Source organism: Corapipo altera, unplaced genomic scaffold, assembly GCF_003945725.1.
Source record: "Corapipo altera isolate COAL_440 unplaced genomic scaffold, ASM394572v1 22, whole genome shotgun sequence".
Lineage (NCBI taxonomy): Eukaryota > Metazoa > Chordata > Aves > Passeriformes > Pipridae > Corapipo > Corapipo altera.
The window spans coordinates 7027549-7149444 of NW_020884886.1; the positions used below are offsets into that span (position 1 = coordinate 7027549).

The 121896-nt window shown below is 38.0% G+C and overlaps 6 protein-coding genes across 12 annotated transcripts; 4 read left to right on the forward strand and 2 right to left on the reverse strand.

The window, feature by feature from the left end:
• Window positions 1-6306: 6306 nt before the first annotated feature.
• QDPR (quinoid dihydropteridine reductase) lies at window positions 6307-15825 on the reverse strand. Its single transcript, XM_027642929.1, has 7 exons — window positions 15681-15825; window positions 15475-15567; window positions 13971-14067; window positions 13031-13171; window positions 10671-10779; window positions 9166-9249; window positions 6307-7184 (listed from the first exon to the last, which is right to left on the reverse strand). The coding sequence occupies exons 1-7, from the start codon at window positions 15762-15764 to the stop codon at window positions 7076-7078; spliced, it is 717 nt and encodes a 238-aa protein (XP_027498730.1). The 5' UTR covers window positions 15765-15825; the 3' UTR covers window positions 6307-7075.
• Window positions 15826-16211: 386 nt separating this feature from the next.
• On the forward strand, window positions 16212-21704 carry CLRN2 (clarin 2). Of its 2 annotated transcripts, XM_027642936.1 has the most exons (4): window positions 16212-16324; window positions 16928-17084; window positions 20833-21012; window positions 21421-21704. In XM_027642936.1, the coding sequence occupies exons 1-4, from the start codon at window positions 16256-16258 to the stop codon at window positions 21684-21686; spliced, it is 672 nt and encodes a 223-aa protein (XP_027498737.1). In that variant the 5' UTR covers window positions 16212-16255; the 3' UTR covers window positions 21687-21704. The 2 variants fall into 2 exon arrangements, with proteins under 2 accessions (XP_027498737.1, XP_027498736.1); XM_027642935.1 differs by having other exon boundaries at window positions 16212-17084.
• Window positions 21705-25416: 3712 nt separating this feature from the next.
• On the forward strand, window positions 25417-40668 carry LAP3 (leucine aminopeptidase 3). The gene is made up of 13 exons (XM_027642942.1): window positions 25417-25592; window positions 26078-26193; window positions 26549-26603; window positions 28599-28704; window positions 29771-29930; window positions 32482-32643; window positions 33653-33811; window positions 34557-34681; window positions 36035-36123; window positions 37466-37568; window positions 39224-39303; window positions 39936-40048; window positions 40158-40668. The coding sequence occupies exons 1-13, from the start codon at window positions 25470-25472 to the stop codon at window positions 40354-40356; spliced, it is 1590 nt and encodes a 529-aa protein (XP_027498743.1). The 5' UTR covers window positions 25417-25469; the 3' UTR covers window positions 40357-40668.
• Window positions 40669-42063: 1395 nt separating this feature from the next.
• Window positions 42064-44206, forward strand: MED28 (mediator complex subunit 28). The gene is made up of 4 exons (XM_027642743.1): window positions 42064-42234; window positions 42325-42391; window positions 43316-43428; window positions 43867-44206. Exons 1-4 carry the CDS (start codon window positions 42082-42084, stop codon window positions 44062-44064), a joined length of 531 nt encoding a protein of 176 aa, XP_027498544.1. The 5' UTR covers window positions 42064-42081; the 3' UTR covers window positions 44065-44206.
• A 1057-nt stretch (window positions 44207-45263) lies between these two features.
• FAM184B (family with sequence similarity 184 member B) lies at window positions 45264-86305 on the reverse strand. 6 transcript variants are annotated; one of them, XM_027642740.1, is made up of 12 exons: window positions 85584-86305; window positions 73082-73846; window positions 65922-66032; window positions 56488-56700; window positions 55103-55256; window positions 53819-53931; window positions 53222-53406; window positions 50085-50129; window positions 48575-48692; window positions 48287-48391; window positions 47415-47620; window positions 45264-45964 (listed from the first exon to the last, which is right to left on the reverse strand). In XM_027642740.1, the coding sequence occupies exons 1-12, from the start codon at window positions 85716-85718 to the stop codon at window positions 45874-45876; spliced, it is 2241 nt and encodes a 746-aa protein (XP_027498541.1). In that variant the 5' UTR covers window positions 85719-86305; the 3' UTR covers window positions 45264-45873. The 6 variants fall into 6 exon arrangements, with proteins under 6 accessions (XP_027498541.1, XP_027498539.1, XP_027498538.1 ...); XM_027642738.1 differs by having other exon boundaries at window positions 50085-50132; XM_027642737.1 differs by having other exon boundaries at window positions 47415-47617; window positions 50085-50231.
• A 6546-nt stretch (window positions 86306-92851) lies between these two features.
• On the forward strand, window positions 92852-119610 carry NCAPG (non-SMC condensin I complex subunit G). Its single transcript, XM_027642939.1, has 21 exons — window positions 92852-93041; window positions 93646-93855; window positions 94667-94895; window positions 96159-96304; window positions 97228-97312; window positions 100494-100683; window positions 102957-103106; window positions 105404-105544; window positions 106493-106616; window positions 107963-108052; window positions 108185-108364; window positions 108812-108922; window positions 110950-111069; window positions 112573-112809; window positions 113129-113310; window positions 114653-114827; window positions 115241-115402; window positions 116210-116369; window positions 117813-117899; window positions 118343-118421; window positions 119200-119610. The coding sequence occupies exons 1-21, from the start codon at window positions 92931-92933 to the stop codon at window positions 119324-119326; spliced, it is 3096 nt and encodes a 1031-aa protein (XP_027498740.1). The 5' UTR covers window positions 92852-92930; the 3' UTR covers window positions 119327-119610.
• The last annotated feature ends 2286 nt before the right edge of the window (window positions 119611-121896 follow it).

Sequence of the window (121896 nt, forward strand, 5' to 3'; positions counted from 1 at the left end):
TCCTCCAGTACTGTTCTCACTTGTTCTGCACCAGAATAGACTGTAGTATAAAGCTTAGCACAAGTTCACCCTCATCAGAGACCATCTCTTATTAACACTCCCACTTTGTTCAGCAATCCAAAGAACCTATAATCACAGTGGCTGTAATCATGCCTCATTTAAATTGGTTTTGATTGAGATCCCAAAAAAAAAATAGAACAAAGAATAATAAGTTTAACAACGAGTAAATGGAACAAAACTACTTAAGATCAATCCCTCTTTTTTCCTGCTGAACTTCAAAATTACCCTGTAAATACCACCCTCGGTGAAAAATCATTATAGGAAAAAACCCCTAAACATTAGGAATTTTCCTAATTATGACATGTTTTGCTACATTCAGACTCTCTGCATGAAATCCACATAATGCAGCCATGCACAAAGCAATTGCTCTGTCTTCATCTGTTCCCTGTTGACTATGGTTCAGGTGAAATTAATACATGAAATGATGAAATGTAGCTCAAATTTACTACAGCTTTAAGAAAGCCCTAATCCTGAAGGTGTTTACCAAGAAATTTTGTGGTAGCAGATGTTTGTAACAGCAGATGAACCTAATATCTTTTTTCTGAATAGAAAGTATTGACTTAAACCATTTAAGAATTGTAAAATCAGATGTTAAAAAAACAGGAGGTGTATCCCCTTATCTGAAATCCAGTGGTTTTGGCAAGTTACTAATTAAAGGTACAAGGGTTAAGGAGCAGATGTCAATTTGAAAACTCAGCTCCCAATTGGAAATGAATAGTGGACACTTCAAGAGTGACAATTCTTGTTTTGTTTCAATTTTAAACAGTGTTTCAAATAAGATCCTCATGAAACAATCAACTATTCCCATGTCTGAAAATTCAGCTCTTGCTCTCAGAAAGATACTTTTATCCACCTCTGTTGTTTTGAAATCACCTGTTTGTTTAGCCCTGGTGACCAGGGTCTACAGAAGTCACATGCCTGGGCATGTTGTAGGGCTGCCCAGGTGCCTGCTGTACCCAGTGCACAGTGAGCAGCCATAGAAAGAGCTGGGAAACTGTCCTTGCCCCTTCAAACAGTATTTTATACCATCTGATATAAAGGCAAACACCACTTGGCCCTTCCTAATAGCCACCAAGAAAAAAACGTTTAAGTGAATTCATGACTGCATGCCAGCTAAACACTTTTTAACATCATTAATAACCTTCCTCCCCGCTCCATGTATCTTGCACGTAATTTTCATGCCTTTTTCTACGGCACTCAAGATATTTGTATGCAAAGCATGGTTTATGCTCTTCTTCCCTACCAGCACAATGAGGACAAACCCCCTCCAACAGGAGGAGCTTGGTGCGTGCCTGCAATTGCATCAGACAAGTCTTTCAACCCACCCCCTGGCAAGGTGGTAAAAGCAGGAGCCCCAGCGGACAGAGCAGTAGGAAAACCAGGAGGCAAAGTGGAGGAGAAAACCATTAGGAGCACAGCACTTCAACCTCCTACACTGCCTGACACCTCTCTGAGCAAATTTGGGCTGAGAGACTGTAATCCACAGGGAAAACAAGGGAAGTTGAGACTGGGAGGGGGGAGGATACATGTTTTTACACGTCTGTGAAGCCTCATATTGCTAATAGCGTGGTTTTCCTACATGCTAACTATACAGATGGTGTAAAGCCTTGCAGGATAACACTTTGGTTGAAGATGGGCCTGAATTTGCAAATAGGAAATTTTTTGGGGGGTTGTAAGGAGAAAGAAAATTTGTTATTAACGAAATTTAGTCATGTGAAAGATATTTATCAGGAAATGTGGATAAAGTAGATCATTAACCCCTGCTAGATTATGGGCTGCTTTGTTTGATTGGTGCAAAATTGTATGCATGAGGTACTTAGGACTTACATCGCTATGCCCTGCTGCCTGGGATAGAGTGCACTGATTTTGATAACTAGCAGCTGGCATTTTAAAAGCCTGGTCATTCCTCACATGGAGGATGGAGAAAAATCTGTGTCTCAGCATAAGAGAAGAACCGCAACAATGGGAAAAAATAACTTCTTGGGGGCCAAAGACACTCTTTTCTATCAGGTAATATTTGTGTATTGGCTTAAATAAAAAAGTTAACCATCACACTAATTCATGTGGATCCAGAATTAATATGGGGCCCATTTGTATGATTTCCTCAGCCCTGTCTCACTGAGGTACATTGATAGAAAGAGCAATTGGTTTGTTCAAAATGAAAATCAATACTGTATTTTTAAATTCCAGTTGTGATAGTCATTAAAAATTAACACCTGTTGTACTGGAGAGAAAATACCACTGTCTACTACCAGATACATAGTTTGGACAAACTTCCTGGCTGAGACAGTCATTGGCATAGTACTTCTGCAAATCACCAAATATGACTGGTAGCAAAGTAATACAACTTTGGCTTGAGGTCAAAATTTTACATTAATTTCAATGAACAAAAGAGGTATTTTGAGCTTCTATTATTGTACTCACTGAGATAACTGCATTTCATTCAAATGTTCTGATTTTCATCAGCAGATCTCAAAGCACTTTAAGATGGTCTCATATATATTTGGGATATGAGGTGCAGATGTAGAGATGTATTCGAACTCTTCCACCAGACCACTAGTCAAAGTAGGAATAGAAATAGAAACCAAGGCCTCCAATCTTAAGGCTTTTCTATGCTTTCCATTTGTAAGAATGTTGTAATTTTTATTTAATAACAGTGTTCAGGAAGAAGTTCATACAAGGAAAATACTATGATTAATGGTCTAGTTTTTATCTACAGAAGGTACTGGATAATGAATATAGAAATGAGTTGTGTGGCTTGCTACTTCTTTTAACCTCCTAAATAGCACTTTTTAAAAATAATATCCATTCCTTCATTTCACAGGCAAAGGACTTAAAACTTTTGTACTCAAAATCCCTTGTCTCCAAATTCTGTCTCTTTGTTAATACCAGTCCAGCCTGAACAGATACTGGTTCTTTTGGTAGGGTTAGGAAATTCGTATAATCCTTATGTGCAGTACAGCAATTAAATAATCTCTTTCTTTTCCTATTGTGTCCAAGCCCTTAAAGCTCTGTTACAGAATATTGATTGACACTCCACTTGCTGATAACACGTCAATAGTAATGCTACACCCTGCAGCGGGACTCTCATCACAGCACTGGCTTCTTTTTTTGTATTTTTTTTTATGTGTCTGTGTGGTGTTGTTGCTGCTGTTGTTTGTTGGGGTTTGTTGTCATTTTTTGAATTGTTTTGTTTGAAGCTGATGGAGTTGTTTCTGGAAGTGGAATAGGCTGCATGTGCTCGGTGTAGGAAAGGCCAGAAAGCTTGGACTGGGAGCAATAAAGCGAGAAAGGGGAATGAGCCTCTCAGTAGAGGCTGTGGGCACAACTAAAATCCTCACTAATAAAAAGAACATAGTTAGATATTCCTTAGCAGTAGAGAAATCTCCCCAATGCATTGGAAGTCTCTGCCCTCTACTGGCATTCCTGAAGATCAGCCTGGCTCAGCTGTGGGAGTCCGTGATCATGCCCCCGAGAGTCCTCGCAGACCATGTTGAGACTGGCCGTATTTATGGAACAAATCCTTCAGAACACGGTGTTTCAGGAAGTGCAAGAATGACAGTGTCTTACAAGGGATCTAAATCTCAAGTGACATTTGCTATTGACTTCTGCAATGCTTTTCAAATGTCTGCCTACTTCTCACCTTGTTCAACACTGTGAGGGTTAGTCTGAAGCATCTCCACAGTACCCATCTGTTTTCTTCCAGTGAGCCAATACAAGGAAGAAGAAAGATAATAAATGTTACATTTTGTTGTGGTGTTGGTTTTCATTCCACTACATTAAAAAGAAAAAAAAATCATGCTTGTTTAGCATAACTAATTATTTCAACAAAAGTTTTCAAACTGCAATTTTGGGGTAGTGTAGAACTACAACTGCTGAATGACTCAGTTACCATCGTATGTGGAAACCTTTCAATCTCTTTTCTTTGGAGGTAGGGCATGATTTTATATTTTGTGACAATTGTTATTAAATAATTGGTAGAAAACTAATTTTCCCATGAAAATATAACTTTGAAAGACAAATTAAACCCATTGGTAAAATATGTGAATTTCACTTCCCAGTGAACTCCAAAAAGATTTCAGACTCAGTCTTGCAATGAACCAAAGGTTCTGGACAGCAACAGGACCCTGCATGAGTCAGGCTCCACAGAACATCCTCTTTCCAGACTGCAGCTCAGGTTCTCACCCACTTAACACCTGGAATGTCAAAACCAGCTTCTTGTCTTTGGATTTGTAACGATACTACTGATATCCTGCTGTAAAAAATCTCTTTCACACTTATTTGTGTTTTATTAAAATATTTCTCTAAATCTGTAGGAAAAAAGTATTTGTACAGAATAAAAAAATGTTCGTGCCCTGATATTCTGACAAAGCCATGTTTTGTCTCTGCAAATTTGTGTGTGATGCCATGTGCAAAAGCCACCCCAGTCTGGGGAGATTGTAACAGTGTGTATGGATATACCATGCAATTGCATCATCTTTTCAAAGGCCCGTTGGTTCAGGTCTGGAAATATGCCTTGACAAACAATATTACCCCTGTGAAACCCAGAACACTGAGCACAAACAGATTGGAGTGTAAGAGCAAGACTGATCTGGCACAACTTGTGTTTTAACTTTCCCCAAACCTCACCAACTTCATTCTTCCAAAAATAATAGTAAGCATCTTTTAGAGGAGATTGTATAGAAAAGTGCCTTACTAAACTAGTATAAAACTTGCACAGTTCTAAATAAAAAAATGAGATAAATCCAGGTGGTTTATATATATATATATATAAGAAATTAATAAATATTGCATTCCTTAAATTAAAGGAAGATAAGCTTCTAACTTCTACAGTATTACATTGTTGTTAATTGTGCCATATAAATAACAAAATATGAACAATTCAGGGATTTTCATCAACACTAGTAGAAACTCATCAGGTACTCTGTTTCTGTAAGAAGCAGTAAGTTATCCCTGCCTGACCAGGGGGTTGGACTAGATAATCTTCAGAGGTCCTTTCCAGCCCAAACTATGCTGTAATTCTGTGAAAATCTTCACAACAGGCCTACAGTCTCCAGTTGTGTCTCTGTGTGTGTTCAGCATGGATTAACTCCTTGCAGTTCCCACAGGCCACACCTCTCCTCCTCATTGCAGCACCACCATATCTCTGGGCCTGCTGAAGGTGCCAGGCAACCCTGATGTTTGCAGTGTTGGGGCAGCTTCTTCTCCTAGACAATTAACTGAAACAAAATTTGTAGAAATACAGGATGAAAATGATCACATAAAGTCTCTTTTCCATCAAACTCCTCAGGTTAAATCTCTCACCCTTATCTGCAAGCTTGACGTACGCTGGCCTCATTGTCATACACTCACGTTCATTCTCACTCTCAAGCTTCAATAATTTCGGTTTTGTACCTTTCTGCTCATACCTGCAACTGATGAAAGTTAATCCAGTCAAGTCTTCCATTCACAATTATGTTTTAACACTATTCACTGCTTCAGCTAGCTTGGCAAAGGGAAGCCTTCAAATCATGTTAGCTTGTAGTATGTAGCTATCCCCTTTTCCAGGATAATCAAGCAACACCTCAGTGTTTCATTCCTTACCAGTGCCTTGCAGTTTCGGTCTGTACTCTCAGCCAATAGAAACTGCTGGTTCAATAGCATAGCTGAGAGTTTTACATTTAAAATCAAAAGCATATTTACAAATTGACAGTCCTGGACTGGTTTGATAGGACAGAAAAATCTCCCTCTCCACCTCAGCATCCAGCAAAACAAAATAAGCAAAGTGACAGTCATACCAAAACAGGCAATCATGCCATGTTAAAATTGACACAGGTACATAAGCCTTCCCAGTGGTAGAAGGTTTCCTGACTCATGGCAGTAAATCCTTCCCCAACATAACCCTGCAGTTGAGAAACAAAAAAGTGTAAAGAAAGAACATACACACAATTTTGTATATTCAATTGTTTTCAAGATGTTCCAAAAAATCTGACAGTACTAGTTCCATGTAAGTCTAGGCTTAGAGCAGGCAATGCTTTCACTCTGTGTCTGAACTGTATTTCCATGTAACGTAGCTGAATTTAAGAAAACATTTATGCATGGCTAGTAGATATTTGGCATCATTACCACAGAAATATATTTTATGCACCATGATCAGAATGAAATAAGTAAAAAATTAAGTCCTTTGTCATAACTGAACTCTACGTTCAATTAAACTGATTAAAATGTTATCTAGATATTGGGATTATAGTGACAGAGATGGCCCAGTATATAAAACAATATACATTTATTTAACACAAAAAGTTTCATATTCAAATAGAAGTGCATGCATGCTTTTTTTCTACAACTTTACGGCACTTTGGTTTCTAAAAAAGTGAAGAACCCTCATGACTAACAGAAAGACATACTAATCATTTGACAGAATGACTGTTTTATCCTACAACTGTAGGCTTGACAGCAGCTTATGAACTGTAAGGCAAACTAGGAACTCCTTCTCAAGTGAGTAATCTCTATGCAGTTCCATTAACTCAAGTGGAACATTCACAAGAAAAATGTTTCACAACTAGGACACGATATATGACTCCAATGTTTCCTATGGTTTACAGCCAACATAATACACAGCGGTGGCATTATATTGTCAGACAGAAAAAGACAGAGTACTAAAAGATTCACAGTAAGTTACCAGAAACACTTACTGACAGAGAAAAAAAATCCAACCATGTATGTGATCATATGACATCATTAAGCATAATTCCCATTTCACAGAAAACAGGTAAGTTGACATATAATGCTCAGAATTACAACATCTACAGACTTTAAAGCCTGCAACTTTCATTTAGAGACAAGTACTTGATATTATTTGGTAAACAAAAGCTGATAGCTCACAACTGACAGCACTGAAATATTACGTAAAATCTGGTTCCATTAATGGCATAAGTATAATCACTGGATACAGAAGACTATCCAAATTATACCGGTAGACAGATTTTCCACAGCTTCTCCGTCACTGAAGTTCCATCACCTTAAGTGACCGACATCAAAGATGTGCTGCTGAAACTAGTTCCGTCTTCCCACCTGTAGTTATCAACTGGATTAGACTCCCAGAGTTTGGTCGATTCTTTCCTGTTATCCAGTCATAAAATGTTCTGTTTTAAAATAAATGGATAAAACAGGCTGAAGAGGATAAAAAAAACCCTACTACTATCAAGTATACTGACAGGAAGCATAAAATAAAATAAAAGCCTATTTACTTTTCCTTCTTTTCCTACTGTTCTCTAGGGATTTCTATGCATTCTGTAAACTAGTGATGTGATCACTGGATTCAGACCCTCAAAGCTGAGCAGAGGTGCAGGGAAATCCTTAGGGCTTTACAGCACACACAGGGGATTTTCAGAACATCTCAGAGGAAAAGACCAGGAGCTTAAAATGTCAGAGTGGTGAGGTTTTTTCCAAGATAAAAAAAAATTGAAAGGGGAAGAGGGGCCGCTTCATATATATATGTTATATATATGACTTTATAACATATATATAAGAAACACAGTTTTGTGGCTAGGATAGAGTTCCTAAACCCATTACTCTGCCAACAGGCCATTATAACACTTCGATATTTAACTATGAAAGTGGTCTCAGCAGAGGCACAAAAAGCCTTAAGAAATCCAAAATAGTGCTGAGTAAGATGGATTCATTTTAGGTAGAATACAGAACACTTCTTATCAAAATGCAACACAGAAAGTGCAGTATATTCTAAAGGTCCATCAACCCTTGCAATAATGCAGACATAGCAACTGCCATGTTGGAACATTCCACTATCTGACAACAGCTTCCAGGGCACAAAATTCAAATGCCATGAAGGAAAGGATTTCCTGCATCCTACCCAGGATGCAGATGTTGCCAACACTTTAACAACATTGGATGTTTTCTGATGCACAGACAATGAGATTTTCAGTTTTCTAAGCTGGGGTTAAAGTTTAGGGAATTAGAAACAAAACAAATCAATCAACCTAATTCTCCTACAAGGTTAAAATACTTAAAAGTTAAACTTAAAAAAATTAATTTGCAGAACTACAACATCTGGCTAACCAGCCTCTCAGAGACTCTGCTCCCATCTCTAAAGCACAATAAATTAAAGATCTTTTTATAAACATTTTTAGGGTAACTAAAGTCAATTGATGGGGCCCTTTTAAAGAGCCACATCAGACAGCTGCATAGGCTGCAACTAAACAGCTGCAACCAAAACCATTTCTGACTCTGGCATCCAACTCAAAAAAGTTCACATAAAGGAGGAAATCGTATGTCAGAACTAAACTACTCTCTGAACAATTAGTAATAGGTAAATCCAATTTCAGCATCAGTTTTAAATGACTTTAAAAATGTGTAAGATTTTCATTTTTTTGTAAAAAATGAACATGTATCCAACTTTGTTTTACCTCAAAGGGGCAAGACAGTTGTACCCTTATTTTCTTCCTTTTGACAGTTTACCCTCAGTGGAATGTGTGCTACTCCCCATCACAGGGCAGAAGGCAGTACTCATGCTGCACCTTCTCTAACAATGAATGAGAACAGTAAAGCAGATAATTGCAGCCTGCCATTAGATAAGCTACAGCTGAAGTTTCAGCATTTTGCAACATCATTCAAGACAAGACTTTGTAGATGACAAAAAAAAATATCTTTATTGAATTTTTCTAAACAAGAGCAGGAATTTTGCCAGTTGAGAGAACTGAACTAACACACTGTAAACCAGGCAGTAAAGAGTGTTTAAAAAAAAAAGAATCCCACCCAAGTTTACATGCCTATTTGCAGTTTATCTTTAAGCCAGGTGTCTCCTGCACCTGCTGTCTGCAATTTAATTTGTTTACAGGCTTTATGAGATTCTCTGGCTTCCAACTCCTTAAGGCTATCTCCCTTGCTGAAATAACTCGTGTAGAGAAGCTGAATTTGATGGAGTTGGGCTAATTTTCTCCAGTTCAGAAGTCTGTCCAATAAAACCCAATGTGATTTAGAAACATACACAATGAGGAAACAGTGGAGGAAAAAACCCCACTCAAATCCAAGGCAGCTATTTAAAAAGAACATGCACTAAGGTGCAGCCTCAAGAGGTTCAGTGAGGAATTGCTCATGGATACTCACTCTGCAACGAATTCTAAGGGTGTCCAGGAGCTGAAATCTGCATCAGGCATTGATTTCCTGTTTGCCGGTGTATCTAAGGTAACCCTGTGATTAAAAAAGATAAGACAAACCTTTTCTTTACACAATCATTTTTCTGATGAGCACCATCTGCTTCAAATCATTGCTGTAACATATGCTTGACTTTTAGACCACGTGGTATGGATTTCTCTTGCATCTTCCCAGCGTGTTACCAGCATATAGTCATCAGTTTCAACATTTATCCAAGGCTCCAACCTATAATCTCTCACCTTTCTGGCTCACAGAGGAGTTGCCCATTAGGGCAATCACTTAGCCTGCAGCTCCCTTCCCACCTCTCTCATGCAGACAGGGAATGGCAGTAATATGCTTGTTCACATGCACTGCACAGCATATGTGCACTACATCCATGTTTTCAGACAGCCTCATGCCAGCTGCAAATGCAATGATTAAGTGCACAAACATAGGAAGTTTTGACTTTGATTATATATCTTTACACTCCACACAGTGATATTAAGGGGTGAACTTTTCACAACTCCCTCACTGAGATCCTGTTGACAATCCAAGGTATATTTACCCTGGAAAAATTCACTCAAGGGCAGAATTTTGCATGAGAACTACACAAGTGCAACATGTGCACAAATCCAGTGATGTTGGAGTCTGCATGCCAGTGGAAGGTGCTGTCAATTATCCAAACACATTTAATGCCGTTCCTCTCTGACCTAAAGACATGTGCATTAAGAATGTGTGTGTGTGTGTGTGAGGAAAACAAAAGCAGGGAGAATTCAGGTAGTGTTCGAAATTCCCATACAGGACTCTTTAGTTTTTATTTTTCGGTCCTGATTTAGAAACAGACCTAGCAAGAAAAATACTTCTAATTTTTGCAGCAGAATTGATAAAATTAGACATAGTGAAGACCTACTAAGCCATCCACTTCTTACTAGCTTTCCTTGTCAAAAAGAAAACTGACAGGCAAATATAAGCTAAACTTTTTCTTTTCACAGATCCTCAAAGTGACCTAATTTTACTAATCACACATAGATATGCAGCACCTTAGGAAAAGCATCTTTAACCAAGTGAAAATGTGCCAAGTAATCCTTTGCTTTACTGCTATCACACAGCTAAGTCTAAAACTGCTGAATAGCTCGTATCATTTTTAGAGTTCTATTTATACTGAAAAAAAGAGAAATCACACTTTAATGCATGGCTACAGTCAAACTGGTTGAAAATGAATTAAATTAAATTTTAATCCCAACATCCACTACAGTTTTGCAAAGGAAAGGAAAGGAAGGTAATCATGTTTAGGGTTTCTTGGATATCATTTTGTTCACACTTTCAAGATTACCCCCTTTCTTTGTGAAACTGTAAGAAGGTCTGAGAAGCTGTTTGTGTACTGTGAACAGGACACTACAAGCATATCTGTGTGGCTCTAGGTTACAGCAGTAATTAAATAAAACAACACAGGCAGAGACAACTAAGCAACTACTTACGGTAAAATGGCAACAGCAGCAGAACCAGATGGCAAACCACTACTGGCACCAGCTAAACTCTGACAAAGCTGATGCACTGCTCCTTTGGCCATGCCATAGGCAATCATCCCTAACAATTAAAAACAGGCAAATTAGAGCACAATCAAAACAGCTCTCAATATCATCAGTAACATGATAGAAACTCAAGACTGTTTGGTGAATATTAAGGCCACTTACCACAGCCAGAACAGAATCAGACTTTTAAAACATATATTTTAAAAGCGAAAAAATGGAAGAAAAAAACCCAAAAGCTTTCACTAGACATCCAGGAACTGTCACAAAACTCAGTTTACTCAGCACTATAGAAATAAGCAGCTTACTGAGTTAAGCACATTTAGTTATGCACCAAAACGTGCTTTGAAGGATGTGACCTAGAGGGCTGAGCTTACAAATGTAACAGTAAGTGCAAAGATGCTCATAGACTTTATTAAGGTGATCATCCATTAGTTTTTATCATATGACTAAAGTATTTGCAGGTTTGGATCCAAATATATACAGTTCACTTCTCTCCTGAACTGTAATTCACTTGGTCAGAATTCCAGGTCTGACAGGGCATTCAGGGAAAGCCACGGAAAAAAAAACAAAACAACCCTCATGGTAGAAAAATTACTAAATAACCTGCAGGGAAAGTAAACTTCTTCCTAAACACTGTTGTTTTCTAGGTAGATGGTATTTAGCAGTGCAAGAGCAACAGCAATGAGAGCATAAGGCATGCAGGTCAGGTACTTTCTATCTTTCTTTCTACCAATCTATATAGCTATACAGCCCCTTTCCAGTGTTCCTGTAGACGTATTTTGCATTGTAGAAATATTTCTGTTATATTCACTTAGACAAATTGTATAGGACCTGTTTCTGCTAGGAGGAATCATGGACAGCACTAGCTAACTTATTTTATTGTCATGATAAAAATATTTGCATCTCTATCACATTCTCGTCTTGTCTAAACCAAGCACTCTAAGTCTTCTTAAATCTTTTCATGCTTAATGCATTTCTTAGCTATCACTATCGCACTGCTGCTGTAACTATTAATGCAATTTTCAGTGTTCTTCAGCCTGCATTATCTGAGACAACATTTTCTCATAGGAAAAGAAAGATAACACTAACAGCAAACAAGAAAAACATTGTTTCTTCCAGAAGGGTTGGTAGTAACAAGCCTAGCAAGGCATATTTGCAGAAATTGAGTAACAACTCTTTCCCAATTCTTCCTGAAGTTAATAAGTTGCATATGTTTGCCCTAAGCACTGCTGTGATTTTTAGAAAAATCCAGACTAGCTGAAATCAGCTAGTTCAAAACAGGAAAGCAAATCACTTTGATTCCTGTGTTGTGGTCCCTACCTCCCAAAACCACACAAACAAAAACCAGGAAAGTTTGCCAGAATTAACATTTTTTCATTTTTATGTGGTCAGTCAGCAGTACATTGTAAATTATGCCTTTTATCTTTGGACTATAACAGATGCAGCTGTAAACACAGAAGATAAACCATTAACTAGAAAACATAGCATATTTTTCCTGAAAAGTTTTATATTCATAAATTCAGTTTTCCTGAACAGTTTTATATTCATATATTGCATATGTTTTAAAATCTTAGTACCTGTGTCTCATAAAAATATTGTTGAAGTGACACGAATAAAAGATTGGGAAATAGGAGTATTTGTCTCAAACTTTCCTCTTGCTGCCTGTGGGCTTGTGTGTCAGTGCCTTTTTTTTTCTGATTTTGAATTGCTCCCAGATTTCTTCCTCCATGCAGATCAACATGGTTAAGAAGTGAGATTAAAAATCCAATAAAGTTCATATTAAATAGCTAGCAGAGGGCAAAGCCAACAGTCAACAAGCTTATCTATGTCTGAAGCAAAGGTAGACTGGAATCAGAACATGAACAGGACAAGCACAGTAATCAGAATCAGTTGAGTCATCATCAACAGAAAAACTGGTCAAATAAGGACTCTGTCTTTCAGAACACAAATAGGAAAATTAACTTTATCTAAACACTTACAGATTGCTGTGTACTTCTAGTCTTAATTTCCAAACTCTTTTTCTATATCATATATTAGCCAAGTACATTTCACCAAATCAATGTCAAGTATTATTTAAATACTGATTTTATGTGTTTGCACTCCAGCTTTGAGAAATTCAGTATTGCTAACTATAAAATTACACTTTCCCTACATATTTCAGCAGCAATTTTCCATTTGTACTAGAAGTCAAGCAACTGGGGAGAGAAACCACTGTTTCACAAACAAGAATGGTCAGACGAACAGACATCTCTAACTGCTGTTGTCCCTGCAGCCATGGTGCAGGGATATCATGCACTGCATTTTACCTGGGGTTCCAGATAAAGCAGCTTGAGCTCCTGTGAGAGTCAAGAGACCACCTTCCTTCAGATGTTTTGTTGCTAGGTGGCTGGAAATAGTTGATGTCCAAACGCTCTGCTTCCACATCAGATCACAGTTCTTGTATAAAGCTGATTAGAAAGAGAATTAGCGAAATTAGCTAAAAGGTGGAAGACCTCTAATTCCAATTTTCTTAGTGTCCCACAGAGTGCAAAAGCACTATGAGAACACGCTTTCTACCATTTTCTACTTTCACACTGTAAAATATCCATTTATGTCTTTTGCATCTTCTTTTGCTTTGAGCCTGTAATGTCTGAACTGGAAGGGAGAAGAGAAGGACACGTTTTACCAGATTTACTCCAGTCAGAAAACAAGGCTATTTTTCTTCCTGTATCTCTACAGTAGTGGGTAAAGTATAAAATTTCACTCTGAACATTACATGTTTAAAAGCCCTTTTTAATCTGAAGGGCTTTGTCTGTAGCATGATTTTGGGTCACTAGGCAGTGCCTTCCAATATTGTATTGCACAGCAACACCTCAGAGAACTACAGGAGGCAACTGAGCTTCTATTCATAAAGGAATTAATAGGGAAACATCAATGTTTCCATTCAGCACTGTCTTTCGCAACTTGCCTGACACGGGTAACCTTGGCAAAGTCAGCTTAACAGTGCTGAAACTCCTTCATTTTCATAAAAATTGGTGTGTCAACAAACACCACTAAGGAAACAAAGTGCTCTGCAAATTTAACAGGCAAGGAAAATTAGAAGCACTAAGAAGCACTGTGACTAAGCTATTTTGTACTTTTATGCTCTTGTCCTCTTCTGGACTAGGAAAGAAAGATAATCTCAAATACCTTTATTACCACAATTTTTAAGGATTCCTTTCAGATATCATTCATGTTTTCACCAGCACACATCTACCAAAATCTTACATTTGGCTTTGGCGCTGCCTCCAGCCCATCCTCCTGCTACACACAAGATTGCATCCACCTTTTCTTCACCAAGAAGTTTTCCAATCTCTGCTGTCACCTTCAATACATAGAACAAAAACATACTGAAAACACTGAATCAATAAGGTAAAGGAGTAAATATCACAAATGCCATAAAGTTACTTTTTTCCACCTATATAATTAAGTAAAACAATACACAGTAATTTAAACAGCTATAGAAAATTAATATTTATGAGCCACAAACTCAAAACAAAATAATTATGTTGAAAGATAACTGTAGATGACTGTCAGGCCAATGAAAGTCAGACCATACAGTGTGTGATGCCACTGGAAATAACTGACCTGAGCAGGATTGAAACATCTGACCTTTATCAATATTGTTAACAAAAATTATTGACTTACTTTTGACCAGTTCTTCTCTGGGTATGGTGCTGTTTAACATGGGAAATGAAACTCCAGGTCTGATCAGGACTACTGGTGTCACTTTTGATGACAGTGCCAGAGATGAAGAACTAAAGATTAGCCTTCTTATTGCTTCTATTTAGACCACAACCATCAGTTTGAGTCTGGCCCCTAAATTTGAGTTTGTATGGTTTTAGATATCCTATACCTTTTTCTCTCTCTAATACAAAACCTCAAAACTGGTAATGAATTTGTTGGCCATGAATTTTCTCTGCCTAAGTGAACAGTAAACAATTCATCTCTCAACAAAAGAACAAAAATCCACTGGTTTTCAAAAAAGTGCATAGAAAATTGTGTTGCAAATATTCTACATTATTCTTTAAAAGCCTTAAGAGTTGTATAGCTATAATGAAAACATATTGTCTAAAGATTCAGTTTATCAGTAAGAGAAATAGGTTCAAAAGTTAAAATTCAAAAAATAGATCCTATATGTTGAGAAAAAAGCAAAACAGTTCTTAGGCTAGCTCAGAGTCTTCCATATTTACCTTTGTGCATTCCCTAGGAATCCCTCAGTGCTTTGAGCACATCATCTACCTATACACAGTGCATTTATGAGATAGGATATTTAAAAGAAGCATTGCATTTTAGGATGTCCTTATTCATCTTCATTACAGTCACCTGGTTCAGTTTGAAACTTTTAAAGTCACAAAGACAAAAACAAAGTAAACTGCCTTATGTGTTGAACCTCCAATATCCAAGATCTTTCTGCATATAGGTGCAGTTAAAAAGAATTAAAAAAAAAAAAAAAAAAAGAAAAAAAAAGAAAAAGAAAAAAGAAACGACAAGCAGAAGCATAAGGACCTTGGGGCTCGCTGTACGGCTGCAGAACCGCTACTGGCCGGGCTCCTGCTTCCTGCATGAGGCCGGACCCACTCCCGCAGCCGCGGGAGAAGGGTTGCACACACCTGAGGGAAGGCTGAGAGCATCGCTCGGGAGAAGGGATGCACACACTCAGGGGTAGGCTGAGTGCATCGCTCCACCTCCTCACTCGGCATTGCCAGCCCCGAGCCCGCCGCCAACCCACCTGCTCGGCCTGCTCGGGGAAAGAGTCGGTGGCCCTCACCACCACGTTGGCGCTGGCGTCCGCGTTCTCGGCCAGGTCGATGCTGGCGACCCACTGCGGCGGGAGAGGAAGGCGCGTTATCGGCCCCGCAGCGCCCGGCCCGGCGGGGCAGGGACGCTCCCCCCGGCGGGGTTCCCCCGCCTCGCCACCCCCGGCCCGGCGCTTACCCAGTTCTTGGCCTTGAAGTACCGCACGCACTGGGAGCCCAGCGCCCCTCTGCCCCCGTACACCAGCACCCTGCCCGCCGCCATGCCCGCTGTCAGACCCGGCTCCGCCGCTGCTGCCCGGCCCGGCCCCGCCCGCGGATGGGGCCGCCCCAAGGGGCGGGAGAGGGGCGGCAGCCCCGGCCGGGGGTGGTGCAAGGGGAGGGTCCGGCTCTGCCCACCCGGGACTGTGCCGAGCCGGGAGCGAAAGTCCCGGGACCTCGTCCAAGCCACAGCGACGGACTCTGTTACCCGCCCCCAGGGGCTACTGCGGGGGTTAATTAATTAATTAGTGGTTATGAAGGTCCCCGCAGGGCTCGAGTAGCGGTAACCGTAGAAGTGCTGGCAATTACGGTCGGTTTCCTTTAGCACTCCTGTATCGCACCTGTAGCTTGAGTTACGCCGCTGCAGCCCCCGAGCACCTGGGCTATGGCACGGCTGGCCGGGCCTCCCCGGCTGAGGGGGGCTCTGCGCGCCCCGCTGTCCTTCAGAGCACTCCAGACACATCACTTCTGTCTCTCAGCTGACAGGCTTTAGCGATGGAAAGCACCGCTCCGAGCGCATGGACGGCCGCGGGAGCTGTGACAGTTGTGACATTTAGAGGCTGGGTGGGAGCAAGGGCCGGAAGAAGGTAGCTCAGCATGGCTGAGGTGCTAGCCGAATCCTCCGGCCAAATTATGTGGTTTTAATGCTTTGCCCCTTGCACACAGCTGGTTACCCGCTTTTTAAAATAATCTAAAAAACTGGATTCTTTTAGTTTTCTTTACATGAGGTTACAGTAAAGAACTTGATGTCATTTGAACATGACAATTAAGCCTCTGATGAAACATTAGCCAGGCGATAGAGATAGGATTACTTGTTGCAGAAAGAAGCATCACTGCACTACAGCATAATGAAGCTGTTACTTGCAGCCATTTCAGGATGTTGTCGCAGCAAAACATATTCTAGACTTTGATTTTTAACAGTACAGATTAATTGCTGGAGCTTCAAAATACAAAGAGAAGTGTTTTGAAATGCCTGCTATTCAGCTGTGGATTTCGGAGCATGAGAAAAAATGGGAAATATGCCTGACTGCTGCAGAGAGGCCTTGGAGATGATCCCTTGAAAGCACTAGGATGCCTGGCTGCTTTAAAAAGACGTTATTTGCCTTGGCTTCTCTAATAAGTTTTGTGTCTTTTATCTTAATTGTTGTTGCAATGGGGACCCCAAAGTGGATGACAGGAAAGATTCTTTGCAAAACAGGAGCTGATTTGGTCAATGCCACAGATCCAGAGCTGGTCAAGTTCATTGGAGAAATTTACTATGGACTCTTTCGGGGCGGCAAAATACGCCAGTGTGGGTTGGGCGGGAGGCGTTCCAAATTCACAAGTAAGTACAATTTTGGTTGAATCTTTTGTCTAATGTCTAGTTCAAATATAGCACTCTATTCTTTTTGCTTACAGACCTTGTAGAATGCAAATTGTTATTATTAAATAAATTTGTGGCTGACTTGTGGTCATTATGGTTTGGTGTCTGAGTGTAAATATAAAATCCCTATCATTTCAAGCACACTTTTTGCTCCCAATTATGTTCTGTAACCTGAAATCAAGATGGGGAAAAAAATCCCTAAGGCTAGATGGAGAGTTTCCTTTTAGCCTCATGAAGGGAGTGAAAGGCATCTGGAGATGACCCTGTAAATTACACTTTCCCCTTGATTGACTCTTTTCATACCAAGTGTTTCTCTGCCATCTGTCTGTCCTTACTTTCTCTGTCGAACGTCTCTGAGGTTTTTTTCCCTTTAGCAAGCAGAGATTTATTTAGCTGGCCACATCACCGTATTTCTCTAGCTGTCCTAATGCAAATGTCTGCCATAGCAGATACTGCTAAGTTTATTAACATGTTGAAGAAATTTTTACCTTCTTTTCTGTAAACTTTGGAGAGAAAAAAAATGCTGAACTCTTAAAAAATGTAGGAACTCTTATAAATTTATTCCTTTTAACATTAAAGATTTTCTTGAGGTCTCAAAAGCATTCAGCTGTACTCTGGATGATTTCCAAATTTCACTCATTCTGTGCCATAGGGAAAATGATAATTTGCATTGAAGATTTTTAGTTCAGTGTGCAGATTGACTGCAACTTAAACCAATACGAGTTGAAGCTGCTGCAGTCTCACCCTCTCCCTAGCCCACAGCAGTGCTATCCTGCCCTATCCTTCGCAATGTCTCTGGTAGTTATGGTGGTGTAGTTCAGAAGTTAAGGTGGCCAAAAAAATTAACCTACCAAAAAACAGTTGTTTTCCTATAGGATTGCGGCTGACTACACAACTGCACAAACACCTCTATAAAAACTTGAAGGCAGGTAGGACTGTGAGACTTCAGAAGGAATGGAGAGAAGAACCAGAGCAACCTCTGCTTAGATCAGCATGACCAGTTGTTAAGCTGGATAAATTTGGACTTGCTGCTTTTGCAATAACCAAGTTCTTATTCAAGCTCTGACTGCAGCTGAAACTTCATGACATGGATATAGCAGTCATGGTCATCCAGTCTCAGTTCTCTCATCCTATCCTGTCAGAGAGAATGAGGAAAAAAGTATCTCCTTTAAATCTCTGTACAACCTTCTGGACTCTTTAATAAACTTTCTGATTTTTTACTCTGTAACCTGAGAGGAAGGCCTAAGGTTCCACCATCACTCTGGACTACATCGATTCATATTTGGAGTACATGATCTTATACTCCTTAATAAAGCTGTCACTGAAGCTAGTAAGAATTTTGTCTGTTAGAACTCTAAAATTGGGTCATTAAGTGCAATGGGTACAAATATGCATTTAGGTCAACAAGTAGCCCAGAGTTTTTCCCTTTTAAATATTCTAATAACTATCAGGTTTGATATTTTCACAGTACTGGTTTCAAACAACAGTACACAAAGCTGTTAAACACTTTTGCACAAGGGTGAGCAGAACTCACTCTGGGGGTTCTGAGTTTGACTTGACTTTTTTCGCTTTGAATGTCCCCCTTAATCTACAAGCATTCTGAATTTACTGGGGAGCAAGAACTGTGAGACTTTTCTTGGGGAATGAGTTAACATAAATGGACATTGCATAGAGCAAAACAAGGCTAGCACCTCAAACACTGCAGTAGCTCTGACACTTTGGAATTTGCAATAATTTACTGTTACTAGTACAATGCCTTTCACTGTGTTAACTAGAGTAGGTTTATGGCTGGCACACTCTTTTTTAGCTGGGACAGTGACAGCATGACTCAACTGCCGTGATAGGTACCCAGTACTATTTTGTACTCCTCAAGGTGTATCATCTGGTCTCCAGTTCTACTTCTGGAGGTGTCCCATACATAATGCAGCATGTATGTTAGACCCACGTGGTTGTTATGATAGTCCTAAGGCATCTAAGTTGGTATAAAATGCTTATGTTTTGACAGCTGAATCAAGCCCTGAGAATGAGCTGGGGAAGCCAGGCATTTTGCCTGTGCATAGCAAACACTGCTGGAATGTGTCAGGAGCCTCCATGGCAATATCCTTCCTGAGGATTCTTATTTCTGCATACTAAGCCAGACTCCCTGGTCAGGTCTTTGGGATTTGGCTGAGAGCCTCAGAAAAAAGACCAAATAATCCTTACAGTTACTCAAAAATCTCTGCTGGTTTGTAGGAAGGCTTAATTCTATGTGCCTTGTTGTTACACTGCCAGTTATTTTCCAGTCAGGAAGCTAGTTTTTGGCTTCCCATTTCTCATATGTATGTCTGATTCTCATTTATTTCCCTCCTTTCTTCTTCTTGTTGGAGTCTCTTCTGTAGCTCATATGTATACCAGGCCCACCTACGGCCCCAGAATGAGCTACTGAAGAGGTAGAACTGTTGAATTTTTGTATGGAATTTGTACAGTATGAATTTTTCTGCATAATCTACTGGAATTTTGTCATGTCATGACCAGATTGTATGCCTGACACTCACTGTTACATCTACCAATTATTACTGCCTACTTTTTATGTGGCTTGTTTAGACTTTTTTTTTCAGTTATGAAGCACAGGAAGCAATCTGTTTATTGGTTTATGACACAATGTACCTTCCTTTTAGTAGTTTTTTAGTAATTAAGCAGTAAATTCTTCAAAACATATGTGAGTGTGCACTGCTACACCACCTGAAGGTCTCTTCTTGATCACCTTGTATTTTAGGTTCCCTCTCAATCAGCCTCTCTCTTTTTTGTCAATCAGCGTGTCACCTACAATTCCCTACTCACATTTCTTCTGATTCTCTTACTAAAGGGCTGCAGGATAAACTAAATACTCAGGTGCACATTTCCCTGCTGCTCTCCAATCTGGCCCCCCAATTAAGTAATTGAGTCTGTGAAGACAAAAAGAAGAAAGTTATCACTCTTTAGAGACAGATGAGTGATAGGCTGCTGAGGGAGAGCTCATGCCTATAGCAGAACATGTGAGCACTTCACTGAAAGCCCATCTGACTTCAATACTTTACAAGCTTCCTACCGATGTAGCTAAAGCTCTGCCAGACATCCAGAAAGGCATAAAGGAGTCATAAACACTAGATGAGAAACCAAGAAGGGAATTGGAATCTTAAAGTGAAAACCTGTGGGATTAGAAGTGTGAAATTAGGGCAGATCTCACTTGAGCCGCAGTGAAGAAAGGGAGAGAGAGAAAGAACGTGAGAAAATAAACACAGAAGGAAGTCATACTATTTAAGGTAGCAAGGGCCTGGACAAGGAAACTGGGACTGTCAGACTTCAAAGGGATAAGACTGACAGCATGGGACAGGAATGGGAAGCTCAAAACCATGAGTTTGGTTTGAGGAACAGAGACAAAAAGGAGCAGATAATACAGTAGTGGTGATAAAGACATTAACACAGCTAGATAAATAAACAGGACTTAAGCCTGAATCCTTATTCACAGACCCTATGTAAAGGATTATACCTGTAGCAGAATATCCCTGCTTAGTCTGATATACTGAAAAATAAAACATCATGAACTAAGATGTGCGTAACTAGCTGAATTGAACACCTCTGTAAAAAATATAAAGTAGTAAAATTCGAGTTTGAAGCACCAGCACAGTGTGATGTTTACCATCATCAAGAAAAACTACATACTTAATATGTGATTCTTTTTTCTTGACAGTTTTCCCACACATGGTGAAAAAGCTGAATACAGGCTTGCATGTGATGATCATAATGTTCCTCTGTGTGGCCATTTGCTTTTCTCTGGTCAGTTTTGGATTCTGCATTCTTAATGCAATAAAAGTTCCTTACCGGGCTATTAAAGGTCCAGCAGGAGTATGCCTTTGGAACTTCCTTGCAGGTAAAGTCATTTACCAGCACTTTTTACTACATTCATACAAAATGGTAATAAAAGTTCCTTCTCTTGCCTTATTAAATATCTTGTTTACTCGAAAATGAAGTTAACAGTGAATTCTCATCTATCTAAACAGAACTCCCAGGTGGCATCTTCGTTTACTGTGTCTAGTCAACATTTAACAGGAGCTATGAATGCCAGCCTTTAGGTTCCATGTCACTGATAAAAGGACTTTATTACAAACATTGGTGTCATGTTTGCCCATACAATAAGGTGTTTAAGCCATGCCTATGTCTATCCCTGCTCTGTATATTGCTCACTGTGGTATTCAGTAAGTTTTTTGAAGCACAATCAAAATGTCTGTCTTGTTTTGATTATATAACAAGGGTGAATACTTCTTTCATTTTGTTGCAGGTGGATTTGTAGTACTTGCAGTCACCAGCTTTATGGCTGCTGTGAAACTTCATCACCTCACAGAAAGAATTGCCAATTTTCGGGAAAATGTTTTTCGATTTCTTGTCTTAGAAGAACGCTTTGAAGACTGTTTTTGGATTTGTGTGGCAAGTGCCACAGCACACGCAGTGAATTTGCTGGTAATAGCCATCAGTGGGATTAATTTTCCTAAAATTAAGCCTAAAACAGAAGAAGTGAATGTTACAGCAGAAGATATCATGTACTAATAAATCTATACAAAACTACTTCAGTTAAGTGAACTGTTGTAAAAGAAACAGCTTCTTGGCTCTTCAACCTTTGATTTGGATGGACAGTTTAGTTATCAACTCAGTAAAGATGTCAGTCTACAATACCAGCAATTAACATGTCTGTGAAAAAAGAAAAACACAAATACTATAAATATCATTATTCTCAAAACTGACTGCTATCTGCAGTAAATATATGCTGTTTCTCAGATTTTAGAAAATTCACACTTTAAACCTTTAGAAAATAAGGGTAAAATATGATTTCATCAAAACCAAGTCTCTTCTTTGTTTAGAAGAAAATTTGTTATCACAAGTCTCTGAAAGGTTGTTTCAAAACAGAAAGAAAAGACACTTGCCAATTACTTTCACCTAATTATCTAGAAAATGCTGAGAAGGACATATAAAATATATTTTATGATGCTATACCATATTGAAAGAGAAAACATCATCTGTGAGGCTAAAGCTAAGAGGCCGGACAGGCAAAGTATGCATGAAATGTTTTTAAAACAGAAATTATCCAACCCCACAAGGCAAAGAAGTGAGAAATGTAAAGTTTATGGGATGCTATTAGTCTACGAAAAGAAATTATTAGTTGCTAGATAAAGGTTTCATGGCAGCTTTTGGAAGAAAAGTAAACAGGTTTTAAGTAATAGTGCTTTTAGATAACAGAAAATAATGATCTGACAGATTAATTATCTTTAGAACCTTGTCAATTCTTAGGTTTGTATGAAATCAGGTAAAAGTGATGTATGATGAAACAGTATTAAAATGAATAAAAATGGTTAAATAGATGGAAAAGTTACTTTCTTAGGAAGTACCATAATTTTGACAGGGGTTCAACCAGTTATGAGGAAAGAATATATTTGAGTAAAGAACACGCCATTAAGCATGGTTACAGTGGCCTCTACCATCTTCGGTTTTGGCTCTTCAAGGCTAGCAGGATTATGAGTGAAGCAGAAATTTGTGAGGGTGCCTCTGCAATAGTCCCTAATAACCTGTCTTCTTCAAGACAGCATTACCCATGAGATTTTTAGGAGCACTGCTTTATTTTTTTTAAAGTCACATAAAATTTAAGAGATAGATGGAAAGTTATGATAAGTCTAGGGCACTGTTACAATTTTAGCATAAAGGAGGCTCAATAAAGCAGAAAAAGTAATTCCTAGTTTACAACAACTACTTACTTCACTGCTCTAATTTTACTGGTGCTTTCACTCAGTCTATACCCTGGGCCACAACTCCAGGAAGATGGTACAATACCCACTACATGGATAGGCAGCAGACAAACCCAGTCCACCAAGGTACCTTAGATGGTAACAGCACAGTATTGCCCAGAAAACTGCTCACAGAGGCCTCCGGGGTACCACCACTTTCCTCTCCCAGAAAATTCTGAGTGGCTCTGAAACAGAAAAACTTAAGAGTGCACCACAGTTATGCAAGTAGAAAATGTAATACTTGTAATTTGTAATTGTTCTATGAACACATATGATTTAGAAGTAATTGTTTTACAGAAAGAATTATATTGTGACATGTAACTTAATATTTACTAAATATAATTCTCTTTAAGAAGTGAAAAGGAAGCAGATCTTTAAATCCTCAAGTGATCGCTTCAGAAATGCTTTTCAGTAGTGTTAATATTGCATGTATTACAACATATTTTTCATCCTGATAATGCCCCCCAAACTCCCCCCCACACCCAACCTAGTTATTGAATAAGAGCCATGGAACTACTTAGGTGAGGACAAGATTAAAGATTTGTTGGAGTGGGTTCCTAGGTAAGTCACGGTAGCCCTGAAAGAACCCATAGAGTACACTGTGTACATGAAGTAAAAAAGGAATGGCTGGGCTGATCAGCTTTGTAATTTCTTGGTTTGAATGAATTCAACAATGAGATATACTTCAAAAAGATTTCTCACAGGAGATATGAGGAAGTATTATTATGGGATACTGTAGCTGCACGAGCCGAATGACCAAATACCATTATCACCTAATGACTGTGTTGTAACTTATGAGAAGATAGTGTTTTCACTTCACTTCAGAGTGAGCAGAAGTACTGCCATGCATGAATTAAACCGAATGGAAGAGATGTAAGGCCAGACTAACCTTTCAGCTGCACAGGTTGTCTCAGTTCAAGCTAAGACGTGCGTAGAGGACAATGCCTAGAATATTTGCTCTGGGAAATTTTGTTTTGGGAAAAAAGGTTAAATGCAATCATACATGTTTAAGATGTACAATTACAAAGCACACCTTAAGGTAACAATAGGTAAGTACCACTTAGACCTTTTCAGCTCTCCCTTGTACATCATAAACTACTTTCAAAAATGTTCAGCTTGATATGTGTGATCTACTTTATTTACACACCTTTTAGTTACACTTCACACAGTGTATCTGATCATAGTCATGCTTGACATGTGGAAATTAATACTTTGGGGGCACTTCTTAATTTGGAAGAATAGAAATCGTGAATGAGAACATTTATGAGCAATGCCTGCCCAGAATTTTGAAGAGATGATGGGTCCAATACTATCTTTCCATAAAATTAAAGACAACTTCATTTACCCCAAAAATACCCACTTAATTTGTATGTACAGAATAATATACAGAAGCGCTATGTATGTAGAAAAACTATGGAGCCATCCTTCAACAGACTAAAAAACTGTTATTGTATCCAAGAGCCTTGCCAAAATAAATGAAGCTAAAAACCAATCACCGCTTCGCTTCTCTAAATGGTTTAATGTTAAAAAATGAAATTTTACAAGACAAATCAAATTGGATGCAATTTCCTCAATGATTGTTTCTGAGTGCCGCTGTCCTTAACAAAACATGTTATTTCTCTCTGTACCATTTCACGGAAAAAGCTATTAGGTGAGAAGTTCAATGGACTTCTAGAGAACAGGCCCAGCTCCTTCTTCATCATGTTCTTCTGGTCTAACAGCATAGTTCCAGTTACAAATGTATGGAAAAGCAAACGTTGTTATACGTAGTGTAGTAAGGTGTATGATTCTCACATATAAAAATAAATTATTTATTATCTATTACTATTATGTTTCACGCTTTGGGGGCGGAGAAAGAAAGAAAGAAACAAAAAGAAATCTGGATCACCTGATGTTAAAGTCCAGTGCATGTTCATTGCCTTTCAGACTGACAATACAATAATGATAAGCAAACTCCAAATAGTTCTTTTCCATACAGTGCTTTTACTAGACAAGCATAAATCCACTTCTGACATTACAGTGACAACCAAGTATTCCAGTGTAATTTTTCCTCATAAAATATAACCATAGTCATTCTTACTGTTTGTTTTTTTATTTTATTTTCACTTACCACTCCTTTTTTTTTCTCTTGTAATTTCAATCTAGGATTGTACTGCTTTGTCTTAGAAAACAATGTGTGTTTGCAATAAAGCTTTATTTTTTTCCTAAGTAATTTACATTTTAATCTTCAGTACACAAATTAAACGTGCAGTAAGCAGACCAGGGCTGATTTTTTTAACTCCGTGATAAACCCCAAAGAGAAGTGCGCATACCCATCTAGAGCATGCTATGAGAATGCGGATCACCTCCCGTACACTAGCAGGAAACTCCAGCTCCCGCCTCTCAGGGTACTAACTCGGAAAGCGCTCCCGCCTCCCGCCCTCAATCCCGGCCCTTCCCCGCCGCGGGCACCGCCCCGCGCGGCGCCGGCTGATGAGGCGCTGGGCGCGCCGGGGCCGGGCGGTGCTCCTGCCTTCCTGCTTACCTCCTTTCCTTTCCCTTTCTGCTCCCTGCCATGCTCCTGCCCTGCGTGCGGAGGGTGGCTGCGCGCTGCCTCAGCCGGGACCTGCCCCTGGCCTGCAGCTGCCCGGCGCAGGGTCCCGCTCCGCGGGGCTACAGCCGCGGGGCCGCCGGGAAGGTGAGGGGCTGAGCCGGGGCGGGAGGAGGCGGCGGTGGGAGCGGGTCCCTTCCTCCCGCTCGGTCCTGCGGCTCACGGCTGAGCGGGGTCGCTGTGCACCCCGGAGCTGAGCCAGGAGGGGTGCGACTCCCTGTGCTCCTCCTGGGTGCATCTGGATAGAGATCTGCCTTGGCAGGAGCGGGGCGGAGAAACCCTTTTGCACTTAAAATTACCGATTAGAAGAGGTTTTGTCTTTATTTATCTCCATGCGTTCGGAAAAATTATTATAACTTTAGTTATGTTGTATCTAGTTTCTTTTTCACACTTGAAAGTAGTTGTAGTAGTTGATCCTGGTTTGCCAGGTGTTGCTCTGTGCATCGTGTTAGATAAATAGATAACATGAGATAAATATATGCAGAAGTAGCAATGGTTTGAACAGTGTGCTTGCTGCCTCTGATGGGTCTCCAAATTTTGTGTTGTTTACATTAATGTGTGTCCTTTTCTAGGGTCTCGTTCTGGGAGTCTACTCAAGTGAAAAGGATGATGGTGCTGCCCAATTCACTAGTGCAGGAGATGCTTTTGATAGACTTGTATCTGGAAAGCTGAGAGAACTTCTGTCCCTGTAAGTGTGTGATAAGCTTCTGAAATGGATTAAAGTACTTACAAACACCAATGGGAATGATCTTTTTTTTTTTTCGTTATTAGTGTTTGTGTCCGTATAACTGTCAGGCTGATATTTGCTTCTACCAGGCCAAACAGTTTGGAGGGGAATTCTCATGATAAAACTAAGCACTGAGGAAACGTGCAAGATGTTTCAGGGGACCTGTCCTCTGTAGGGACCTGACTGTGAATGAGCACTGAGCCAAGCATCCCAGTACATCTGTGTGGCATACTGTGTGGTTGTGGAGTGAATGTAGTACCATAAGATTTATCACCAGTAAGGACTTTTGTATTGAAGGAATCTTTTTGTGTCGTAGATGTGGGCCACCTTTGAAGAAAGGCAAATCACGCATGTTTCATGGTTTGCATCAGGTATGAACTTAGCATTTTTGTGTGCTAGTCGATTAATGTGTGAAGTTTGCCCTTACATCTAATTTTAAGCTAAATTCACTGCTGTGCTTTTAAAAATGGCCTGCTTTCTTCCCCTCTCTTGCCTCTCTCAACAAAAATGTAGTTCTTACTGAAGCCTCCTGTTCTGCACTACCCATGTTTGCTTGGCCTTTTGCAAAGTCCTGTACTCCCTCTGGTGTATTGCAAATTGAGAGGATGTAAATGACTCTGCTCCAAAGGTACTCTACTCTGAATAACTGCTTACTGAATGAGCTGAAACACAGCAGTTTTGGATCTGACTTCTACAGGCTCCCCAGGGAAGTAGTCACAGAATCAAGCCTGCCAGAGTTCAAGGAGCGTTTGGACAATGTTCTCAGGCACATCATGTGATTCTTGGGATGTCCTGTGTAGGGTCAGGATTTGGACTCAGTGATCCTTGTGGGTCCCTTTCAACTCAGGATATTCTATGATTCTACTGTGCTTCCTGCGTCCAGGAGGAGTGAGTGCCTGAAGATGTACGAATAGGTGCAAAGACCTTCCATACATGACAGTTCTAACTCAAGGTAGTCCCATCATAAGCTTTCATTGGAGGTGTCAAAGTTGTGTGCTTGAAACCTCTGAAAACAAGACATGGGAGTGTTCTTCAAGGAGGACTTTGTCTGCACAGACGTAGTAGATCACAGAGGTATGAGATAGGGAGTCATCTGCTCAGAATCAGGCTTTTGGTGCCGTTTGAGAAACCCTAATGCATCTACTGCATGCATGTGAAGCTGGCCAATATGATACTATTTGTGCCTCTTTAGAGTAGTAGCTAGGCCTAGGCAGGCATGTAATGACACTATGTGTCCGTGTCTAAGTACCTGAATCTTACATTAGGGCTACTTAAATAACCTTAAATAAATTCATTTGTAGGGAGTATTACTTACCATGTATAAATTCCTGTGCGGACACCCCATGCAGCTGACACTGGACTCAGTAAAAAGGCTCTCAGAAATTTCATGGAAGTTGAGTGAGTGCACTAAGGATCCCATTATCCCTGTTCTGCATACTGGATAGGCTCTGAAGTGGGTAGTGAATCTGCAAGAGAAGACAGGAGAATTTGGCCTTACACACTCTTCTAAGTGTGTTGTAAAATAGTGGTAACTAAAACAATGTTAACTGGAATCACTGACCTTCTGGAAAGCTAACACGAGTTTCAGCATCTTGTGGACTAAAAGATTTTACTATCGTGTAGTAGTTTGAAAGCTGATTGTTAGAGGCTGACAGAGGTGGAAGGGAAAAATTAACTTCATTTCTCTTCAGAGCTGTGGAAATATATATATATATATATGTTCATATATAAAACTTTTTATACAAATTTGACTTCCTTCTTATAAAGCTCCTTTTATCTTTGCTACTTCTTCCTTTTTGCCTTCCACTAGCAGCTTATAAGGCAAGCATTTAGGCTTCTGTGCTACATTGTTTTCCTGAGTTCCAAAGAGGGGTACCTCCGTGCAGCTTTGGTTTGCTACCTGTCAAATCATGCCAGCACAGCTCCTGAGATGAGCTAACAGACTCAGCTTTCAAAGTGGTTTTATTTCCTTGAACTAGTACTATGCCAGAAAGGTTACAATTCTCCAGCTCAGTTCTGGCCTTTGTTGCAGCTGGAAAGCTGGATCTGCTTTCCAAGGACTCTTAGGCTTGCTTACTTTTATGAGTACCAAATTTACTACATGTTGAGCATAAAGCCCAGTCTGCTGCAATGCACATAATTATTAACTGGATAACAGAATAACTGGCTGCATGCCTGTGGAAAATGATTGGGAGCACAGGACAGTGGCACCATATGGGCACTCTTAATGAAATGTGCCTACTGTAGAAAAACTACTGAATGTATTTTAATGCTGTGCTTTGTTTGATTTGGAAAGTAAAGTCTTTATAACAACTCTACTGTAACAATGAGGAAAGCAAATCTGTTTGTGTGTTGGCTTCATCTAGGACTTTCCGAGTGTGGTGGTAGTTGGCTTGGGTAAGAAGAATGCTGGAGTAAATGACCAAGAAAACTGGAACGAAGGCAAAGAAAATATTCGTGCCGCTGTTGCAGGTTAACTATTAAATTTTCTGAAGCATTTTGTCTATAAAACAATTGCAGTGGCGCAGCATGCTCCATTTTTGAAGAGCCAGTCTAGATACGCCTTTGTTTTGAACTGCGCAACTTACTGCCTCGTTTGGTAAATGCATTTACTTGTCACTGATATTCATGTAAGTTTTTCCTTAGTGAGCAAAGAATTATGGTGCATGTAAATCAAATCTGCAGACAGGTAACTGCAGTTATTTGTATCAAATAACTTTTCTAAACAGTGTGATACTGAAAAGGCACTTGTCTAATTACTACTTTGAAGCCTGAGAGCATCACCGATTCACTTTGTACTCACTCTGTACTTAAATATGCACATACATTTACTTCTGCTGCTTAGTCCATAACTAAGATATTTGTGTTTTAAGCTAATATCTTTCACAACATCAGCAGTATGGTTCAGTATGTTATCTGTCATAAGCAGAGGAGGCCTTTATTTTAACCAAGGATGACTGCTGCATCTAAGCGTGTATAAAACAAGAATAAAAAGAGTTCTTACTACAGAGTTTATAATCTCTGACTGGATGAAAGCTTTATGTCCAAATCACTAGCCTGTAGCTGCCAAAAGACTGTTAAATTATTTGGGTACAAAACAGAATTTATGGAATTTGTTTGTTTATAAAAATGTGTGTAAACTCATCTGGAAGGAAGAGTAGTCATATTCTTGGCAAAAATAGAAGTTATGGCAAATTTCTGCTACCTGTAGGTAGTCATAATTCATAGTACTCCAGGATGATAGAGCTTTGCTTTGCTATAGAATGAGCTGTGAACAACTGTGAACTTTCTTTTTTATTCTTGTGAAATGCTTGAATCATTATAATTCATCAGATATTTTTAGTCATATTTGTCAGTATATGTCATTAGCATTTTCAATTATTCTACTGCACGATCTCTTTAATTGACTGACTTACAAACTCGGATATCTTGAGTTAAAATTATTTTTTTCCTTGAAATGTCATAATGATCATCTCGGACACCTGTTTTGCTGTTCTGTGCAGTACTTGGACTACTAGTTCTGTAATGTATTTTTCAGTTGGCTGTAGGCAGATCCAAGACCTGGAGATCCCTTGTGTTGAAGTAGACCCCTGTGGAGATGCACAATCGGCTGCAGAAGGTGCTGTCCTTGGATTGCATGAATATAATGAGCTGAAGCAAAAAAAGAAACCTATAGTTACTCCTCAGCTTCATGGAAGGTGATGGCAAAGGAAAGCTTGCCTATTTATTTATCTGTTTATTTGTTTATTTATAAAACTGTATGCATGGCATGCTTGTGCAGGAGAAAAACAAAACTGAAAGAATAAGACCAGCAACAGTTTCCCTCTTAACTCCTCCTACTTATTTGAGTTACCTGAAGTATTTAACATCTCAAGTATATTTATAGTATTTGTTCTGTGTGTTTTGTTAGTATGTCATGTTGCAAGGTTAAGGGTAAATAGATGCTGCTTCGTAGAAAAGAAGGCCCAGGATAAAAATAAAAGTAAAATATTACTCAAAACATAGTTGTAACATACAAGGACTTTTGTTGGTACTCTGTGCCCAAATTGTGGAGCAGAGGTATTTTAAAGCCCATAAATGGATAAATCCTTTTGAGAATCGGGAAGTGCTAATTGACACCAGACCATGTTACGATGGATATTTTACATAGTTCACTTGTTATATTTCTATTCACAGACTACAATGCAAGAAGCTTGGACGCTTCTGGTCTCTAAACAGGCATCACTGTTACTTCATAGCAGAAAATAGAATCAGAGCTTTTGGTTTTAGAACAGTTGTCAGAGTGGACTTTGGACATTCTGTATTGGATATTCTGTCATGCAGAGGAGAGGTATTTCCTATGTATACTTTAAACAGGAACAAGTCCTTCCTTATGAAAAAGTTAGTGAATTAAAATAAAAATGTCTTGATTTAAGGGTGTCTTGATAAGCTACACACAACACTATTCTCATTTTGTAACACAGCAGATAGTTTGGTAGCCAATTATGTTTATATCAAAGAAACATTGCCTGAAAACATAGATGGGCCTATCACCACTTAAGACACTGGAATTAATTTTTGTATGTAGTAATTTAGGTTGGAAGGGACTTCTGGAGGTCATCTAGTCCAGCTCCTACTTGAATTAGGGATAACCTGGACATTACATACAACTTTAAAGCTCAGTCAGGTTGATCAGGCTTTTGTTTACTCCGTATTTTATTATCTCCAGAGATGAAATTTCCACAACCTCACTAGGCCATCTGTTCTAGTGCTTAAATACACTCATGGTGATTTTTTTTCTTTATGTCCTGTTGCAGTTTTCCATATTGAATCTAGAGACCACTGTCTGTTACTGTCTTAATGTGCAACTCTGAGATGTGTCTGTCTTCATCTTTTCTATGAATCCTGTTTAAGATTATAGGAAAGACTGCAATTAGCTCTTTCCTGAATATTTCTTCTTCAGGTGAAACAAACACAGTTCCCTTAGCTTCTCCTCATATGCCATGTGCTGTAGCTCCCTACCCTTCTCAAAGGCCCTCCTTTGCACTTTCTCCAGTTTATCAGTGTTGGGTTTGTATTCTGGAACTCAAAAGTGGACATAGCTGGATGCAGCCTCACAAATGCTAAGGAAGTAAATAATTATTTCCCTTAACATGCTGGCTCTGCTCTAATCCCCAGCATGTGGCTGGCCTTTTTTGCTGCAGTTATGCACTGCTTACTCCTGTTCAACTTGTCTACCAGGACCCCCAGGTTCTTTTCTGTGGTTTTGCTTTCTGCTTAGTCAGTGTCCAGCCTGTTGTGTAGAGCTGTCTTGTCCCAGGTACAGGACTTTACCCCAGTCTTTGTTAGACTTCTCAGTGTTCCCCTTGGGGCGTTACTCCACCTTGTCATGGCCCCTGTGAATGGTGGTTTACCTTCCCCATTTCAGGTGCTCCCCATAATGCCATGTTTGCTGATGGTGTACCTGTTGAAGTCCCCTTGTTACCTTTCCCACTTCTTCCCAATTTGAGTTGCCAGCTGAGATTTGGCTTCTTAATTCCATACCTCCATATCCAGGCAATACTTCCATATTCCTTCTGGTTTCCTCCATCACTGTCCTGCTCTTTTGAGAGGTGGAAAACAGCTGAATGTCCTGCTTTGTGATGTCTGTAAAGCAAGTCAGGTTTTCAGTTCTGTCTCAGTAAAATGAAAGGTTTTGTACTGATTGTCTTGCAAAGTAACCAGAGTGACTTCCCCATTTTCCTATACAGGCAACTTTGTGAACGTTTGCTGTCATTCGTTAGTGAAATGCCTTGAGTGTGCTGTGAAATGAGATCCAAATTCCACTCTTATTGCATAATCATATTTCAGTAAATGGAAACTAGAATTGGAGGTTTTATGGGGTAAATAAAAACTTTTAGGGCTGTTACAAATAATGTGATTACAAATTTTGAAAAGTGTGTTAATCTTCATGCTTAAGGATTTCAGCCTATCTCTAAATACTGAGGATTAGGACAAGACCTAATGTATCAGAGATAATTTTACATCTTTCTGCTCTAGGATTTTTCTACTTTTTTCTGAAGCATTTGGCACTGACTAGAACCACAGATGAGTTACTGGACTAGATGCACCTTGAATCTCATACTAAATTCCTTGTAGTAAGATAACTATGATATTCTTAATTGCTCCAAATTAATGATACTGCATTTTTAGAAAGGAGAGAATATATGAATGTGGGCATCTTACTTTTGCAAGTGTGTATAATCCTGATTATTGTGTGTTGTTGTTTAGTGCTGAAAGTGAAGCCTGGCAAAAAGGTGTTATCTATGCTGAGGGTCAGAACCTTGCTCGGTACCTTATGGAGGCTCCAGCTAATTATATAACTCCAATCAAATTTGCTGAACATATTGAACAGAAGCTCAGAAGTTTCAGCAATGTGAAGGTCCATATAAGGTAAATTCCACTGAAATGATGCCTTTACAGGGTAGAGAACCATGACTGTAAGATGAGATACTTTCCAGGTTACTCAAGTCTGCAGTTGTCTCTCATTTTCCCTCTGCTACTTCAAATGACAAAAGCAGTGAGAGTTTGGGAAAAAGGCATGAGGGGTGCCCAGGCTGCAATCTGCTCTCAGGATTAGAAGGTGAGATGCTAGTTTGCAGATGAAGCAATACTGTAATGCAGTAAAATGATTAACTGTCAATTATTCATGCAGTCAATTACTGCTTAATTAACACGTGTGCTATGAAAGGCATCCTGATAAAGACTCAGTGAATAGAGGGCAAATATTAGGTACCTTTTGTTTTCTTCCCAATTAGGTTTTAAACATACCTTTGCTTTTTTTTTGTGGCAATGAAACATCCTCTATTTATTGTTGCTACTGTTGGGGGTAAACATTTAAAAATGTTGAGTTGGAGCCGTAAAAGCCCTTGCAATTGGATTTGCACAGCTAGTGCTTCTTGCCCCTAAATTTCTACTTTCTGCTCTTCAATGGAAAAGAAAGTGGTTGTGCAAGTCTTGGAGGCTGTTTTGTTGACAAGCGAAAGACTGAGGGAAATCAACTTTGCCTATAGTTCACTGTTGCTAGTAGAAAGCTAAACTGTAACTTTCTGTGATACTGTTACTTCACGTACTATGGAGAGCCTCCCAGGCAAGTGGAAGTTTAAAGTTTCTGATGCAGCAGCTGTAGACAAGCTGTTGTTCTGCTGTTTTGTTGTTTTGGCTGCTTTTTAAACAAGGCAAAACAAAGATCGAGGAGCAACTTTGAGGAAGTATTTTTCTGCCTCACACAAAAGGTAATAATAATTGGATTTAAATTAGTTTCCAAAATAACTAACTAAAATGAAATGTTTTGTGTACGAACCTTCAAGATTTGTTATGTCTTAAAAACAATCACCTTGGTCAAAGTGTCCAACTACCAAAAAAAAAATAATAAAAAAATTAATATATATTTCTATTCCAGACCGGAATCTTGGATAACAACAGAACAGATGGGAGCATTCCTGAGTGTAGCTAAGGGTTCAACTGAACCTCCCATCTTTCTGGAGATTCACTATTTAGGGGCTGCTAATACAGATGACTCCCCATTGGTATTTGTAGGAAAAGGAGTTACGTTTGACAGGTATGTATGCTAATATTTTAATGACTAGAGGGAGGAAATGCTTTCCTACTATTCATATTCAATAGGGAGATGCTTTTTCTTTGCTCAGCACATCTTCCAATGCCATTCCATTGAACTTGCCTCAGCTAGTAGCTTGTGCTGCCTTTTCCGGGGATGAAACAAGATTGGTTGTACAAAGGAATTGTAGCAATTGATATGCCATCATCTTGTAAGGGGAAAATGGAAATTCAGGGGAAAAAAACCCAAAGAACGTGCTATTTTTTGTTGTCCTGAGCAAATCTCTGGATACAGAATTTACATGTTTGGAATTGCAGTATGCCACTGGACATCTAGGTGATGCTTAAGGAAATAGGGAAATAGTTCCTTATAACTGCTTTCCATGTCACATATTACTGAAGAATTTACCAGTCTATTCCCCTTCCATAGATTGATTTTACCAAATGCACTGTTTTGTCCTTGTTTTGTGCACTTCTGCTATTATGAAGACCATTGAGTTAGTCCACTGCAGGTTACATGGATTTTTATAGTCTCCTAATTATGAGGAAATAACTCAGGGACATTGAAATGAAAACCCAGATACCTTGCTTTCAGTATGCTTACTAGGGTTGCAGGAGTATTTGAAAACACCAGGTCTAGCATTTACTGATACTTGGTGTTAAAACATTCTGGTGGACAGAATATTATCAATATTATTATATCAGTATGCAACATCAACCTTAGGTGACACTTGTGCTCTGTGTTCCAGTGGTGGCATCTCACTAAAGCCGTCATCGGGAATGGATGCCATGAGAGCAGATATGGGAGGGGCAGCAACTGTCTGTTCAGCCATTGTGACAGCAGCCACTTTAAATCTACCTCTAAACATAATTGGTAAGTGTGTTTGCCAGAGAACCCAAAAATCTTAATTTTACAACATTTTGTTATTTTCTAGTATCAGCAGTGGTGATGGCCTTGTAGAAACATCTCCTGGGCTCTTGCAGACCTACTTCTCTCATTCCCTTGCTCAGCCTCTTTTCCATTTTTATTTGCATATCAAAAAATATATCTTTGCTTGAATCAAAAACTAGCTTTGCTTGAATAAAATATTGCAGCACTGAATTAAGATTTTGAAGGCAGGATTTTTAGACCTTAGGAGAGAAAGGATTGTCAATAAACATATTCTCAATGAGTTTTTCAAAGTCTTGATCCTTCATTACAAAAAGGAATGTGGATGTCTGTATAAGCAATTAAAATTCAAAGGAGTTAGCTGAGCTACCTCCATGACTGTTTGCCACAGGAAGAGGAGTGAGCTCTTATTTTCTCAGGTGAATATCTCAGCAGAAAACTAAAACAAAAAAACCCAGTCTGCTGATACTGTTAAGTATGAGCAATGCTTATTTTTTTTTCGGGAAAAAAGGCTTATTTTTTCTGCAGAGCTAAAATTAAACGAGCTTATTCAGGAATCGTGGCAAAACCAGGTGGTGATGACATGTAACCAGATCTGGGATAAGTTTTACGTTTGAAAAACTCGACTTTGATATTTTAGTTACTTCTATGTTTCAACCAGTAGAGGGCAGCGGTGCACACACACATCCTCGCGGCATTCCTCACTCGAAGTGGAATGGGAAGGGCTGTCAGTGGAGCAAGTCTGTAGTAATTCCGCTCGAGAGAGGACCATGTGGTGGAGTGCATTTCGTCCCATGATCCCATTTGCAGTTGGAGTTTTGACACCGACTCTCTTTTTTGCTGATCTCTAGTTGCTCTTGTTACAGTTGGAGTTACACGACAACTCCTTGGACCACTCTGGACATTACACAATGTTTATTTATAATGAGAAGAGCTTGAATGGCTCACAGTGTTAATTTGAGAAGTGCTAATTTTCATTTCAGAAAGAAATCCCTTTACGTGTGACATATTATTTATATGTGGGAGACATAAAATGATATTTATTGTTCCTCTAATGTCACTTGGCACAGCATAAAGTAGAAGTAAATCCTAGTGTTAAAATGGTGTAGGTAGGAGAGTGTGGTAGTGCATCATGCAGAGGAATTTTCCTGATTGAAAACCAGACCCCATTTGTCTTTCAGTAACCAGAAAAAACTTGAAGCATAGTTTTTGAGCATAAATTCAAGATAAGACTAGTATTGTTTTTTAAGGAGGTGTTTGGGGTTTATCTGAGTGGAGTTTTTTCTGCATTTTTTCTGAGAAGGAAACAAGTAATGTAGTTTTCTTTTTGTTTCTGAGGTTTGGCACCCCTCTGTGAAAATATGCCCAGTGGTAAGGCAAACAAGCCTGGGGATGTGGTTAGAGCCAAAAATGGAAAAACAATACAGGTATGCATGAGAAACTTGGATTTTGAATACTTTTAGTGAATTGGTTTAATCAACCAAGTTATATGCCTGCGATCAGAGCACGTTTGAAAAAACCCTTTAAAAAGATAAGTAGTGCAAATGTACAGTTTTTAAAAAATGTAAGAAGCATGTTATTAACTAGAGATTGCTATCATAGGATTCTTTCAAATATAAATTTAGATTGAAGAGATGAGACATGTTTTATAAATTGCTAGGAAAAGCTGCAAAGTAAGGTCATTTACTGAGCGTGCTAGAAAATCTCGTTTTAGCACAAGAGGTTTTTACAATGCTTGTAAATATAGGCTCTCAGTTCAAATGAATAACATTAATTGCTTCCAGCAGACCCTTCAGGACAATTCCTTGCTATCTGTGTAAGACATAAGGTTATTAGTTTCCTGCTGATGTAACCAAGGTCTTTACACTGCCAAGCTGCTCTGTACATTCAGAACTCTGAGTCATAGGGGCTGTTGGTTCAATGGAGCTTACCCAAAATACATATTTCATATTTATTACCAACAGTTCCATACTCATCTAATAGATTAAATTGCACTGAAAGTCACTGCGCTGTAGATCATTGGTTTAATTCAGAAATATTTCTTTCTGTCTGGATTTCTGTGATTCTGCCCCTCCTGACTTGCTGAACCTTCCAGTTCTTTGAGGTTCGTCTCCCAAAACTGAGTTCAGTCACCCTCTGCTCTGAGGGAAAAAGAGTGGGCATGTATTCCTCAACCAGGAAGAAATTTGCAAGAAAGTGGTAGTAGCTCAGAGCACATCGTGTAATTAATCTTGCAGAATTCATCATGAAGTTTTTGTGAAAGGGGAAAGGAGCAAATTGATTATTTTTTTTAGAGGGAAGAAGTTATGAGATCCAAAGAGAAAGCAGTATAACAAGGAACTGTTTCCAGTCATGTCTCGGTGCTTCTTTGTGGTACCCTCTCCTCCTTTGTGGTTTTCATTGGCAGTACCTCAGCCCCTGGGATTCCTGGGGCTTTGCTGGGCGTGCCAGCCTGTGTGTTCCACTGGGGTACCTCTCCAGTCTCCAGGCTATTCTGAGGAGTCAGCAGCACAGAGGCCCAGCGTACAGAGCAGGTTGCAGTGCTGAAAGATGACTTGACCTCAGCTACAGATCTGCTTTTATTTTGTAAACATAACTGTATATCAACACTTTTTCTTTTTTTTTAGTGTAGTTTGAGTAAATTTTGATTACCTGAATTTCCTAGAGCCTGTATCCACTACAGCTATTTAAGATAATATGTAAGAAATACATCAGTGAAAGGAATGTTTACAGTAGTTTTTCTGTTTTTTATTAATTTTACCTCTGAAGGTAGATAACACAGATGCAGAAGGAAGATTGCTGTTAGCTGATGCTCTCTGTTACGCCCACAATTTTAATGCAAGGGCTATTGTGAATGCTGCAACTTTAACAGGTAAGCAGTTTCCCTTCCCTGCTCATTTTGCTATCAGTTCTTTGCTACATATTAGGTGGGTTGTGGATTAGTTGCATTGTGTACATAAACCCAGCCTTAATTCAAAGGCAACTGAAATGATTTTACATGTTGCAGGACAACAGCGCTCACGGCTTGTGCTCTAACAACCTGTGGAACTGCACTGTGTCTCTGGGAGTGGGGAGGGGACTGGCATGGAGGGGATGTACTCAGCAGTGTCTATGAAGTTGGGCTCAGCTGGGCCAGCCCAACTGGAACTAAAAGTGGGAAACCCTACACAGACTTTAATGTTTCTGCTCAATGTTTCCCTGTGCTTCCATTTCTGAGCTAAGCCCTCCCAGCTCCCAGGGCTGTGTGATGCAGAGACAGTGGCATTGAGGAAGATCCTGCTTGGTCCACATGTCAGGGCCATGCTGGAGCCCAAACAGTCCAAATGGCTTCTCTGTGAGTGGCCTGCTGAGTGCCTGAGTTCTGACCTAGCCAGCACCAGTTCTCCCATTACAAGAGCTAGCTCAGGTCTTTGTGATGGTAGATAACAGGAGAGTCGCCGTCTTCCCAAGAACATGTTTGACTGAAGTATCTCTTATTTTGTGTTCAGTTTGCATGCTTTTAGGCACTATGAAATGTGTTTTAATTGTTTTGTCTCTACAGTTGCATAACAGTGAAATTATAAATTTAAATTTTAAAAGAGCATTGTGTATGCATCTCATGCACACAGTAACAGGCTGTCATGGGTGAGGTGACTGTAGCTGAAATGAGAGCAAACACAGAAGAGTAGTTCAGATAGAAGTCCACTGTGTTACTTAATGAATATGCTAAGCAAAATAAATCTTTATATAAATTCTTTGCTAGTGCTTTAAATTATGTTCTATCAGTTCTACTTGTTCAAATTCTGTGGAAAATTTCAGTAGATGGAAGGGAAACTAATTTTAAGATTGTTGGCTTGTATAAAAGTATTCCTGTTTGGGATCCTTGTGCACCAAGCAGGAAGGAGGAGAGCTCCTGTAGAAATTTCTTTGACATATAATTTTGTTAAACTACTTTTTTTCTTTTTTTTTTATCTCACTGAGGATTGAGTGTTGGTATTAGAGAAGCAGTTCTGTGGCATCAAATAGACAAATATGCATGTAATCCCTCAGTTTTAGGCATGGTTTAGTACTTTGATAAGGATTATTTTAGTTTAAAGTAAATTCATACACACTGTGTAAAAATCTTTGCAAATGAAATTCACAAAGGGAAGATATCAGCTCAAAAATTGTAAAGGTCTATAAATTGGAAAAAATCCACTCAGTTTCTAGATGGAAATAATACCTAGATTTTTTTTAGAGGATACTGTTGTTTAATAATTAATCTTAGAAATATTGCTAAGAAACATCAAGCTGAAATAAAAAATGTAGTTTCATGAGAAACAAAATTTTTATGATTTCTTGTCCTGTGAGATTATATAAATGTTTTAAAAATGTTCAAACTTTTAAAAATATAAGTGTACTAAAATCTTTAGGTTTCACAGTCTGATTAATTCCCATTACTGATAATGGGAATTGAAAAGGGGAAGTTCTGTGAGGAGTCAGGATGCAGGGAATAACTCAGGTCCACCTTTGCCTTTGTCATATAAACTTGAAGGTATGTTTCTGTAGGTGCCATGGATGTTGCACTGGGATCTGCTGCAACTGGAGTGTTCACAAATTCATCTTGGCTTTGGACTCACCTCTATGAGGTGGGCCATCTCCGTTGTTATTAAATCATAATAGTAATAATTCAGTGATATATGTTATTGAAAAGTTAGTACATTACTGAAAAGCTTTATGCAAATCTAAAAGAGATATTATTTCATTTTGAAATTTCGTAGGAATGGTGTCAGTACTGTATTTAATTGAAAATAATTAATGTTGACTATTAATTACTATCTCTTCAGTGAGGTGTGATATCATACACCAAACAGCATGCACATCATCTCAAGAATCTGCATGTTCTGATAACTTACTGCATATGCATAAGCTCTGGACTACTGACAGTAATTAGTTCATGGTAAAAAGATAATTGATCTTGCTTAACAACACTGAGACAGAAATTCAAAGAGGCCTTGTGGGTAACTGAAGTGTGATGGATCAAGGAAGCCTCTGAGGGGAAAGATTTGTGTTGTCAGGAAAAAGAAAAAAACAGATAAAAAAAATGTGGTCTTTTGATGTCACCTTTTGACTGACACTAGATTACCTAAAAAGTAAGACTTCCTGTTTTGTTTTGCAGTGTATTCCCAAATACCTAATATTATATTGGACTGAAGATTTTTAGACTGGTCAAACCTAAGCAAAAAGAATGTTGCCCAAACTATCACTGTTCCGTTTTCAGGCCAGCATTTTGACAGGAGACAGAGTTTGGAGAATGCCTCTTTTTGAACATTACACAAAACAAGTAACAGACTGTCCTCTTGCAGATGTGAGTAACATTGGAAAGTACAGCAGGTAAGGTGAACCAATATCTTTTATGTGCCCCTTTCTTTGAGTGTATTTATTTAATATGTGTGCTGTTGGAGTTGCTGTTAAAAACAATACATTTTTCTGCTTCCCACAGAGCCGGAGGAGCATGCACAGCTGCTGCATTCCTGAAGGAATTTGTGACTGCCTCTCACTGGGCTCATTTGGATATTGCTGGTGTGATGTCAAATAAAGATGAGGTGCCCTACCTTCGGAAGGGCATGGCAGGGCGGCCCACGAGAACCCTCGTAGAGTTTGCAGCTCGGTTAAGTCAAGACAGTCACAATGCCAAATAAAAATACTTATTCTAAAATCATCCACTCTGCCTTAAGAAAAAAAATCTTAAAAGGTACTATTCATAAATGAATGCCCCAAGCATATTGTCATTATGTTAATTAACTACAAATGCATTTTATAAGTTATTACTTGGGTAAGATTATCTCAACTTTGAGATTTGTCATCTCATATTGTCCAGCTTAAAATAAAAAATACTCTGTTTGAACTATTGAGATATTTAATACCAAAACATGATAATGGAAAACATCAGGACTCCTACTTTTTATGTAAAATAAGCATAATTATTGTAAACAATAAATACCTTATTTGGATGTGGGGTGTGATTGAGAGAGAATGCACAATAGGAGATCATAGCTGTGCCTCAGTTTTGGGTAAACTCTGGGTGATGTGAAAGGTAGCTCTGCAAAGTTGTTCATAAAAATGCCATTTTGCCATTTTTCCTTAGAAAAATTAAACCTGCTCTTGGTGTGTATTGAGGCAGAAATGATGCTGCATCAGACATTTTACGCTGTTGCAATTAGCATGATTAGCATGGCTTCAGCACAGAATTATATAGTTAGTTCTAAACATGTCAGCAAGAGTGTATCTTGTAACTGTTTTTCAAAAAACTGATGAATGCAAGTTAGTGTTTCATGGGGGTTTTTTTGGGAACCTGCCCCCATGTCACATACTTTCTGTCACCCTATTGCTTCCCTCCTTTCCTGGTGTGAGACTGTTGAGCTCCCAGCAGGGACAGTATTCCCAGAATCAGTTCAAACATCAAACAGACTTGGCACATAAAATGATGAGGCAATGTTTTCTTGACAATTTGGGGGATTCAGGCCCAGAGGGTGGGGGGGTGTTTTGGTTTAGGGTGTTTTTTCAGGTTTTCTTGTTAAACGATGGTCTGTAACAAGTGATGTGGAACTGGTGCTTAGCCAGGCTGGGGGCAGTGAAGCGTGGGCAGGGCAGAGACTGGAGGAGGAGGGTCTTGCTGGGAAGGATGGCTTTGCTGTCTCTGCTCTCTTTGTTACTAGGAGGTCAAGTAGTATCCTGGGGTCTGCTGGGAAGAGTGTGGCCACCCAGTCAAGGGAGGGAGGATCTTCACTCAGCCCTAGTGAAGCCACATCTGGAGTATTGTCCAGTTCTGGGCTCCTCAGTACAAAAAAGACAAGGAGCTACTGGAGAGGGTCCAGGGGAGGCCACAAAGATGATGAAGGGTCTAGAGCATCTCTCTTATGAGGGGAGACTGTGGGAGCTGGGCCTGTTTAGCCTGGAGAAAAGAAGACTGAGAGGGGATCTCATTAATGCATATAAACATCTCAAAAGCGGGTGCCAAGAGGATGGAGCCAGGCTCTTTCCAGTGGTACCTGGCAACAGGATGAGGAGTAATGGCCATAAACTAAAACACAAGAAGTGTTACCTCAACACGAGGAAGAACTTCTTTACACTGAGAGTGGCAGGGCACTGGAACAGGCTGCCCAGGGAGGCTGTGGAGTCTCCCTCTCTGGAGACGTTTGAAACCGGCCTGGACGCGTTCTTGTGTCACCTGCTCTAGGTGTCCCTTCCTTGGCAGAGGGCTTGGACTGAATGGTCTCCAGAGGTCCCTTCCAACCCTGACGACTCTGCGATTAACACGAGCAGCCTCCACTCGGCCCCGCCGGGCCTGTCCCGGTGCCCGGGGCGGGTCGCTCCGCGGGCGGGGCAGCGCCGGGCCCGCCCCCGCCGCATGCGCCGCTGCCGCCATGGCGGGCGCGCTGGGCGGCATGTTCGGCTCACAGCCGCCGGGGCCGCCTCCGCCACCGGGGCCGCCCGGCCCGCCCGGCCTCATCCCGCCGCCCGCGGGGCCGCGCAACCCCAACAACACGCTGGTGGACGAGCTGGAAGCGTCCTTCGAGGTGAGCGCGGGGAGCCGCGGGCGGGCGGGCGCTGCCCTCCCGGCGCCACCCCCCTGCAGGCGCTGAGCACGGTGCTTCCCTGTCCCGCAGGCCTGCTTCGCCTCGCTGGTGAGCCAGGACTACGTGAACGGCACGGACCAGGAGGAGATCCGCACCGGTGAGCCCCGGGGGGGGAGCTGAGAGTCGCCCCTTCCCCGGTAGAACGCTGCTCACAGCAGTGGGAGGAAAGGAACCCACCGGGAAGGGAAGGAGCGGGGTCTGGTGGGGAGGTCCGAGTGCCGCCTGGCTCCGGGGGTCGTGTGGGATTAGACTGACGGACAGTGAAGTGCATGGTTCCAAATGCAGGGAGCTCGTGCCGTGCATTGAGAAGCTGTATGGAGCAGTAATAGAAGATGGGAAGGGACGGCCCAGGCTGCTCCATAGCGGTGCTTTAAGGCTTGACTGACACACCTACGTGGAGGCGGAATAAATACTGAACTGGTGTGAACAGAGGTTGGAAAGTGGCCTTGACTGCTTGGAAGTGTGCTTGCTTGTCCCTGAAAATTTTTTGAAGCTTGACTCTCAAGTGCCGTTTCGAAAACGGCATAAATACTTCTGAAAACTCCTTTCTGGATGTTGGGTCATATTCGTACGCTGTGATGGAACAGCTTTCATTACTAAATCAGTAGCGTGTGATATAGGAATTCTTCTCAACATGCTCATATTTGAGAACCCTACATTGAGCTTGTTGCTTGAGCATGCAGAAATGTTTTCTTTTTCAACCAAGTTCCATGAATTATTTTATTATTCCTTGTTATTGTCAGACATGTAATAAAACTTGGAAGTGTTGTTGTCTTGCAGCTTTAAAAGAAGTTCTGAAAGTTTGCAGACCAGTGTCTTAAATGGAGACTTAACGCACATCCTGGTTTTATAAATATGTCATTAATAAATATATTTTAGAAATACATCATTTTAGATATTCTGAAGATTTTCTTTCTAGTAAGTACTGTGAAAAGTGTTTTTAATAGCATGCAGACCACTACTATTATCAGCCTGATGTCTTATTTGAATCTGTTCTTTCTATTTTGCTGTATATGTTTAGGTGTCGATCAGTGTATCCAAAAGTTTCTGGATGTTGCAAGACAAACTGAATGCTTTTTTCTACAAAAAAGACTGCAGCTATCAGTCCAGAAACCAGAACAAGTAATTAAAGAGGTATGTTTAAATTAATTCACCTGTCTTGTGCTAGATGAGATAAACTGTGTACGTCAGTCACCTTGTTCACATTAATTTTGAGTTTTTCAACATGGTGCTGTACCTTAAGTTGGTAGAACTTGACTTCTAACGTAACTCTCACTGTGATCCTGGAGAAGCTGGATGCCTTCTGCTCTGTGGAGTATTGGAACACAGCTGGTAGTTTCATAACCAGTTAGTCAGATTTTGTTGGCAGTACTGATCTCTGAAATACGGAATTTAGGGGAATGGCACTAGTGCATTCGCAGTACTCTCTCTCTGTTTCATTGGACACTTTTCCATTATTCCACTGTAAGGTCAGCTTGAAAACTCAAGCTAAAAAAATTACATGCTCTTTATCTCAGGTAGTTGCTCATATGCATACCATCTATTTACTAATACACTTTTTTTCATCCATAGGATGTTTCAGAATTAAGAAATGAATTGCAGAGAAAAGAAGCATTAATTCAGAAGCATTTGAGTAAACTACGACACTGGCAACAGGTCCTGGAAGACATCAGTGTACAGCACAAAAAGCCTGCAGAAATGCCTCAAGGTCCCTTAGCTTACCTGGAACAAGCCTCTGCAAATATTCCTGCTCCAATGAAGCAAACATAATCTTCAGTTTTACATAGCTCAGTATTTTCAACAGTGCAAAGCAGTGGTGTTCTTGCTTTGTATGCTTTTTGTATAATGTAATTTGTACTACAAATATAAATAGTTAAGACAAGCCAAATAAATTATCTTCTTTTTTTTTTTTTCCCAAAAGTATGGACTGGTTTTATGTTTCAATGGAAAGTATTCAGAGTTGCTGTTCAGGATGCTTTCTGATAGACGTGTGTCTCCATTAGCATCCTGTTCCTTCTAGAGAGGGTGGCCCTAGTTTTCCTTCTGTCTTTGCTGGTATGATGAAAATACTTGCAAAGATTAGTGTTTGATTTTACTGGAAGATTTGAATGTTTTGTGATCCAGTAATTATCCACGAGGACCACTGTAGAAACACCCTTAGATTTGACTGTACTTCTTTGAAGTGAATTGTCATTCTTCACCAGACTTTTGTTCCCCTCACAGAAGGGGTCTTGGGATATACAAATTTGGTTATTATAGGATGATCTGCTCATAGATACCAAGGCACTCAGTGTTACTTACTGTACACTGTTTTATCTTCTTAATTACATATATAAAAAGTGTCTTTTTGTCAAATCTAATGCAAAAGTCACTTTCCAAATCAAGCAGTTCCTTTTGGAAAAAATACTAGATAGCAGAGATGAAAAGTATTAGCCTGTAGAAGCATTCTGCCTTTTTTGCTACCTTTTCACCACCAGTGAGGTGCAGCAGCTGTTTTGTATTTAATTATTTGCATCTGTTGAAACAACTCTTGCTGGCTGTTGGAGAGAGGATGAGGTTAGGCTGGAGGTATACCTCGCTCATGGAAAATTTCTGACTTAGCTGGGCCCTGCTGGTCAAAATTAAATGGGGATTCAAACCGTATAGCAGTTGAAGAGGAGCTATCCTACCTTAAACACCAGGCTGCTGGTTACACAGTTCCCTCCCTGCCTTTCACAGTTACTTATGAGTTAATTACCTGAGGGTTAATTTCTTTATAGGTGTCTTTCCTCCCAGCAATGAGCATGATCTGATAGATGTAGTCATTCCTCCACTTTACATTTAGGTGGGCATAAAAGGTACATGTGTGCAGTTCCCGTCAGTCTGGAACTCAGTGTATCAATCTGACTCACATTTCAGCACAACATAGCAGTCTTTTGTAAAACACAGAAATGGATCATTTACAAGCTTTAATGTTCATACTTACACATCATCCTGCTTTGTCAGGCTGATACATGTATTGAAATGCAATAGGAATATTGCAATACTGACTATACAAAACAGTTTATTAGCAAACCTGAAACTATTTCTAAACCAGCCTCCTATAAACATGCTATTCTTGAAGGTATACTGCATGCTGTACAGCTTAAGATTAGTTTAACAAAAACCGTTAAAAACTTCAAAAATCACATCATTATATGCATAACTTACTTTAAACAGCTGATGAATCAAATGTATAAATGTACAGAAGTAAGATCTTTCTTCAGCTGGTACCAGATTGATAGGATGTATCAGAGTCCAAATTGCATATTTAATGAAATGGTGGAGTGGTAGAGTCTCTTGATTATAAAAAGTCTTATAACAGTATTTTTGCTTTTTGTTCATGTTTTACAGAGGTTGTTAAAAAAATGCATTTTTTTGAAATCCATGCCTGTAACTCCAGAGTTAATAGATGTAAGAGAGTGCAGGTATTCCTAATCATTTACTTAGAAATTACTTTTTTTATTTTCTTTCCTTAAATCATATATTGGATTATCATTCCCTGAAAGAAAAGAGGAATGGCTTTTCTAGTAATTCTGAGAAATATGGAAATAGTTTGCTTTAAAATGAAAAATACTTAGTAAACCATTCTTGATGCTGAGGGTCTTGTTTTTGGTCATCTTTGGTTTGTGGTGGTTCACTGCCATGTGCCCTGTACAAACAAATAAGCATTAACATGACTTGCCTACTTACTTACAATCTCATTAATATGTAATACTTCTTTTCCCAGAAAAAATCCTGATCCTATGCATGGTGCTGTGCTCACATGAATGGATAAGGCCAAAAGGTGCCAGCTACAAAACACTAGCGGGATCTGTGCTAGTCAGGTAACTCAAACAGTTGCCTGGTCATAACACGCAGAGCTAAACAGCTATGGAGAAATGTTTGAACATAATTCTTAACTTGACATTTTGAAAAATAAAAGGATGCTTCAAGGATAAGAAGTCTTGAAAATCAGAGAATGGCAGCTGCAATTCACTCTTCAAAATATGAAATATGACATGCATTAAAAATGTTGGGTAAAAGTTTTATTTGACACTGAAAGATTAATTTGAACATTAACTGGCATTTATAATCAACCCTATTACATTGTCTCTTTTCCATCATTCAGGATTTTTTTAACAAATGATAGCAAATAAGACTTGATTTAAGATTGACTGACCTAAAAGAGTTAAGTAAGTAGCAGCCAAGCTACCCTCAGTCTCCTTGTGGATTTGTTTCCCTTTAAAACAGAAATCTGATTTGCCTTGGCAGTCATCTGGCATGACACAGCACGTTTTTATCTTTTAGATGTGGGAATTGCCAAACTGGATCCAAACCTGAGTCCCAGGTTATTGTTTTTGTCGGCAGTCAGCACCATCTGCCCTTGAGTAATGAACTCTAGCACATAATTTACAGGATAAATAATCTCCACCAGGAGATAGGTGAGAAGGCTGGATTTGGTCCTGAAATATAGTGGTAGGGTTTGTTGTTTTTTGTTTGGTGGTTTTTTTTAATATTTATCATTATAACTGTACGTTAGCTACATATATTTTTAAGTATTTCTTGAAGAGAGATTTTAGCTATGTTTATAAAATACCAAACGTTCAAATAACTCATAAATTTGAAGAATGCAAGCTCTTCAGAGAGAAAACATGAAACAAAGAAGTTTTTACTTAAGTGTCTGCTAATCAATTTTTAAGTCTCTAAACCCTTTGTGAAATGACTAGCCTAGATTCATTGAAATACCTCCTAAAATAAAAATATGTCATCTACATCTACCAAGTGCAAGGTGAAGAAACAAAAATAAGAGAGAAGACACATCCTTATCAGAACCACTGGTAGATGCTCAAGGTTTTTAACAACCATATTCACTATTAACTGCATTCTTAGTTAAGTACTTGCAACTCTTCTTGGTTTTTAGCACCAGAAGGGGTTGCAAGTGTAAGCTCTGCTGGGCAGGGATTATAGCCTACACCTGCAGTAAAGTTCTGGGTCTGTCTGCAGAGAACTGAACACACGGAGTTCACTGCACTGCAGGAACCTCACATCGTTGTGTATTTCCAAATGTATAATGTTTTTGAACATGAATTCATTTATTGTCTAACAAAATGGATAAATACCTTGTGGCAGCACTGCTGTCTGAGGACTGTGCTGATGGAGAGCCCACCCTGAGGCAGCCAGGACTCCGGTCTAAGCTTGTAGATTTTGTTATTTGAGGAGCACTTCTTTTTGATCTCGAGTCACAGCTCAAAAAGCTCTTTGCGTAGGAAGCTAAATTCGGAACACTGACAACACGACTGGGCACCTCAAGTGTTTTCTTCTGCTGCTTTTTATTGTAACAGAAAACTTCATTACATACACAGTTTTTTCAATTTATACTATAAAACCTCAACAATATCTCATTCCTAGATGTCTTGTGAGGAACCCCCAGATAGGAAGGGTCCCATCTTTTTCTGTAGGCATTTAGATTCTGATGGTATGCTGTGAGGATCCATGGATTTGCTCCCATCTAATTAAAACAATTTGTGTATTTGATCTTGGGGTTTTAGACACATCAAGGTGCTTCCCACCAACTTGACCTCCCCTCTTTTAATGGCTATTTATAGACAGTATCATGCAGAGGGGCTGGAATGGCAAAAAGCAAATACCGAGCAACCCAAACAGACTCATAATTTTCCTTAATGCATGCAATATCCCAATTAGCAACTCCCAAATCTGCAAACAATGGCTGTGCTTATTGCAGTGGAAGGCTCATGCCTTTGGAGTTCTAGTGTTTTACATCTGCTTAAAAACCTGTATCTATGTTGCACATATACTTCTATTGAATTTATGTTATACTCAACACCTGACTAAGTTGGCTTACTGGAAAGAATTCTACTGAATAACATTATCATAAAAAATTAATAGCACTTTTACTGTCCTGATCACCTGTATGATTCAAATAGTAACAAAACTTCATGATTTGTGATTTTAATTGCATTGCCCATCTTACCTTGATGGAAGGAGTCAAGCCTGCTGTATTAGGGTTGAAAGAAAATGACCGATTCCTGGAGGATTCAGTGTTGGCTGAAAGTGAATGCTGACATTTTCTTCCTTCCTGAGGGGAAAGCAAGTTACATGTACAGAAACATGTATTTGTTGGAAGCTGGTAGGGAAACACACATTTGTCAAAGTATTCCAGAACAGAAAGAAGCAACAAGTCTGAAGCAATGTGTGAAACACTGAATAGAGCCTTTCAATAGATTCCAAAATACATAACTGCATATAAAAGGCATCTTACCACCAGCTGCTTGATGATTTCTTCTCTCTCGCTTAATTTGTCTTGCAGACAGTTTACAAGGTGTGTATCTTCTGACCTGGACTCCCATTTTCTTGACTTTTCTTCTAATTCTTTAAGTCTGTACCAAAGAAAATGGAGACTGGAAAAAAACTTCCTCAGATCAGGTTCAAGAGATACCTGGGCTGTACTCTGCCCTAAATTCCAAACCTAAAATACAGGGGCAAAATCAGGCCTTTCTGATAAAACATCCTTTTTTTAAAAAATGGGCATCTATACATGGTTTACATAGAAGGATAGAATCTTGTGGAGTTCCAAAATAAATTGCCACCAGGGTTAATCCACAACACCTGTCCGCATAAAATCCAGCCCCTGGTGTAAAATAAGAAGCTTGCACATCGCATGGCTAGTCTAGTTTCCTAAAGAAAAAAATCTGCATCACAGTATCTATACATACCTGTATTAATCTATTTGTTCTCTTTTCTGAGCCAATAACTTTAGAATCCTCAGAAATACTCAATTCCTATAACATTCATGAAGAGAAGCTTGGATATACATGCTGCTTTAATGAACTCCCTAAGTCAAAACCTGTAGTCTGAGTTCAGCTTTTTAAATTCCTTAATCAGGGGAAAAGATTCAAATGCGAATTACATATTCTTAGATATGGTGTGGAAACATACATTTGTTTGACTCATGAGAACACAAATCATTCTTTCAATCAGCCAAGTGCATGAATTATGCTGTTTGAGAAACTGAGTGCTATGAAGTTCACCTGCCATAACCAGGACAGATACTGAGCAATGTATTACAGAATACAAACCAACATTTTCTTGTTGGTTTTTTTTTGTGTGGGGGTAAATATTTTTTAGAGGACCACCCCCCAACCTTATCATCTCAGAGTTTAAATAAAAAGATAAATCTTAACATCTGAAAGGTTTGAGGCCTGCTTACATGCAAGGTCTCTCTTCTGGTCCTCTGCTGCACAGTTGAGATAAGGGAAAAGGATATATAATCAAAGGGGATAATTCTAAGTGGCCTCTCCTGTACAATCTGAAGCACCACAACTTAACTCCACAGGGGGCTGCAAAGTGCATGTATTTACATGAGTTAGTGGAGGCTGTCCTGGGAAATTTTCAATGGAGTAAGAATGATCAAGAGCTTCTTAACCTCAAAGATGCTGCTCTGCTGAACAAAATTAAGTACAAGATCATGGATCAAGGCCTCTGGTATTATCTGTGACAAAGATTATTTTACACTTCATAAAATTGCTAGATACTACATGCAAGTTTTAATTCAGCATTGTAAAACTTTATGTATAGTGCTTTAGATTAACCAATATTCAGAATTTATTATAATGTCTTTGGGTCTTTTTGATTTGCAAAGGAAATACACTTGTATTTCAATCCTTACAATACTCTATGTATGATTAATACAAAAATTATACATACTAAGAACCATAAATTCAAACAGAACTCACTGCCAGTATGAGCTGCAGTTCGTTTAAATTACTTACGCAGTTTCTAAGGAGAAAATCTTTGCTAGAAGATGTCCCTGAGTGCTGCTGAAATCAGATAATATGTTTTCAATTTCCTTCCGGTGATCTTGTTTCAATATGTCCACTTCTTTTTTATGCTTGATATTGAGGTCTTCTACCAGTAGCCTTCCATTGGTATTAAAATATGTCTGAATTATCATGTTTCAACACTAGTTTATTTTCATTGATCAAAGCATGCAGTTTTGAGGTCTTTTATTGACTGCAAAGGTAGTTAACTGGGCACAAAGCTGGCTTCTCCCTACTGATTTGACTTTGACATTTTGGTAGCAATCTGAGCAGAACCATCCTAACACTGACAAAGAGGAAAATTTTTTGAAAAGTACATGACCTTCACCCTTCAGGAAATGGAATATTCCATATAATGATGCTATTGATATTCTGTCTAGGGTTAGTTTGTGCTCTAATCTTAATGATAAAACATGATAATAAAATACCTCACTCACATTAAGCAAAATTATGTTGAAATCTCTGGGATTTTAACATGAGGCTGTGATGATTTATTTTACCACATCATGGCATCAGAACATTTAATACTGCATACCATCATCCTAAAACTGTTTTAAAAAAAAAAAAAATCAAAAACTAAAAAATGCCTAACGTTTTTTCAAGCCTAACCAGAACATTGCTTTGTAATACCAACTCCAAAAGCAATAGACATCTTCTGAAGAATCATAGTTAAGAATCATAGTTAGTTTGTTGTCTTTTGTTTGTTAATGCTTTGTTAAACCTTGGAGAAACTTTTTCATTAACTCAATGGAGAGTCCATGATCTATGGTTTACTGATTAAAATAGAGATGCTCAGCAGATTAACAATTGAAATTTTCACAAAAGATATTCAGTTTAAATTTTTTTTTCCCTTATTTTTTTAATGTACTCCCAAACCTGTTTCACTTGTTTCTGAAAGGCTTCAGGAAAGGCCAAAAGGCCCACAAAAGGTTTATGCCTTGAAATTAGAGCACAGCCATGCAAGTGACTGGCATAAGATAAGAAGCAGAAGAATAAGGGTAAAAAAGGGAGCAAAATCCCTGAAATAGATCTTTAGGGGTAGAATAAAAGTTCTCTTTCAGAATAGCCATTTTGGAAATTGTACACTCTTCCCATAAAAATACCTTTGCTCTCATCCTAATCCTTGCAAAAGCTTGCCATACGGGAGGTGGAATTCACACAATTCAAGAGAATGGAAATGTGAATTATTACTTCCAGCAGATTACTGATTTCACTTACTTGGCAACAGTAGAACTAGTAATTTTAAATAATTTGTTTAAAAAATTGTCACATGCAAATAACAAGCCACTATTGGCTTTAAAATCAGAAAAAAACTATATGGCATAAGACAGGGTCAGTGTTGTTAAAGTAAAAATAGCACTTATTTATATGCAGTCACCAACTTAACTATTCCCTTACACAAACTATTAGTCCTGCAAAAGCAAAACAAGAGCTGCAAGTTAATGTTCCGGGTCTTCCATGGGTTAATTTTAGAGCAGCCTATAGCAGGTGCCTGTGTCCATTTCAGCTCTCTGGTCTTACCTCCTGTTATCTGAAGGATTTCTGCTTACATAATTTCCATTAATGCTTCCTTCTCAAATGCTTACTGTAGTAGAGCTACACCATTTATTCCCTGTAAAGCAAATCCTCCAGCCGTAACATCTGAGGCCCTTTAGACCTCATCACTGACATGTGAATAATTCTTCTCTTCATGAACAGAGGCTCTAAATTCCTTCAAGGTAGCTGGAGGGCACTGATGAAACTCTCTGGTTTGCAATTCTTTCTGTTGATCTTGCTTCAAAAGCTTGAAATGAAATTCACTTTGAAGTAACTCCCAAAAGAGTGCAAGGGCAAAAAAAGAATTTCTCATTCTTTGAATATCTGCTGACTGGTAGACAGGAATGGAATTACTCTGACCACTCTGACAGTCTGCAGAGAGACATTCTGTCCACTGAGTGCTTTTCCCTAGACTATATGGGCCATAATTTTAAAGATTCTTTTAAGGGCATACTCTTCAGAAATCCTTTTATATATACAACTTATGCAGTTAGGGGCATACATTCTACATCACTGCAAATATGAATTGAAAGGTACCCACACACCAGATCCCTCTACCAAGAGAATGTGTTAAGTATGTTCGTCCAGAAATTTCCAAGTATTCAAAACCATAAAAATGCAGTGGGCAGTGAACTCAGTCTTGTCTCCCATGTAAACTGCAACAGGGGAGGTATAGGTTGGACATTAGGAAGAACTTCTTCACAGAAAGGGTGATTAGATGTTGGAATGGAGTGTCCAGGGAGGTGGTGGAGTCACCACCCCTGGAGGCACTTAGTGTCATGGTCTAGTTGACAAGGTGGTGTTTGGTCATAGGTTGGACTCAATGATCTCAGAGGTCTTTTCTAACCTAATTGATTCTGTGATTCTGCACTTTTTAGGCACATAAATGGGAGGACTGCTTTTACTGCAATGCACCATGTGTGCCGAGCCTGTGGCTACACTAAGAAGATGTGATCCACCTTCTACAAGAATATAAGTCATCTTGCCCCTCCTGTGCCCTGACAGCATCTCACAGCTCCAGGCTTCCATCAGCCCAGAGATGCTGTCAGTGTCCACTGTCACTGCCCTTACTCCCTCAGTGCAAAGCTGACTGCTACAACCAAAGCAAACTCTCATGGAGTATACATAGCATTCCCAAGTGTCCCCTTTGGAGTTAACATTGGTTTCAGCTACAGAGAGTACGTATAAAAACTTGATATTTATTCTCAGAGACTTCTCTATTTTTTTTAATAGTTCTTAGGTGAGTTTAGGATTTGTTTATGTCTTCCAGTGCCTTTCTAAGGCTGACATTATGCAGATTTTCTCAGGTTGCTCCTTTGGGGATACACTACACGTATTTTTCTGAGACATATAATGAGCAATTAGTTCAAATGCTTCTATTATGGCTGGAGGGAAATGTGAAATGAACTACTGCTTTTACAACACTCCTAGCCTCTAAAATTAGTACTTTAGAAAGGAAAGATTCTGACATGCATTGCACTTAGAACACTTCTGATGCTGACATTATCACTGAATCTCTAGATAGCACTGTGAAGTTTGAATTTAAGGCAAACCTTCTGTGCTGTTTATCTCTATCCTGAAGCTGTGCAGCTTCTTGCTTCTGTGACTCCAGTTCAGCACTGAGTAGCTCCATTGTGTCCTTCAAAAGTAAATTCTCTTTCTTGAGTTCAGAAATTTCACTCTGACATTTTTCCAGTTCATCATGAAGAGATCTGATCTGGCTTTGGCTACTTCCTTCCTAAGAAAAAGGCCACATTTATTTATTCACAGACTCCAATTTTTTAACGTTAAGATCTTGCTAGAATTGTGTGCATTGAATTTTTGTGATCTATCAATTATATGTGCCATGCTGTGTGCAAGACAAAACCTGTGATCAAAACTTCTTGAATATATTTAGTCTCCATAGAATTTATTTTATTGTAACATTCATTTACTTCTTTTGTAGATTCTGATCTTTAAATGGAAAAAAGCGCCTGCCCATAGGGGGAAAATTATAAACAATGCTATCATTTAAAGTGAGAAATAAGGGAAGGAAACACATTCCATTTCTGTAAGAGACTGCATACTTTTATTATCCCCAAAGAGAGAAATGTGATACTACTGCTTTTGCTAAACACAACATGGCAATGAAGTAGGAACTGGTCTCTTGCCTGTTGCTTCTTCAGTGTCCTCACACTCCTCAGCTCCATTTGTAGTTCTTCTATTTGTTTCTTGAGGTTAGTGCACGATGTTTGTTGCTCAGAGAGTTCCATCCTTAGAGATCCTAGTAACAATCAGACAGACAATCATTTGGGCAGTCAGAGGAGAGCTGGACGGGGAAGGTAGACATAGGCAATGTAGACGAAAACATTAATATATTACATTTTGCTTTGTTCCTCAACTCCTTCTCCATTAGGCACAATGGCCTTCTATTACTAGAGAGGTAAATCAGCTGAGCAATAGTAAGATGATATGGAGCTACAGTAACATTGATTCCATGACAGAATCAGAGAGGTAATTCCGTAGTTGTATTGCAGACTACACCACTGTAATTGCTTCTTCTCATCTTGAACTTTACTGGAGCACCCCCGAGCTTCCCTGTTAAGTCCACTGGTGTTTTATAGAGGATCATAAGACAGACTGAGGAGTGCTCTGGTTGTGTTAAAGAAATAAAACACTTATGTAAGCTCATCTGTCACGTTCTGCAACTTTTGTGTATATTGGCTACAAGTTTTGAGATGGATCAAGTACAAGGAGAAAAGTTTTTCTCTCTCTATTGTCCTCCTACAATTATTCTTGAAGAAGAACAGAACTGGTCTACTGAACACACAAACTTTAGAGAGCAAGAAATCTTTCTAGCAAATTTAAATTTCTAAAAAAAAAACCCAAACAAGCAAGAAGAGAATCCAGTTTGTACTTAAAATACTTTCAAATTATTCTTAAATTAAAAAACCTTTTATAGATGAGCTTTAATAACATGAGATTAAACCTGGAGATATTATACATCTTCCTAATGCAGTGTTGTGTTTAGTTCTGAACAATTTAGGGCACTTTTGAAACTGACTAAACAATACATAGGGAACAACCGATCTCCACTGCTAAACTCAGCAGAACAGACTTGAACAACATAGAATAATTCTTGTTATCATAGAAAAAAAAGAAGAGGAAATTCATACACACTAACTACATATTTCCAATTTAATATACCTGATAATGCATACTTGAATGTTGTACACCAGACCACGCTCTCAGCAACATTCTGCTGCTGACAGTTGAGGGCCAAGTTAACAAAGAATATTAACTGTATTGCTGAAATTTCAGGGTATGAAAAAGGAGATTCACAAAGACCTGAGTTCCCAGAAGATGGGAAAGAAAATGAATAGGATGAAAGTCAGTGCTTCTCAGTATATATTTAATTAACCAGTAGGAGCTGTGCATGACGTGAGACACTATACCTAGCAACAGGGTTTGCTGCTTCTGTATCTGCTCAAGTTCATCTTGTAATTCTTTCTTTGCTTTCTCTTCCAAGGTTTGTATTTCCAGCCTATGAGACTGATGTTGGATCTTGAAAGTCTCATTAAATTCCTTTTTCAAACGTTCTTCTGCCTCCTGTAAGCAAAAGTCCCCCCCCCCAAAACAAAGCAGTTGGAGCCTATTTATCAGCTTGTTGTTTTACTTGTAATGCCAGGATGAATCTGGCCTTCCACTGTACAACTTTTATCACCACTTTACAAGACAGTTTATCAATGAAAACATAAAAATGAGCCAAAGTTAAAATTTAAGTCTTAATACGTACAAGATAAATTATCAAGATATCACCTCTTAGATTTGGTGTACATGATGAAATAATAACACTGACATCTTTGCACTATTTGACATTAGAAAGATGTTTTGTTATCTAACATACAAAGCCCCCAGATTTGACCTGTTTGTCATTACTTATCACAGTGTATCAGATAAAGTCTTCTATCTTCCCTTGTATCATTCTTGGTCAAAACTTCCACTGTCATTAGAAGTACTGCTGTCACACTCTAAACGATGGAGGGAGCAGTTGCCCTGCAGTGGCTCTAAAAGCAAAATCCTGTCCTCAGTTTCATTCTTACCAACTTACTGCCTTCAGCTTGGTTTTGTTTAAACTGGAATTTTATTCTGAATATATAAACAAGATATTAAATTCTTCTTAGAGTGGTTTTATTACCAATGTTTTATAAGGTTCTCTAAGCTGTGTGAATCAACAGGGACATCTGAACTCCATGTCACAATCACATTTACATTTTAAAATTGATTTTTTCTCAAATAGCAAAAGTCTTTAGAACATTTGTATATTGTATTAACATTTTGTCACTGAAATAAATCCACTCGAACCTTTAAAAGCTTTGGTTATCCACTTACTGAATTGATTGAAGGTATATAAGGCAATATACATCATTATATATGTATATTATGCTTTTGAAGTATTTATGTGTAAACTAATAATGCATGAAAAATAATAAAACTGAGTGTTATTATTAATATACTTAGGAATTCCTTTGTAGTTCTGAAGCAGCAGCACAGATAAAGGTGCTTGTATTCATTACAGCCTAACTGTAGAGTATTTTATTCTATGAAGCATTAATTCTCACTGTGGTCTAAGTTAAAAAGTTAAAATTATTTTAAAAACCCCATACAAATAACCCAGTCTGATGATGATGAGGTTCCAAAATCACAGAATAATTCATTACGTGCAACAATGGCAACCCATCATTAAGCTGGAGATAACTGAGTTTTAATAATCAGCTGTCATTAAAATGGTTTATGCCATAAATATATATATATTTACATTAGTATGTAGTAAACTGACCTTTAGTTCCTGATTTTTGCTTTTCTCCAACATTTTTAAGACTTTTTGATGTGATGCCTCCAACTGAAGTTTAACATTTTGGTTTTCTTTAATGGTGTTTTGAAGATCCTGCAAAAGCTTCTCTTTTTCTTTGTTGGACTGCAGATTATGTTTCTTCAGTGACTCCTTGAAATTATTTGCTTGTTGGTCTAATATTTGCTTCAGCTGAGCTACCTTCCAGAAAAGTAAGTCAGCAGAGTTGGATTAATGGCTGCATTCACAACAGAGAGGAATTACATAAAATAGAACATATTTTGTGAACTTGAACATGAAAACTGAACCTGAACAATGAAAACTTTACGAACATGAAAAAATAGAAAGATGCTCATTTTGTGCAAGGAACTGTTTTTTCAGTGAAGAATAACAACCTTTTTGCATATACTGTCTGTTGCTTATCAAGTATTTTTAAAAAATTATTTCTTTTCAAATCACCTCCACTTCATACATGTAATCCATAGTTCAACTTGCACAATTATTATGTCACAAACTTGGAGGCAGGCCTAGGACTGTGCTTCTTGCTGTCCTGGAGATGTAATACTGCAGAATCCATTTACATAAAGCAGTAGATTAGAACTAATGGAAACAAGAATTCTGCACATCAAGCTTCAGATTTATCTTTTCTACTATCTTAATTACTAAACACAGTAGATGTGTATAATGGCTGATAGAAAAGTAACAAAAAAATACCCATCTGTATGAATAAATTAGTGGGGCTTGTTTTGGTGGGGAAGGAGGGAGGAGTCTGTTGTCTTTTCTAGTAGGTAGCTTTTCTCAACTTTCAGCAAAAATTTGTATTTGAAATTCTGAAAAACTGCCTTCTGCATAGGAACATGCATACTTAATAAGGCCAATTAGTGATTTTGCTGCTGTATCTGAGTTCCAAGTCAGAATACCCTTATGTCTCTTGCCTTTTCTTTTGGGGAACCTGTGAAAGAGGATGGCCTGTTTTTCATTTTTATATACTTGTACTTTTCAGTCTTAATCAAAATACAAAAGGAAGTAATTCGCATCCTTATGATTTCATGTGACTTAAAATGATTGAAATGATGTTACTCACATCTGCAATTTGGATGCAATATGGATTATAACCTATGCCTGTGTCCTATTCTTATCTGTACACTAATACATGTTCTTTTTCTCTTCCGTGTTGTCTTAATTTTTTTCCATGCATAATAAAGACAGACTATTAGCTGAGGAATCACTGTAGCTTTAGCTAGATAAATATTTGTTTGTGGCCCCTTTTGGTGCAGCACCACAAAAGCTATATGAAGATTTACTAAATGGGCTAAGGTGTCTCTCTCATTCCACAGTTTATTCACATTGCACCTTCCAGTACATTTTGAGCTACACAGGAGAAAAGAAGGCACCATATGGAAAGACCTTGCTTCTTATTAACTACCTGGGCACAGTCAGCGCTGCGCTGTCCAAACGGAGATACTGGTGAACTATGCCAGATCTCTCTAAACCATAGTAAGCCTTTCTGATGGTGTACTCCTGCTAGCTCATGGCACTGTTCTTTCTCACATTTGTTGAGCATGTTGGTTCCTCTCCTCCAAATGATGCGTTTTCTCCTTTCCTTCTCCTGAGGCCCTTCTCCATTCCCAGATGGATCACAACCCTTACTCAAGTACTCTCTAAGCCTCTAGTATTCTCATAGGTTTCTAGCACAGAACTGTGCTCTGAAGGCTCATAATGCTGCAAACCACAAAGCTTGAATCAGTTCCCAGGGTTTCAACTCCTTTTGGAGAAAGGACATTCTGTACTTCCAAATACATTGTCCCTTGTCTTTACTTCCAGTCCTGATTTCTGCTTTTATTGTTTCTTGGCATCTGCTCCGTTCTCTCTAGAATTTGTACAAGTCTTTATGTCCCAGAAATGAATCCTGATATTAAAGAAGAAAAATTAATTTAAACCCTTTTTTTCTTTTGAGATACAGCTTAGAAAGAATTATTTCTACTTGATAAATTTGTCCTATTTTAATTGGTTTTTTTCTACACTGCAACTATGTAGGCCCCCAAAAACATTGGAGAAACTTGTTGTGTTTGGTCTGTTGGTAGCTTATAACATTGAGTAAAAAGTTTGCATTTCCAGATTATCAGATGATTTCTTTATGTGTAAGCACTGTTCATTTGAAACACAGATGTTTATGAACTTCATATGCTTTGGAGATAGCTCAAAAGCTGTTACTTGAACAAACACATATATCATGAGAACAACAAAACTTCCTTTACTAAATCTGGATTCTATACCTCTGAGCAGCTACAAAAATGAATTATTGTTTCATTTTTTATTAGAACTGCTGTTCCTATACAAAAGTCAATATACTGTGTTCCTTCCATTTACATAACAGTTTGTTCTTCACTGAAAATCCACAAGGCAAATTCCTTTTTTCCAATTAATTGGTGGCAGCCATAACTTATCATCACTGATCTTGTACTTCAGTTTCCCTCTGAACCCTTTCCAACAGCTTGCTCATAAAGGGCTCCATTACTATGGATTTCCTTTACCAGATGAGATAGTGTGTTATGTTTGAATTTCAAAGTTCCTCAGCTTTATTACTGACACATGTCCTGAGATCTACAGCAGCATTTGTAACTTAGACATGACAGAAATCTGCAAACAGAGAAAAACCTTGTTAAAAAACTCTTTAGCAGCTCTACCAGTTTAGGTAGTTGACTGCCTTCTTCTTGGTGGCCAAACAAAGCCATCAATAAAACTTCCGGTCAAATAATCCAAAGGAGACATTTTTCAATGTACACATCAAATTGAAAACTTAACATTTTTCCTCAAAAATTAATTTGGTGGTTTTAAAACTTAAATTATTTAAAAATTTGTAAGAAGAAAAATCGCTTTATTCATAGAACACAGGGAAAGAAGAGGTTGCAGTGATGGTTCTGTTTTGTTTGTGTAAGAAAGAAAGGAAGCACAGAGGCACAGAAAAAAGAAGAGAACTAGAGTACATGCATGAGCATATGAAGGCAATTGGGACACTTACCCGATTGATGAAGGTGTCCAATGACAACTTTATATACAAGTGAAGAAATGGCAACAGGTGACACTGTAGCTCATTCTATTTTATCCTATAAACTCTTTAAATAAGTGAGAAAGCTGACAGAAGAAACACAAACAAAGAAACAAACCAAAACAAGCCCAGACCTCTCACAAATCATGGGAATGCCAGGTTGGTAGATGAGAAGAAAATAAAAATTCCTTCCTCCAGTGCTTTGCAAAAAAAGTTCTTTATTTTGTTCTAAGTGCTGGAAAGCACTTCTTAAACAACTTCAAACCAACACGGTATGTTTCAATTTCACTGAAGCTGTCCAACCAAATTGATTTATTTAATTTCAAAGAGCACATAGCTTCAGCTGCCTCCACTCTGAGTTTCAGTTAACTAGTCATCCAGTTGTTTCTTGGCTTCTTCTGTTGTGTCATCCAATTAAACACACAAAAAAATATTTGTCTGAACAAGTTAGCGAAGAATAATTGCCAAATACTATTCTTTATGAAAAATATTAATTGTCTTTACTGTGGCTGTGTGATGGAATCTATCTGTGGCCTGGATACATTCCAAGAACAGGCAAATGCCAGAGCCACTTGCCAATCATACTTTTGTTTCAGAGCTGCTGCAATTTTTTTTTTTATTTTTATTTTTTTTTTTAATATATGGTAAATCGTAAGATTTAATGAAAAGGGGCACTTTGGCTTCTAGTTGCAGGTAAAAAATTTACTTTGTCTTCACACCTATTGAACTCAGGCCAGTGTTTTCCTATATAAAGAAAGGAAACACTGAAGTCTTTCGGTACTGCAGGTCCTTATAAAACTAATCTTTGACGTGAAACACTTAATGCTGATGAAGTATGCATTAGCATTATTACACCCAAGTATGCATTTTTTTCTTTGCTTCCTTAAAGTAAAGTGAGTAAAAAGAATGTGCCAGAGGAGTAGGCTTTATATTTTCTAATAGAAAAACTGGACACAGGAAAAATGTCACTGGGAATACTTCTTAAGTAAATTAAACAGTCATCTCAGCAGGACGATGAAAAGAGGCACATACAAACTTCATCTGCAGTCAAACATTATAAACCTTCCAGACCCTTCACAGACAATTATTGGCTTGAAGCACTTCTAACATGAAACAAAAGATCATACTAACTAGAAATAAGCTAAGCAGTAAATTGATAACAAAGAGAACACCATGTAGTAAGAAATCAGATGGAAAACTAGTCTTAGAAACATTGTTTTTCAGTGATTAAGGGAAAAAACCCTACAGAAATGTATCAGGCATAGAAACACATTCTTTCTCATGAAGAGAACATTAGAGGTTAAGAAACAAACGTTTCCATCCCATCAGGATGGAAATTAAATCTTTCTATTAAAAGGGCTTTCAAATCCACCAGTGAAAATCCTTCTCGGGAATGATTTGCAATACCCAAGTATTTTATTGTGCTTCATTAATTCAAAACAGACAGCCAGACCCTCAATTTGTTTAAATTGGTAAAGCAACATTTAAACCAATGAAACTATGTCAACTTACATCAGTCCAGAATCTATTTGGATACTTTTATTATTAACAAAAAAACAACGCTCTGGGATTTTGTGTTTTATAATGTCTTCCTGCTGCAAAACAAAATTTCTTGAAAAAATTTCACTTCTGCATTACTGATTCAATTTTATCCACCAGAATTGCATAAAGTGACCTTAAAGATGCAAACAATACAGTATAAACTCAAGGCAACAGTATCTTTTTAGGCTCTGTCGAATTCTTTTAAAATTTCAGGGTTACGTTTGCATTTGATCTTTCTTACAACAGCTGAATTTGCTTCCAACTGTCTTCCACATAAAGAAAAAAATGAACAACTCTTACTAAAAGATGACTGATGAGTTTTGAAATATTTCAAAAGTCTTCTAAGTTTCATTATTTTCTAACCATAATTACTGTCCCTCCTCTGGGAAGGATGGCTTGATTCTTTTGAAGAAGTACTTCTCAGACTTTGATAGTCCATGGATAAAAACACTTGGCAAGTATAAGGTTCTGAATGCCATCACAATTGGCTCCCCTGTTTGATTTCTACTTTGACTATTTTAATTCACTGTGCTTGCAAGCACAGTTTCTCAGTGCATTTCTAGGGAATGGATTTTTATAAAAGACTTAAAATTGTCTTTTGATGCGTAGAAAAACCACTGCAATTGAGAAGTTGTTCATAGTCAACATAAGGCCCCCAAATGCTCCACGGTTTCACTCCTACTATGATGCTATTACATCATAACAATAATATGGTATAAGAAGTAAAAACAAAATAAAGAAAATGCATTTTACTGGGTTTTTTAGGCTTTTTTTCACAGTTACTTCAATTAAGTTCACAGGCAAGAGCCTTCCTAAACAGCCTTCCATTCTTCCTAAACTTGTGGTAATTCTTGATTGGATGGAAGGGTGTGAACACACTCTGCTGTTTGGTGGTACTCTGCTATTTGGTGGTACCTCCAAGACCCATCAAAACTCTGGGCATTGCTGTGTTAGCATTGTTCAAAGATCTATATGACAAGGTGATGTCTGCACTTCCATTTTATGTATTTTGTAATTCCAGAATAGAAGCACAGAATCACAGAATATGCCGAGTTGGAAGGGACCCACAAGGATCACTGAGTCCCACTTCTGACCCTGCACAGGACCATCCCCAAAAGTCACACCATGTGCTCGAGAGGGTTGTCCAAATGCTTCTTGAACTCTGTCAGGTTTGGTGCTGTGATCACTTCCCTAGGGAGCTACTCCAGTGCCCAATCACCCTCTGAACGAAGAGCCTCTTTCTAATATTCCACCTAAACCTCCTCTGACACAACTTCAGGCCGTTCTCTCAGGTCCTGTCACTGGTCACAGCAGTGAAGAGATCAGTGCCTGCCCCTCCTCTACCCCTCACAAGGAAGTTGTAACTGCAATGAGATCTCCCCTCAGTCTCCCCTTCTCCAGGCTGAACAGACCAAGTGCCCTCAGCTGTTCATCATACAGCTTCCCCTCAAGGCCCTTCACCATCTTTGGAAGCTCTCTAAGAGCTTTATATATTTCCTATATTGTGGTGCCAAGACCCTTTAACACACGTTGAAGAGATCCTGTAGTGCAAAAGCAAGGAACTAGAGGGCCTCAATGAATTAGCATTCGACCCACACAGGATCTCCCATTCTTCCTTCCGAAGGACCAAACAGATGTGAATCTGATTTCTTGATCCAGAAAAATCTCATTAATACAGAAATACTGCCACTTAAAAGTGCAACACCAGAGAGATGAAATTATCATGCTTCTGCCTACTCTGCATAGTGCTCTAGCTACGTCTGCCCAACCAAAAATGGGTCTTATGTAGCCAAGGAAGCTATTTTTAGATCTGAAATTGTATCCAGGTTAGAACTGGATTAGTAACAGCACATTGCCTAACCTTTGAGGCGGAAGTTCTGGGCTGAGGCATTGCAAAGGTTCCCAGCTGGCAATCATGCCCTCAGTGAAACATAATTTTGTGTAGTAAATGGTTCTTTCTTGGCTGTGAATATTCATGTACTTATAGCAGGAAACTATTACAAGCTGAAATTACTTCCCTTCCCTGGCAATACTGCCAAGTAATTAGTTCAGAAAGTAACTTTTGGAGTATCAAGAAAAATGTAAAATATCTCTTCAGATGGAGCATTTCCTCCTTTTTGGGAGCACTGTTAGATTCTAAGACACAATAAAATGTTTCTTAGTGTATCTGTTTATATGTAACATGGTGTTGTGAACATAACACATACCTACTATTTTATATTTTATGTTATTTATTTATGTTTATGTTTACAGTGGCAATAATTTCCTACTACTCTTTGCTAATTTACCATGATCTTGTGATACGAGAGGATGAGGAGTTAGATAACACAGGTTTCTTTCATATTTTTCTGTCTTGAACACATGACTTCAAGAAAACTAATTTGATGACTCACTGCCTTACTTTTTTTATCTGCAAAAACCTGAAGAATAATTGCTTCATGCTATAAACCTTTCGATTTCTTTGAGACCTTCCAGTGGAATGCACCACCTGCATGAATATACACAATACTGTGAGATCATACAGTGTGCCAGGACTCCTCCCTTTCATCTCTTTTCCTCACGCCTCAAATCAGTGTAAACTTTCAGGCATTACCCAGGGATGCCAGAATATCATGGTAAATTTTCATCTTTGAATAGATTATGATATTTGGTCAGAAAAAAATGTATATTTCAGAGAATTTGAAAATTAATAAAGACAACTGCTTTCTGAGAAGCCATGTTTTGCAATACATGTGTAGAAGTCACTTTAGATAGGTCAACAGATGTTGGATTGACCTGAAATTCTCTCAGACAAGAACCTGGAGAAAACAGTGGCATGTAGAAATGTGTAATGAAACCTAAAACCAGGATTTAGCCAGAATTTTCAGAAAATTAAGAACTACACTTAAATTCTGTATCTCTAAGACTGGGAAATGGAGTCAGAATGCCACTGTTTGATAACAGAATGTACAAATCTGTTTTACAGGAGAAATGAAAGAGAAAAGGCCATGCTGCATTCAGAACTTGTACAGCTAGTATAGCACAGATGGGAGAAAAAGCAGGCGTTACATATAGTAAATGTGCACAACACATGCCTCAGTTGCTAGAACATGGACACCAAACAGTAGTGATGGCATGTGGGAAACTGAAAACAGGCAGTAGAAGGAGAACAACAACCTGCTTAGCCCCCTGATGAGCCTATCTGTCATTTCTCTGTCTTCAAAAACTAAACAGGAGGTTATTATGGCCACTCAGAGTCTACAAATATCAGCTGAGGAAGATCTAGGTCTTGAGCTTTGGTGGAGATGTCACCATGCAAACTCCTGCTGAACTTGCTGGTAGTGAAACTGGTTAGAATTAGCAGTGCAAATTACAGACAGCCACTTAGAACATCAGTGGCTACCTGTAATCCATAGTTCCACAGTGAGACCTACCTAATTCTCATAGTTCATTACTTTTTCTTGAGCTAGACTGAAGAAATTTTCTGTGTTTGGGAATATTCTCATTTTGCTTAGTAAAACCTTGGAGCCTCAAAACCTGCATTAGCAGATAAAAAAAAGAAAAAAAGATGACAAATTCTCATGATGGAAACATTTCCATTAACCCATAATCTCTCAGAATGGACAACCAAGAATAATTTCATTCTTTTCCTGAAAAAGGTACCAAATGCACTTTTATACTGGGAGTAGAAAAATACATGCAGCACGGAGCATCATCAGAACTTTTCACCAAGGCACTGATTTCAGTACTGTTAAAGCAGTTGTTTTGTAGCTTATCCATGAGATAAAAGTATCAAAATGTTCAGAGGTAAAAACTTCACATGATCACACTGAAGAAAGGGAAATATCCTGTATGCAACATTTTAAAGCAGATAGTATTTGCCAAAAAGAATTGAACAACACAAAAGGGGAACATGTGAGAGGAAGAAAACATATATTCACAGCTGTCAGAAATTTTAAAGGTGCACTGCTTGCCTGGGTAAATAATTGCCTTGTAGGTGTTCTGGGGTTTTTTTGGCATAAAATTGTTTACCCAATCTGCTTTTTGGCTTTTAAAATAATGACACTTACCTGTAAAAATATCTTGGCAGATGTACTAATCTGGAAAATTTGCATGACTTGGCCTGCAACTGACTATACATTACAGATGCTAGAGTGGATAATCTAATAACACAGTTCAGTTATTTATTTCCAGATTAATCCATGTCTGCAGATTTGTGCTATGACTTAGGTGTAACCAGAGTGCAGAACAGTGGATAAACCATGACACCCTCAAACCTACTTTGGGGTCACAATGTTTTCCCTGTTTCACTATTGACCTTCAGAACATAGAGGGAGGCATACCTAACTACTAATATAGACTAAATTATTGCACATTCCAATCTCCTTCAGTTAGCAACCTTACCAGTAAGCAGGCAGAACAGAAACAATGATCTGTTTGACCTTTTTACCATTGAATTCTCTTGCAGACAAGCAAACAAGCAGCCCCTTCTAGATCTCTAAGCATTAAGAAAAAAAAATCAAAAAGTCAACAAGAGCTGTAAGGAAGATTCTAATCTCACTTAGTACTGTACAGTCAGTCACCATGCAAGCTGATATAGCCGAAGTCCTCACCAGAAGCCTTAGTATATCTACAACGGGTGATATATGAAATTTATCAAAATAAATAGGCTTGTCAAAATCTTAATAGATGTTTAGAAGCAGTTATTTCTGTTATTTCTATCTGGAGTCCCTCCATGTTTTCTTGAATGAAAGACACAACAAATACTATTAAAATCTAATCCAGAATCTCTCAGATGAGATGAAAAATGAAGTACCCTTTTATTACTGGGTTACATTTATGCTCAGTTTACCTCAAGTGAAGAGTTCTGAAGTTTCCCAGTTAGGACTTCTTTCTCTTTCTCTAGTTGCTTTAGTTCACATTCTGATTTTCTTTGAAATTCATCTAGCTGTGTCTGGAGCTCCTAAAATTAAAAAAAAAAAAAAAAAAAAAAAAGAAAGCAACGAGACAAAAGCATGCAACAGCTGGAACAAAATATGCAGCATGAAAAAGAAAGAACATATTTCATCTACATCACCCTAGATAACAGAGCAGTTTACACAATAGTACATGCTACTGTTTTTGAATGTCACGTTGTGTCATTCAATTAAAAAAGTATTAACAGTTTGGTTTGGTTCTTTCTAACACTAGTGTGTGACAATACAGTTCACATAATCCCAATCTACTGAAAGCTTTTCTATCGTGGAAAACTGTACAGCATGAAGAGTCAGACTATTTTGCCTCAAGTGGTGTTAGTGTTCAAAAATAATTTAGTATGTAAGAGTCACCCACAAGACCTCAAAAAACATAAATATACCTTGGCCATATAAATAACAAGATGATTAATTAATGGGCAATTAATGGAAAAGAGAATCAAAGGAAGCACTACCTGCTAGCATCCATAAAGAAAATCACAATGAGAAAGTAAAAATAAAATAAATTAAATTAAATTAAATTAGAAAAAGAATTGAGGACAATATTCCACCTTATTGCTGGAAATAGTTGGAAAATCAGTGATAACCCCAGTTGCAAGACAGTGACCAAGAGCTTGTATCAATTGTTTGCAGCAGGTGTGAGCAATTGTTTATTGTAGAAAGACAGAATGTGCAACTTCTAGAAACCTCCTGAAGTGATATGAATTACAAGCTTATTAGGGCACTTGCTCTTCCTATTTGTGCCAATTTCCTGACTCAAAAAAATATTCTATAACTTCAGACACTACAAATGGAGGAAACAGAGAAAAAAAATAGCAATTTAACACCTCTCCCATCCCGTACAACCCCTTCTCACACATCCCACTCTAGGTAGCAATTAAAGGATGAAATTAAACAGATGCATGAGTACTGCAAGGGAGAAATTAGCTTTAGTTTTGCCTGCACAAAAAGAAGAGCATATAACAGTCTTTTTGATTAAAACTTGAAGATTGGGTGCAACATTCCCACTACAACTCTAGCAACTTACTTTCTTCTCTACATCTTAATTTTTCTATCTGGAAAATAGATATAATACTTCTCAAGCAGCTGCTACAGACCTTAGTTGAATCAGAGGATATAAATAGCATTAATAATGAAAAATATTGTAATTGTATTTAAGTTTTACTAACTCAAGATTTTTCTAATTTAATTAATACAAACCTCTAAGAAGAGAAAATTACAAGCAACAGTATTTATTGCCTATAAGCAATAAATATCTACTACTATGCCTTTTTTCTAAAGTATGAATGTTTGATATTTAAATTTGATTTCACTCACATGAAGAGCTTCATCCTGGCATAATTTTAAGTATACCTGTACAAACTTATAATAAGAAGAATACACTATAAAAAAGGCAATATCATTTTCATGGTGTAATTGTGTACCTTGAAGCACTGCATATTCACATACTGATCAAACATGAGCCCTTTCACAAGGAGATAAAATAATTTACTCACACGGGTTCCATTTTGAAAAATAAGATTGCAAATATGTATAAGCTCCAACAATTTCAAGGAGTGATCAGTAAACACAATTTCTAGTGTCCAAAATCAGGACAGTACTATGAAGCTCAACATTTAGTGACAGCAGCTGCGTGCTTTTTATGACTTCACAACTTGACAGCAATTGGTTTGATTATTCTCAAGTCAATGTTAAACTCAGAAAGTTATATCAGTCTTAACTGCAAAAAATGGGTAAAAGTATATTTTTAGCACCAAGAAGGGTCTAAAGAACACTTGACCAGTAGTCTGATTGTCCAATTCTACATACTGCTCCAATTAATCTTTTTTTCTGTCTAGAAGATGTCTGACAAACCCACAAGCACATTAGGAGTCAGAAACTAAATTCCTTCTTAGTTTATGCCCAAATTTGGCAAACCACTTGGACATGCACTGAGCTGTAAGCTTCACTAAGCACTAAAGCACATGCTTAAAGCCAAACACGTGTTTCAAGGTTCTCCTCTGTTTGAATAGATTTCAGCTCACATTCAGGTTCTTACTGCACAGAAACATTAGAAACTGCAAACTTCCTAAAGCCAAAGGATTCAGTCACAGACAGCAGTTCTCATGAAAGTGAAATTCTTTGAGAAATCTCTTAAGCCAATTGCTGCTAATGCATATCAACAACAAGAATTACAGCCCAGCCATTTAAAGCATGTTGAAAAAAGGTATTGCTCAGGTAAGCTGTCTGGATCCATGAGAAGATGCAGATTCTTTCCGACTAAAGTTAAATAAGGACATACATATATATGCATATGTGTGCGTGTGCATGCATTTGTTTGTAAATAGTTGTAATTTCATTGGTAACATATGCACTCTGCATTAATTTACCAACTCTTTGCAGAATTAGATCCTCTGCCTAAACAATGCAAAATTTTGATTAAATCAATTTATTGAGTGTTTCACAGTAGTGATCCATGAAAATTTAAGTCAGAAATTACAATAACAACCACAATACATTTTTCTCCAGGAGGGTTCTTATATAAATCACTCCAACTGCCACAAGCAAAGCATGCGAGGATAAGTGTTGTTAAGAAGGCTGTTTATCACATCAAAGATAAATTCACCTTCCTGTCTGTGGAGCTTTTCACAGAAATACATCAGTCTGACCTTTTTTTAATTTTTTTTTCTTCAGTAAGACCATACCAATAAAATCCTGGCAATCTATGTTAATTCAAAGTGCCCACAGTGAGCATAATTCAAATGATGTCACTGCGACCAAAAAGATTAAAACCAGATGAATTAAAGCATCTATAAATAAAAGAACATTCCTACCTTCTGCATTTTTTTATTTCAGATTCTATGAAGTTTTAGACTGGCCTGATTTCCTTTGTATCCTTCATTACAAGATCTACCAGCCCTTTCAACAGCTATTCCTTCAGACAAGCCTTTTCCTTATGGGACTGATGCTTGACTTTACAAAGAGAGTTCTCTCTTTTATTCATACCGTCTTTGTAAATAGCTACAGTTTCCATAGTCTATTTTGTAGTGAATATCCTATTTCATATCATATAGATATGGAAAAAAAAACCAACAGGGTAGAATTCTGGGGGTTCAGTAGCCTATTTTGTAGTGAATATGCTATTTAGGTGGAAATACTCCATTGAAAAATACTGGCTTTATTTTACTTAGCAATATAGAACTGTATTGATCCAGGACGATAAGCCTCTCCGTTAGTCTAGTAATAGTTTGGGGTTTTTTGCTGTTCTGGTTTGAGCTTGGCTATGTAACTCGCTTCCAACCATGCAGGCTTCCTCAAGGACAAGTGGAAAAGTACAGTAGACAATTTGTTTTTTCTTATGTCTCTGAGGCCAGGTCATATTTTCCAGAATGGTAGCATAACAACAGTTTTAGAGAACTAAAATGTATAGAAAAGATTCAGGGCTGGACAGTTGCTTAAGGGGAGACACCATACAGAGAGAACTCTCAAGATACACACATTCCTCATTGTACTGAGTTTATTCCTGGTACTATTTCTGCATTGCGTTTCAGAAAAACTGTTTTATATATTTTAAAATAAATAAATCAGTATTCCAACTTGACCTCAACAGACAAAGTCTGCCTTGGACATTGTTCTCTTTAAGGTTTTTGTTATAGCACCAGTTGAACACTCAGCCCTGGTATAGCTCAAGGATGTCCATAGTTTCTTTGCTGCCTTTGCAGCAACTCATGTACTTCAGGTTATGAATATGAGTCACTGTGCCACTGAATGAGCTCAGAGATCTGGGAATCTTACAGGATTGACTACTGTATAACAATCCAAAAGCCATTAATTTTAAAAGAAAAATTACACTGATTTCAGTACTTTTGGTATGCCATGCCTTTGAATATTTGAGAGCAAAACACCTGTTAAAGCTCCTGCACATCTTCAGAGCTGCTCTTTTTCTGACTCTGTTTGGGACAAGTCATTTGCTGCAGCTGTGTTATTTGATGTTTCAGTTCATCTACTGTATTAACCGCTTTGCTTTGGAAATTCAACATAGTTTCCACATCTTCTGCAGTATCAAAATTTACATTTCAAATAGCATAAATAACCTGCAGAATTTCCAATATAAGTGACTACTAACAGGGGTAATACTTCAGAAAGACATTAATGAGCATCTTACCTGCTTTATGCAGGATTTCCTTTTCTTGACGTGTATTTCTGCCTTTGACTACACTTAGATCTTCTTCTACTTTTTTCACTATACCTTTTGATCCCAGAATTTCTTGCTGTGTTTGCTTAAGCTACACTTCCAAATCCTAAAATACGCATGACATTACTTCCATGTTCATTACATATGTCCTTTTCTTGTCATAAGAAATAAATGGTCATTTTCTCTCTTGGTGTAGTTCCATGACATAAATCTTTCACCTAGAGAGCTGATCTAAATGCATTTTTGGCTCTTCCATACCCTTCAACTGTCTCTGCTGCCAGAATATTTGTAATGTGGAACCATTCCCTCCCATGTAGTAAGCATCACTGTAAAGTGAACACTCATCAAGAGTTACCATCTAAAAGATGTCTGAGATTATCCTAAACTTGAAAGAGGTTATACTTCCAGTAATTTCATGACAATGTATGTTAAAAGTTAATGTATATTAGTTTGAAAATTTTTTTATTCCAAACTGGAATACAACAGTTTGTAACATATTCCATAACGCCTAAACTCAGAAAAAATTGGCTCCTATGAATTTTGCTGGGAATTGTCTGTCCATAACTAAAGGCAAAAATTTGAACCATATTTAGTGTTCTATTTCTGGAGGTTCTAGTTTCAGTTTTCAGATGTGTAGCATTTGTTCCTAGATGAATGCCGAGTGAAACCTTACAGGTTAAAACTAACTCATATTTAACACGCTCTGTAGCTCAGAACTTCAAGGTAAGCTTGTTTCTTTTACCTCTGGCATATGCCAAAATTCTTCCAAAACTAAACTGAACAGCTCAGACTTAACAACTTGTCATCCTTTGCATTGTCTCTTCTACAGTAATAACAATAAATGTGCACTAATGTGATGCTTTTCATCTATAAGTCTCAAACCTCTGGGCATGCACTAAGGAGAAAACAGAAAATTCATCTTGCTTAAACAACAGTCCTTACACCTTTCAAGCCTTATAATAGATTTTGTTGCTAGTATTTACAAATGCTCAGAGGTATTGCAGATTAAAAACATGTTTCTATTTCCCAGTCTGGCACTGTCTACATGAGTCTGAAAAAAATGTAGCGTTTAATGGTGGCATAAGAAATACTCAACTTAGAAAGGAGAAACTTTTACTTTTTTATTTAAACTGTAAAGAAACAGAAAATAACATCATGTCTCTTTCCCTTCTTCCAGATTTATCCTAGTCTGAGGCCATCTCTTCACAGGTTCAAGGCAATATGCTCCAGTGGTATGTAAATCAGCCTCATTCCACAGACTTAGAGGATCTGAAATGTATGAGTTGAGCATATGTCCTTCAGAAAATATTTCAGTTTTATCCAGCCGATACTGAATTTAGAAAATAAATTGCTAATGACACCACCTTCTTATTTCCATTTCCTATCATATTTTACATTATTTATTTCTAAAAGATTGCCTTTCTTATGCAATATATCAGGAGTAAATCACGTGCATAAATTTTCATGTGTCCATTCTTCATTTTACCTGGATGTTACTTCAAGGACCCACAAAAAAATCAGGATCTTGCTTTCCCTCTCTCCCTCTATCACTTCTAACTTCTACACTTTTTGTTATTGAAACAGATATTACAGATTTCTCTGATTCAATTTAAAAAAAATGGCTTATCTGCATCTCTGTCATTCATTATATTCTCTCCACTTTTCTGTAGAAGATAGAGGTTGTTCTGCTACAGATCTACACACTGAAAGAACGAAATCTGAATAATGTTGGGGAAGGTTTATTCAAGTACCTGCATCATCAGCAAAATGATACCAGCAAGCAAGATGTGAGGGCAGATGGCAAAAACAGTAAAGAGCTGTCTTGGAAGAACATAGCTGACTGGGCTGACCCTGCTCTCTACAGAATTCCGGGGTTCTCTTACTCTAAAAGAAATAAATCTTTCCCATCAGGAAACAATTCTTGTTATTCTGTAATATTCCAAGTCTAGACCTTCATGGTGTTTTCTTATCTAATATGCAGGACTGCTGTCATAGGGCTGGGGGCAGGTCTGGTAGGTGAGTTTATGTGACGTGAAGGACCAACACCATTAGAAGGAAGTTGAACTGCTGAGCACAGAGCATGGCTGGGTACTTCAACTTCAGCACAGCTCATCAGTGTCTCTCCTGCACTCTGACCTTATGTACCACATGCAGCTGGTTGGCAGATTGCCCATGACATTCCAACCTCTCAAACTGCATCTGACACGTGATGCAATTACCCAGAAATTAAAAGTGGCTGCAGAGCTGTGCTGCAAATGTATGAGATACACAGCAGTGAGGGTAGACAGGCAAAGTGTGAGGTGAGAACTAGTGGTGAAAGTCTCACTGTTCAGCACATAAAACTTCATGGGTGTAAAGGACACTTTATTAAATGGCACTTGATACAAGCCACTGCTGCAAGAGCCATACAAGGCACTTGATTCCCAACCTGCCAGCTCAGGTCTCTTATCTAATCCTGTTCATATCCATGCATTGAGCTATTGGCAACCAGAAGGGAAAAGGAGAATATACTGTGTAAACACTCATGGTTAGCAGTAGTGCCTGTTTGGTATTCTTCTCACATTACAGGGCAGGAACAGTAAAATTCCATTCAGGACCTCACTCCTCCCTCATGGAATACAAAGTCTAGTGTTCAAAGTGTTCTCCTAATGAGTTACTAATCATCTTAACTCTGTCTTTAAAATTCTCAGCACTATATCTCTCCTATTTCCATCCTAAGTCTCTAAAATTGTTTTACTGCTTAAAAAGCATTTGACTCAACATGATATGTAAAAGACCCCTCCTGTCCCAAATTTTAAAGAACTGATGATTTACACTTTTATAGGCAGAGATAGGGATCACAATCATCACAATCTCATACTCTACCTGTATTCTCTCCTTCAGCTTCTGGGAATGCTTCTTCCTCTCATTTATCTTCTGGCTTTTCTCCTCTAGGTCTGCCTCTAGCTTCTTTACCTGTTGCAGCAAAAAACCTTCCTCAGTCTCTGAGATCTTCCTTTGCTCTGTTTCTCTTTGCTGACAATTCATCACTGTTTCTATCACAGACTGATGCATAGTTTTTCTCAAAGTCTCTTTTTCTCTCTCATAAGGGACTTGCAGTTTGTATGTTTTCTGAGTATTTTCTTCAGTTGCTCTCTGGTTTTTGCTCTTCAGGTTTTCCACCTCATTTATTAGAGTGTGTCCTTCCACACTGCATTTTTCATCTAAATGTACTTTTTTACCTAGATTTTCTCTTCTAGATGCTTTGCATTCATTTAGCAGTTCATCAAACTCCTGATTTAAACGTGGAAGCTTGTTTTCAAAGCCTGCATTGGTATCTACCATGTCTTTAGAGAGGACTGCCTGTGCTTGTTTCACTTCTGTTCTCAACTCCTTCTCTGTCGCCTGCTTTTTGCACAATGTTAACTCTGCCAAGGCTTCTTCCTTCAATCTCTTGTGTTGTTCTACTGCAATTTCAAGGGCCTGAATATGTTTTCTCAGTAACTGTTCTTCTTCAGCTTTGTTTTTACACTGGAGAATTGTTTCCCTTGTCTCAGCAAGAATGTGCTGAATTTCTTCTTCATGAGCCTCTCTCAGAGCCTCTATATTGGCCTCATGTTCATCATTCTTAGTGTTTAGGGCATATATCACCTAAAGAAAAAGAGAAAATTAAAGTATCTGGTGAATGGTAGCCATGCATCCAGTTACTATATTTATCAAGGTGTTAAACAATAAAAGAGAATTACTGCAATAGATCAATATTTTTTTTGGTGGTGTGGTGGTTCTTTGTTTTGTTTTGTTTTTTCACTAGGAACAGAAGGGACAGTTTTACACTGCAAAACCTTATAGGAAAGGAAGACAATACTGTGACAGGTAATATTTTTTTCACTTTTTGTCAGAAATTTCCTTTTTATTCTTGGCAACTTGTCACTTCATGCCTGTAGTTGGATATGTAATGCAAGGAAGGGAATCAGGTCCCTTCTTAAGCTAAATGACTTTTTATCTGTAGTCCAGTTCACCTGGCCTTCAGTGCAGGAGGGCTACCTGCCACATTGCCTTTAGCATTAGGAAGTGCTGGGGACCAGTAGTGGCAGATCTGTGCAGTGAAATCTGAGGTCTTGATATCCAGTTCACGTGGACCAAAAATCACTTTGTGATGTAAATGAAAGTAAAGTATGAAAGGTGGATTAAATTCCGCACTCCAACTAAAACACCATGGGAGATGCATTCCTGGAAGCCACATGCCTTGCAAGTTGGTTTGGTCAGCATTGTATTGTAAGCATTACTCAACCACAAGCCTCTTTTGGCTTGATTCTGAGAAGTATCACATTTCAGTAATAGTCATAAATCTCAGAAAACAGGTTTTAGCAGATGCAAGTGCCCCTCTGATGACAAGAAGTAATTTTTCCAAACAACTGTTTTAAATCCTTTGATGTTTTATTTTCTTCCACAAAACGTAGAATAATAATTCTTTTGGCTGTAAGACAAGTTATTACCCATAGCAGGCTTCATTTGTTACCCATAACATACACCAGAGATCTCTCATGGAAGCTGGTGTACAAGCACACTGCTATTGTTTTGAAAAGAAAATGCTATTAGAAGCCCAGAGTGGCCTAAAATGAAGAGCAAATGTGCAGTTAAGTTTACAAGACAGTTACACATAATTGCACAACATAGTAACTGCCTTGAAAAGATACGTTTGTCTTTTCAGACCTTCATTAGGACATACAGGGACTAATCCAGTTTCAACTGGACATAGTTATCTAACTCAAGGAGAACTACGCATTGTGTATTAACATGTGTGAAGGTTTTCCACTTATTTGTTTGGTTACATTTTTTTTAGGGATAAATTACTGCTCTACAAAACTAGGTTTGGAATTTGTACACAAGTTATTATAGATATATGCAGTCTGGCCTGAGCCCACAGAGGTCAATCAAAAGATTAGACAATGTTTGAGAAAATCACAGCCTTAAGTAAATAAATAAATAAATAAATACAGAAAAAAGGTCACAACTAATTCTTTAATTATGCTAGAATTTTGGCCCAGTAATCTTCAAGCCTTCCTCAGGGCAAGCCTCAGTTGAGAGTCCAATAAGTATCTTGACCACACTAAGTGTCACAAGCTTGTAATGTGTTGTATAAGCCCCAAACATGTCTCCAGAACTACTGAATTTGCATATCTATGTCTAACCACATTTTGTGCTATCTGTATATGAATAACATATTGAATTTCAGTCAACCATAAATGAAAGCAAACACACAAATATATCTTGTGTGTAGTCAACTTTCTCCCTGGCAGTAATGAATTAAGTAGAGAAGCCTTAAAAATCACAAATGAAAAATGTGGTCTGGATACATTTCTGGATAAATACACGACAAAAGAGAATAACAGCATTATATTCCTGAAAAATGTCAAACAAGAAGTCATTGTCTACATTTAGATATGTATATTTTTGGACCTTAGATTACAAGTTGTTAATTATTCTCTGTTATTTTTAACCACTTTTCCTTGAAATTGAAATAGTTGTAGTATACTGAGCAGTTTCCTTCACTAACTAAAATCCCTCCATGAACACTGATTTCTTAACTATTAACAGTACTTCTTAACTGTTCAGGAGACAGACATAAAAACTACAAGGAGAAGATTAATTTTGCCCACATTCTATACACTGAATGACCAGTAATTAGGTTGGGCAATTCTTCAATTAACTAGGTCAGATGCTGATGATCATATTTCTGTATTTCATTCCATCCGTAAAACAGAAACGAACATCCACCACCTTTGTGACTCAGTCTTCCACTCTTACTGGTTAATTTATCTAGTCAATCACCATGGCCTGTCTCTTATTATTTTGTGTTCAGGCTGACAGTGGAATCTGGGTTCCTCTACAGTCTGACTTAATCACAGAGATTTCCCCAAATCCACTAAGCATTTGACCACCACCATCACCTTAAGGGAGTTATATAAAAGAATGGAAGAAACTGGCCTCTCTGCTCTGTCTATGATTCCTACACTTCTGTTCAATAGTGGCTAGAACCACAATGAAGAACTTTAACTTGCATGACCTTAAATTTAATCTTCAAGCTTGAGTGCTGAAACTGACTCCTCAGTATCTTAACCTTCTTAAGAGATTTAATTTTTATGTGGCTGATGCTCTGTACTTCATGATATTTAAGCTGCTCAGATTACTGAATACAGCTACTATATTCCTATTCAAGATACCCCATTCTAGAGACTGGAGTTATATGGGACAAATCTGGGTCTTTATGTGCTGAAAGGAAAAATACCGAAAAATTATTTAAGCATCTGTACCTTGTGAGTGTACACACAGCTGGGTAATGTGGTATAAATCCCTTAACAGTTGTGTTGATAAACAGTTTTTTAAAAGCAGCTCTAAAACTGACCATATGACAATAGACAGAATTTCTTTCAAATTAAAAGAGCACTTCACTGCTCTTGGAGTTGCCAGCATAATACCAATAGCTACTGCCTCCTTACAGTTCTCCAAAACCAGATGGATTGGGAAACATTGTACTGAATTTATAGCACCTGAGAGTTGTAAGGCAGATTGATATAAACACTATTACACACATACACTTGAATATTAATAGTGCAGTGAATATGAATACATCTTATTTGCCCTATTCTACCCTCCAAATGCTGTAAATATAAATGGCATTTCCTTTCTCCTTTTATTTACAGTGATATAGAACAACAAAAAGAAACCCCAGAAACATTCAACTGCACCTCATCAGTGAAAAAAAAGCTAAAGTACTCAAACCAAAAAAGATAGTTCTCTGTTCCTACAGTAGTGTTAAATACTACTCTTGTAGGAACCTGACCATCATAATGAAAAAAATTCTTCTAGAAGATTGCTTTACTAGTTGAAAAAGAAGGAAGACAATTTGGTACGGAAGGTGAGGAGTGAGGATGCTAAGATCATAAGTGTTCTTTTCTCAGGCCCAAGCTAGTGGACAAAAATCCTTCCTGATGGAGAAAGGGCTAGAAGTAAAAAAGAAGAAACACAAAATGGAGAAAAAGCCCCAGATGGGGATGCCAAACAGGGTTCTCCTGACAGCACTCTAAACAAAGCAGTGAATGAGACAAGCTTTCATTTATAATTAGTTTGCTAGATGACTGGTGACTGGGTCATCTCCTTTTCATTTCCTGTGGCAGCAGCATCTTGTCTTCACTGGCATGTGAATTTGTTTCTTTGAACTCATCTACTTCCCAAGTAGATGAGAGCAGAGTACGGTATCTATAAACACGCCAGTCTTAAAAGGGTCTCTCTAAAAGCAAAGGGCAGAGAAATTATTACAAGTAACTTCAGTTATTTAAATGAATGGCTCCTCTATCCCGCAGCCTCCTCTGTCACTAACTCTACAGGCTAGAAAATAAAACCATTCCCCACAATTTATTAATTAATACTCTAACAAGTCTCTCTTTTTCTTTCTATCACTGAAGAAGAACGTCTTTTAATTGAGGTAATAGCCTAGGCTATGATTACCTACAGTACTCGTCCCGTTTTACACCTATGCTGATTTCAGCTGAATGATACTGCTCTAACATATGAACTGTCCTTTGCTTCCTGAAAGTTAAAGAATAATTTTATGTGTCCAAATAGTTTCAGCAACTGTTGATAACATAAACATATAAATGGATAGTATGAGAAAAGCTTTAAAAAAATTGGCACTCCAAACATCCAAACTTCATATTGACTCCATATCTGTACACCCACTTCACGCTGTTTCACCAACACTTTACAAACCAAAACAGATACTGGGTGTTTATTAACTGAATGCAGTTAATTTTCCATCTATATTCCTTATTTCTCTCCATTTTTTTTAGATGTTTATGACTCTCTTTGAATTAGTATAATCTATTAACTTTAATATGATGTTTATTTTTACTTCCAGGTCATTACTTAATACGCAAAATAATGCAAGATCTATCCCAGATCTTTGAAGCATTTGACTCCACACAACAGGATGTTCTAAAATTTTTTTACAGTTCCTGACTCAAGTTGTATCTTATCTGTCAAAATCTTTTTCTACATAACTTAGAAATAATTTTGCAAAGCTTAAATAGCAAAAGCACTATTACTTTTTTTTTCATTTTATGTGCAATTAAGAACTAGAATAAATAAAATCAGTCAGCATGACATTTACATGAAATACATTTCTATTTCTTTGTTCTCCCTGAGGTGATTCAAATCCATCTTGAGCGTATTTATCAGGTTAAGCTGTATTAAAATATCGCCAGAGGATCACATTACTTTTCAGTAAAAATTAGATTAGGTAAAATTTCTGCTTCTTAAAAACCACAGAAGTAGATGAAAATACTTTAAAACATTACGCTTAAACATTGACAGTTAATGTAAATTAACATGCATATGTAGGCAAGCAGAAATGCCAAATTGTTTGATTTCAGAGTACTTTCTCTCCACATTTTGCAATCTGTCTTGGTGAAATTCTTGCATAACTGCTTAAGGTCTCAAATATCCCCACAAATCTTAGGCTATTACAGTCTTATATGAGTTCAATTCTATCTCATGCAGCTCTTTCAGATGGATGATGTGCAAAAAATAGAAAATCTGTTTGACATGAGCCACATTTTTACCTGTGTCCTGTCTGTGCATTGTTGCTGTTGTAGTCCAGGAGAATTTTTAATACAGAAGTGAAGTCAACACTTCTGTGTGAATAGAAGGGGAAAAAAAGTCTTATTTCCATGTAATTCACTGATAATTTAGCTGGTTGTTTTTTTGTTACATATCTAAAACTCATGGGTCTATATCCTAGAAGCTTGATCTCTATGTTTTGCCTTCAGTGTAGATCTGTGATAGGCATAGATGAGCTCTGTTTCTTCCAAATTGACACAGACCTTATAAAGGATCATAAAGACTGAATCAAATTCTTACTATCCTGTAGTTTGCAGGTAAAAATCACATAAAAGACTTCTGAAAATTTAATAAGACTTCTTTATATATTCTAGATACTTTGCTAATTAAGAAAAGAAACCATCAGAACCCTCAGGTATCCATGAATTAATAATGCCAATTTCTACTACTGCATGCATCAAAATTTAAGTTCTTGCTGCTGTAAGCAAATTCAACTAAGAGGTCACATGAATTCAAGAAGTGACTGGAGAAACATATTGAATAAAAATCCACTCAGAGATATTAAATACTAAGATACTTCACCTGCCTCTGGAAAATCTCACAGATCACTGGAGGAAGTGAAAATACTTTACACAAGTGCACGAGAGGCACATCATATTCCTGTATCTCACTGGGCACAATCAGAATCAAGCTACTGGCCCAGATGGACCTCAGCATACAGTGTTTTTTAGAAGATATTTTTCTTTCAGCTTCTCCCCTCACTTTCAGAGCAGCATTGTTGGAGCCAGAGTCAACATATTATTATGTAGTTACAGGACTACATAACACTGTGCATTATAATACTACACTATTACTCATATATCCATGAAATTTTTACCCAAACACACCTAACTGTAAAACAGAACTAGACTGAATACAGCCATTACTCCCATTCCCTTTCCAGGAAGGCATTCTTATTAAGCATATGCTGGATATCTCCTGGGATTGCATCAACGATCACAAACTCAAGAAAATTTAACCAGAATTTATTGCCAGAAAAAGTGCAAACAGTCTGTGATGACTGCAGTGGCAATGCACTGTACTTGCATTGTAATGCCGCATAGTCTTAAGACAATTCAATATTTTTATGAAATACTAAGGTATATCAGCATCTTAGTAAAAATATTTCAACACTAAAAACATTTACAATTACCAGCTATAGTTCTTAACACTCTTGTTATCAAATTCTAGTAGTTCTCTCTTCCTGAATGAAAAGAGCAAAATATATTCAACTGTAATCTCATATTTACATCTAAAGGTAGCTCTTCTATAATCCTATAGTTACAACTAGTCATGCATAGTCAAAACCAGATGCTGTAGCTTCCGAAGATAATTAAAACAGAAGACTTCTTTGGTAGTAAACTGTTTTAACTTCAAATTGTGCTTAGGTGCCTAAGAACCAAGTCATACAAAGTTTTGAATGACTACTACATTAAAAAGCTGCAATGTTACTTCAGAGGAGTTTCACCAAGGTTATTAACTTAAGAAAAAAAAAATCTCTATTTGAAAAGTCAGTCAGTTTGTAGTTTCGTTATAAAATAAAGGTAGTATTTCCTCAGTAATAGGGTTATGTGTATTCTGCTGTCTCCAAACCCTTTGGAAGACAAATGAATACACATTAAGTAAAATGTCAAGTTTGAACCAGCACAGCAAAGTTCGAGCTCCTGTGCCCCACCGGGAGGTAGGTTAAATTAACTCAGTCTTGTTACTGTACTAACTATATTCTCACACTTCCTGATGGCTTTAAGCACAAGCAAAAAAAACCCTCGTACGCCTTATCTGTGTCTACTAAAAGTATAGGTTAAGTGCTCTTTGGCACCACATAAAGTCAGACTGGTTGTGTACAGGCAGGAAAAACAAGTGAATTGTTACAGTGAGCCAGCTAATGTGTTTAAGATGTGACTATAAAGGTGGCAACAGAGGGAGTTCTATCTTAGTGTTACAGCTATTTTAATAAAACATAAACACTGTTTTATCTAATGAAAATGTGACTGGGGGAAAAGAACACGATACTTTGTGGAAAAAAAGTATTTTATATATAAAACACAATGCTGAAGTGTTCAAAAATCTAAAATACACAGCTCTAGAATATTTATGTGAGAACATCTTCAGCTGAGTTGGCACTGACTTCTAATTGGGGTATAATTTTACACATTTGTAAAACATCGGCATCTACGTACTGGTTAAAGGAAATGTTAAGAGAGAGGTACAGTTATAGTGTCACTGAAAAAGATACTTTTAAATATTACCCGCAAACAAAAGACAGATCATAAAAAAATATAAAAATTACACAATCATAAGATATTTTATTACCTACTGCATAAAATATGCATATTAATAACATGTATAACATTTTGTATATAAACATTATCTAGGGTTCCTTGATAAAGAGACTTGTATTTATTATGTACTTTCCATTATAAAGTAGTTTTGAGTTGTTGATTACTAAGGTTGTCAGATGCAAATTGGTATAATCAGTGACAAATTTGTATGGTAAGGAAGTAATTCCAACACAGAGATATCATTCTTATACCTTGAATTAATTTAAATGATAACTTCTATCTATTCAAATATAAGATTCTAGGTTCCTTCCTAATAAAAGTAGTGGCTTTAATACTGCTTTTGGCTAGTTCATCAACACAATTATATAATATTGCTCATATACTTAATGATCCAGAAGTTCCCTTTTAGTTTTGTAAGGAAAACATAGTGAGGGCAGGTTAAGAAATCTCAGTCTGCACATTCTTGTCAGCTCATAGGCAAAGATAATGCTAGCTTTTAAATCCTGATAGAAAATTGTATTCGAAAATCATGAAAACAAATACCTCATAAAGCACATGGAGTTATTGGTAGCTGTTTTTATTAGTTTTGTTAGCACATAATTTAAGCAGTTTTATAAAAAGTCTCTTTCTTCACCTATATAGAAATATTTTTTATACTCCTTGCCCAAAGGAAAAATATTGCTGCTCCAAAAGCATGATCCTACTTTTTATGCTATTCTATTTTGCTTAATTTCTGTAGAATACTGAATAACTCTCTAGAGAACTGAGATCAAAAAGCCTCAAGCACACAGGAGAGCCAAGGCAGCATAATAACTAATCCACAACAGCTGAACCACTCTAAGCATTGGTTACTGAGTACTGTTAACACATCACAGTAAATAAGGTCAATAAACTTATCTTAAACTATGTGAAAAAGGCAACATATTTCAACAGGAACATGAGCAGACCACAGAAGTGCTCTGTTACAGCTGCTCAGCTGTTCGGTGCTTTCAGAATAAACTATTAGAATTTGATCATATTTCATTCCTATAAACAAAAATCAGCTGATATGTTTATGGCAAATAAAACAGCAAAGGTTAAAAGATCTAATATACAACCATGCTACAGACACTGGAGTGGTGTAAAAAGCCTATGTCCTCACACACATGCCAGGTCATTTGCTAATTCTTTGGTAAATTTCCACCCACTGAGTGAAAGCTCATAGAATTAATATGAGCATACATTTTTTATGCAAAAATCAGCCATCCCTCCTTAAGTAACTAAGGAAAGTGGATTTTGCTTATCTGGCCGATTTTCCACCAAAGCTTATTATGTAAAGTTCATATTTTCTACCTTGCTGACTGAGCTGAGGGGCTAAACCTTCATTAGAAGACTGGTGGTGATAAGCAGTCAGAGTGTAACATTTTGAACTGCTCCACACAGAGTCATTCAGGAACATCTGCCTATGCTGCTGCTTCTAGAAGAGGAACACATTCGCTTCCCTTTGACATTTCTTTCCCCTGAAGGAATAAAAAGGGTTCATAAGTGCATTTTACCAGCAATTAACTTTTCCTTGCATCAGCACTCTCCTCCTTTGTTGACTCATGCTATCCAACATACACACACAAAATTCTTGCCAAATTGCTCAATTCTTTTTTTTCACTAACAATCTACTTGACCCATAATACTGCAATTTAAAACATGCTTCTTACAATAGGGCTCTCAAATTCACAATATAGAGTCAGATGAACCCCTTGGGAAAACGAAAGGTTCGAAGGTAAAAAAAATATCCCTCAACTGGTATCCAGGAATTTGTCTCTAAGAAGGAAACAGAAATGTTTTGTGGCTTAGGTAGCTCTCTGATCACCAGGTAATGTCACCTTCCCAGTTATTCATATTAGGCTTGATTCCAGAAGTGCAGTCCAGAACAGCAGATTTAGTTTGAGTCCCATTGCCAGAGGTTTGAAAAGAAGCCTGAATAACATGGATATCTAGAGCATATCTAGTTCTTGCCAGCACTTCCCGAACCACCTCGCCAATGAAAGTTGATCCACTTTCCTCAACATTCATCAAAAGTTCATTTGCATTTTTCATCCTATTTCAAATAAAAAGGACTGTCCTAAGAATCCATAAGCACATGCATATCCTGCAATAGCCAGTGGTTATTAGAAATCTGTAGCTTGAGGCACTAGGGAGTGAAACCCAAAGTGTCTTATAAAAATCACCATGCACTTTAACTCCACATTATGCTCTACAAAGAACCATCAAGCAGAAAACAGCACTCCAAGAGTCAAGCTTAAACTTCTCCATCAAACACTGAATTACTAGTACAAAGTCGTACATGCTGCTTCAATCATATGAACAGACTGACTTCAAAACAAATGGGCTACAAAAACCAGTAGTTTGCTGCTCAAAGCAAACAAAACATTACTTTTGCTGTTACAGCCAAAAATGTGCAGAACAGAGAAATGCATGACTGAAGGTATGAAACCTTCCTATATCCTACCTTTCCAAAAGCAGAAATACCAGGGCAGTAGAATGGGAGCAGCTGTCAAGATCTCTGGCTCCAGATTACCCGTGGAGACTCCCTGCACCAACCAATGCCTTTACAACATAATCACCACTACATGCAACAATGGAAATCTCACCCAGTTTCGTTTCCATTGATACCTTTGCACACCCCTGCTTTGCCTTTTAGAGTAGGAGAACACTACTGACTATGTAACAAAGAAACAGAATGGAAGTCAAGATCTGTATCCTACACCTAATTTACACATTTTGTATTCATCTCACCTGGCACAACACTGAGTGGATGAGTAATGAGATCATCATCTCCTCATCAATGAAAATCTAAAGTCACTTTGACAGGAAGCTGCAGCTGTGCAACAACAAACAGCATTACTGCATACTAGGTTAGAAACAAGAAAGGAAAGCACTATGAGCCATTTAAACTTAGGAGGGACTTTATTATCATCATCCCGACTGCAATATAGCCAAGAAAACAGTGATTTGAAAGGCAGCTCTCGAAGTTCCTAGGCCAAAAATGATTACAACAAATTTTCCATATAGCCATTTTTCAGCTAATCTGGTGTCATATTTTGCTTCTTACTGTTTACTATTGGTTCAGATTTAGTCTACCCAGAATTCAGAAGGGAAAGCATATGATTTAAATTCCCATTCTACCGTGAGTTCTCTATAAGTGCAGCGTTATTGCACAGAAAATTGGTTCTTAAAAGGCCACATTCCAAAACAGAATTATTTATCTGGACGTATTTTTTTGAGCTCCAGGCATAAATCATCTTTTTTTTCAGATGACTGAAAAGTGTCTAGAGGAGAAATTCTATTAAAAGTAAAGAAATCAACCCTCTCACATTTTAACAGTAGAAATTTAGCAAAAAAAATTTGAAAAAACACTGCAACAAAATTTTGCAACACAGGCAAAAAGTAAGGATCATATTGTGTACAAATCCTATTTAACAAAGATAGAAACAAAGCACCTGTAAAGTAAGTATTGGTATAGTATAGTGAGTATACTCTAGCATATATAGTAGCCCTTCTGTATGTATTGATACACATGATGTACATTATCACATACAGTTATCATGAGATGAGAACGACGGCACTGTAACTAGTAAGCCATTCTAACTTGAACATCTGAATGACTTCCTATTGTTTGACCTGTATTTTGTCAGTGTTTTTTCATTGTTAAAACGTCTCTATCAATTGCAGTGAGGTTACAGGACATGCAAAAGCTGTGTTAGCAAACAAGGGTAGTAAACAGGTTTTTCTCGCTGACAAAGACACATATGTTAAAAGGTAACTGCCATCTCCTACACATTTTTTCTGATTTCTTAACATGGTGTGGGAAATATAGTGTAGCTCAGTATTTGACCAAAAGTTTAGGTACAGTATACTATGCAATTTAGTCCTGCCTCTTCTCCAACTCCTACCTTTTACGAACGTCGTTTGAAGTGTCGCTACTTAGGCACATCACGGACAATTAACTACGAGTCAAAGTACTATTGTACTGTAGTACCTCGCTTCGGCTGCAGCTTTGCAACAATATTACTTGCGAACCTATAAAATGCAAACTACTTGCCGTCTTCGTAATTCTAGGGGAAAACCCGGATACTGTCAATCCCTCCGAACAGCTCAGGGGCAAACCCCGTGTCTTCGCAGAGCTGGAGCTCTCCTCGTTATGGTCGCACGGTAATTAGAGCAGTTAACTGCGAGGCGTCTGTCGTCTGCCATAAAGGCAGCCCCTAAGGTTGGGCTGCACCCTCGCGGGGAAATGCTTGGAAGGAAGTTTGAGCACACTGATGTTCTCAGTAGCCTCCCTAAGAGAGAAGACCCGGTTCCCTTCCCTCCTGTCAGACAGGGGCCATCAGAGGAGACAGTTCCGAGGCTCCCCCGCCGCCCCGGCCAGGGCAGCCTCACCTCCCTGGGAAGGCTGCAACAGCGAGACTTACCTTAGTGAGCTGGGCAATCTTCTTGCACATTTTCATGTGCATATCCCGATTGCATTCCTCTGCCGAGCCGCTGCGAGAGGCTTTAGGTCCATTGCAAGTCCCGGGCTGATGAACGCTGTTTATGCCAGAGGCCATTAGGCTTGAATTTTAATTAGGTCTGTGTGTACGCTCCGGGTAGCGCGATCCCGTCCCCGCTGCTCGCCGCCCCCGGGGCTGGAGGAACTTCAGCCCCAAACAGGGCACGCTCCAGCCGCCGCCGCTCTCCCTTCTCTGCAGATGTCCCAGTCCTTCAGCAAAACACCCAGGCGAGCAGGCAGAGACCAACATGTGCAAACATCCTGATGGGGATTTTTTTTTTCCCTCCCCTTCTCTTCAAATGGTTGAGCTTCCGCCAGGAGAAGATGCCAGCGGCTGGGTGCTACAAATTTCCCAGCGGGGACACTGAGCCAGCCATACAGGCAGCAGCACAGGCATTGCCGGGGATCTGTTACAGCATAGATCGCCTGAAGATTAAATCATGCTGCCTTCTTGGGCTGCCAGAGCATTGCAGAAGTCATCAGAGAAGGCAGTGTTGGCACCTTTCATAAGCTCTGTTATTCTGGCAATCCTCTCTTAAGACCACTTAAGTGATGAAGAAAACCTTTGCTCAGTTTTTGCTGCCACACTGAAAAAAGAATGGAGCCAAGAGGCACACGAGAACAGCTGAGCCCTGGAGCTGTGTCCAGAATCCGGTCTGCTTGCTTTATCCAAAGAGACTTAGTTCCCCTCAGTTACACTAAATGCAGTGGAAAGGTGCTTGAAGAAAACTGACAATATTGCAGGTATTTTTTTTTTTTTTAACGTGCACATTGTTTCAAAGAGACCAGGTCTGTACATGTAAAATAAATAAAAGGATAGAAAAGGCAGAAAAAAGGGCACAAAGAAAAAAAAGGCAAGCTATTAAGACAATGGGATTTAAAAAAAGAATGCTTCAACTGTTACATGAGAATAAACTGGTTACTGAACACGTTTAAACAAGTCTAGAAGAGAAAGGGGAAGGAGAAGGCCAAGCAGGGTGAAATCAGAGAGGTGGAGAAAAGGAAAAGTGAGAAAGAACGGGTAAGGGAAGCCGAGAGCTGCTCAACACCCCTTTGATGTGTCACTAGCCAGTACATAAGACCCTACGGAGCAGGTCAAGGGCTCCACCTCAGCTCACACTGTCTTGCAGCCAGAGGGACCCGTGAGCCTGTTCCCTCCTCCTGCCCCATGCAGCTAAAGCAGCTCTCCAGTCTCACCTCCTGGTAATACTTGCCATCCTTCTTGGGCAAGAAGCTTCTGGTTTGCTAGTGGTGGGTTTGAAAAAAGAGCTTCCTGAAGACTCTCAGAATTGGAAAGGAGGATTATGTGGTGTCGGCTAAGGGTAGGATAAAAGGAAAATGGGAAAGCCTTGATGAGGTCGAGGAGAGATAAAGCACTTTTAAGAATAACACAGAAGAAAAAGATCAGGGCAGAAGAAGAATGCCTACAGGCAGTGGGGAGAAGTAAGAAGACCTCGGGATAGGGAAACCAAACCCTTGAATTGCTGGGAGAAAAGGTGAGACTGTAAATATCCAGAGGCAGAAAGAATCTTCACTCCAGAGTGAGAGGAAATGAGGACTTAAAAATGCAATGTAGAAGAGAAAACAAAAATGATCACAGTTGCTGGGAGGTTCTAAGCAGGCAAAAGAAGTTTAGCCCAGACAAAACATTAGTAAGAAAAGGTAAGAAACAGATCCCTGCTCAAAGGAACACCAAAGTACAATTTCTTCACTCACTGACACAAATGTCCAAGATGCTGCTGGAACTTCTTCTGTGACTAGGGCACAGGCACATGGCATTGTCAATTGTCTGATATCTGATAAGACACCTAAATTTAACTTAGTTAATATGGTTATATCTTCTCTACACAGTCATTAAATTGAGAAAAAGTGTAGAAATTTAATTATATGTAAAATTTTGATTAAATTGGCAAGCTTATTAGGACAATCAAGAGAATAGCAAGAGCTGCAGCAATATCCTAGCACCCTGTTTCCTCAGGGGAAAAAAAAACCCCAAAATAAAGTGAAAATAGAAAGCAAATCAGGAAAATGCAAAATGTTTTAAAAGTACTCACAATAAGTTACCTGTGTTATCTCTCTACTATGTGGACAGTAACATGGCACCAAAAGTGGAAGGTTTATAGTCTTTTACTCGTGTATGGTTGTTCAGCTGAAAGCAGAGGAAACACTGGACCTGAAAGCACAGGTGGACAGAGACTTGAGACCCATACATGGGCACAGGCAGAGCAGAGGAGCACAGACCATCAGGGACAGTGTAAATGGAATAAACCACTGAGATATCTCAAGCTGTTTTTGTATTTTGGGGGGTTAGAGGGAAAAACTTGAGGCTTTGGTACAAGATGGTGTTTTAGCAGAACATAATTTGTCACTAGTAAAGTATTTTGAGTCCAGACAAGACTTTTCAGACAATACTTCAAACACTGGAAAAGTTTCAGTCAGATCTCATGCACCAGAAAATGCAACCACAGAACATAAATTCACAGATGACTCAAGTTCATTAGTCCCATTATTCAAAAACTCCACTTGGTTCCAATAACAGAATTTCAGCAGATAATGTCAGAGCATTTCAATGAGCATTTAACATCTTGTTTTTCTTCTCATTGATCTAGGGATCACCTATACATAAGATGACAAAGCAAGGACATCACAAACCATAACATAAATGTGTAGTACACAAATGAAGGGTTGGTGAGAATGACATGGAACACATAGGTGGATTACAGAATGTTTATAAACTTGGGGCAGTATACAGGAAAGACAGTTTAAAATAAAAATTAGAAGTCTAAACAGAAAATACATAAACTTCTGCTTGAATTATTATTGCTGCACTAGTTTTCACTAGACTATGAGAGAAGGTGGTCATATCACTACCATCTTTCTAAAAGTCCGTGAGTAACTCTATATAGCTTTGCTGCTCAGGTGCATTAACAAATAACCTTTTTATTACAAAAGATAAATCATACATGATAAGACATACATACATAAAATACTATAAGCCTCCCATTTTTGGTGCCTCCTGTTTGCTGAATATGCAGACTATATAACTTCTGAAATCTTCAGACTAGCTACTATTAAAAGAGTCACCCCCTTCCCCCGAAATTCCAAGACATAAAAAAGATATTTCTGTTGCAAATGTTTAATACCTAAGTTTGCACCTTTATTTAACACATTACGAACAGCTTTCCCAAAACAATTAATACAGCCCAATTCTTTTACTCTGTCTGAATACCAGTACTACCAAGGTCAGTGGGATTTTTTCTTTTCTAATACATGAGTGCAAAGTTAAACTGGTCTCCCAGATTACACTCTACTGCTGTTTTACAGTCCAATAAAATTTGCATTTGGAAATGGTAGAACAGTAAGTCATTAACTGTCACGTTATGTCAGAACTGAGTGGATGGGGCACTAGGCAACCTGATATAGAGGGTGGCATTCCTGCCCATGGTGGCACTGGGCTGGGGGTTGGAACTAGATGATATTCAAGGTCCCCTCCAACCCAAACCTTCCAATGATTCTATGTTTCAAATGACAAAGCCTTATCACTAAAATTGATTTAAAACTTCTCAAGTTGGTGTGTCAACAAAGGAAGATGCAATCCTAAGTAAGATTCTAATTTAATTCATAAATTACTACCCTAATTTCCACTTACACTCACTTTGGTCCCAGAGTAGCTTTTTGACCCCAGAATAGAGAATTCTAGAACTTTTTTTTCTTCTTAGAGGAGGAAAAAAAAAAGGAAATAAGGATAAAAAAATGTAGTCACAAGACTTGTAAGAGTTATCCTGCTCACCTAATTCACTATCCTACTTCCAATAAAACTTGGTTTGGGATTGAACACAAGAAAAATGACAAGTATAAAGTGCTACCACTGCTACCAATCCTCGGTAATTACCTATGTTACATATAATTATATATAAAAATATTATATATAACTACTTTATAATTTTAATTTCTTCTCACCTCATAAAGCAAACAGGATTCCAAAAACACTAGAATTGCTGCCAATTTCCTCATTGACTGAAAACAGTAACTATTCAAGAATGTATATACAATTTTCCAGCTGACTTACATAAATGCAACTTTTGCAGTAATCTGGTGAAGAAAACCTCTGATTACTACTGCATAACGATGGCCTAATTATGGATGAAACATTACTATGCTTACATTTTAAATATGGAAACTGGAACCAACAAAATGCATCAGATATAAAAGCACTTGAACACCTAAAAAATGGGCTAGCAACATCTTCCATTTCTTGTAACCTGTTTTTTATCCAGTGACCTACATCCAATATTACCACAAAGCAACTGGCATGCAGCAAGCTTGGCTTACCCAGTGCCACTGTATTTGCTCACATAACAGGACCGACAAAGGAAAGAGAAGGGATCTAGAACAGTGATTCAGAAGTAGGTCATAGCAGATAAGGTCACTACTTCCAAGGACAAGTAAGAAAGCTTTAATTAGTAGAGTGCACTTCCCTCCAGAGCCTGGAGCACCATCCAAAGTTCTGAGTTTCATCCCTCTTCTCCTTTTCAGACAGAACTGTGAAACCCACCAACCACAACCTCTGGGCCTGCACTGGTGGAGAGAGCCTTGCTCCTCTAGTCAGTCATCATATCCATCCCTCAGGAAGTAGCTGGCCCTTACTGAGCCCTGAGACTTAGCTCAGCAAAGGACTGAAAGCTCAGGGCCGAGCTGGAATGGGGCTCCTGGAGGCTGGAGGCCCAGGTGAGGCTGGTCAAGGCTCATTAAGGTTGATTAGTGCAGTCAAGGCATTGAAACATAAGCTGTAAAAACTATGACAGCAACACTTCTCTCAGTTGAATAAGGTATCTGGTATCACAAAGAGATGGCCAGCATTTGTGATCCTACTTCAGCACGTTATTTACCTACACATTAAACATCAATTTTACTGGGAATCTTTTATTTCTACATATAAATACAAAGCCCAGCAGAAATATTTAAAGCAGCTGGAAGAAATAAATCTCACATCCTAGCTGAAATGCAATTTAAGGGACTATAAGGTATTCGCCAGGAAAGATCCTCATCTGTAGACCTGAGACACAAGCAGGTACAAATGGGCTACTAAACATATGTGAATCAAAAATAATTCAGTTTGCATTATTAGTTTAACTTAAAATAAAAGTCCTGGGTTTTTAATGCCACAAGAATCACAAAGTTTTATTTGCTCTTGTCTTACTGTTTCCATCTTCTTCTCCACAAACAGGGTCCTATTGTAGAAAAAATCTAGATGAAGTTAACTCTCCAGTAAAAATACATTAAATAGAAAAATTATTACACATTGTATTTCCCTAGAAAATATAACCTTAAAAAAAGCAAACTCACTGAGGATTTGCTGTTGATTATAGTGTTTTTGTAGAGTGACTATTTTTTTAACATAAAATGAAAACTTTTAGGAAAATGTTAATATGTAAGATTCTATGTTACTATTCTACTTGTGCATATAGAATCCCTTTCCCACTCTCTAGGAGCAGAAAGGGATTAGGCCACATCTATATGTTTTAAAAGTTAATACAAAATACAAACGATTCACCCTGAAAAAGCAGGTATCTGTTTTAAACATACATATATAATGTGTCAGGAAAAAAACCCTTTGCCTTATGTTTAAATTATTTTAAAATTTATTTTTATCTATAAAATATAATAATTTGTCTCCTGCTGCTGCCCTCCGTCCTTCACATCCAGCTCTTATATCCCGTAATCCTTGACACCATTGTAAGGAGAAAATAATTCTATTATTTCGTTGATAAAAATCTGCTTCTTAAAGAAAACACTGGGAAAACTTAGATCTGAAACAAGACTGACCTCTAGTGTTTTGCTATTTTATGTGGTTTTATTTATTTTTCTTAGAAAAAAATGACCCTTCTTCAGCACTGGTCCTGCCTGTTTGACCTACTGTCATTTGATGGTTTGCCACCTGTCCTTACTAAATAGCTTTCATCACTTGAGGTAATCAGACACCTTATTTTTTTAAAGGCCAAACACACATGGATGACAAACACCCTAAGTTCCTACTGTCCACAGCTTACTTCTATTCACATTTTTGAATACTACTATGACTCTGTAGTTACTATATGCTCAGAATATTTCCCCTCAGCTAATCATCTGTGGCCTTGCTTCTCATTAAAAGTGTCATTAAATGCTCTTCATACATTCTGTAACCAGTGACACAGCTCTGGAGTTTGAGCTTAGTTATCTTTCCAGTTTTTAATGAGATTCAGAATTTATTACTAGTCTCAAGTTAAAGGATATCTGGGGAAAAAAAAATCAGGTTCACAACAAATGCTTGAAAATTTGGGAAAAAAATTTCCACTAGTAAGGGATTCAGTCTGGAAGGAGGCCAAATAGACATTCCAACAAGTCAGCTATCCATACTGTCTTTTCAGCTCCCCTCACAGCAGATACAAAAAGAAGGGTGTTTCAGTTATTTTTTTCTTACTGACACCGGCTGAGCTTTTTCGAGTTGATGCCCCGCATGCTCTGGTGTAAGGCTCCTGTTTACAAAATGCGACTGTACTCATTTTCGCAGATACTCGCGCCCGGAGAGGACTTTGGGAGAGTGGCTGAGGGCAGTACCACGGCTTGTCAGGCTTATTCAACTGGGGCGAGTCCAGGGAAGGGCAATGAAGCTGGTGAAAGAGTCTGGAGCACAAGTCCTACGAGAGCAGCTGAGGGAGCTGGCGGCGTTTAGCCTGGGGGAGGCTCAGGGGAGACCTTATCGCTCCCTACAACTCCCTGACAGGAGGTTGTAGCCAGGTGGGGATCAGCCTCTTCTCCAGCTAAAAAGTAACAAGACAAGAGAACATAGTCTTCAGCTGCTCCAGGGGAGGTTTAGTTCGGACATTCGGAAAGCTTTCTTCACAGAAAGGGTGATTAGACACTGGAATGGGCTGCCCAGGGAGGTGGTGGAGTCACCGTCCCTGGAGGTGTTTAAGGAAAGACTGGACGTGCCACTCAGTGCCACGGTATAGCTGACATAGCGGGCTTTGGTTGCGGGTTGGGCTCGATGATCTCGGGGCTCTTTCCCAGCCTGACTAACTCCCCGATTGTGCGAAAATGGCGACAACCTCCCACCACCGCCGCCTCCCGCCGCGCCCGCCAGCGGCGCGGCCACGAGCGCGCGCCCGCGTTTCTCGCGAGATCGGGAGCGGCTCGCGCGCCTGGTTTGAAGCCCCGCGCGCGCGGGCGCCGCGGCCGTTGTGTGTGAGGGGCCGGTCCCGGGGCCTCCGCTCGCAGCCTCCACCCGGCCATGGGCGTGAGAAAGAACTCGCTGCAGGTCCGGGAGGCCTTCCAGCTGGCCCAGAAGCCTCACCAGAACCACGCGAAGCTCGTGGTGGCTCTGAAGGGCACCTATACTCAGGTACGGCTGCCCTGGGGCGGCCCCGGGCCTGGGGGAGCTGGGGATGCTCCGCGGCTGCTCCGCTGCTCCCTCGGGGGCGAGGGCTTTCTCCGCAGTGCTCCACTGAAACTGAAGCCCGTGTGCCTAAGGAGAGCCCTGCCACTTAAAAAAAACGGAATAACCTTCTACCCCCCTCCCCCCAGTCCTCACAAAAAACCCCCACCAATCCAAGCCGCTCAATTATTCTACGCGAACGCGGCTGTGAGAACTGCCCGCGGCAGGAATTGATGGTGTTTGGATCCTCGAGATGTGAATGTGACCCCCGAGATGTGGGTGGTAGTAGATGGGGGTGTTTATTGCCATCCTGAAACCTGTCTGCAGGTAAATGTAAACTCCAGGGTGGAGCCCAGTGGTCGGGACGTGCCTGCTGTGCACTTAAAGCAAAATCCTCAGTGAGGGGTGCACGACAGCGGGTGTGCCCTAACTGCTGGCTGCAGCCCTTTAAAAATTTAAGTGGAAGCTGTCAGTTATAAGCACATTTATTTTATTTTTCTGTGGTACAGCTTTTCAAAGATGAAGCGGGCAGTTATCTTTTGTTGTGGTTTGATTTTTTTTTTTCCCCCAGGTGGATGATAAAGAAGACTTTAATGAAAAATTCATTCATTTCCTCAAGTATGCTATGATAGTCTACAGACGGGAACCAGCAGTGGAGCAAGTGATCAATTTTGTGGCTAAATTTGTTACTTCATTCTGTGAGACCGAGAAAGAAGATGATAGTGAGGAGGGAGAAGAAGATAACTTACTTCTGAATTATGTGTTTAAATTTCTGCTTGAGGTACAGTAATGGTTATTATTAAATCTTTGACATAACAAACAAACTTCCTGCAGTAGGGAAAATTTGCTGGTGCTCGAGGTGATACTTACAAACTAGAACTTAGAAAGTGAAAGCAAGACAAAGGTAGTGCTATATGAGTAACACCACCTCCACTCCCCCAACCCTAAAAAATCCACTATAGGTGCATTTATAAGCATGAAATTGGGGAGGTGGTGTGGAAACGAGTTTGTACTGTTTCTTTAATAACAAAAAATATTAAAAGATCTTCCATACAAGTAGGCTGACATGTATTAATTCCTTTCTGCTTACTGGAAGTGTTACATAGAAAAATCAATGGTTCCAATAGCATGAACACAGAAATAGAAAATTAAGAAATGTGAGAAATAGAAATGTAATTAAGAAAATTACATTTTCTTAGACTAATGTTTTGTCATGGAAAGATTACTGGTCGGGCCAAGTTCACTGGTTATCATTGCTAACATCTTTTTTTCCTTCTAATGTTCATGGAGGCAAAGCAGTAAGTTGGTTAGTGCACTGCAGGTTTCATGGAATGGTAAACATGCTACTTCCTTTGTGAGGGAAGTGCTGATTTTCTAAAGAGCCACTGATACAGGTGATGGGCCATAATTTTTTTCCGGTTCTGTGACTTTTTAATCTTATTAAAAATGAGTAGGAAAAGCTTTTGAAACATAGAAGTGCATATTTCATTTACTTTATTAAAATATTAGCTACTTACGTGCGTGTATTAGCACCTTTATGTTGGATGTGAGAAAGAGTGATTATGAGAATACTTTTTTTTTCTTTTCCTAAGTCTCATGATGTGAGCAGCCACGCAGTTAGATTTCGAACATGTCAGCTTGTTAGTAAGATTTTGGGAAATATGCCAGAAAATGCCCAGATTGATGATGACCTGTTTGATAAAATTAATGAAGCTATGCTGATTAGACTTAAAGATAAATTTTCGAATGTGAGAATTCAAGCTGTCTTGGCCCTGGCGAGACTTCAAGATCCTAAGGATGAAGACTGTCCTGTTGTTAATAGTAAGTAGTAATGGTCTTTTTCTTTTCTCTAAGAACATTTGTTCATTTACATTACTTTAAAGCATTTTTAAACTTTTTTTAAAGCATCAAGTAAATGAATATTAGAGAGTATTCTTGTAATAATTCATAAACTGGAACTCTTTGCCAGAGGAGGTTGTACATGCAAGAATTGCATACATTCAAGGGGAAAAGAGAGAACTGCTTGAAGGAGATATTTTCTAGACAATTGTATTGGGCTTGGGCTGCTCTGTGAACTAAATGTAGAAGTGGGATATTGAAAATAGTGTGTTCAGTTCTTGCCCTCTGAGGACCCTTTGGTACTACTAATTGAACTGAATTAGTAAAGAAACTCTAAGAAACAGTAGGGATGGTAAAGAAAAGCTATTATTACTTCTAATTATGATCACTTTCTGTAAGAGATCAGCACCTCTGCAGCACGGGTGTCTTGATGCTGTGTGTGGGTTTCTTTGTATATGGTGTGATTCTTGACTAAGCTTCTACTTCTGTTGCCTCCAGGTAGACAGAGTGTAGGTTTGTAGCAGCACAGCTGTTTTGTAAATTGTGCCCCCATTAAACTTGACATACTGTCTTTTGTGACAATTTAGTTAGATGAGGTTTTCTGTTGTTAAGGTATCTTCTTTGAAATTTTATTTTCTAAGTGTTTATTTATAGGTTGCTTATTTAGGAGTACCTAAATTTCATAGTCAGTCATTGTCTCACAGAGCAAGAAGATGAATTCATGTATACTCTGAGTAAATTAATTTTATAGTTGCTTTTAATTTTGAGGAAGGGTCAAGAATATAGTAAAAGAAAGTTGCAAGGGGGTTTTACTCTAAGAGTAATGGAGGTTGCAGTTTTCCATTTATAGGAGAATTTGAGCAACTGCCTCAAAGGTAGTGAGGATATACAGCTAATCAGTAGAGATCTTAAAGCGCCAACATTTGGAAAATTTTTTTCCCCAGTAAATGACAAAATGGTTATTTATGGATGGGATCTAGTGTAGCAATTTTTGGAGTTATTAACTGAGGTTCCTACTTACGACTGTAAACGTTATTTCTTTTGAGATCACAGCTCAGCATGTAATTGCCCTGAAATCTTGGGGTTGTGACCCTGAACTGTTTCCTAAATTATCAGCTCTGCAGGGGCAGGAGAGGCATTTTAATAACAGCTGCTGATTTTTTGTTTTGTTTTGTTAGTGTTTTCTGTTTTCCTGTAATGTTTCAAACTCTTAGGAAAACATTATTATTACTGTTTTATTTTCAGTTTACACCACATTGCTTGAAAATGATTCAAACTCAGAAGTGAGACGTGCAGTGCTGTCATGTATTGCTCCCTCAGCCAGGACTTTGCCAGTAATTGTGGGCCGCACTATGGATGTAAAGGAAGCTGTCAGGAAGCTGGCATATGAGGTAAATTGGATCACTTAACGTTAATTTCAAGGCCTGACTTAATAAAAGTTTTAAAGCCTTTTTTTGTATGTCACCGGTTAAACACTAAGAACAGTTAGATAACTTATTTTCTTTTACAAAAATTTGGAGGGGCAGTGATCTAATACAAGTTTTCTAGTTAAAACCCCTGAACTTGACTGCAGAACTTGTTTGGTAGAAATTACTTTTGTGATAGAACTTGTCTCTCGAGGATCAGACAGTAAAAGTATAAATTATGTATGCAATCTGTTGTTTTCTATCTATGCTTTTTGTGATGTTTATGAAACAAATTTTCTTCTCTGTTGTTACATAATAGATATTAAGTAAAGATAAGGTCACAGCAGTAGTAAAAAATTACATAATTTTGCTATTCCAGTTTTGAGAAGTGTCAACCATTACTTGTTTATATGTAGAGCAGGGGCAAGAAGGTGTGCTAACCTGTCTGTTTCTTGTGCAGGCATCTTAGGCAAGATCTTGAAACAAAATGTTCAACTCTTTCTCACAGCACAATCTTCTGTTCTTTCTAATAATTTAGGTTAAATTATGTTTTTTAACTGAATCTGTGTTATTAGGATTTAAGAAAAGTACATACTCAGTAATTAATTGCAGGTATTTATTGCGCTTGATGCTTTAAAGAGAGAGGATAGTTTTCGTATCCAGATGTTGCAAGAGCTGACAAGCTTCTAAGCTGTGTGTTAACTTTATTTTATTTTACATTTTTGCCATGCACAAGGGTCTGCTTGTTAATATATTGTTACAGTGCTGATGGTATAGGTATTACAGACTTTTATTGACTAAGGATTTCTGTGGGTGGATAAAAGTGAGAATATAAAACAACATGTAGTTAATGGATTCAGTTGTTATCATTCGTAGAAATGTATTTTCATGTCTTAATTCTTTTTAAGGTTTTGGCAGAAAAAGTTCACATGAGAGCTCTGTCAATAGCACAGAGAGTACAATTGTTGCAACAAGGACTTAATGACAGATCTGGTAAGAGATCTTCTTTTTTGACATCTCGATACAAATATTTGAGAGAATACTTTCTAATGTTTTCGTGCAATTTATGTGGAAGCTGTGATGGCAATAACAGGAGCTCAGAGGGAGTAGTGAGATACCAGGAAATGTTTAAGCACATGAAATTTTCTTGCTGCTTTGATTTTTCCAGTCCCCTTATAGTGGACAAACCAGAAAGGGATTGCACTTTTAAAAAACCTGAAAGCCACTGAGCTTTAAAATAGGGCAAAATGCTATTAAAATTAAAAAACAATGTAATTAAACACAGAAGTAGAAAAATGTAATTTATTTGGTGTATTTGGAAGCTTTTCATTATAGATATTTTTGTAACTAATACATTATCGCATTTAAATGTGAACATCAATATGTTTCCTGAGTGCTTTCAGAGAGAAAGCTCAGCTGGTTAGTTTTTCCTTTAACTTGGTTGAATTTTCTTTTAATGAATCTTCGATTGATCCTTATGCATTTCATCATGAAGCAGCTTTATTCTTTTTAACGTCTTTGGTATTGTATCGTTCAGAATGTACCTGAATGTGTGGTTTGTTGCCAAAGGATCAAAGGTCATATGCATCTCAGTGAGACAATTTTGGCCTGCTTACATACAAGGAGCAATTATATAGATGAACTTCACAATAAAGCTGCCAGTTTTGCTAAATGCTGATGTATAATCCATATACTTTCTTTGGGAAGTCTGTACTAAGCCCTGTAGAATTTTACTGTGAGAAAGTTACTTGCTGAGTGATGTGCTGCTTGAGAATGGTAAGAATTATGATCTGTGTGGATATTCACTTAGAAAACAAGAATGTGTTCATTAGTAACTAGAGCTCTTCAAGGTGTATTATGCATGCATGTGTTTTTGTTGATCTACCTTATTGTTTTATTGGCTAGTTGGAGAACATGTTAGTATGTTCTTGATGGGAAAGGGAGAGAGAATCAGCTGAGTGCTTTCTTACGCTGTGTAGACCTACACTTAAGAAGAAACTCTCATTCTGTATGTCTGAGTTAGCACTTTGCCCACCTACTCTAAATTGTTCTGTAGGAGTCTTACGAAGTTTGTCATGTTCTATTTTTCAAGTCTAGCCCTGAAAAACCAAGTTATGACTTACTATTTCTTATCAGAGCATTAGTTTGTTGTTTGGCCTAACTAGTTGCTGGTTGCCACCTCACTCAGTAATGCTTGGTCTTGACAAATACTTCTTTTTCTTAGGGTGAATGTGCTCCTGTGTTAGTAATCTTTCCAAACTGGGGAGGAAGCTACCTGCACTAATTTTTCCTGTGATCCTTCATTTGTCAGGAACAAGGATTTGTTGTATTCCCTTAAAAGAGAAAGTACAGCCTTTCTGGCCTTTTTCAATGACATTGAGGTGTTCAGCCTTAAAAAAGTGCCGCCTTTTATGATCCAGGACAGATACTTTCTGGGGCAGTGTCAGTCTCTTCCTTAGGATGATTCTGCATCCCAGCTATTGAGAACTTGCTCTTTTTGTTGACACCTAGAATCACAGGGAAAAACATCTGCCAGGATATGTAGTTTGACTGGTGTAATGGATATCATGTGCTCTTTGCTGGGTAAAATGGGTTTATGTTCCAGATTGGCTATTCTGTATTACAAATATGGCACATCCTATAGCTTTGATTATGTGTACCTTTATTGAATTTGCTTATCTGAGTAACTCCCAAGCTAAGAAGTGAGGAACCTGCTCATTCAAAGTTTCGACATTGTAATTTTGAACGTCTTTCCATATTGACTTCAGAACGGGGGCTGATAATTGTGATCTGGAATACATACTCCAGATTCTGCTTAGTTTTCCTTTTCAGAGTGCATTCAGCTGGCAATTCTCCACTCTTGTTCTACTGTGTTCTACTAGTTTATGCTTTTCACTTTCTTGGAGTGGTTTCTCGTTCTTAGGATCTTAATTTAGCTCTTTCAAGGCCTTTTTGCAGCTCTTTTTGAACTCTTGACTATATTTACGTGCTGTATTTATTATCATAAGTTACATATAAGGGAAAGATGAATCTTGTCAGTGTATGTGGACTTTGCTTCCCTTATATTGGATATTGTTTTCTAAAAGATCCTTAGAACATACTTGTATTGTTCCTGACTTATGTCTTTACTTCCACCAGACTATTAGCCTTTCAACTTCCCTGCTTAATTCTGTGTGAATGTAGTAATGGTGTGTATTCTGGATGTTCCCATAAATACTTTTTGCCTTGATTAAATAGTACTTCATTGATCCAGGAACTATTCGTTCCTTGTGGCAGTGGGGAGGAGGGAGTTAAAGTATCATTATGTAAATTCATAATCTATATACATAATTGAATTAGTGCAAGAATTCTGTGTCAATTCAGTTGTAGTATCCTGACTCCAAAAGTGGCCACTTCCTGAAACAGGGCAAGTTTATAACAATGCTTACCTAGAATATTTGGGACTGGAGTATCTCTCCTACGAGGACAGGCTGAGAGAGCTGGGCCTATTCAGCCTCAAGAAAACTGAGAGCAGTGTCTGTAAGTATCTGAAGGGAAGGTGTCAAGAGGATGGAGCCAGGCTCTTCTCGGTGGTGCCAAGCAATGGGACAAGAGGCAATGGGCAGAAAGTGATGCACAGGAATTCCACCTGAATATGAGGAAGAACTTCCTTACTGTGCAGGTGACCACACACTGGAACAGGTTACCCAGAGAGGTTGTGGAGTCTCCCTCACTGGAGATATTCAAGAACCATCTGGATGCAACCTGGGCAATGTGCTCTAGGATGACTCTGCTTGTACAGGGAGATTGGACCCGATGACCCAATGTGGTCCCTTCCAGCCTGACCCATTTGATAGTTCTGATTCTGTGAATATTTCCTTCTTCTGCAAGAGTTTGTGATTTGTAGGTTTTCTGAGTTGAGGTGCTGTCTTTAGGTGTACAAGTTTTTTTGAGAGGTCTTTTTAGTTCCCTGTGAGAGGGAAAATTATATTGCCTCAAAAATGTGGTGTGCTGTAGGTAGTTCTTGTTAACCTCTTGTTTGTTTGGTTGGTTTTTTTTAAGGTAATGTCACACTCAACTGTATAATAACTTCTTTGCAAAAGGACTTCTATAGAAAATTGTTTTGTGAAAATATATTGAAAACTTGATATTTTTTGACCTTTGTTTTAAACCATTTAAATTCCTGTATTATTAGATGCTGTTAAGGAGGGGATGAAGAAACTGCTTCAAGTCTGGTTACAAGTCACTGAAGGGGATGTTTTAGAATTGCTTCATCGGCTGGATGTAGAAAACTGCCCAGAAGTGGCCATCCCAGTACTAAATACTCTGTTTTCATTATCTCCACTTCATGATGTTGTTCAGGAATGTAAATACCTTGACAGCAGGTATCCAAAAGACGAATATTTTGCATAACAATATAAAAGATTATATCTAAATGGGGAGCAGAGTAACTGCTGCCTGTGATAAAGACTGATACTGTGGTATAAGCTCTGTTTGTATGCTTAAGTGTTTTGGATATGCTTTTTTTCTTTTAAAAAAAGATCTGTAAACACCAGCTGTGTTCAACAGCTTATCTGTGCCCAGATAAGCAAGAGGAAAAAAAAAAAAAAAGAGAAAAATATATTTGACTTCTCAATTCCAGAATACCCCAAAAGTCACATTCTTAAATTCTAAAAGTAGGCAGTAAATGAATCAGTTAAAAAAGCTTTTATATGAGTAACAGCTTAGAGTCTAATTGGTTTTAAGTGCTCCAGTTTACACCCACAACTCTGATTTCCTCTCTTCATTTAGCATGGGATACTGAAAAGCTCCTTTGTTTCCTTTCTCCCTCTTAGTAATGCTTCTAGTCTTTCTCCCACATTTCCTACTCTTTGACTTCCTGCTCTGCTTTTTGCTGAGCTAAGAGGCAGCACAATTTGGGACTGGTTCAGTTATCCATGACCTGTTTGGCGAATCAATCGGAATGGAATTACTGGACTTGTGTGTCAGTCTTGTTTTGGAGGTATTTTACTTGTTTTAAGAGCTTGACAGAATTTGCTTAGTCTTCTTTTCCTGTGTTAATTTTTGGTAGAATTTGACTGAGTTCCTAAGCCTTGAAGAAGATAGTGTGATGCATATTAAGATACATAAAGCAAAAATGAAGAGGGGAAGAAAAGTAGAAATTTAAGTTGTAGGAAATTGCCAAGGGGGGCAAAAAGGTGTGAGAAGAAATGTCTTGTGTTAATTGAGGCAATGAGAGTGGAATGAACAGTGGTAGGAGTCTAGTGTCAGATGATAAAATGAAATGAGAAATTGTCACTGATTAAAAAGTGATAACAAAATCTTTGTGCTTTGGGATTAAATGCATAATATGATCATATGAAGTGTCTTGCATTCTAGCAGCAGCCTGACAGATGTTTTGAAATCAGTAGATGCTCTATGCATTGCACTCCAAAGCTATAGATGTGGGCCTGTTTGCCTTTAAAAGGATCAATAATGATGAAATAACTTTCTTACAGCCTCTGGAAATGTGCCAATGTCTTAAGAGGTTCAAAGGAGAACTTACATATAGTTATGGGTTTCACGGGCTGACTTTGATCCTGCACAAAATGAGGCTTCCATTCTGAAAAACTGGGCTGTCTGAGAATTTTAAGTTGTAGGTCTGTTAGACTATTGACAATTTGAGAAGTTAAATTATTCAGCTCATAATGAGGTTATTTAATTTATGGAAAATATTAGGGTTGTTCTTGTGTGATGTTCCTGACAATAGCTTGAGTGATGCAATATCAGTATGATACATGGTTAGATTTTTGAAGTTCTGTGATTTCTGTATGTTAAATAAAGACCTCTCAGATTAATGAGAAGCCATCAAATGATCAGTTTTCATCTACATGTTGCACAGGTTTGTTTGTTTTGTATGTGAGGGACCTAAAATAAAACCAAAATTTTTGTTGATAGTTTGCCAGTAAAATGGGATTCAAGAGAGTGAAAAGTACCACTGCAGTGATACTGTCCTTTCTGTTTTGAGGTAGAATTAGTGCACAACTTAATGCTCTGCTTCTGAAAATGCAGACTAATTGCCATGCTTGGCATGGAAAAGACTTGAATCTAAAGAGGAGCAGGGGTCCTGTGACTAGTAAATGGAGGATGAGCTTAGAGATATGCTGAGAAGCACTTGTATTACTTTTTGTGTTTGACATACTGTGTTTGCTACTCAAATATTGTGTGAAGGTCTTGTATTAAGAATGGAAGAAGCAATTCATGAACAGAAGCTGAAAAATATTTTAATGCAGTTGTTGCATTTCTGCAGATAAATGGTGTTCAGTTTTCCAGACTTGTACAGTGATAAAAATGTTTCCTAGAGTTAAAGTACCGGGTGGTTGCTCTAAGAGGTCTGAAGGGTTGAGCAGAATGTTTATGCAAACTGATATGAATAGTCTTGAGTTAAAATACTGAGAAGGGCAATGTACTAAGAGGTTTGGGGAGCTCTGTGTCCTCACTTAAGAGAGGAAGTTTTTTGTCAATCTATAAGTAATTCTGTGGGAAATACCTTTGACAGGATTTTATTTTCATCTTAGGAGGTAATCTTTATTTCTAGTTTTCTAATATTTCTGGGCATTTGTTGTCCTTGACCCTATTTTATTTATCTCTTTGTATTTGTTTGTTGTTTTTTTTTTAGAAAACTGATTCCACTGGAAGACTTAACAGCTGAGAATGTGTTACATTGGAGATGTCTTTGTGAAAATCTAAAATCAAAAGGTGAAGAAGGTGAAGATTTACTAGAGGAGATGTTGCCAGAACCAGCTGTATATGCAGATTATTTATTAAGGTACGTTGCATTTAAAAATAAATCGCTTGCCGCTAAAATTGATTTTATTTTTTTTTTTAACAAAGAATATTTCTTTTATGCAAACTGTTCAGGTGTCCTCCAAACCCAAATTCATGCTTGAACAATTATTTTAATTTTTCTTCCCTTTTTTAAAAAGACTTTTGAGAGGATTTACTTCTTTTAAACAAAGCCTGTAAACAGCAAATTTATAGCATAAAAACAACGTTTGGAATGCCCTTTCTCCTGAATTATCAGCAAGGTGGGACTGTTAGATCAATAGCACATAATTCTTTGTTATTTAAGATAATAAAATCATTGTTCTGAAATATGCAGCTATCCTTTGTGTACATGTTATTATCAAGGTCACTGTGTGTTTGCTGAAAGATTTTTAGAGGCTGCAGAAACTGATACTTTTTTCATTGTAATTTGTGAAAATAAAGTAAAATTTGGCTGCTGTCTCCAGGAGAAGTAGTTTTGTAATTGAAACCTCCTTTCTTTTTTGCCTGCTCAGGCAGGAATGCTTCCCAAAAACTTATGTTTGAAGGCAGTGACAGAGCTGCTAAATGAGCCAGTTACAGAACATTTATTTCACTGAGGGGTGTGTGTGTGGGGAAATGAACATTTTGTGAAGTCAGTCTTTTCCCCAAAGTGAAGGATGGTATTTATTTTTTCTTGGTGAGATTCTTTAGTCTTAACATAAATTTTGAACAGAATTCACATTTGTGAGCATGGAGAATGCTGAGAAATCTTAACTGAGGTATTGTACTTGTGAAACATAAAGTGAAGCTTCCTGAAATGATTAAAAATTGTATCTGCTGAAAAATGCATTGTATTGATAGATGTTTGCAATTAAAAATATGCATATTCTTTTCTCACTTCCCTGGATGTAGTATACACTAGTGGTACTTACAGAAATCATTGCTACTTTTCAATGGGGAATGTGTTAACATGTTTCATAAATATTTGATAAATGAAGCATCTGTGCTTGCTTAATTTTGAAATGTGTATCCAGTCTGGTGGGTGTAAATTCATTCATAATTAATTTAAAAGACCGTAAAATATTTGTTCTCCAAAAAATTTGTTCTTCAAGAGAGCACATTTGTTCTCTTTCCATCTGATCTTACTTAAAATGCCTTCAGTTTACCTTCCTCTTCAGGGTGAGGCTGAGTATGGTTAATTAGGTTTACTAGAACTTGTTTGTGGTATCAACTGAAAAACTATTCATTGTTGAGCTTTGCTACTAGTTGTTTCAGGTAAGATTTGCAATTCTGCAGTCCTCTGGTGTCCAGTTGTGCAGTGAACTGTGAGTATCAGAAGGAGCAAGAAAAGGCAAGTCACTGGTACTTAGGAAAAAATGCAGGATTGCGAGTTGCCTTAGGTATTTCAGTGTGATCTGGTGCAGGTGACATTACTGTGAAGTGATCAGAAACACTTACTTTCATTTCAGATGTCCTAACTTTAGAGAAATTTTTAAAATTTGCTAAAAATAATGAGCTGCTGCTGAAAAGTATCTGTAAAGCTGGGGTAGAAAAAAGCATCTTTTTCTCAGCTCATATCAATATTTAAATTTCATTTTATTACGTTCTATTCATTACTGAATTTTCTACATTATATGTTTCACTCCTGATTTTCTGAATGTACATAACTCAGATAGAATTTTGATAAGAGAACAATGATTCTAGAAAAATAAAGAAATGGAATAAACTGGTTACACTTCCATGCTATCAGGCTGAGTGTATATGATAACAGATTGTTCTTCTGGGATGACATATTTGATCATGTATGCTTTCATGATTTTCTTGTATTTGGTCTTGCAGGCAATGTAACACTTCTGAACTTGTAAAAAAATACATAGGACCTAAATACGCAGAAAAATAATAAGAAAAATGCTACATCTGTACATTTGTTCCCAAGATGCTGGCTTTATGTATTAGTACAGAACTGAAATCACACATAGAAGCATAACTTGTCATTTTATGTTTTTTACTGTTTAACATTGACAAAAGGGATTTTTTTTTTAATGAAGTGCTTTATTTTTAAACTGTAAATTATTTGGTATAAATAGCTTTCTGAAAATAGTAATCTAGGAAAAGAACACAAACATTAAGTTTTAAGGTTTGTAACTAATGTAACCACTTGTTCATACAGGACAAGAAAGTGGTGGGACTTTTTTGGGAGGGAGAGGAGTGGTTTTGGGTATTTGGTTTTGATTTGTTTGGGGTGGTTTTTTTTTTTTAAATTTTTTACTGTCCAACAGTGATTCTGAATGTCAGTATATCTATTCTGTTTGGATTCAGTTATCTTGAAACTATGCCAGTTCTTACTGAAGAACAAAAAGAAGACTTTAATTGTTTTGAAAAGCTGATGACAAAAGAATTTATAGGCCAGCAACTGATTCTTATCATTGGCTGCATGGATACCGTGGAAGAGGGAGGAAGGTAAACTTAAATATCGAATCTGTGTTATTAAGCTTATGACACTCATGCCTGTGTACAGGCATAGAACCTCTGGGAAATGAACCTGGTCAGTCAGACAAAATACAGTCCTAATGCCAACTGGAAAAAAAAGCACAGTCTCTCTAATGGAATTGGTCAAAAGGTGTCTGCTTACTTTTATGGAAAAGTAAGTTCTAATGCAGATTGGACATGGTTTGTGGAGAACAAATTCAGTTGTTTTCATAAAGTGTTCTTGAGATTATGAAGTTACAAGACTGTTTATTTGGAGCATAGTGTATAAAAAAATAAAAGATAAAAATGGATTACTTTGCAACAGATGACTTGTAGCAAGTAGCCTGTTTGTTTCATATGTTTTTAAGCTATATTCTGCTAAGGCCTAAAGGGTCTTAGATGCCACGCTAAATTGGACTGTGTTAACTGAGTCATTTCTATGACTGAACAGCCTTTTGCTGTGAGGTAAGAAGAGTGAATAAATTTGCAAATTCATACCATCACAGGCATTTTGTGAAAGTTGCAGTTGTGGTAGTATAAACACAGCAATAATTCCAAACCCTCAGTGGAATGCATATATGTGTGCCAGACTGGCAGGATAGTTTAACTTGTAATTTTTTTTGAGTTTTCAGACAGATAATTTCTATGAAAGCGTTCTACAGTATTGATTCTGACTGTTTTCTGCTGGTTTTTTGAACAGTAGTGACACCTGATTAAAAAATCCAACATTTTCTAATCAAGAAAAATTGGGTAAAATCAGGAAAAGAAAAACATTGCTAAGCAAAAAAATATATTTAGCAGCTGATATAGCTATGGAGAAATTTCATAATGTATTATAAATTTTTCATCACACTAGCTTGAAGTTGGTAAGATTAACTCATGTCTTCCATTTTCTTGAATAAGCAAACATTGTTTGTGCTTTTTTTTTCTCTAATGCAGAAAGCATCTGTTAGTTATTTTACAAAAGATTCTCATTCTGCCTGCAACTTCAGCAGCACTTGTACCTCTGCTTGTTGAAAGATTGCTCAGTATTGTTAAGGATGATGACACAAGGATTCAAATCGTAAGTAATTCTAAAAGTTTGTAGTGTTCTAGGCTCTGTCTTCCCATACATCAGACAGCTTTTATGAAACATTGTAACAGAAATATTGGGAGCTCAAATATTTTAGCTTGGAAAAGCATTTATGTCTCCCTCCCCCTTGTTTTTGTTTTTGTTTTCTTTTTCTTTTTTTTAGCATACCTGCATTTTGTGGTTGTCTAGAGATCTTTATCTTTGGAAATTTGACTGGTGTTGTAAATGTAACGCTCTAGCTAGGAAAGTGTTACACTTAACAGCCTGTTCCATAATACTTTATTGTATTTAGATCCAAAGTGTTTTGACTAAAACGTTCAAAGTGAGGATAATGTAGATTTTCTGGTTTCGTATTTCTCTTCCCTCCTGGTAGTTCAGATAGGTACTAAAAACACATATAACAAAAGTATTTTATATAGTAGTCTCTTTAAATGTAGTGCAATTATTTAAACTTGACCCTGGAAAAGTGGACCCTTGATTTTACTCAAATATTTTAAATGAACTCGGGACTTGAGGACAGAGATCATTTCTGGAAAAACCTCAGCCCAGTGGGTAAAATCTGGATATAGGTCTGTTCCATGGTTACGATGGAAGAACTTTGGTAATTGTAGCATTATGATACAATTGTAGCGGTAAATGTGTGCATTTCTGATAGCCTTGTGAAATGCACTGATTTGATACATTCCATTGATTTAGTACAGCTTGAGAGAAGGTTAAACTGAGGTGATCTGATACAAGATAAATCAAGTTAAGACTATCCTGTCTCATTCAGTCTTTAGTTTTCATCATGTTTCATCTCATTTTGTATTTACATAATGGGACTGACTTCGAAGGAAGCCCCTAACCCACTGAAAAACTCTCAGCCTAGTTCTGCTTCTACTTCTGTGTGCGTATTTGGCTTGAAAATAAATAGCTCATGTTCCTTCTTCTACTTCAAATGGTGGTTTATGGACCTTTAAATGATGGTGTTCTATTTTGGCTGATGAAAAGCCTTACTCTTGTTACCAGCAATTCTTTTTAAAGCTTGTGTTCATATCTAGAGGAGGAAGATAGTGCCAGAGAACTGCTGGTGTAGAAACAGCTGGACTTCATGGATAATGTGGTCTTCTCATTCTTTGCTTTCCCAGCTGATTGGAAGAAAACACCAGACTTATGGTCACACTATGTATTGTCAAATTGAGGGTTTATTTGCAGGGAATATGAACTGTTAAGAGAAGCTGCACAGATGTGCAATACTTTTTCAGAAGGATGGTGTTTTAAATTTGGAAAAGTTAAATGCTTAGTATATGACATCTGAGCTGAAATTAGTGGCACTAATACACTGTTTGTACCAACAGATTGCAGAAATTATATCAGAAGTTCGTGAGCCAGTTGTTGCAGTTGAAAAGCCTGTTGGTGCTGATGAAATAAGAAGGAGGGAGCTTAAGGTAAGCTAGTTAATAAAAAAATATTATTTTAAGCTTATGCATCTAGAGTTTTATATAGTAGTGTCAATAGAGTTTTGTTGGCTAATACCACAAAGGTTATTATATTAATTTTCTTTTTACTTTGTATTTCAGTTGGCTGAAATAAAAGTGAAGCTTTTTGAAGCAAAGCAAGCTTTGGAAGAATGCATTACTCTGCAGGATTTTAATAGAGCATCAGTATTAAAAGAGCAAATAACTGAGTTGGAACACACAAAAAATGATCTGATAAAAGCGGGAGAGCAATGTGAAATTAAAGAAGTGCATGTGGAGAAGGTCTCTTCCCTTCCTGTATTCCTAAGTGCTGGTTATGTTTTAACATTTATTCTTAGTTTTAAATGAAAGTGTAGCTTGACCTTGTCTCATCTACATTTTTAATATTGAAAACAAACATTTATGTTATTAGTATTCTCTTTCTGCAAGTATAGAAGCTGATGGTATGCCCTAGCAAAAAAATTAATTGCAGTTAAACTGTTCTTTTGTCCTTAAATAACTAAAGAATTCTAAAAGGGTCATGTTCTTACTGCTTTTACTCTTGACTAGCTGAAAACATGAAAAGGGATCTATTTTCATCATCAGATGATGATTAATATTCTTGCACAACAAATGTGTAGTGGACATGTTTATTTGGGTAGGGACAAATTATGATTAATGGCCGCATTCTTCTTATTACACCAACCATTTGTATTGATGATGTTTCTCTTTTCCCTGACCCACTTGCAGAGTGATCCTGAAACATTGTTGAAGTGTCTGATGATGTCTTATGAGCTTCTGAAGGTCATGTCCCTTTCTAAAGGAATCAGTCCAACCATAATTGAAATCACTCAATCTCTGGTATGTAGGAATAAAAATACTGTTTACATTATGATGCAAATGGATACATTGTAGCTGGCCCTTGGATGCTGGCAGGGTGGTTTGTGATTATTTCACAATCACTTTGCTGTATCTGTAGTGCTGTGCTTGGTGCTTTTAAGCCTTTTGAGAATCCAGTGTCTCGGAGGTGAGTGCAGATAATTCTGTTCTGAGCTCCTATGCCAGAACTGGTTGTGGCAGAGAGATACTAAAATACAATAAGAATATAATAAATATTTGACTACTGTGTATGACAATGCTGGACAGGGCTGAGGTGTACTGTGCCAAGTGGAGTGCTTAGATGTCTGCTTACTGCCTCTAATTACTTGGATTTTCTATCAGCCAAAGTTATGAGAGCTCTAAGAGAGAACTTTTAATGTTTTGGGGCTTTCTTTGTTGTTGTTGTTTTGGCTTTTAATTTGTTTCTAGTCAAAAGCTGGAACTCACATAGACCTTTCTTTCTTTCCTTCCACGTACAAGAAAAGATTCCCCACTCTTGTTTTCTTAGCACCTTTGAAGAGCAAAATATTTTTGTATTGAAAAATAAAGCAGTGGCATTATTGGCCTCTTGTAGTCTACAAGGTATACTTCCTAGTTTCCATTTTGAAGACTATGGATTTGAAGATTAACATTTCTAAATATCACAGCCTTTTAACTGTTACTGAGAGTGCAAACAAAAAAATAGAAAAAAATACTACACTATTGTATGAATGATGTATCCACATGGGAATACTCTGTGCAATTCTTATCTATTTAGACAGTTTATATTTGAAGTTTGTAATGGAAGTAGTCAAGATAAGATCAACAAGGAAAAGTATGGAATGGCTTCTACTGAAGAATGTTTAAATAGGTTACTGCTTTGTAACCTGGAGAGGACTTAAGGGTAGGGCTTGAGAGAGGGCAGAAGTCATAAGACATTGGAGAAAGTGAGTAAGGATTGGTTGATCACCCCATGAACCTATTCTTTAGCAAGCTCAAAACAAATGGAATGAGTTGCTTCGTCACCTAATGTGTGATCTGTGGAATTCCTTGTGTGGGATGGTGAACACTTGTACAGATTTCAAGGAAGACTGAGCAAGTTCAAGAAAAATAAATATTACGGAATGATTCGGTTATTCCTGTCTCAGATGCAAATTCTTGGGACCCTGACAAGAATTCTTAGGATGTATCTATTTAGTCTGTTTATGTAATACTTTATAGGAATTTGAACTTGATCTTTTGATAAGGAGAAAATGGACTGGACAGCCTCAGAATGGGAATTCTTAGAATTCAGCTTGCAATGAAACTTGCTGAAATGTAGTGCAATCACACCTGATTTGTTGCAGATGTATAGAAGTATTCTTAGAAGTCCTAATTAATGTTGTGCATCCCAGAAACCTTTTTTTTTTTATTGGTCTTTTAATTTTCACATTTGATGTTTATTCCACTTTTCTTTGTCCAAGATCGTGCTTTTGTATTGATGTTCCTGCTGGATTTTCATGTATTAAGTGATTTGGGATACTTATTTGTGTTTTACTAAATGCAAAAATATAAAAAGATGCCAATGTGGTGTTCCCACTGTACCTAGTCAGGCTTTTTTATTGTGTAGAGTTTTACAATTGTCTTCTCAAAACTATTCCAAGTACATCGAAGTGGCATCTGTATTTGGTAACTTTCTCTGCAAGAATGCTAATGTCTTTTATAAAGAAGTATGTAGGTTTGTTGTTGTTGTGTGTTGTCTTTATCTCAGAGTGATCAACTCCATTTTGTTTGAAAACAAATATTTATTAAAAACACCCACAGAGGAAAACACTCGTGTGACTTTTGCCGTTATTTTATTGCTGATTTCGAACAGCATACCCAATGTGCTTCTGTTATATCTAGGTAAACAGAGTATTTGGTAGTTGCCACTTTCCAAACCCGTATCAAACTAAATTATTTTTATTTTCAGGGTAAACACATATTAGTAGTCAGTTTTTTATTTTCAATTGATATATTTCAACCATAAAGTGTAATATTTTTCTTTCCAGATACTTCCTGGCATAACTCATGTTCATCCAGCTGTGAGAAATATGGCAGTTCTGTGTTTGGGTTGCTGTACCCTTCAGAACAAAGAATTTGCCCAAAACCATCTTCCACTGCTGTTAGAGGTAAAATGTCTGATCGGAAACAGTCTTTGTAACTTAGTAAATAAAGCTAGTCTTGTATCCATAACAAGCTATTATAGGGAGTAATGGTCTTTGAGAACCAGTGGTTCCCGATTTTCTGTAGAGTGTGGTTTCATTTAGGTTTTTCTGATGTCTAATAATATTCAAGCTTATATTTTATTTTGGCAGTAGCATGCCTTTCCTTTGTAAGGTCATCTGCTGTCTTGAAAGTTTCTAGGAATTCCTTATCTGAAAGGTCTCACTTTCTTTTCCAAATCTGGTTGTAATCAGTCATGTATTTGTTATTTGATATAGAAAAGAGAAGGTATAGTATTCTTTAAGCCTTCCTTGGGAAACCAAACTAAAAGCGAGATTGTGATTGTTTTCACATTTCTGTTACACACTTACCTGTGATCTTGGGTATCTGATATAATTTCTGAATTACTATTTTTTTTAATGGATTAAGGAAGAGTTGTTAAGTAGAGGATAAAGCAATATTAAAGCCAAGAAACAATAGCATGGCCAAACATCTCTGGATATAGAACATGTTGGATGCCATAATACCCGCATCTCCCACCCTTGTGGTACATGTTCTGATGATGAGCTAATTGTATCAAAGATGACACCTGTTAACTTTTGACCCTGGCTCTGAGAGTCGTGTAGGTGGCCATTGTGCCTTATTAAAGGTGTGTTCGTGTAGACACTTGAGAAATGTCAGCAGAGGCTGAGCTGAGATGCTGGGCTCAGACAAGATGGTAGAGCTGTCAGGCACCATAGTAGGAGAACTTTGGGTTACTAAAAAGTTAGCATATATTATTTTTTTAATTTGCCTTTGAGTATGTCTCATTAGAAAACAAGTTTGTTTAGGGAAGATTACAGTTGTTTAGTAACTTAGATTTTAGACTTGAGTACTTATTTCTGTAGGTGCTAAACCCCACAATCTTTCTGTAGGCTGCTGTCAGAAGCAGGGTGTGGAGCTAAACAGATCTGGAATCTCTAGGTTAACCCACCCATGATGTATGGTTTTACTTGAATGCTAATTTGAACTCTAATACATATAGTAACCTATGCAACTTTGTTATCTTGCTTCCTGCTGTCTTTTTAAATACTGTTGATTTTAATTAAGCTGTACTTTTTTTAAGCTGTGTTTCTGTAGTGCCTAATACTCTGGAACTACTACAGGCAAACAGATTTTGTTGTCCAGTATCTCTTTACGAGTTGAACAATAAAATTACATCTCACACATGCATGCTCACTCTGTGAGTGAACTTCAGTTGATTTTATGTAATGCAAATTGCTTAGATAACTTGATAAACTATTTCCCAGACTGTATTATAAATCCAGGTTTAAACTTGTATCACACCTTCCTAAAATCTGAAAGTTGTCTCAAGTACAATAGAAAGTTTCCCAAATTAATAGTTGTCTTAGAGCAAAAAATCTTACGCTGAATTTTAACATTGGTGATCTACTGGAAGATGATATATGTATTTTCCTTATTAAACCTAGGTTTTACAAATAGATAATATAAAGATAAAGCTCAGTGCTTTAAAGGCAATCTTTGATCAACTAATGCTGTTTGGAATTGAGCCTTTTAAAAGCAGAAGAGTCGACGACTCTCAAAGTGAAAGTGCACACATTAGAACTGAAAATGGCGAGGATGAAAGCAAACCAATAGAGGATGAAGAAGACACTGCCACAGTTCACAGCCTTCTGAAGCTACTTTCTGGTTTCTTAGACAGTGAGGTAAGGAATACTATAAAATTTGCCTTAGTTTTGTTTTAAAATTATTATTGCAGATGGCTTACCATCCCATTAAGTTGTATGTGACGTGATGTGTAACTGCAATCAATAGTCTTATGTTAAAATAGTCCTAGAAAATGACTACAAGTTTTTCACTGATACAAACTAACGATACTCTTGAGCTGGCTTTGAATTCTGTGCACGTGCAAATATATGAATGTAGAGAATTGATTGGCAAGATAGGATGTAGACTGTTACTAGAAAGTATTAGTGCAAAAGGCTGTGGTTGGTGCGCTGTGTTTGTGATGAGTTCTTCCTTCAGTTTTCAGAGCTGAGGACAGAAGCTGCAGAAGGCATTGCCAAACTGATGTTCTCTGGGAGGCTGATCAGTGCCAAGCTCCTTTCTCGACTCGTTTTGTTGTGGTACAACCCCATGACTGAAGAGGATACTCGGCTTCGACACTGTCTAGGAGTATTCTTCCCTTTATTTGCGTATGCAAACAGGTAATGGTCTTTGTAACTTGTTATGTGACAATATACATCCATCTAGCAGCTTTAGGAACCTTTTTTGGTCTTGCACAAGTAGAAATTGCAGAAAAGCAAGTTAGACCTAAAGGTTTAATTCAGCCTCCTATACCTATTGCTTTTGAAAGTACATAATCTCAACCTGTGACTATTCTGACGACTTTCCATTAATTCCCTTTTACCCCTGTGGCCTTCCACTTTTTTTTTTTCTTTCCTAAGCCTATAATTGAAACTATTCTCCAAGATACTGAATAAAATATTAATTTAAAAATATGTGCTTTACTTATTTATGCTGCTGAGCACTACAGGTAGGCTTTGAAGTGTCACTAAAAAGTAGCTAGCAGGACTGCTTCAGAAGAAAATAATCAGTGCCCAGCAGATATCAAAGAAGCAGGCTGGTGGGCTGTGGCTTGGGGTTTGTTTTTGTTTTGTTTTTGAACCAAAGAATACTCCAATTTAAATTCACAGCAGATTGAAAATCTCCTGTTTATTTTGGTAGTGGACAAAGGAGGTAGAGAGCTTATGTAAACAGCAACTCTCATCTCCTTTCACCTGCTGAATGAAAAAGTTGTTTAACATTTGCTGGCAGTGGTTTGAGCGAGTTAGAACGAACTGAGTATTTATCTGGTTGTTTTTATGGTTAATATTTAATTTACTTCTATTATATGCTACCTTATCTATTTTTCCAGCCAAATTGAATTAAATTTTTGTGGCCAATACATTGCTACATTAAGGAGTGTAGTTCAAACGGGAGTTGTTGGAGATGCAAAAGTTAATAAATATCAGAAACAGGAAAGGCTTCACTTCAGTTAGTATCCTGTACTTTGCAACACCTTGTCTTTCAAATTGTTTTGAAAAATGTTGTGGAACTACACTTTCAGACAACTTGCTGCAGAACCGAGTACCCACAAAGAAAAAGGCTAGCGGGAAGGAGGAATGAGCAGAAGACAAGATTAATCAAAAAAAAAAACAAACCTGAGAGAAATGTATTTATGTAAATGTATTCTCTTGTCCCTTAAGAGCAAATGTGTCTGTATATATCAGACATATCAGTTAGGTTTTCAGTAGTAAGTTTGAATGTTCAAACTCTTCAGAGGCAGGAAGTGTTACTTAAAACTTGCTTGAAATACCATGTGCTAAAACTTTAATCGGTTCTGTGAAGCAAGTTTTGATATCTTGATCTTGCTGGCTGTTGCTGCTAAGGTTGGCTGCTCCCACTTTGCTTTGACTGATGTGTTGCAGTGGGTCGGAGAACTTTCATCCTGGAAGAGAAAACAGTTTTGTCTTGTTATGCTACTAATATTTGACACCACTGAAACAGGTCTAACCAGGAATGCTTTGAAGAAGCTTATCTTCCAACTCTGCAAACACTGTTAAATGCTCCTGCAACGTCACCTTTGTCTGAAGTAGATATCACTAATGTTTCTGAGCTGTTAGTGGACCTGACAAGACCAAGTGGACTGAAACTTCAGTCTAAAAAGTCTCAGGACTACCAGGTACAGTGTGTTAAACTGTAGGAAAATAGTATTTGTGTCTAGAGGTTAAGAACTGCCCCTCCCTCTTGCTTACTGCTACCTGTCTGGGCCTCTGAGATTCCCAGCACTTGGATTAAATGAGGTTATGAAATCTTATAGCTTGACACTTTCACTCCCACTTCCTTCCCCCCCAGTCTCCTCTCCCTCTTACAATTAAAAAATGCTACTAGGACCTTGCACCATGGCTAATTGTCTATACTGGGAAAAGTATTTATAAAAATCATTTGGTGTACATACTAAAAATACTGCATTTTAGGAAGATGTTTACTCTGTAAAATAAGACAATTAACGGCTTAAATCGCAATGTTCTCACTGCTGTCTCTTGTAAATAGTTCCCAACAAAATGTCTGATATCTAATTTCTTTCCTTTACAGGAGTTAACAGTGCATGATAGTTTAGCCATGAAACTTTGCAATGAAATCCTGACGGACCCAACTGCACCAGATGTCCGTATTTATGCAAAAGCTTTAAGTTCACTAGAACTCAGTAATTCTTCCACAGAGAATCTTCTGGTGTTGCTCAATGAGATTTTAGAGGTAGTACATAAATAACGTGGCTCTTACCTTTTTATTCATTAGCAAGCTAATATTCTGATACACTTAAAAATGAAGTGCCTTTTGTTTACTATGATGATGTGACTGGAATGTCTCTTTTAACCAGGCTTTGAAAATTAATTTTTGAGTAATTTACAAAATAAGCTGATCTCACTGCATAAACTGTAGACAGTATAACCAGGGTGCAACAGTGTGCCCAATTTGATATATTGTGGTACAGTGAGATCTTTGAGATGTAGTTAATTTTTTTAAGTTAAAATAAAATTCAATATTAAGTCTTTAGCAGTTTGGATGGCTTTTCTCTAGTTAATTATTAAGAGCTGAAATTTTACACCTAAACTTATGATGTAATTGGAAGATCATTAGCCAATATGAAAAGGGTGCTTGATTTAAGATGAAGTGGGAAGGGATTGATTACAAGAGGTTTTTACTTCGGTGCTTTTATTAATATGGAAAAAAATTAACATTTGGGAGTATGACAGATAGAAATGTTGAAAAGAATGCCAAATCCACTACGGGTATATCATCCAGAGGTAGCTATACTTCAGGTCCAGCTTTAATGTTTTCCAGGTTTCCTTTAAAAAAATATTAATTTAAAAATGTGGGATTTCAGTGCCTGGTGTTGATGGAGAAAGTGTTTCTACTTTCAGCTTGACTGATCATTTTCATGTCATACATTGTATCCTTTGTGCAGTAAATTTAAATAATCCTGTTAGTAGATAAATTTAGTGGATAAAATAAATAGTTGTAAAATTAAGTAGCTTTTAACATTAAATGTCTTTTCTCTAGAAAGTGGAAGATAAACTGTGTCAAAAAACTATTGAGAAGATCAAGATGAACTTGACCAAGGGCAGAAACCACTCTAGACAAACTGAGGAAACAGGTCTCTCTGGAAGGACACAGGACACTGACATCCCATTGCCTGAAAATACTGTTCACAATGAAGAAGGTAATTCAGAAGACGCAGTACAGTAGCAGGTGTACAGTTCAGTGAATTGTTTGGATGTTATGAAAATGAGTTTTAGTTTTCCTGTATTAAATTAATCTAGTTTTCGGAAAAAACAGGAAAAGGTAACATGTAGTAATAAATGTGCAGGCAGTTTAAAATATTTGTACTGAAATATTTTACATTTTGTAGTGCTTTTTGACCAAATTCTGTCATATTACTCTGGTATGAATAGTGCTGTATTCTGCATCTTAAGCTCTGCCCTGCAGCTCTTTCTTTTTACAAAACCAGTATTAAGATGTTTTGTTTTGTTTTAAATGTCTGTCACACTCCTGTGCCTGCGAAATACTGATGCTGACTAACTCATCTTTAGAACGAGAGTCGCTGACTTGGAGGAAGAAAGAAGTGCTGGGTGGGGTTCTTACACTTTGGAGTAAGAACCATGCCCGTGGTTCTTGCAGGCTGTGTTACAGCAGGGTAGAGCTGATACCTTCAGTGTTCACACCAGTCTGTCCTTGTTGCCAACTCATCTGTGGGAGCCACATTTCCTTCTATTGCTGTTTGAGAGCTTGCAGTGGAAGTAGCTGGAAGACTCTGCCCTGCCAGCAGAGCGTGCACAGCTGCACGTGCCTCAGCAGTGTATGGTTTGCTGGGGGCTCACAAAGGAGAATATTTTATTCAGCAGAAAAGCAGTTGGATGAAACTTACCAGGTTTGCTTGCAGAAGCAAAGCAAAAGTATTGACAGGCAGTTGTTTGAAGCAGATCATGTGCTCTTTTAAATTCTTTTAATCATTTATATTTTTAGTGGGTTATTTAAAGGCTTAAATCTGTTTTGTTTTTTTTTTTCCAGAAGTGCCGAACAGTTTAATTTCTTTTATCTTCTATGTTTATGTCTTCAAATATTTCTTGGATGGGAAGTTGGAAGTATGCTTTTGAGCAAATAGTTGCAGTGTTTTTGGCTAACATCTGATAATCCTTTTTGGTGTGAAATTGTCATGCAAAAGAATTTTTGAGCACTTTTTAAAAGCAGACTCTAGGAGAAAAGCATTGTTCCCTTTCCTTCTCCCACCCCCTCCCTCAATACATTTGGGATCATTAAAAGCTAAGCAGCATTTACCTCTTCAAATCTGTGGGATTTCACATTTTCAAAGGGTCTGGAACATAAGTCCTATGAAGAGTGGCTGAAGGAGCTGGGGTTGTACAGCCTGGAGGAGGCTCAGGGGGGACCTTATTGCTCTCTACAGCTCCCTGAAAGGCAAGGTGGGGGTTGGCCTCTTCTCCCAGAAAAGTGGGAGTGCGTGCCTTAATATCTAGTTTGTGGTTTAAAGAAAAAGTGGGGTTGGATTCTGTGGCTTTTTTATATAACAGCCAAAATTTAAAATACTGGTACTTAAAATAATCAACTTTTAATTTATGACTTCTGTTTGTGCTATTCTGTTTAACAGAAAATAACACAGATGCTCTTCATACTCCAGTTAATGAAGTTAAAGAAACAGTAAAATTAAAATCCACAAGAAACAAAACTGGCAAAGGTACATGAGCTACAATATTAGTTGCTTTTAATAAAAAAATGTCGTTCTTTTTATGAATGTATTGATATAAAAGCCATTCATACTCCTACTGTAGTTTTTACAGTTTTATTTGTTAAAAGATTAAAGTAGTCTGTTCTGTGGAAATTGTTGTGCTGTTAGCCTCTCCCAGTAACACAGATTTAAAAAAAAAAGAAGGAAAGACTGACTACAGGATTTCCAGAGAACCTGGTCACAGCCATTGACAGTAACAAACAGGTGTTTCTGGGAGAAGTGGTAAATTGTGGGGTTTTTGTTGTTGCTTTTGTGTTGTGATCACATTCTGTCTGTGCTGACTCCATATTCCTGTGTTTCAACGCAATATCAAACACTGAAGAAAGATACAAAACTAGCTTAAGAAAACAAATGGTATCATGATATGAAAAGAGACTTTTGCTTATACTTAGGACAGCGCAAGGCGGCAGCAGAAGGGAGGTCTGTGAGCAGAAGAAAAGCTGGCACAAGTGTAAAACGTGGTACTGAAAGGTGAGTCCTTGACTCTTCACCATCAACACCATGATGTCCCTTCCAGCAAGGAAATTTAATCCAAATGTTTTTCTTTCCCAGACTTTTACCTTTGATATCCTCTGTTCCTAAAACACAGATAAATATTTTAGAAAAAAAAATTTCTTTGAACTCGTACTTTTGAAACAGTGGCAGGTTTTGTCAAAGAGCCTGTAGCCTTTCTGTAGCATACCTTTGGGGTGTAAAGTCAACATATATTCTAGCTGACGAAAGTTAGATTTTTGGTTTACATTATTGCTCTTCTTCCAAGCACTTTTTCTGCTTTTTTAATCCGTTCTCTGGAGGAGTAAATTTTATTTCTTTTTCCCTCTCCACAGTTTTGTTGCTTTTTTCCCCACATGTGTTGATAAGCTTCTGAGAAGTGAATATAGACAATAGATTTCTTCTCGTGTGATCTCGTAGGTTATGAGAATTAAAACAACATTATCTTTGTAATTTTTACCTGTGCTCACTCTTTCTCAAGCAAATAATCCATGGACTTCAGGGTTACCAGGGTCAGTCCACTTCCTTTTGCCTATTTGGTGTATTTATTTTGATTTCACCTAATTTTTAGGAGTTATGCTTATTTTGCAACTGCTATATCACTTGGAAAACAATATATTCTTTTCAAAAAATAAAAAGTTTAAAATTGGTAAGAAGTTTTTCTGCTCTTTAAGACCATGTTTCAAGTTTGTTAATATAAAAACTCTTGAGTTTGGTTAGTCTTTTTGGCCTTACTTTTAAATATTCTGCATTTCAGTTGTCATGAAGTTCCAGAATCGGTCCCAGTGTCAAGTTCAAGGCCTCCAAGACGAGCAAAAACATTGGCACTTGAAAAAACCAGAATGAATCTTTCAAGACTTTTGAATGAGGAAGTGGAGAATTGAAGACAAAAGGAAAGAAAGTGCCCTTTGCCAATGCTGGTAGTTAACATCAGACTTGAAAAATGAGATTTTTTTTTTTTCTTGTTAGTCATATTTAACTCCTTTGATAATTCTAGATTTCTAGATTAGTTTTCTTTAAACAATGCTTTTTATTATTTTCCCAATATGAAGTCCCTCTAGATTTCTAGATTAGTTTTTTTTGAAACTATGCTTTTTATTATTTTTTTATTACTTTCCCAATAAGTCCCTCATTCATGTATTAAAAACATAATAAAGTATTACCTGAACAAAACTTGGAGGTTTTTTTCTTTTACTTTAAAGAGAATGCTGCTTCTTATCTGCAGATAAAATTGCTGTTGGTGCTAAGTACTAGATAGTTAAAGCTGTTTTGGTGTTTAACATTAGCAGAAGGTTTGACCTGTAGTGGTTGCTTGTGATGGCAGCAATTTTGAATGTATGTACCTCTGTGGCACTCACTTTCTTAATTTTTATTAGGTTTTATAACAATAAAACCCGGTCAGCAGATGCACATATTTACTGTTCATGTTAATGTAAGATAGAGTTGATCTTAGTTGTGAATTCTGCTTCCTGCAGATATGTGTCCACTTTATTGAAAAATGTAAAAGTGGTAAAACTGAGTAACTGATTTTATAAACTGAACTCTGGAAGTCTCCTATTGATCTTCACCTTGTTATATAAAATCAGTGATGTACTTTTAGAAAAGCATAAAAACATTTGTTGTACAAAATAAGATCCAGAAAGGAAAGGAATATTTAAGTACAGAGAGGTGTCAAAAATTAAATACTCTTAAGGTCCATGTTCTGTCTTTTTAAAGTAGCATCCAGTTATGAGTTCTTTGTAGCTTTGAAGTTCAAATCTTTTTCTAATGACATATCTAGGAACGGTCGTGAGTTTTACAGGACAACAGAAGATTACACTGCACGTAGTGGTCGCTGGTGGCTGAGCAGATTCACTCTGGAGATGAAAACACTTGGTCGGTCACGTCTGTTGTGTTCCATTACGGATAATTTCAGAGGCAGTGGGAGAAATCTTAATGTTGATTGCTTGACAGGTGCATCTCAACTATTGATGCCAAATGCAGCTTTCTGTGGAACTCGCATTTGAAATAGGTAAATATACTATAAATGATCTTTGGTAATTCTCAAAAATTACTTAGGAACACAAGTGAAAAGTAGCATTCCCAAAGTGTAATGCCCAAAGTATTATGTTATTTCCAAGCTTGCTTATAGGAAACAGACAGGATTTTGTTGCTTTTCCTCCTTTGCAGATTTTGTTGGAAACTTGTCAACCTGCAAAATGCCACAACATGCTTTTCTGCTGATATTTGCTATTCAGAAGCTTCTGTAACTATGATAAATTATTTATATTTGTAATTTTAAACAGAATTTTGAGGCCCTGAACTACCTCTTTTGATAATTCTTTTCAAATCCCCAAATTGTGTTGTAGGGTGTTTGTGTACATGCACGCACTTGAGATCAGAGATGCTCTCTCTTCCCTTGAACGCTGCCTGAACATAATTCAAATGGGCAAAGTATATAGTTCAGTTTTTCTCAGTTGATGTCAATCAGAGCTTCCCTGGGGCTTTCAAGTGTTGTTGGTTGGTTTTTTGTTTGCTTGTTTTGGGGGTTTTGTTTGTTTTGGTTTGTTTTTTTTTTTTCAGTTACAAGTTCTCTCTTATCCTCCTTCTCTGGAGTGGTTTGCTCTTCAACCACTAATATACTTTCAGCAACTGGTGCCTGCATTATCCATAGGTGCTGTGGATGTGGCTTCACTGGTGTGTGTTAATAGGAAACAGACTTTGCCTTTGGCAAACAGCAAACACCTGGGCTGGTGTGGGGCTGTAGTGCCTGCCCTATGGGGAGAGGCTGAGGGAGCTGGGCTTCTTCGGTCTGGGAGGATCCTCAGTTACTTGCAAGGAGTCTGATGAAGAGATGGAATTGGGCTCTTTGTTGCATATGGTGGGAGGATAAAAAACAATGGGTAGAGACTGAAACTCTGACCAGAATATAAGGTGAAAAAAGCAGTGAAGCAGGTTGAGAACTGCTGGAACAGGTTGCCTGGAAAGGCCATGTAGGCTCTGTCCTAGTTTAGGACATGACTGAATGAAGTCTTCACAACTGTCTGCCTTTTTAGCAGGATCTTTGTGATGTCCTTTTATGCCTGAATTACCCTGTGTTCCTTTCAGGCTGGAAACCTGACCAGCAACTGGCACTGAATTTCCAGCCCCTCTGGGTGATTCACTTGCCCAGCTCCCTGTAAAGGGAAGGGATTTCTGTGTGATAGAAAATGTGGTGTGCTCTTGCAAAATTACTTCGCCTATTGAGGAGAGGGTAGCTGCATAATTGCAGGATGGGATGATCAGATGTTTGCTGTCTTCTTCAAAGCTCACAATTACTGATAATCACAGTTTAAATGCATGCAGCTGACTTTCTGAGAAAGTCACATGGTAGCAAAAGTACATCCAAAGGTGACAAGGACCCAAGTCTGGAAGTATCTTACTACTTGCAGTGAAAAAATCTTGACTTCGTATGCAGTACTCCTGCAAAATAATA

What these genes read in the sequence shown, in the direction of transcription:
- QDPR (XM_027642929.1), bottom strand. Translation starts at nt 15,764, where the DNA reads ATGGCGGCGGGCAGGGTGCTGGTGTACGGGGGCAGAGGGGCGCTGGGC. An exon ending in TCCCCGAGCAGGCCGAGCAG is followed by an intron (nt 14,068 to 15,474) that starts GTGGGTTGGCGG and finishes TATGTATTGAAG; the next exon opens with GTGACAGCAGAGATTGGAAA. An exon ending in TGCTTTATCTGGAACCCCAG is followed by an intron (nt 10,780 to 13,030) that starts GTAAAATGCAGT and finishes TTTAATTGTTAG; the next exon opens with GGATGATTGCCTATGGCATG.
- CLRN2 (XM_027642935.1), top strand. Translation starts at nt 16,832, where the DNA reads ATGCCTGGCTGCTTTAAAAAGACGTTATTTGCCTTGGCTTCTCTAATA. An exon ending in GAGGCGTTCCAAATTCACAA is followed by an intron (nt 17,085 to 20,832) that starts GTAAGTACAATT and finishes TTTTCTTGACAG; the next exon opens with TTTTCCCACACATGGTGAAA. An exon ending in CCTTTGGAACTTCCTTGCAG is followed by an intron (nt 21,013 to 21,420) that starts GTAAAGTCATTT and finishes ATTTTGTTGCAG; the next exon opens with GTGGATTTGTAGTACTTGCA.
- LAP3 (XM_027642942.1), top strand. Translation starts at nt 25,470, where the DNA reads ATGCTCCTGCCCTGCGTGCGGAGGGTGGCTGCGCGCTGCCTCAGCCGG. An exon ending in TCTACCTCTAAACATAATTG is followed by an intron (nt 34,682 to 36,034) that starts GTAAGTGTGTTT and finishes TTTGTTTCTGAG; the next exon opens with GTTTGGCACCCCTCTGTGAA. An exon ending in GAATGCTGCAACTTTAACAG is followed by an intron (nt 37,569 to 39,223) that starts GTAAGCAGTTTC and finishes ATGTTTCTGTAG; the next exon opens with GTGCCATGGATGTTGCACTG.
- MED28 (XM_027642743.1), top strand. Translation starts at nt 42,082, where the DNA reads ATGGCGGGCGCGCTGGGCGGCATGTTCGGCTCACAGCCGCCGGGGCCG. An exon ending in AGCTGGAAGCGTCCTTCGAG is followed by an intron (nt 42,235 to 42,324) that starts GTGAGCGCGGGG and finishes CCTGTCCCGCAG; the next exon opens with GCCTGCTTCGCCTCGCTGGT. An exon ending in CAGAACAAGTAATTAAAGAG is followed by an intron (nt 43,429 to 43,866) that starts GTATGTTTAAAT and finishes TTTCATCCATAG; the next exon opens with GATGTTTCAGAATTAAGAAA.
- FAM184B (XM_027642736.1), bottom strand. Translation starts at nt 85,718, where the DNA reads ATGGCCTCTGGCATAAACAGCGTTCATCAGCCCGGGACTTGCAATGGA. An exon ending in AGATTGCCCAGCTCACTAAG is followed by an intron (nt 73,847 to 85,583) that starts GTAAGTCTCGCT and finishes CTTTTTCTTTAG; the next exon opens with GTGATATATGCCCTAAACAC. An exon ending in AGCTGAAGGAGAGAATACAG is followed by an intron (nt 66,033 to 73,081) that starts GTAGAGTATGAG and finishes TTTTAATTTTAG; the next exon opens with GAGCTCCAGACACAGCTAGA.
- NCAPG (XM_027642939.1), top strand. Translation starts at nt 92,931, where the DNA reads ATGGGCGTGAGAAAGAACTCGCTGCAGGTCCGGGAGGCCTTCCAGCTG. An exon ending in TCAGGAAGCTGGCATATGAG is followed by an intron (nt 96,305 to 97,227) that starts GTAAATTGGATC and finishes ATTCTTTTTAAG; the next exon opens with GTTTTGGCAGAAAAAGTTCA. An exon ending in AAGAAACAAAACTGGCAAAG is followed by an intron (nt 117,900 to 118,342) that starts GTACATGAGCTA and finishes GCTTATACTTAG; the next exon opens with GACAGCGCAAGGCGGCAGCA.